The sequence below is a fragment of the Pipistrellus kuhlii genome, unplaced genomic scaffold, assembly GCF_014108245.1.
Source record: "Pipistrellus kuhlii isolate mPipKuh1 unplaced genomic scaffold, mPipKuh1.p scaffold_m20_p_7, whole genome shotgun sequence".
NCBI lineage: Eukaryota > Metazoa > Chordata > Mammalia > Chiroptera > Vespertilionidae > Pipistrellus > Pipistrellus kuhlii.
Genome location: NW_023425573.1, coordinates 69,937,235 through 70,081,413, shown reverse-complemented (window position 1 = coordinate 70,081,413; position 144,179 = coordinate 69,937,235). Strand labels below are relative to the sequence as shown.

The 144,179-nt window shown below is 39.6% G+C and overlaps 1 protein-coding gene and 1 pseudogene across 1 annotated transcript; one reads left to right on the top strand and one right to left on the bottom strand.

Annotated features, from left to right (window-relative positions):
- Window positions 1-29,313: 29,313 nt before the first annotated feature.
- Window positions 29,314-83,901, bottom strand: ACTR3 (actin related protein 3). The gene is made up of 12 exons (XM_036420991.1): window positions 83,537-83,901; window positions 63,879-63,934; window positions 59,523-59,647; window positions 52,732-52,842; window positions 50,264-50,359; window positions 48,197-48,304; window positions 44,658-44,801; window positions 40,845-41,018; window positions 35,161-35,253; window positions 34,821-34,946; window positions 31,857-31,940; window positions 29,314-30,525 (listed from the first exon to the last, which is right to left on the bottom strand). The coding sequence occupies exons 1-12, from the start codon at window positions 83,578-83,580 to the stop codon at window positions 30,430-30,432; spliced, it is 1,257 nt and encodes a 418-aa protein (XP_036276884.1). The 5' UTR covers window positions 83,581-83,901; the 3' UTR covers window positions 29,314-30,429.
- Window positions 83,902-128,038: 44,137 nt separating this feature from the next.
- Window positions 128,039-128,150, top strand: LOC118710068 (annotated as a pseudogene).
- Window positions 128,151-144,179: the final 16,029 nt, after the last annotated feature.

Here is a 144,179-nt window from a genome sequence, read left to right as displayed (position 1 = left end):
ATACCACAATTCTTGAAAAAGAGATAAAAAGAAATATAGATGAACTTGTAAATGCATTCAAGTACTAAAATCCCTCTTTGGCCTTTTATTTTTCTCAGGCCTCTGCTACCTCACACTAGCTTATTTCAAATATTGACCTGCAGGAAAGGAGGGATGAGAAGAGCCAATACTCAGGGCGAAGGTAAGGATACTGCTCACCCTACGTTAGGGCAGTTTACTTTGGATATTTACCTGAACTTTGCTCATGGCTTTGCCCGCTTGAGTCTCAATTAGTCACACCAATGTGCACTGTGTGCTGTGCACTGAGTTGTGTGCTATGGTTCAGCTATTTCTGGTTAGCAGGAAAGCTGAAAATCCCTTTAAAAGGATATTTTTTTAACAAGGCCAGTAAATAAATATTTATTGCATAAAGAATTTTGTTTTATTGTATATGTACTGTGATTTAAAAAAAAAAAAAAAAAAAAAAAAAAAGGTCACAGTATACTGTTGAGGAAAGAAATGAAGAGCAGAGCCCTAACCGGTTTGGCTCAGTGGATAGAGCATTGGCCTGCAGACTCAAGGGTCCCAGGTTTGATTCCAGTCAAGGGCATGTACCTTGGTTGCAGACACATACCCACTAGGAGGTGTGCAGAAGGCAGTTGATTGATGTTTCTCTCTCATCGATGTTTTTCATTCTCTATCCCTCTCCCTTCCTCTCTATGAAAAATTAATAAAATATATTTTTTAAAAAGAAGAAAACGTGAACAGCAGAAAACTTGCCTTTTTCTGTTTAAATTCTTCATTTGGTGATTAAGGGGAATCCCTATTTCCAAGGTACCAAATTCTGATCATCAGGAAATGCACCAGAATCAAGCTGAATGCCTAAAGTAAACCAGTTTCCGCATGCAGAATTGACTGGGCAATAACAACCAATCCTGTGATGAGAAAAACGTGGCACTGACTCCATAACGTGTCCCTCATGGCCCACGGCCGATTGCACAAACCCAGCGCAGCATTTGGCTGTCAGTTCCACGAATATTTCTGAGTGTTTTCTACATATCAGCACTCCAATAACACAGCGGACACTGCAGTAGACAAGGGAACAAAGTCATTGGCCTCATGGAGTTGACATTCTGGAAGAAAGCGACACACAAGAAAGATGGGTCATTCCGCAATAAAGTGAGGGCCTAGGAAAGGAGAGAGAGTGTGCTCAGAGGCAGGAGGAGGGAAGGCACTTAGCTCGGGTGGTCAACTCTCCTAAATTTAGTAGATGTAACATTTGAGAAGAAGCTGGACCAAGGCCAGCCAGAGAAGACCCATGAGATGGACTCCTCCTCGATGCAGCCCTCCAGACAGCCACTACCAGTTATTGCCACCAGGCGGTGCTATAGACAAACCCTGTGCAAAGCATTCGGTGTAGCTGTGGGAACACACTGAATAGCATCAAACAGCACAAGATTCTTACATGGAGAGTGGAAGGAAGACTTGAAACACTTGGATTCTAGTCTCTCTTTTGCCCTTTTGGAATTTTGGTTTCCTCATCCGTAAAACGAGGCGGTTGGACCAAATGACCTGTAAAATTTCTGTTTAGCCTCTGGTCAACAATTCCAACTAAAAAGTGAGGCAGGTTTTAGACAATTGGAGAGACTGTGTAGATTACGTAGAAGACATCTTTTGGTAAATGGGATTCTTTGGACAGCTGGGAAAGAAATAAAATGTAGCGATGGCCTCTTAGAAGCTTCTTGGTGATTGCAGAAAGAAATCCCGTCAGTCCCAAGTTTCGCAAGCAGCTTCAGCCGCTGAAATCCAAAGCACTTTTCACTTTGAATTCTGAATGAAAACGAATTGGCATCATCTTCTCAACCATACACATGCTCAAAATCACCAACATCTGTGTGTCGTTGGGTCATCTGGGAATAGGAAGGGCTACACAAGACAAATCCTTATTTGTAGAATGAAGAGCAAAGAGTAATTAGAGATTCACCAGGAAGGACCACCTTCCTGCTACCTGCCCACAGGAGCGACAGGCCTCGCGAAGGGCTATAGGAGGGGCTTATGGGCTTGCATGATAATGATATGTCTGGATCAAGTCTCGGATATTTACTTCAAAAATTCCTGATATTGCTTCACAATAGCATGAGAAAGTTCCCAGGTGCATGAAAACATCCCCCTTTTTATGGCAGCACTTTGTTCAGGTCTTCATCCATACACAACTTCTTACATGTTACTGTAATCGTGTGAATTTAGATGATAAATGATTGAGATTCACTTTGTAAGTACAAAGTACTTCATAAATACTTCATATGCAGAGAGACTTCAACTGAGAGCTTCTGCCTCCATTTGGATTTCTGTCTATCCAGGTCACCCAGGTCCCTGTTCCATCTGTAAATATTTCATGTCCCACACTATCCGATCTGCAGGTCCCCCTGCTCTCATGCGTGCTGACCAGGATCTTGCCTTTCGGGAAGCCTGAGAAATCAGGACAAGCCGGGAATGGTTATGGGTAATTGATGATTTGCAAACAGCCCCACCAAGTTACCGCTTCTCTGTGTTTCCATGCTCTGAAGCCAAGGTGAAACCACCTCTGTGACTTACCACAGCCACAGGGATGGAAGGTTCGTGGGAGGCTGCTCTCCCCAGAGAAAAGCTCATGCTCTCCACCAAGCACTTTGGGCCCACCAACCGTTCATCAGCCAAGATGCAGCCTCCCTCACTTCCCCCACTTTTTTCCTCCACTTCCCCCCGTCCCCAAACCAGGAGCTAAACAGGAGGACAGCCAAAGGCTCGCATTCCCTGGGAAACCACAGGCAGGGGCAATACAGATACCGCCCCCTCTATCTCCTTCCCTAAAGCAACAACCTGAGACACTTGCTCAGCACAGCTTAGGTCTGCACTGTAGAGCCTGTAGGCCTGGGCTGGAGTCTTACTGGCCCGAGAATTGGTGGTTAGTAATGCAGGTCTGAAGCGATACTGCTTCCTCTCCCTGATCCTCACTTTCTCATCTGTCTGTCTGTCAAGGTTTATAAATCACGGTAGCGTGTTTGGTGAATAGGCCTGCGTTCCAGTCCCATCTCTGGCACTCACTGCTTGTGCCTGGCCTCATTCTGCCTGTCTGTGCAATGAATTAAAAACCTGTCTCACAAAGTGACTAAGAAACAAGCTAATGACGCATGTGAGGGCAATTGTTCAACTGCAGCGAGCTGTTTTGCCCAAACTCCCCTCCAGGTGCCTCTCTGAGCTCCAAGGGCAGCATCTGTGGACATGGCAACAGCATCTCAGTGGTTGGTGTGGATGTGCACCTAAGAAGTAAGAAAGCAAGCCACCCACTCCCACAAGCAAACCCGACATGGGATTAGGGACAAGGACATAATAAACACTTCCATTTGGAAATGGAAGCGCAGGAGCACACAGCAGGCCCTGACCCACAGCAATTGTAAAGTCTTCCCCCCCACCCCACCCTGGCTTCGCACCAGGCAGATGTGAGCAGCAGCTTGTCCTGAGGATGAGGTGCACTCCGTGGTTAGCCCTGCCAGACTCAGCCCCAGAGGAAACTTCCACCCACTGTGCTCTGTGGTCCTTGGCTCTATCCACTGGGAGTTCCTTCTCTCATCACCTTCCTTAGCTACATCTCAAATGGAATGTGCTCTCCTCAGCCTCCCTCCTACCTATGAAAGGATGGGGGTGGGTGCAAAGGTCATTTTATGTACCAAGTGGGCAGTCTTTTCTAATCCAGTCTGGAAGCTTCCTTGCCCATATGAATCTCTTAAAATGTTGGTTGGTTTCTTATAATGTTTGATTCTACTCAGCCTCCAGAACCAACCAGGAAAAATAATAATGAAATCATCACTTTTGCAGTAAGCCCCGTAGTTTGGGGCTGGTTTGTTATGTAGCCATAAATTAGCAGAACTGCACACACTCCGGCTGCCAAGGCATAGTAAAAATCATTGTAATTTTCTGAAATTTAAATTTTAACTGGACAGCCTGTATTTTATCTGGCCACTCCCCAGGGGGCTGCGCTCCACATCCTCACTCTGGACTCAGGCTAATGGTGCATTCGCTGGCAGAATATGTTACAAAGAAAGAGATTGTGGCCATTTGCACATACGTATACAAAACAAAACCACTGATTATTTGGAATTCAAATTCAGCTGGGGGTCCTGTATTTTTCTTTCTTATTCCTGGTACCCCAAACCCTAAGTGACCCATATTTATATTTATTTCTTCCTAAAGCAAGTAGCATTAGGAAGAAATAAATCTTTGTTATTTTAAGCCCTAGAATCAGGACTGTTTGTTATAGCCAAATAACTTAGCCTATACTAACTTAACTGTTTTCCATATTTGATGAGAAATCATTTCGATGAGGCATAAATATGGTGACCAGATTTTAACATTGGTAAAGTGGGACACCGTTGACGGGGGGAAGGGGGGGGTTTCTTGATTAAAAATTTGGTCTATATGGAGTAACAAAAATTTTCATAGAATGCAAAAATAGTATTGTAATACATTTTTTTAAATTTCAACATAAGTACAATTTACAAATATAATAAATAAATAAAAAGTATGTATAGTCATAAGTGTCACTTTCAAGGCCGGCGCTAGACTTTTTGCCGCCACTATAAAATATAAATAATACGAGTACTGTCTGCTAAATTCAAAAAAATTTATGTATTTATGAAATAAATAAATAAATTACTTACCTAAATTATCTGAATAGCTGATTTGTAATGACATCACTTGTTTAACTAGCTTACTAGCACGCAGTACGATGTGTATCGTCTGAGAGACAGTTACAAAATGTTTTCGTCGTTGCCAATCCCAAAAAATGCCATTGTTCATTAAGTCCAAACAATGGTGGTCTAATTTTAACAACTGATCAACAATGTGAACTTTGATAAGCAATTCTCGATAGTCAGTTCTCAACAATTATTTGTTATTATTAAAGTTTAACATTATAAAATTAACAACAATAATATAAAACTCATATCCTGGCTAAACAGCCACGTAGCCGCCGAGAACCATATATTCCCTTCCCATTCTCCCGCTTGTCGTGCATTCTTGAAAAAATCGGAACTTTTTTAAAATGCCGCAGGACGCGGGACAAATTGTTAAAAATTGGGACTGTCCCGCCAAAAGCGGGACATCTTGTCACCTTAGGCATAAAGTAGCACTAATATTTGAAATAAAATAGGACACTTCTCTGCATGATAAAGGAGATAATTGAGAGCTCTGATGCATAATTTGAGAAGGAGAAAAGGACTTTACAGGAAAGTAGGCTTGTCTGACTAAGGCATGGCCAAGTCAGTAGGAATTAGACCACTCGAGAGCTGGGTGCAAGAATGCCCTGAGGGGAGTGGGCACGGCTCTGCGCTGTCATGTCGAGCTCTGTGAGCATGTGTGGGCTCCGGCTTCTGGGCAGGGCTGGAGATAAATCTGTAAGGGGGCAGCTAGGCTCAAGTTCACAAAGCTGCTCCGATGCTGAGAGATTGGTTGCATTCCACAACACAGATGTCTGTGACTATTCTGGGCCTCTGGACCCAGAGGTGAAGTTAAGTCACTTTGATGGGAGAGTTGACAATTCAACACACAAATCCAAACATTTTTGCTAATTTTTGATGGAAACATCTGTGTGATGGAAAGCTCCTTGATAGCAAGATCTGCCTGTCTCTATTTTCATGGACTCCAATCTTAGTGCAAGGTGGGTGAAATATATAGAGAATGTAATCCATGAGACTAGGCCCTACGTATATACGTACGTATTATATTGACCCTATTAGCCGCTACAGCTACTTCTTTTGACCACCAGGGGGCAGCATGGCATCTTGAACTAAACTGAATTCAGAATCAGGGTGGATTCAGCGATTCTCAAACCCAGTTGGTACCAGGATGCCAGACTCAGCCTGACATTTTTCTAGGCCCTTAGCAAGGGGGCAAAGTAGTCATTTCCCCCCCACAAACCTCTATTTATCCAATTTTAAGGAATATCCTTTATTCTGATTGTCTTTCCCTATGATGTTTTGTCATTCAAACATCCTTTTCTTTTGTGAAATGGCATTGACTATGTGTGGTTAGGAGTTTTGGTTGGTTTGTTTATTGCTAATGCTCTTTTTTAATCAAATAAATAATGGCAACCTCTGGTGTTGCAGAATGTATTTTAGAAAATTACTTTTTTAGGTTTGTGAAACCACAAGTCAGATATCCATTAGTGGAGAATGTCAGAATCAGACAGGGCTCCCGGCAACATAAAAAAGGTGGGGGAGCAACTACACAGAACCTCTGAGGCCCTGGTCTTCCTTCTGCCACCCACGGCACCTCCCTCCCCGCTCCCCACACCCTCTCCCTGCCCGGCTCCTGCTCTGGTGGAAACCTGCTCACAGCAACGCATCTGCTATCAGCAGCTTAGACTTAGTGAACATTTAAATGATTGCTTTTCCCTCCCGGGAAAGCCTGCCTTCCTCCGCGGCTTATCTCTGATTCCAGAGCTCAGGCGCGTGTGGCCAGTTCAAAGGATTTCAGACCCGAGCAGAAAGAGGAAGATACGAGAGCAAGGCAGTCCACACGGGGGCCTGGGAGAGTCACCCCCAGGGCAGGGGGTCCAGATGCCACCCCTGGTCCTCGGGCAGGGGGTCCAGATGCCTCCCTTCCTGCACCTCCCTGGAAGGTCACAGGTCACACCCATACATGCTGAGGGTGCTCTGGCACTGACCACAGAGAGCCTTCTGTCTGCTGGACTAGTGCCTCCGGGACAGAGACGGCACCGGTTCACCAGGGCCTGCCGCCTGGCAAACCCTCAGACACTGCCCCATGCACTGGGGGATGGTGGGGTGTTAGCAATGATTACAGAACAAATCAGCCCGGTGGCCCTAGCACGGCGCCCCTGCCCTGTGAGCCCTGCCATGGAGTGGGGCACCTGCTCCCGTTACAGGGACAGAGAAATAGGAGAGGGAGTGTGTGTGTGTGTGTGTGTGTGTGTGTGTGTGTGTGTGTGTGTTTGGCGGGAAGAGAGGGAGAGGATAGCTCATTGGTCTAGGCGCCCGGAGCTGGGCCTGGATAACAGCTGTGATTGTGACAGGAAACCGGAGAGGAAGGACCTGTGGGCAAGATGCAGCCTGGTGGAGGGCCAGAGGAGAAAGCACAGGGTGTGTCTGGGGTTCGGGGCCCAGTTCAGGTTGTGGCTGCATCAGGAACATCCTAGGAAAACGTGGCAATGCTAATCCGGGCAGGAGGGCTGGGCCAGCGGAGGGGCTGGTCTCTGCACAGGCCTCCCACTGTCTGACTGACTCCCTGGCCTCGGCTCCCGGACCATCCGCTGTGGACAATAGTCCTTAGTCTTCAGAGAATTAAAGAAGAGAATGGGTTTGTGATCAGTATTAAATTTTAACCAACGAACACAAACGGTAAAGAAGAAAAGAAGAATGGCTAGAGTTAATGTTTATTTTCCCTTCCTCAGTGTCTGAGTATCCTCGTTCTTCCTGATGTCGGAGGCACCTCTCCTGGCTCAGGATCCCCGCAGAAGCCCGTGCTGAGGGCCCCCAGCGCCAGCGCCCTCTCTGTGCCCCGCTGCAGAGGCCTCTCCCGCCTGCTCCTCGGGAGGGCTTCCTGTTGTCTGGTTAGTTTGCCAGGGCAGCTGGGACAAAGCACCACAAACTGGGCGCCTGAAAGCCATAGAAATGTAAGCTGGGGCAGAAACCAGGTGTCAGCAGGGCCAGGTCCCTCTGAAGGCTCCAGGGAAGACGGGCGGCTAGCCATTCTTGACGTCCTCCGTTTGTGGCTGCATCATTCCAGCCTCGCCTTCCTCTTCACATGGCCGGCTTCGCCCAGTACGGGCAGCTCAGTGCAGGCAGCTGTGTTGGAACTGCCTCTGCTTTTGAGGACACTAACCCGTTGGCTCATGCCCCTCATCCAGCGTGACCTCATCTTAACCTGGTTGTGCAAAGACCCTGTTTCCATGTCGGGCCACACTCTGAAGTCCCAGGTGGATATGAACTTGGAAAGGAAACGGTAACCTGGTCCATTTCAGAGGCTCCTTCCTGCCCCTGTTTCCCCGCCTTCCCGCTTCCCCACTCGTTCTGTGCTCCTGAAGCACCCGGACCTCTCTCCCTCGGCTCTGGGGCGAGGGAACAGTCCTCTCCTCTCCTCTCCTCTCCTCTCCTCTCCTGTCCTCTCCTCTCCTCTCCTCTCCTCTCCTCTCCTCTCCTATCCTATCCTATCCTCTCTGACCTCCACACCCTTCCGTGGCTCTCCCAGCCAAAAGGGCAGCCCCTCACCTGAGAGCCCACAGCCACCCCTCCCCAGGGAGCTGGGCCGGGGTGGGTGGGGGCAGTGGCCTCCTTGTGCACAGCCCACCAGCGCCCATCTCTCACCCCTCCTCTCCCCTCTCACCCCAGCCTGGGGAAGATGTGCAGATCTGCCACATCACCTGACTCCCTTGAGTCTATGAGGAAGGCCTAAATTCTGAAACTCAAAAGCCAAAGCGACCCCCTTTTCTCCAGAGCTTTGCCTTTCCCGACATACGCCTTACTGGCTAAATGGGACAAGGGCATTTGGTAAGAAAACACCAGCAATAAAATGATTCATAACTGGACAGTATCACCCCCCTGCCCCAGCCCCCGGTCACTGGATGTGTGAGGGTCCAGCAGTGTCCCCCGCGTGTACGTTCTAGGCAACCAGGGGCCAAGCATGGAGTTTGCTTTACTTTCGGGGTTAAAAGTAGTGAAGTCCCGCCGAAACCAGTTTGGCTCAGTGGATAGAGCGTCGGCCTGCGGACTGAAAGGTCTCAGGTTCGATTCCAGTCAAAGGCATGTACCTTGGTTGCAGGCACATCCCCAGTAGGGGGTGTGCAAGAGGCAGCTGATCTATGTTTTTAACTCTATCTCTCTTTCTCTCTGTAAAAAAATCAATAAAATGTATTAAAAAAAAAAAAAGTAGTGAAGTCCCCAGCAAAGCAGGACACCGTGGTCACCAGTAAAGGTAGTTCCCTTCCCCAAGGACTACACAACCTGGGGAGACTGGGTCTTGGGCCTCAGAACCCAAACTGCTAAACAAATGAGGAGGTCTCCCCGCAAAGGCTTTCCTTACAGAGCAGCCCACTCATGTCCGAGCTCCCAGCAGCCCCGTGCAGTCTGGCCACCAGCAGGGTAACCCAAAGGCCTCCTAGGACTGTCAGCCAGGCCCGAGGCTCCCCCTGCAGCCCTTCCCTCACACCTCCTCCTCTGTGGCTGTTTCTCGCATCTGCCGGCGGCTCCTCCACCACAGAAGGGACACTGTGAGTTCTGTTCCATATTCTTGAAAATAAAAGCACTGTAGATGTCCCCCCCCCCAAAAAAAAAATAATAATAAATACTGTCCCTGCCCCAAGATCTGTTCTTATCTTTCTTCTCCTTTCTCCGTAGCCAGTGTGGGCATCTCACTCGGTAGCTTGTCTGTGGGCTGGAAAACAACCTGGATTTCCACAACCTGAAACCTATTTCTGGGAGGAAGCTACCATCTGGTGGCTATTTGAGAAAGTGCTCACGTCCGTGTTTGGAATGAACATCTGGGGGCAGCTGTCCTAGCAGAAGGCCAACGGAAATGTCACTGCCAAGACGGGGGTGAGGGCTCCGCGTCCAACCTGGGCCCACCCCCCGCACATCTGGCTCCGCACACAGGCAGCTGCTCTTCCTCTGATCAGACACAGCTCGCAGCCCCCTCTTTTCCGACCTCCTCAGTCCAGGTTGCAAACAATTAACACAGCTAGTCATTGTCTATTCGCTTCTCCCCAAGTCCTGTTAAATCCTGTTCCTGGACATTATCTCTGAGGGCTGTGTCTTGAGGAATCCGTCAGGCCCCACTGAGAAGTCCAGTCCAACCCTCCGAGGACAGAGCCACACACTGGCCTTGTCTCGGGCAGTCTTCCCCCGCTTGCCCCGCCCCACCTCTGAGACTGAGCGCCCCTAACCAGGTGGGGGAGTTGCTACAGGACCCGTGCAGGCAGTTGCATGGGTTGACCAGGCGGATACTGGCTCCCCTGGGGTCCGGGATTTGGAACCGGTGTCCAGAAAGCACGACCTGGTGAAGCTAAACCTGGGAGGGGACTCCAGGGCCCGGCGGCTGCCAAGTGCATAGGAGAGTAGCCCCCGCCAGGGCTGAGGCAACCAGTGACCCTGGGCCTCCACGTCCCTTGCCCTTGGACTTTGTGAGTCTCATGTGTCTGTCAGGGACAGCCCCTCTGAAGCAGGCTGGGGGCCAGCGGGGAGGGAAAAGGGGGGGCGATGCTCACAGTTAGACACACACACACCTGACGAAGGTCTGAGTCTCCTGATAGTCGGGGACTTCTCGCGTGCAGAGGCCCAAGGATTTCACGGAAATGAATCACTTCTCATCAAATTTCAGAGGGACTTTGTACTCTTCATAATACATAGCGTCTGTGATCAACAGTGAGACAAAGCAACCTGCCCCAGGCTCGTCTGAAGGTTCCAGCAAGGAAGGTGGCTACCCCCTACCCCTGAGGAGCAGGTTCCCTGGAGCATCTCCCAGGATGCAGATGGTTTGGGGAGGAGTGTGTGGTGATGGGGAGGGCCAAACTCCATCCCATCAGAACCACTGGTGGGGGTGACGGGTGAGGTAGCCAGAGGGAGAGATTCCAGGATTGTGCCTGGTTCTCAGGGAAGCAGGTTAGTGGGTAGGATGTGGTGGGAAAGAAGCAAGGTGGGCAGAGGGGGATGGAGCTGGATGCAGAGCTCTGAGTGTAATTGGCCGGCCAGGGCTGCCTGGGGTGGGCCAAGAGGTCCTGACCTTTATACCCGCATGAGTCAGTCATGGGATGCAAAGGCCAGGACCTTGGACAAGGAGGCTCTCTACAGCCCTAGGCTGTCTGTGACAGGCCTGCTGGCATAGGGTGACACGTCCTTCCTTGGAGGAATCCCTCATCCATAAAAACAAACTCCTAATGTGGTGTTTACCTCCGTGTTACAGTCTCATTTGCACTAGGACATGCCATCTCTCATGTTCTCTTCTTCCTTGCCCTCATTCAATGAGAAATCAAACACTGGAATTTACGTGAAATAAATCAAAGCATCCCCAAAGACTGGAACCTATGTAAGGAATATTGGAAAGTCATCAATATGTGTTCCATTTCCATATTTGTTCAATATTTTCTCCTTTACCCCTTCTCTTTACTGTACTGTTCCTCCTTTTTCTTGGTTTTCTATCCCCTCTCTCTCTGTCTACAGTCGAGTTTTTGTTTTCTAAGAAGATAAGCAACAGAACAGACTAATTCATGCTAAAAGTGAGTGCTTGCTAATCATTCATCCAATGCAAACTTTTGTTCCTACGGTGGTCCAGATGTTCATCACAACTGTATTTAGACACTCTTGTACCTGGTCTCCCTTCTCCATTCCTCCGCTAGTTCACCCTGACCATGGAGTCCCCCACACCAATACGTATATCTTATGTCATGTAACCCCAGTGTTCAGTATCTCCTCAATCCCTTGAATGCTCAGTCCAAGGACAAGGAGCACTGGACCAGGAGCCAAAGACTCAAGGGACCATGAAGCTCAGAAAGTCAGAAGTCACAAGTTCTGAAACCCACTGCCCTGGTGTGAGTCTCAGTTCCTCCACTTACTGGCTCTTTGTCTTTGGGCGAGATATTGCCCTCTTCTCCTCAGCTTTCCATCTGTGAAATGGAGGTGAAATAACATACCCTTCTGGACTAGCAAACGCACTGAAAATTGTGGCTGTCATAGAGAGAGTGCTCCATAACCTTAGTTATTAGTACTAGTGTTAGTGCTATTACTTGTAGCATTATTGGGACTGTTTTTATTACTCTCATTCATAATAGTATCACTGTGATTATTAATTATGCCATTAGTACTAGTAGCAGTAGTACTATTAATCACAGAGTGCCAAAGAACTGAGTGACCTTGAACAAACCGCTTCATCTTGCTGAGGGGTTGTCTCATCTTTAAATTGAGGGGATGGCCTTGTGTGCCTTCCAGTGCCAAATTTTGTTTCTCTGATCCTCTTTATGTCATTCAGGATCTACCCCTCATCACGCATCATCATCGTCATATTATGTGGTGGCTGTATGGTAGCTCTCCCCTTATCTGTGGGGATATGTCCCAAGGTGCCCAGTGGGTAGGTGAAACCTCTGATGGTACTGGACCCTACATATACTATGTTTTTTCCTATGCATACATACATAACATAGCAAAGTTTATTTATACATTAGGCACTGTAAGAGATTTATATCAGTACATTATCTATAATAATAAAAGCGTAATATGCTAATTAGACCAGACATCCTCGGATGAAGCCAGGGCTGTGAGGGAAGCCCGGGTCCCGGGTGCCAGAGGGAAGCCAATGCCAGCAGCTGGGGGAAGGAAGGCCTACTCTTGCATGAATTTTATGCATTGGGCCTCTAGTAATAAAATATTGTAGAATAATTGTAACAATATACTGTAATAAAAGTTCTGTGAATGTGGTCTCTCTTTCAAGATAGCTTATGGTACCGTACTCACCTTTTCACTAAGGAAGCACTTCACAGCTTCTCCTTGGCCCACCTGAATTGCCAGCATCACTGCTAGTGTGCACTGAGCCATTGGGAAGTGAAACTAGGGTGACTTGAACACCAGCACTGTGATACTTACACAGTCAGTCTGGTAGCCAACATGGCATTTAAAACTGAGGAGTTTTTTATTTTTGGAGTTTTTCATTTCTTATTTTCAGATCTTGGTTGACCACAGGTAACTGAAACCAAGGAAAGTGAAACCAAGGATAAAGGTGGACTAATGACATTTCCAGCTCCCCCTTTCATAAGCCTTTGTTCCTACCTCCCATCCTAGACTTGCTCCTGAGCCCCTCCGTGTGCTGCCTTACTAGACAAAGCACAAGATGTAGGCGTATGACCTGTGAGCGCCCCTGTCGTCTGGAATAGCTGATAGACCACACTGACTCCATGGCTGAGTTTCTGGCCACCTCCCAGCTATTTGCCCTCCCTAGCTCTCCCTCTCTGGAATCGCTCCTCAAGCAGAGGGCCCGGAAACGCTCTGGTTCTTTCAGTTGCCAGTTTAATTTGCCACCATCTGTCACAGGGAATGCACGTTCCCAGAGCCCAAGCACATCTTCCAGGGCGTGGTGCTGCCTCCCACCCAGCTCCAGGCAGAGAAGGATCATCAGGGAGAAGGGAACTGAAGCTGGACCGAGTCCCATGGCAGCAGCTGCCTGTTTCTGGACTATCCCCACTCAGGGTTCATGGATAGAATTCAGGATTCTCAATATTTAGAAAGTTAGTGTCCTCGAGTAATCTGCCGGAAAGATAGCCTCCTAGATACATCGTCTATTCTTTTGTATGTTAACACCTCTAGTTCCCACCACCAAGAGTTCAGGGTTAGGCCATGCTACCAGAAGGAACGGACAAAAAAATCTTAAGATCCACAGGTGTGGGGAGGGAGGTGGGAAGTGACTTTTTTCCCTAGAGGTATCAGTGGTAAATTCTGTCACATCTGATAAAGAAATCAAAGCAATATGAATGAGTAGAGCAGCTTAGACCAGAGTCCTCTGCCTAGAAGGTCAACAAATATACTTACATCAGCTTCAATATTCGTATTGGGCCTGTTACACTGCTGTACGGAGAATTCTTGCTAGGGTTTTTAAAAAACATAGCATTCCTTTTAAGAAGTAGTTGGATTTCTAGCAACTTCAACCCTCCAGAACCCACCCAGGAGCCTGGAGGTTAAGTATCGATAGATGATATATCTGCCTCCCAGACCACCATGGGCATGCATTCGGGATACAGCATCATTCTAGCCTGAGCAAACCATGTGTTCACAATCATGATATGAATTGTGAAGTCCATACAGTCTTCTGGAGCCTCTTCTGTGCTGCCGATATAATTCTATAAATGAACGCAACAAGAAGTACTTGTGAGTTCCAAGTCTGGCCTATCCCAGGGTCGCCTTGCTAACCTCCTTGGCCATTGCTAATCACAATTGTTAATGAGGGTAATTCCATCCCCCCTTCCCCCATTAATCCAATCAAACGACCCATGCCCAGAGTCCGTTGTTACCAACCTGTGGTTTGGTTCCTAACTCACAGCTTGCTGCCACTGGCCACAGGGGAATGCAGTGTACAGTGGTTATAGCTGACTCTCGGGGACATGCTTTCCACCACCTAGCCTTCTCTGGAAAGCCCTTCTCTGCATGTGCTGGTCTGAAATTCAACCACCTAAACACCAAAGAGGACATTTTATAAACTCCACATATTCAGAGCAAGTAGAACAACAACAACAACAAAATGTCTAAGGAGCCATGTCATGTTGAGGACAAGCCCAAGCTACTCTACTCCAACTCAGGACTGTCCTACCCACCCTCTCCTCCACTGCTTCTGACAAGAGGACCAGCCCATCACTCTTTTCCAGAGCTAACCCCCCTATCACTCTCCAGCCCACCATCTCTTACCCATTCTGGAACTTGAGTCAGAAACTACTCTCTCTCCCCCAGCCCAGGAGTGCTCAACGCTCCCCAGGGAACAAACCCACACAACCCGTCCTCCCTCCTTCCCATCCCCTCTCCTACACTGAGCCCTCTTTTACTCCTTTAAATACACATTTCTTGAAAAAAGACTGTTTACAATGATCAGATCTGTCTCAGCACCTTCTTTTTCCCCTCGCTCCTTGCTAACTGCTTCAGTTCCCATTTCTCTTCTGAAGTTGGTCCCTCAAAAGCCACCAGTAAGCTCCCAATTGGGAGATTTAATAACCTTTTATTCAGGCTTTACCTTGGTCAACTCTCCGAAGCTTTTGGCATTTCTGCCAGCAATTTCATTAGTGTCCTCGGCTGTCCTGGTCCCCAGGACACTTCTCTCTGTGATTCTCATCCTAATTACATGACCACCTCCTCTTTCTTCCTTTGATTCCATCTGCAGAGAATTCTCCAAAGCCCTGTCCTGGGCTTATTTCTCTCTCTTAACTTTCCTTTCTCAGGACATCAGCATGTGCCTCTTTGTGAGGGGTGAATGCTGGATCTTCACCTTCAGTTCTGAAGGTGCTATTTGAGCCAGAGAACTCTCTCTGCACCTGCCTAGTAGACATTTCCATTGTTACCTTCAAAGTCAGCAGGTAGCAAACTGAACTCGTCATTTTCCATCCTAAACTCACTCTATGCCTCTTTTTGCCGTTGGCACCAACATGCATTCTCACCCCAGTCATCTTGGTCACCACTAGGGTCAGCCACGCAGCATCGTCCTTCCTCCACCTCCTCCACCTCCACCAGGTCTGTTCTGTGGCAGGCTAACGTATTGAAACATTACTTTGTGTGTTTTTTATGGGGTGACCCGCAAGAGACGACCATCAGGAACAGAGATAAAAATTTATGAGCCTTTAGTAAGCTGGCCAGCCACTACAGTTGCAGCACTTCACCGCAGTAAAGGCCAAACTGCAGTGCAGACCACAGGTGTTACAGAAAATTTATACTCGGAAACCACAAGAGGGAGTTAGGACAGTTACAATGACAACCCAAAGGTTACAAAACTTATTTCAGCCGTTTCCAAGACACTCAGGGCCCAGGTGCAATGGACTCATTGTTGGTGACCTATTCCACCTCCCTCTGTCCCAAGGCATCCTGCCTCCGGGCTGCGGAGGAGCTGTGCTGTTTGCAGCCCAAAAGGCATTTTTGTGTTGCCTTTTCCCTCTTCTATTCCATGAAGACAGCCACACACCTTGTGCACCTTTCCTTGCACAATGAATGCCTTTGAGGGCAACAAGAGAAGAGAAGGGTTGCTTTAAGGAAAGAGGAAGAGAGACCAAAAGACCTCACAAATAAAACAAGTGGAATCCTATTCAATAAGAAAGCAATGCTAAACAACAAAAAGGAACACATATTGACATACACAACAATGGGGATGAGTCACACAGGTGTAGTGTTGGGAGAAAGAAATAACGGATTTTATTCATATAAAATTCTATAACAGGGCTCAAGAGTGGCTGTCATAGGGTAGGAGAGTTGACAGAAAGGGGCACAAAGGAACAGCATTCTGTGCAGGGTGGGTCCCAGTTGGCACCCTGAGCTGGCACGATAGGCCACCGCGACCCTAAACTAGAATAAGCCAGCTGGATAATATCTTACCTTTATTCATCTTGCTTAAATGTATATACAGCTCACATTTATTTCAAATGTTTAATATTGTAAGTGTCTTGGGTCTTTATTTAGAAGTTTAGTGATGCTTTTGTGGCCAAAAATATGCCACAGGAATTGAACTCTTGTTTTATATCAGTTGGGCTATGGTAACATTGATTTCATTATACCTCGTTTCACTTAAAAGTCACAGCTTCTAAGACCCTATTGCCAGCATTGAGGACTTACATGCATCTCATCCTCCAGTTGGATGTCTGGACATTGAAGGTACCTGAGCTGGGGGTCTGCAGGCAGAAGACACAGGGCTCACCTCTGTGGACAGAGTGTGGCCTTGTCAGCGAGGCCTACTGATCCCATCGGGCCCTAATGAACCTGTAGGATTAGGAACCAGTTGGCAGCAACAGCTCATGGAAGAGAAGACAGCAAACTTCCCAGCCTCCCAGCCCAGTGGAGCAGGAGCAGAGCAGGGAAGGGAGGAGGTGGGGCCTGGGACATTCCCCCCAACCCCTACCCAGCCAGAGCAGCCTCATCCACTTTGAGCTGTGCTCAGGACAGGAGCTTTTAAATGTCAGGAGCTTTGAAATGCAGCGGTTCACAATGAATTTAACAGAGCAGACTGGGGTTCGCTTTTTCCTGGTTCCCCCACACACAGTTAGTTGAAGGGAAAATAAAACTGTTCCAGGTGTGTCCATCCCCGAAGTGACTGGTCCTCACACCAGTTAGTGAGCCCAGAGGAGCATGGGTGCAGGGACACAGGTAAGCCCCTGTCACTAAGCTAAAATGCTGCAATTCTGGAGGGATAACAGCTTGCAGACTGCGTGTCTGGCCAGCCTGAATGAGGAGACCAGTGAGGAAGAGGGCGGCTCATTCTGAACGTGGACTTTTATCAGACCACCTCTGGATACCTGCTTCTTCCTCACTCCCCATCTCTGCTAGATGTGTGAAGACCTGCACATCTGAGCTTCAAGTGAGGAGAAGTGTTACTTTAGGTGTAAGTAGGTGGATGACATAGATCCCCTCCCGGTCATGAGAGACAGAAATTTCTGCTTCTCCACTAACCCTCTGCATGAAGGGCAGGCCCACCTTGGAGGCAATGCGTAAATTGAGACGACTTTTCTGATGCTGCTCTATTCAGATCTATTAATGTCTTCAGTGGTCCCCTGAGCTATATCTTAATTAATGGCTGATGTGCCTCCATCAAAGTGATGGGTGAGCAAGAGTAAATATGCAAAGATTTGAAAAACAAATCAAGTTCCGGTGAGAAATTGTGCAGTTATTTCTGCCCATTTTCAACTGCAAATGACAATCTGTATTTCCTCGAGTGGAATCTGACAGCTTATCGCCTCTTTGAGTTCCTGAGCATCTATTTTGTCTCTAATGATACTGCTAATGGGGGGCCTATTTGCACTCACCGCACATTATGACAAACACATCTATCCACTGACATTTAGGGGACTGCGGACAAATGGAGCCATAAAGAGCTTCAATTGCGCACTGCCTCATTGCCTAAGGGTGATTTGTGCTTTATTAGGCTGAGGTGGGGTTGTGATGGAGGGGATACCACAATCTGTTACTTGGGTAAAGGCTCAAGGAAACTTCCCAGCCTCCCAGCTGAAGATGTGAAACTTCTTTGATTCCATGTGCAAAGTATTTATTGGACATCTGCTATGTGGTCAAAACATTGGGGGGGAAAAGTCAGGTGTAATTTTAAGCACAGACTCCACCCTCCAGGAAGAGATAATTACTTGGTGAAAGAAAACTATCTACACACAAAACCCTTAAAAGTGAAAAAATAGAATACAGGCATATGTGCAATATGTATATATTAGGTAAATACATTATACACATATTTAATGATAAATTCAGAATTGTCAGAATGGAAAAAAAATCAATTCAGTTATCTTAGTCTTACATCTATAACATTAAATAAACTGTTAAAAACTGACATCTAATAAATTACTAATGCAACTGCCTTGTTGGAGTGTTCCTGAGTCTCAGTTAAAATCAGTTCCTCATCCCTTTGTCCCTCACACTGGGAGTGTACTTCTGTTCTAGCCCAGCAGCTGAAGGCTTCCGGAACAACCAGTCCTCTGACAAAGGCAAGCTTATTGACCATTACTGTGAAGGGGAAGTGTAAAACCTACAAGATGTGGGGTGTAGACCCTTGTGCTGAGCCAGCTCAGCCAGGTTGGGTGAACGTGAGAGGGGGTGGTGAAGGATTAAGAAAAGACAGAGAAGAGAATGAAAGTCGGATCTGGGTGGGATGCTTTCCTCTCTGATGGACAGCAAGCTTATAGGCCGTGTCTTTATTTTATACCCAGATTCCAAGAGGCAAAGTAAGGGCTTGGTTACGACGTTCTCATGAGTTTTGAATCTACTCAGTTCTATGCACGTGAACTCTATCAAGCCCACATCACTCAGACACATGGGGCCTCGTGGTCAGACCATAGGTTCAAGCGTACAGCTACAGCTGTTGGCTATAATTGTGCTGGGAGACTCTGCCCACCAGGCGGGGACTTGCACGTGGCAGAGGACTGTGCCCTCTCATTAGCTGGAGGCTTGAACCTGTTCCAACACAGTAACTGCTCTCCACAGACCCTAAGATAGAATCATTATGTAAACTCTGAGAAGGAACTTAACTACTGAGATAGACTCTCCTGGTCAACTGGGGCCCCAAGTTTTATGCATAATGAGCCTAGTGGCCATTGTGGACAGCGGCTCCTCATGTGCTCTGTCCACCGGGAAGAACCTGAGTGAACTCAGCTTCCCGCACTGCGCCTGCTGGTCAACCACTGCAGGGAAACCTGATTTTCTCTTTCTATGGAGATCTGCCCTGTCCAATCAGAACCGCACATTTGGATGCCTCATTTACATAAAACAAACCTAATTAAGAACCGAGGCAGGAACTTTAGCTCTGAACTGGTGGGACACAATTTAGGTGGCTACCTGAATCTGTGTTTCCTGGGCTGCAGCTCCTTCTTTGCTCAAATAAATGCTTTTTAAAACTCTTTTTTAGAGTCTAAAATTAATTTTGGTTTACAGGGGTAATAGTGACATTTACACACATCAGCATTGCAACAGGCTCAGAGCAAAGCTGGGCTGTGCGGAAAGGGCCGGGCCTCAGGTTGGGACTGCAAGTTAGGCCCAGGGACCTGTGTCCTTGGCAACTACGAAGGTTACATGTGAAATGTGTAACTTTCTGAGGCTCTGCTCCAAATTTGGGAATTGAAGCAATTTTTCTGTGTCAAAGTAAAATATGTTATAGTGGGAGATTCCATTTCATTCTTACTGATACGTTTTCAAATAGTAAAATTTCCGATAGTCTATGATCTCAGAGAGCAAAGCTTATCAGGATGTGAGAGCCAGGAGTCGCTCAAAGGGAGCTGTTATGACACATTACAGCTGCAGCACGTCCTTGGGAGAGAAATGGCTTCCGATGAACTCTGCAGCTGGCTTTATCTGTGTCTGATGGAGGGCATGCGTATTTATATTTTCTCAGCCTGAGCTAATTTTTACTTTCTCACGTCCATTACAACCCAACCCCCGCACCACCCTGCATTTTGGTTAGTGTTCAGGGCTATCTCCATCCCAGGCTATAAATACAACATGCTCTGTATTCCCACCAAGGTCTAGCCCAGTCTCCTACACGGTGGATGCTAAAAAATATTTCTTGAATTGAATTTGATTTCCAAGAAATAACATTTCAAATTCAGCAAAGATGGTGCATCAGGCCCAGGTAAAACGAAGATCATTAGGGCTAGTCCCGTGGGGGTTGGGGAGCTCTTCCAGGGAGAGGACGTCCAGGCTTGCAGCACTGGAAGCAGGACATTCCTTCTCAGGAGGAAAAAACTATCTTAACAGGACTGCAATGGGCACCCATTAACTTTCAAAGGACAGAGGCCTGCTTGGCTCTCTGTGTAAACCCTGCTTCGGAGCAATATGGTAATTTCAAACCCGTGTCCTGCAGATTTTGCTTTTTATGAATGGTGACAGTAATCAGCCTTTACTTTTGTCTTATCCTACCTTTGGCATGTACTAATTGCTTTTAAAGGCAGAGTCTACCACGTTTTTTTGCTCAAATAATGTATGTTCAATAATCTCAGCTCAAATATGTCATCATGAAACAATTACACCCGTTATAGAGAGCATAATGAATCCATGTGGAGTGGAAACTTTACCCGGCAGAACCCCTCAAGTAAAGGGCTTTTGTCTGACAGGAACACTTCCCACTTCATCTCATCGTGAAATGTTCACACACTGGGAAAAGTTGTTTGTAAATTGTTCTCGTGGGAGTAAACGGAGCACAGAAAGCACAGACAGCTATTGTTCACAGACCTAAAGACGTGCCTCTGGAATCTCTACATATTCAATAATTCTGGGCAAACTTACTAGGAGTTGGTGAACACAAGGCTTCTCATCTGATAAAGCAGTTCTGCTTTGCACCAAATTGCAGGCAAAGTTCATCAGCCAATGCTTAGATTACTAAACAGAAACTAAGTCTAGAGGACTAAATGAAGACCATTCTTAAAGAACATCTCTCACTGAGCGTTCTGCCACATCCTATTTATCAGCAATAGGGTTCTGGCCCTCATCTCAGGGGCAGCAAATTGCTTTCTCCATTCAATGAGTGGGGCTCCTTCTTCAGAGCAAGACGGACAGGATACATTCATTAATGTAATGGTCCGAATTTTCATGTACTTTGAAAGCTCCCTCCCTCCGAGGTATCTGAAGACTACCTAAAATACTATACCCATGCAATGGCCCAGCTGGTGCTGCTCAGTGGTTAAGCATAGACCTGCGAACCAGGAGGTCAAAGTTAGATTCCCAGTAAGGGCACATGCCTGGGTTGCCAGATCAATCCCCAGTGTGGGGTGTACAGGAGGCAGCCAATCAATTGTTCTCTCTCAGCACTGATGTTTCACTCTCTTCCTCTCTGAAATCAATAAAAATATTTTTAAAAAATAATTATCAGAATACAGAACAGAGGTAGGATATCCTAAATATATTCTGGAATATAAAATCAAAATCACAATTCTCTCCCATGTTAAATATGAAGTATGTCAGGGTCAGGACACCTATGGTTAGTTCTATGCTAAAGTAGTAAAAGCAACTGGCCAATTCCATACATCAAAGTAAAACACCCATTTACGGAGTTCTAGTGGAAATGTTGCATGTTGCAAAGTGGAAATAGTTTCCGAGCTTCTTTCCTGGGTCAGAAACCTTCATTTACCCTATATGTTAACAGGAAAATGTGGGACATAACTTGATGGGTGCCTCAACTCTGCTTGATGTATTAAAGGCAATTATCACGTCCACAGAACTTAAGGAAATCAGTCTTACATTTCTTTGTTGACTTTGCACCTTTTCAATCATTTATATCACGACAGAGAACTTGTATAAAGTCTTACCTTAAAGAAGCATAGAGAATACAAGCAAGTACTGTTAGAAACTAAACGTTAAGGATGAAAAAAACATTTAGAATGTTACCCAATCCCTTACCTTTTCTGGCTTTCATTAATGTTAGGATATAAGCAATTTTGGTTCTGACATTGAAATCTTAATATATTTTGCAGTGACTTGGTTATTCCTTTAAAGTTTCAGAATGAAAAAAAACAAACTAAAAACCTCTTTTTTGTTCACTATTATATCCTTAGCACCTTGAAAATGTTTAGCATATAAAACATTCCAAATTGATACTACTATATAAAAAAATCCCACATTGAATTACTGCTGCAGCCTAAGAAATACCTTTATTTTTATTGAAGTCACAGGTTTATTACTGAATATGACATCCTTTAAATGGGAATATGAAATGTGTAATTTCTATAACCCAGACCCAATTTGCTTTTGATAGCAGCAAATCTAATTGAAATATATTTATTTACGGATGAGAGGAGAAAAAAAGAGACACCTAATGGATAGATTGAGAGACTAACTCAAAACCCACCATTTGCCACTCCATCTCTGGCTAAAAGTCTGAAAATGTTGTGTTTTTGAAATAGGTCAAAGCAAATAGTTACTTCAATTTCAAGAATACTAGAATGCTAATGATTAAACAAAAAGTCTTCTACTCTGGGGAAAAGAGTACTTAAAACCATTTCATTCATGCTTCCAGTACCCTAAGGACTAATGTTGAGGTGTTAACTTTCCGTTTTATAAAGGTGAAGAGAAATAGGAAAAGATATACTATACTTCTTTTTTAGATATATCAGTGGCAGGTGAATCCACAGACACACAATTCAAATGTAACCCAATGTGAGATCATTAGCAGACCCTTGATCTTGAGGTTATTAAAATATATGTATATACACATAAGGGTTGAACCACTTCAATGGACTTGAAAGAGATGAATTTTTAAGACCAGTGGTTGGCAAACTGGCTCACAAGCCACGTGTGGTTTTCCACAAAATACCACATGCAGGCACGCACATACAGTGCGATTGAAACCTCATGGCCCACGCGCAAAAGTCAGATTTCGGCTCTCAAAAGAAATTTCAGTCATTGTACTGTTGATATTTGGCTCTGTTAACTAATGAGTTTGCTGACCACTGTTTAAGACAGCTATAAATGGATACGTAAACAGAATTTTAATTTGTGCCAAATATGTGACATTTTAAAGTAGCCATTACTCTCTGTCCTAAATATTCTCTTTTCATTACTGAAGCAAACAGTGGTAGAGTCAAAAACACCATTTCTACACGTCTTTTCTGATCCAGATAACTTTATTCAACAAGTTTTTGAGCATTTGCCACATGTCAAGAATTGTGTTTCATAACATTATCAGAAACCTCACTTTTATTTGTAGCCTAAAAATGCTTTCCCAGTCTTTAAAATCCATTGTGATACTTTCTGTTTTACAAAAACCCAGTTATGTCACTGGTAAGTTTAACTTTCAATATCAATGAGATCTGAAATAAGGTATCAATTTAGAGATTCATGGCCCAAATGTGCAAAGAGCTCAGAACAGTTTCAAGTTCCAATTGTCATTCTGAATCAGAATCCTTTTTTTCCCCCAATCCAGTCTTAAATAGATGTATTGAGGTTTAGGCTCTTGTTATGAGCTCAGCACTTCAGCCTGGTAACTCTGGGCCTCATGCATGGTTTGGTAGACATATATTGAGGTTATTTGCTCTCTCTCTCCTCAGTAGCATAGCACAATAATGTTGATATCGGTTCTCCCAACAAAATGGGGCAGAGGCCAAGCAACATTGCTAAGTAAACTTTGAAAAAAAAACTTATGTGGCCTTTGCCAGCCAAATCCCTTCAAATGTTTTCTCATCTGTAAAATGTAGGACCAGACCAGACTCTGAACATTCCAATCAACTTATGTCCAAGTGCGTGTGAGATTTCAACCTTAACTGCACCATTTTTTAAGCTTTCCTGTCAATGTGTGAGTGGCAGATATCCTCCCAGCTTATCCTCTGCTCTTGCTTATGATCACATCATGCTCATCCTTCCCCCCAGTGGCTAAGTGTTATGCAGGCGGTTTCTTTGGTACCTAAAACATCTTCCCCACCTACACTCCATCTACCAAATTTTCTTCATCTTCCAAGCTATTGGAAAAGAGAAATCAAGTCTATTCGAGTAGAAATTCTGCTATATCAAGTAATTTAGTCAACTCGTGAATGTCTATGACATACTAGCTAAGCATTGTGGCACCAAAAAACAAGTCTCAGATTTTCTTAAAGCCCAAACCTCTAAGCCGATTACAATTTTCTTGGGAAAAATACCATGCACTCTCAATAAGATTTTTTGTTCCAACTCTTTTATTGACCCTCTAATAAACCTACAATTTACAATTGACAATCTACTGCACCAGTGACTCATTGAAAATGGAGAATATTTTAAGCTATCTCTAAATTAATTGGTTTGAAAAGGAAGTTAGACTAGAGAAAATAAAAATTGTCAAATAAAACTCAGAACTGAAAATTAGTAATGTTTCTGCTGCTGATGTTCAATGCTATAAACATTTAAAGGCATTTCAATCAGCATTGTACAATGCTGTTTTAGAGCATAACATTTACACTATGGAGATTTCAAAACGATGACCTAATTAAGAAACTATTAAAGAACTACATCACAAAATTTATGATCACTTTATAATCCCCCAGTGGGTTTTTGTTTGTTTTGTTTTAATCCTCACCCAGGGATACTTTTTTCCCATTGATTTTTAGAGACCGGAAGGGAGGAGGATACAGAAACATCAATGTGAGAGAAACACATGGATTGGATGCCTCCTGCACCCCAGCCAGGGCTAGGAATCAAGCCCACAACCAAGGTATGTGGCCTCGACTGGAATCAAACTTGAGACCCTTTAATCCTGACGTTCTAACCACTGTGCAAAACAGGCTAGGGCAACCCCAATGTTTTATGTAGATAATTGATGTTTAAGGCAAAAACTAGAATAGAAATATGTAATAACCCAGTCTTATTTTCTGGATGTTTTCAAAGGGACAAAAGTTGTATGTTCAAGTAATTCAAAGTTTTAACTTCAAAATTAAAAGTGATTTTATTCACTTATTCACTAATCCAGGGGTCCTCAAACTTTTTAAAGTGGGGGCCAGATCACGGTCCCTCAGAGAGCTGGAGGGCCGGACTATATGAACTACTAATTTCTACTGTAACACCTCGGCTGCGCTCACTGCCCAAAAAACCTGGCGGGCCGGATCAGACTCCTCTGCGGGCTGCATGTGGCCCGCGGGCCATAGTTTGAAGACGCCTGCACTAATCTATCAAACACATTCACTGAACCACTGCTATGTGCCAGGCAAAAAAAAATGTAAGGCACTAGAAATACCAAACAAATAAGACAAATTACTTTCTTCAATTATATACAACATTTATCATTTTAAGAATTTCAGGTGCACACAAAGTATTTTAAAACCACAGTCACTTTAACTTTCACCTTAACCAAGTTATTTTTTCTCCTCAAAACTACCAGGACCATCATCTTTATGAAGAGAAATTCTAAGCTTAGTGATCTCTCAAACTCTGGGCAAAATACTTCACTCCTGTGTCTTTACTACTATTACACTGGCCATTAAGCTCAGGACAGGATGTTATTCATATTCATGACAGAGCCCGAACCATAGCACACAATCAATGCCTCTGGGATTAGAGGCCCAAAACTTGATACTACTATATAGGTAGTATACTGTACATTAGGGGTGTCGAACTCAATCAGAGAAGGGGCCAAAATCTAAAATCCAGCCTAAATCGCGGGCCGAATGGTTTACTGAACAGTCATAAACTGTCATTGTGATGGAAACGCAGCGGAGTGCAGTGATGACAGCGCGGTGTGGGCCACATTGCAAGGCCTGGCGGGACGGATTTGGCCCGCGGGCCTTGTGTTTGACACATGTGCTGTACATGATTGTAAAACTATTGTGGCTCAATATCTGAGTTTCAATGAAATGTATAAAAGCGACCACAAAGGATGGTACACTGGAAAACAGTAAATAATCATTTGCTAAATCAAAATAACAATAATAGTTTTCTTCTATTTATTTTTCAGTTGTCATTTTTTCCAAATCATTCTTATCTATTTTTGGTCCCCTTTTTCCCTGTTCCTGTGATCACTGGAACAATATTAAAGCAACTCTAAATTCAGATAGGTGTTATTTAATTTCAGCTCCCGAGTTCCAAATGCATGTGTTAAACTGGGTCACGGCTTGGAGATTACCAAAGATAACCACAGGCTTTAATTTTTTGTTGTTGTTAAGATTCTATCAAGATCAAGAAGGTTATAACAAAAGATCTGGTATAGTGAAAAACAAATTATGCAAGAGGGATGAACATTTATAGTGCTGAGTTATCAATAATGAGTAGCAGAAATCCTTTTTCAGATATCTAAAAACTTCCCAGACTCTCCAGATCTAAACATTCTCGCTTAAGGTCAAACTTAGATGTATTGAAATAGTTATGTCATTAATTAGTATTGCCCTAGCCCTGGAGCATCATCCCGTTCCATATACCAAAAGGTTGTGGGTTCAATTCCCAGTCAAGGCACATACTAGTATCTAGGTTGCAGGGTTCAATCCCTGGTGGTGGGGGCACATTAAGGCAATCAATTGAAGTTTTTCTCTCTCTTCCCACTTTCTTCTCTCAAAAGAAAAAATAACCAACAAAAAACCTTACTTTTAGGATTTGCTATTCAAGTTCCCCATAACTTCTCGATAACAAGTCTGTCCCTAGCCAACTATATAGACTATTATTACACTGAAATATGTTCTAGCACAGGATTCCAACAAGTGAGAGAATGTTTCACTCACAGAGTCTGCATACATTTTGGATTGTATTTTAGCCAATCAGTGCCCATTAACCTAAGTGGGAATCAGGTGCTAACAGTTAAGACTAGAAGGCTAAGGTACTCATGCCCAGTGATAATGAACCATAACAGATCAGGGAGCAGGGCGTCATGGGAGTCAAAGATGGGCTGTTAACAAAGGAAGAATAAACTGGACCTTATCACTGACACATTAGTCCAATAGTTAGAGGAATGACAACTCTCTTACAATGGTACTTCATTTCCTCAATGTTACAAATATTCTGGTACCATCTTTAGGGCTACCTGGAAATTTCTATTTATATAGGTACTAGTGACCTGGTGCATTGATTTATGCACATTGAAAGGAAATTAGAAGGTGGCTGGTGGGGTGGGACTGGGCAAAAGGCATGGACACACCCTGAAGCCAACCTCCCAAGGTCCCTCCCCGGTGTCTGCAGAGGAGTTGGGTCCCTACAGCAGGTGGGGTCCCTCAGCCTGGCCTGCAGGGATCAGGCCAAATCGGGCTCTCCAACATCTGCCGAGGGGTCCCAGAGTGCAAGAGGGCACTCTGCAAAGTTGCTTTCATACAGGGTGTGGAACGCAAACACAAGTGCGCAATAAACCAGATTAAGGGCCGACAGTGCCCCAGCAACAACTAACCCATGGCTGAAGGTGGAATCACGAGGAATCAGGCCCCCTCCTCTTGTTTCGGGATGCGTCACCCGAGAACGCCACTGCCAAGTCACTGTAGCTCAGCAACTTGTACACTGAGTGTCTGCCTGCTGGTGGTCAGTGCACATCACAGTGACCAGTCGGATGGAGGGACATTTAGCCTATTAACCTTTTATATATACAGGCAGTCCTCGGGTTACGTTGGACTCAAGGTGTTATGGTTACATATGTCATTTCATGGTTACGTCACTATCTCCCACTTATATATAAAAAAAAAGTTCCAACATTTCAACTTATGTAACATATGTGCTTTATATTTTTTATTATTTATTTACCACAAGATCAGGAATTGTTTCTTTTAAATTTTCTTTACCGTTTCATTTCATTATGTACTGCTGTTTATATGCTCCACGTGAGTGACGTAGGTGCTTATGTAGGTGGGTTCCGTCTTCCAGCAAAAATCATTTTACAATGCACCATAGAAACAGATCTCCGACATAACCCAAGGACCTACTGTATAGATATTTTCTAGAACTTCTCTATAGAAACTAAGGAAAGAATAAAGAACATAATAGCTATTATCCTTGTAATTCATGTTACTACTTACAAAAAATCTGTTGAGGTAGCCTGGAAAACAAACCAAAAAATTGTACGGGCAACCTGAGTAGATAGCTGCATTACCTCATGAGAAAGGAAGCTAGGTCAGAAGAGGGTGATTACTTGCAGTTTATGCTATTTACCAATGTTTAAGAAATAAGTTGTGAAATCTTGCTTACTAAAAAGTAGGTATCAAGTTAGATAACTGACATCTATTTCTGTCCGATAATATTTTCCATTGATCAAAGCTCTATAAAAAAAACAGCTAGGTTATAATTTTAGAAATCACAAAAGTTGCATTGCTAATATAGCTACCACCAATACCTTATATATAAATTAAGGTCCAGAAAGTTCAGAATTTATCCAACTTATATGTTTCTTGTGCTTAAAAAAAAAAATCAAATTTGAAACTGTATCCCAACTTGTAGATTCAGAATAAAATTCTAATGTACCATGCTCATGCACCTTGACATCAAATTAGTGTGAGACCTAAATTCAGCTTGGCCAACCTCTACACATATACAACCAAAATTGCTATAAAATGGAAAAATGATACATGATAGGAGAGATGTAAAGAAATAAGAGCACTGTTTCTACCATACTGATAGCTCAGCCCTATAAGCACTTGCAAGGCAAAAGGCATATCAGAGTCCTTTTCCCAAAATATTTGACCTTCACATTTTCTTATCAGTTAAGAACATATTTCAATATGTATGCGATTGTAATCTGCAGCTTTGTAAATGTGTCTTCTGAGCTTATTCATTTACTATTCAACCATCCCAGGTGCAAGTGCAAATGACATTTATGGCAACACTAATGATACTTTGAGCCAGGAGCATGAAATCTGTAATGTTTATCAGCTTAAGTCTGTATCAAAAGATATTAGCAACAGTATATATAGTAAGCTCCTATTTGTGTAAAATAAGGAAGCTATATTCATTTAAATATGCACAGAAAGTTACAAGGACACACCAACATTTCTAACAATGTAGTGATGAGAAAACGAGACAGAACAGTTTGGTGAAGGCCAAGGGAAGGGGAAGTGGAGGTGGATGGAGATAAGCAAAGGAGGGGTTAGGGGGGTAAAAGGGGGGAAACCTGCAATAATGTCAACATTAACCATTTTTTAATAAATAAAAAGAAGTGACACAGACTAGAATGGGAAAGAAACCTACTTTCACTATTTAGTTTTTTTTAACAATGTTTATGAAATATTTTTCAAATAAAAAAAGATATTTGATACTGACACTACTACTACTATGACATAGTTTGTTCTTTATTCCACACTCAAAGAAATAATATTCATATAAATTAATAATATAATTTTAAATATCCAGATTCATTCTAAATAAAAATAAAGTTTACTCCCTGATCCTATCTTTATACTAAAAATAAACAACAAAAACACTTTGTTCTTTAACTTTTGGGTAGACATATACTAATCATGTGTTATTTTCATGGCTAATGAAGTTCAAGTGTTCACTGGTATTACTGCGTAAGTTCTAAAAGCCTGTAAATACTCCCATCTTTGTCTTCTATAAATAACCGGATAAAATTTGAAGTTCACAAGAAATTTTCTACCATATACATTATATTTCAATGAATCTCACTATCCCAACAAACAGAAATAACATAAAATACAAAAGCACAAAATAGAATGATAATGCTTCAAAAAAAAAAAAAAACATTAGAAAAGGTAGTTCAGTTTTAATTTATTTTCATCACGTTTTCTTCATGATCCAGAGATTTTTAAATGCAAAGAAAATTAACTTTTCATGATATGTCAGGGACTGGCACTAAAAAAATTTTCAGACTGCAAATGAGTTATACAAATGAAATATCAAATGGAGATCCAGTTATCAAAATGAAAGCACTAAACATATTAAAAGTTCACAATTATTTGTTTAGAGCACATAAAAAAGTCAGCTTGCTAACCAACTGTTTGATTTTAAAGAACTATTGCAGAGATTTGAAGAAAATAGATTAGTTAACATAAAGATTAAAGAGCTTGAAACAAGTATTAAAAAGAAATCTGTGCCTTTATTAGAATGGTGTTAGGCTTTAAATATATGAATTTTGATAATTCATTTTTTATAAGAAATGACACTACAGAACTGCAATACTGGTCCAACAGTCTTGTCTTTACTTTTCCTTTAAAGCAACAAACAGAATGCGAATAATCAGAAAGCACTAGCAGGCATCAGTTAATCCAAGATACTAGCTTCTTAGTTCCAAAAGCACTTGCAAAGAAAACCATTGGGGCAGCACAGGGGGATGACAGCAATTCATAATAACTGGAATCCCACGAGCACGTGTGTACATCAGGTCTCATGAGGCTATTTTTTGAATTTATCCTTTACTTGGTCACTTTTTTTGTACTCAAATACTAGTTTTTCTTTGACTTTTTTCCTCAAAGTATAAAAAGTATGAAATATAAACAAGCTCTTGCATTGTACACTTAGAAGTGTACAATTCAAGCATTATAGAGCTATCTACATACTGATAAATCCCATCAAATCTTGGATAATTCAATAATATACAAAATATCAGGACACAGAAAGAACTAAAACCCACTTCTTTTTGTTACACATAAGATTCAAATATTCAACCTAAAGAAAAACAATCATTTTGGCGCTCCTCTACATTCGCATGTTGATATATTTATTAAAATATTCCTGTATAATTATGTTTGGTCTTATTATTTCAAGTCAGGTTTAAAACTTCAAAACCAGCCATCCAGACAAAACATGTAATCAGAAAGATGATTTCTTTCCCACCTCCCTAACCCCAATAACTATGAAGCCAATTTTACGACATGACTCCAAACACTGGATTGTGGCGACAAATGCTAGGTCCAATTTCTTCATAATCCTTTTTGGTGTGGCATACTTGGTAGAACTCAGGCTGAAAATAAAAACAAGTATTTTCATAAAGATAAAAAAATCTACCACTTTTCAATATGCTTTAAAATAGATTTGTTAAGTCTAAAATGTTTTAGTAGTCCATCCACAGTACTTGAACAAAGCTTAGAAATTCCAGCAACCATGACTTAAAATCACCTATACGTCTAACTCAGAACTGAAAAGTAGCATATAACTTATGCCCATCAACCTCCTCAACACCTATTTGTCTTATATTTTGAAATTTTAAGGAATGGAAAATTGATTCTCAAATGCCAATACTATTCTACTGAGACTTTCCCAAACTGTACATTGAATAAATAATCTATAGAAGCAGCATTAATCTGAAGTACCATACCAACAAATCACTCTTAGTGATGCTACAAAAACTTGTAGTCAATTTGCTTTCCTCACTCAAGGTCTGGTATTCAATACTCTCTGTTATCTCATTTCTCAAAGAGCAAAGCTACAAATTCAACTAGCTATATGGCACAAGTGAAGACAACTAAAATTAAGAAAATTCTTTTACCTGTTATTGTTAAATGGTTTTAAATTCAAGGTTGTATAGTTTTTAATAATTTAGATAAAAGCACCTTAATTTTATTTATTTATTAAATATATTTTATTGATTTTTTACAGAGAGGAAGGGAGAGAGATAGAGAGCCAGAAACGTTGATGAGAGAGAAACATCGACCAGCTGCCTCTTGCACACCCCCTACTGAGGATGTGCCCGCAGCCAAGGTACATGCCCTTGACCAGAATCGAACCCGGGACCTTTCAGTCCACAGACCGATGCTTTACCACTGAACCAAACTGGTTTTGGCACCTTAATTTTATTTAATATTCTGTGCACTCTGAGATAAAATACTCATATTTAATAGGCTAATGATGTTAAAGTACCTTTTTAAGAAGCTTTAAGATGTTTTGGTTTGGGAAGAGGGCTCTCAGAATTCCCTTTACTTAATTTAGACCAGAGTACATCCTATCTAGTAAAACATTACTCTTAACTCAATGCTTTTTAAATATTTGCACAGAGAAAACAATGACCTTCTGATATCTTAATTACCACAGCATTCAAAAAAATTTCCCTACAAATACACTTAAAAATTCTAAATGCTCACTCTAAAAAAATGTCCAGCAAGCAAAGAAAAATATGGACATTGAGTCCAAATGACCTGAACTTTTTAAAAATACTATGTACATACATATCCAATTTTAAAACTTTAAAACATTTTTTTAAATTTCTCATTTTTCTAAAGTTTTTAAGTATTCAAGGATTCTTCTATCTAAAAAATAAATAAATAAAATTATAAAAGTAAGCTTCTTCTGATTTACCGTGGAAGCCAGCATCGATCCTCCAAACCAAACTGCATATCGCTGCATGTGGTGTGTAATTACTTGTACATCAATAGGTTTTGGCTAAAAAAACAAACAACAACAACAACAACAAAAAAGATGGATTCAACAGTATATATTAAAATAACAGTTTCTTTGGATCATTTGCCTTAAATTTACATACATCAACTATAATGTTTCACATACTTGAAAATAAATAAAACTTTAAAAGATATGAGAGGCACATTGGGCAAAACAAGAGTAAAAAACATTAAGCTCATTTTTTTTAAAGCATAACCACACTGAAGTTGAGGAAGGAACTACTCCAAGTAACCTGTGAACATAGGATTATGACTATGCCCTCAGGCTTAAAATTAAAAACTACACAAATATTGAACTCTAGTTAGTAGGCCTATTTCTCATAGTGGTATGAATCAATAATTCTGAAGCTACTATAAAACAGAGCAAAAATATAAATATATTATAGATAACAGAAGCCAGTTTAGTTTCTCACTGTCCGAGAGGGCATTACAAATATGGAAAGGTAAAAGGCTAGAACAAACCTATGGTATTCTGGAACTGGCAGTATCAGCATGAAATCAGTTTTTAATTTACATAGAGAACTAGATACAGATGTTCATACACACACACACACACAAGCTCCAACTGCCAAGAAGCCTTAGAAGCACTAACATCCAGTAGCAACGAATATATCTAATATCCAACGCTTGATTTCCTAATAACATTTTCCACTAAAATGAACAAGGGTGCCCAGGGGAGAAAAGAGCTAATTCCTGGTTTGGAGAAGAAAATGTACAGGATGAGCGTGGAATATCTTGCTATGCCAGAAAAGAAAGTGCTTGAAAAATACTGGGATCACATCCAAAAAGCTACTTCAAATGGCTCCCATTGGCCAAATCTGAGAAAAATTGAGCATCAAAAGTAACGACATTAATAATATTAATGTTGATATTAAATCACAATGATACTAATGATACAGCTATGGAATAACAATAATAAGCAAATCAGTTTCTACAGATTGAATGAATGAATGAATGAATGAATGAATCACTTTTCCATAAGTAAAATGAAACTAAAAAACGTAAAAGGAATAATGGAATTTGCAAAATACCACTTGGCAACTACCACTGTAATTCTTAGGAAAGAAATGTAGGTGTTAAAATTAGAGGTTAAACATTTTATGAGTATCTGGATAGTTGCAGAGTCTGAAAGTATCTTCCCATAAGATTCTCATTACATGTTTAAAAAGAAAAAAAAATCACCTTATAGTAGAAAAACCTGAAAGACACAACTTTAACCAAGTGATCTAAATTGACATACAGGACAAATTATATCATCTGTCTAGCAATAAATGCACTGAAAGGACACAGCATCACCTTTGTGGTATTACTATCAAAAGTACATAATCTGAACCTAATCATGAAGACACATCTGACAATCCCAAAATGAGAACGATTGCAAAAGCAAATGATCTCCACTCTTTAAAAACATTAATGGTTAAAAAAAACCTAAGTAATTGTGCCAGACTGAAGCGACATGGCAACTAATTCGAACATGTAATCCTGGACTGTATCCTAAATCAGAAAAAAATATGTATTTTTCCCTTTTGCTATAAAAAGAATAATAATAGAATCAATGAAATTTGAATCAGATCTATAACTAGATAACATATTGTATTCAAGATGAATTTCCTGATTTTAAAATTGTGAAACACACTTTAAACTTTTAGAAGTAAAAGACCACCATATATGCAACTCATTCCCAAACAGTTCAGAAAAAAAATAATTTTTGTATGTGTAGGTATATGTATATATTTGTGTATAAATATATATATGTGTGTGTGTGTGTGTTTGTGTGTGTGTGTGTATATATATGTATACATAAAATATATATAAAAATACTAATATTTGGGACATCTAGGTGAACAATATATAGGAATTCCTACTAGGTTTTGCAATGTTTCTGGTAAATATGAAATTATTTCAAAAAGAGTTTTCAAACTTACAAGTCATAAAAAGATGAGGCTTATTAATTTTTGGTTCTGGGGTAAAAAAAAGGCTATTTGGCTGCCATTAAAAATTACAGATTAAAAAGGAAATAATGCCAGATTTAGATAAAGATATATAAAGATTTATGAAGATCTGTAAAATGACTATCAAGTAAAAAAAAGGGGAAAGAGAGAGAATCCTATATCAAGTTTTCCCAGTATCACTAGATGTCAGTATAGCACTGATCAGCAAACCCCAGGGAGGGGGGAAGGGAGGATTCCTCCTTTCTTATTTAGAAATGTACCAGAAACTTAGAAATATGTTAAACAATTTTACTTTATTGAAATACTAAAAAAGCAGCATTTATTTTCTCATTTCATGTACCTATAATGAATCCTATAAACTAAACCACCGATTTTCAACTGGTGAGCCACAGAATTTTTAGAGCATGCAATACTTGACTAGTCAGAGACACTGACCTCTTTTCCATTAGATTATCAAATTAACAATCAACACAATAGCCATCCGGTGTGAATGAATCAAAATTATAACAATTTTTTTGTCAAATCAGCAAAAAATATTTTTTGTGGGGGGCCGAAGAATTCTAGTAATTAGCTTATGTGTGCCATGAAATGAAAAAGGTTGAAAATCACTGAACTCTTAAACATACTTTTTAACTGAACTTCAAGGGGTAGGATTAAAATAATCAAAATATAGGGGCTGAAAACAGTCAGCTATCATGTAATTTCTCAAAAGGCAACAAACTCTAGAGTGTTGTATTTTACTGTAATTTTGACTGACTGTAATATTCCTCCATTAGAATATCATTCTCCATTAGAATATCCAACAGTTCCACTTATTTTCCTAATAAAAGCAAAAGTTGGCAGACAATTCCCATTCCTATTATAATAATCAAGCACCCTAACCTCCCCATTAATTATAGAAAAAAACCAACCTTCAATCTACCGCCACTCAATTCCTCACTTAATTTCAGCCTGGCATCCACAGTTCTTTTCAAATCTCTTTGCAAGCGACGTCCAAAGTCCCTGAACATGGTTGACCCTCCAGAGAGGACAATATTCTATATTAGTGGAGAAAAGTAAATAAATAAATAAGCAAGCATGACTTTTATTTTAAAAGAATAAAAAACAAACAAACCTAAAGATATAAGAAATGGTAATAAAATCCAATTATATCCTTTAAGGTGTTTTAAATGCAATATTCAACAATGGACAGAAAATAAAAAAGCTTTTAAAAGTATGACCTTCAATCACAATTTATCTGTAAATACTGACCTTGTAGAGGGGACGTCTAACATCAATAGGACAATTCTGAATTACTTCATCTACAACTTCTGAGATAGGCTGAGTAAAGTCTGGATTAGCAAACTGAAAAGTAAGTAAAGTAGGATATACAATAGAGATTAGATCAATACTGACTTCAATGTCACAATTAAAAATGAAGTTTTAAAAACGTTATTATTTTTAACTTCATTCTACAATGACTTAAACTATCAAATGATTTTCCACCTCAACTCTACCTTCTTAACCAGTCTGTTAAAAAAAAAAAAAAAGAATCTGAAGTTATAACACAAATGTACCTACTACCCCAAATAACCTCTACAACCTGAAAGCCTGTAAACAGCTTAAGATATATATTAGGTCTAGTAATAATTGATGTCGTTTTCTAATACTTTTTTAAATCGAATTTATTTAAACAATACAACAAAATTTAATCAACAATATAGTTGCCGTTGTTTTCTACTACTTGTGCCCAACGCTCAGGAAGCATTTTAATCCCTCTGTTGTAAAAGTCTTGTGATTTTGATGCAAAAAATTCGGTCAATGCATTTTTGAGGCATTCTTCATTATTAAATTTTTTTCCAAGAAGAAAGTTTTGCAAAGAACGAAACAAATGGTAATCGGAAGGGGCAATATCAGGAGAATATGCAGGTTGAGGGAGAACTTCCCATTCCAACTGGCGCAGTTTTTCAGCAGTGATTCTTGCAGTATGCGGTCGTGCGTTATCGTGGTGAAGAATTACACCCTTCCGATTAATCAGCGCGGGTTCTTTTTCTCTTAAAGCTTGGGCTAACCTTTCCAATTGGGCACTATACACTGCACTTGTAATGGTTTGGGTAGATGGTAAAAGTTCATAATGAAGAATTCCTTTAAAATTCCACCAAACACACAACATCACTTTTTTCGCATGCAAGTCAGGTTTTGGCGTGGGCTGCGGAGCCTCATTTTTGTCCAACCATTGAGGCCGCCTTTTCAAATTAACATATAGCACCCATTTTTCATCTCCGGTAACAATTTGCTCTAAAAACGGCAAACGGTTTTGACGAGAGAGGAGCAAATTGTGACTCTTTGATTACGGTTGTTGTCGGTCAACTCATGAGGAACCCATTTTCCAAACTTTTGGACTTTGCCAAGTGCACGCAATTGATTGGAAGTTGTTTTTTGTGAACAATTTAAAGTTGTCGCAAGCTCTTGTTGGGTAATTTGAGGATTTTGCACCAAAAGAGCTTGAAGAGCTTCTTGATCAAAATTGGACACACGGCCTCGACCACTCTTGTCATCTAACGAAAAATTTCCCTCGCGAAATTTCTCAAACCAACGCTGGCATTTTCTGGCGCTAACTGCATCTTGACCAAGAGCACTACAGATGTTTTTTGCAGCCTCACTTGCTTTTCTTCCTAATTGGAACTCGTAAAGCATGCAGTGCCGAATATGCTCTTCATCCGCCATCTTCTTAGCCCTAGTTTTGCAACAAAAACCAAACCAAACACAAACTTTTTCAAGCAAAACTTAATTGCACTTCACACGTTCTGTAGATACCACGTGTTTGAAGGTTATGTCAATACAAGTCAACGCCAAGCAAGATTTTAAACGAATGTTTAAAAACGACATTAATTATTACTAGACCCGATAATTCTCAAAACCCAGACAGAAAATATTAACAATATGACAGAAAATATGTGCTATGATATTATTTTTTTAAATGTTATCAATTTGTTAATACAGAACTTGCAAATTCTCTATACTGATCTTTGTTAACCCTTTGTAACTTTGTAAACCCTTCAGTATTTAACTAAAACAATAATACACACATGAGGTATCTTTAAGATAGTTATCTGCTATACTATGAGCAACTGAAATGCAGGAATAGGGTCATTCATTCCTGTACTCTAACTCTGTGCCCTTCTCAAGGCTTTTAATCAAGAATATAGAGAAATGAAAAATGTGTAAAACATTTAAATCTTCCCATAATCTGGATCCACACACAAAAAAATCTGATTTAGAAAAAAATTAAGTCTTATTTAAATATGTATTTTGAAAAAGCTCAGGGGCTATAGTGATATAGAACCCCAGGTGACAAGTAGAATAATATGAAGTAAAGCAGCAAGCAATGAATATTTAGTAAATAAATTTAGGAAAAAATAATTCACAGTAAACAAATTAACGAATTGTTGAAGGTTATTCAATACTTTAATACTAGAAAGCTCAACCTAGGGTCCCTGTTAAGAATATTTTTAGGCCTTTCTTTCACTTTCAGCAAAAGGATGTCTTGCTTCCAAATGCTCCCTGATCAGGTCTTCATATTACTGCAAGTGGCTATCAGAAGAAGATTTTTCCTCTCCTCTGAAAAATGTATAAAGAATACACCCAATGAAACACAACAATCCAAATAGTTTTGTCAAAAATTTATAATTTCCTTAAAAAGATAAAAAGCAAAATACTAAAATTCCTCCTAAAAATAGTTCTTGTATCTGTGATGAATTTAACATTTCAAAAATAAAGATCCTTACTTTTTTGTACATTTTATCTTCAAATGTTCAAGTTGAGATGCCTATCCCTTCATCTAATCAAAATAAAAAACAGAGCAAATCCTTCAAATGACAGAGGAACTATGACAGACATACCTAAAACTACAGAAGAAACTTAAAATTCATTTGGGAAGTGACCCAGTTAATATACATACAACAGGTCTATTCTCAAAAAATACAGTGAACTGAACACACATCCTATCCTATATAATAAAAGCCTAATATGCAAAGTGTCCAGTTGTGCATTCAACCAATCAAAGCATAATCTATAATAATAAAAGGGCAATATGCTAATTAGATCAGATGTCTTTCAGATGTCATTCCAGACATCCTTCTTTACGAAGCCCGGCCAGAAGGAAGCCAGCCCAGGTCCTGGGTGCCTGCGGCAGCCCAAGGGCAGCAGACTGGGTCCTCGGTGCCTGCGAGTAATCAGAGGAGGGAAGAAGCCCAGGTCCCAGGTGCCTGCCGGCTGCCAGAGGAGGAAAGCCCGGGTCCCGGATGCTGGAGGGAAGCCAGTCCCAGCAGCCAGGGGAAGGAATGGCTACTCTTGCACAAATTTTTATACATCAGGCCTCTAGTTTGCCAATAATATGCTAAGGCTGCTCAACCACTTGCTATGGTGTGCACTGACCACCAGGGGGCAGACAGTCGACCAGTCAATCAGTCACTAAGGCGTTCATGGACCACTAAGGGGCAGATGCTCCGACTGGTAGGTTAGCTTGCTGCTGGGTCCTTCAGATCAGGACTGAACGAGACTGACTGGGCACGCCCTAGAGCCCTCCCACAGTCCCTCCCTGGCTGGCCAATTTTCCGTGTCCCTGCCCAGCCCCCGATCAGGCACCAGTGAGGTTCCTCAGCCTGGCCTAACCCTCTCACAATCTGGGACACCTCGGGGATGTCGGAGAGCTGGTTTCAGCCTGATCCTGCAGACCAGGCTAAGGGACCCCACTGGTGCACGAATTTGTGCACCAGGTCTCTAGTATCTAATATTGTTCTCTCTCTCTACCAAAAGCACCACTACAGATAACTTTTTAAAAGGCATAACCCCAGGAGGTCCATACTATGAATTCCCAACTTTCATCCATCACCGAGGCAACAAACTGCCTCTATCACACCATTCCCCTAAAATTGATCCCCCAGAACACTAATAATCTGGATGCAAAAACCCATGAGTGCTTCTCAAGTTTCCTTTATTACCATACTGTATCAATGGGCACTACTCTTTAACCTCACTTCTTCAAATTCTCACTTCTTTAAATGTTAACAGCATAATCCTTTGGCTCAGCTGCTGCCTTTCTCCATTCTTCAGTATTCTTTGCATGCTCCTCTTACTCTGCCTGTCCATAAAGTGCTAGTGTTGACTAGGGCCCCACTCTTCTCCTTATTCCCACTCCACATCCTTTCCCTGACCATTCTCTTCCTTTGTTCCGTATGTACTGATAACTCCACACCTATCCTCACTTGAAAACACACTACAGTTCAAAATCCTTAGAACCCAAGTGTTCATTTTGGAATCCTTTAAAGATGCATAATAAAGCCATCTCTTGTTTCCACCTCATCTATTCTTTCCCTTCACTGTTCCTAATCTGAGTGGATGGCATAACATCTAATTAAGATACAAACCTGGGAATCATCGAAGATTCTTCATATTTTTACTCTTCTCACATCTAAACATCAGTTAGTCACATTGATTCTATTCCTTCTCTCTCACCTTCCTTCTCATTCTCATTGACCTACTAACATTTAACTTTCATCTGAAAAACTGCAATAAACTCACCTGCTTCCAACACAATTCACACCTATATTCCAATCTATCCAACCCAGTACAGCCAGAGTGACTTTTTTAATACTGCACATAAATCGATAATTTTCATGCTGAAGTTTTCTGCATGACTACAGAATCCAGTACTCCTTTACATAGCATATTAGTCCCTCATGAACACCAATCTGGATCTATCTCCTACTACTCCCATTATACTTTTACTAGAGGCCCAGTGCATAAAATTCATGCACGGGGGGGAGGGAGGAGGGGGGCGGGTGTTTGTCATGGGATCGGGCCTAAACCAGCAGTTGGACATCCCTCTTACAATCCTGGACCTAATGTTCACTTGCCTGCCTCCAAGATCGCTCCTAACTCCCCCACCCGCCCTCCACCAGCCTGGTTGCAACCTTACTGCTTCCCCTGCCGACCTGGTCACCATACACAACCTGCTGTTCAGTTGTTTGGTCATCCCTCACTAACCCCCCTGCCAGCCTTGTCGTACCACACAGCCTGTGTACAGTTGTCTGTCCAGTTGTTTTAGTCATGATGGCCCCTGACTTTTTATATATATTAGGATTATCTAGTTCTCTTATATCTCAGGACCTCTACCCAGCTTATTTCCTCTGCCAGATATATATATATTCCCCTAGCATAACTGCCTAACAAACATCCATTCACACTTTAAGTCTCAATTCAACTGTTATCTCCTCTAAAAAGTTTATCTGGTTCTCCCAAGCAAACTTAGATGCTCTTTGCTTCTATTTCCTCACCTAATGCATGCATCCATTAAAGTAGCTATACCTATTTAGGTATTCACCTTTCTTATTCTTTAAGCTCAGTAAGAGTAAGACAAATTAATTTTTGAATATCCAATACTTAAACTGAGAACATGACAATTATATCCACTTATTATTTGCTAAATGAGTAAGCAAGAGGAGGCATTTAACTTTAGTAATTCTATTAATAAAGTTGTTTCTTATAAGTTATAAGAACTTTTCATTATTAAAAGCATGTATTTTTCATTAATTTAATATAGCCTGTATGTCACTAACATTTCATAGAGACAGAGACTGTTTTGCTAACAATTAAATATTTTGTGACAGTCAATTGGTTTTTTTATAATGGACATTGTTACATATTTTATTTAAATCATCAAAAAGTTTAAGGACTCCCCTCTTTCTATGACCCCACATAAGCCACAAATATTAAGTATTTCATTTTTATAAATTCATGAAAAATAGCCTGTTTTGTCAAAGGCCTTTTTAAAAATATATATATGACTAACTATAGCATTTTAGTATACAAAAAAAGTTCCTGAGATTAACTCTCTTGAATAATCTGATATTTTTTGCTGAGTATTATAAAACAATTCCAGCTAAAAAAATTACCTCTGGATGAAAGAATATTTCAGGTCCCAAGAATCTCTCATAACCAACATCAATGGAAAATTCTTTCTTTGAGATAGCATTGATTCCAGTATACTGTTTAATCCACTTCGATCCATCTGTGTCATACTTGTTAAATTCTTTTACTAAATCTGGGCAGACATAACTATAGCGCTCCTAGAAAAACAAAGAAACAAGCAATTTATTCCTCTTGTTTTAGGAAAAATACAAAAAGGGGGGAAGGGCATATTTTCAGTAAGCTAGAAACAAAACAAAAAACTTTAGAAAATAAAATTAGAAAATTAAGCTAAAGAAAATTTTATGTAGCAGAAATGAACAGTTCACCACCTGGCTTCATATATAAATAGACCGATTTGATAATAACAGAATCAATTTCTACTATTTCAATGTTATTGCAAAAAACATTGAAAAATGTATTCCAACATTTTATACTGTTTTAATAATTAATAGACTCTATATTCTAAAGAAGAGAAAGCATAAAAATACAAAACTAAAGAATTATTCATAATTGATAAAGCCACACAAATTAATGTATATCCTTAGCAGGAATAAAAGTGATTATAGTCAGGCGTCTTCAAACTATGGCCCGCGGGCCACATGCGGCCCGCAGAGGAGTCTGATCCGGCCCGCCAGGTTTTTTGGGCAGTGAGCGCAGCCGAGGTGTTACAGTAGGAATTAGTAGTTCATATAGTCCGGCCCTCCAGCTCTCTAAGGGACCGTGATCTGGCCCCCACTTTAAAAAGTTTGAGGACGCCTGGAACTGAATAAGCAGAAGAAAAAAGGCTGAAAATATAAACTATTCTTTTTCACTATATCACCTGCATAACTGAATTGTTGCTTATCTGGTTATTTGTCCCAGGAAAAAGCTATCAACCAAAATGCAATTCAAAACGTTATGGATTATAATATCCTATTTGCAATTTGTGGACTCCTAACTTCCAACCTCATTATTTCTTTTTAAAGAAAAATACATATTTCACATATTTTTACATATCAATTATTTTACCCAAGATAGATGCAAACATTAATACTGATAATCAAAGGATATAAAGAGAAAGAATATTAGAAAACACAAGGCAATTTGGTTAAGTTATATTAGGTCTTCTTTCTCTAAACCTTGGGAATAGTAATTACATAGTAATGATCTTTCCCCGGCCAGCGTGGCTCAATGGTTAAACACTGATTTATAAACTATGAGGTCACAGTTTATTTAATTCCTAGTCAGGGCACATGTCTAGGTGGTAGGCTCAATCCCCAGTAAGGGATGTGCAACATTCAATGATTCTCTAATCATGATGTTTCTATCTCTCTCGCCCTTTTCCCTTACTCTCTGAAATCAATTAAACTGTATTTTCAAAAAAGAAAATGATCCTTAAAAAAAAAAAAGACATTCAGACTGAGCATCAGTATTCTCTAAAATAGATTTAATTCAAACTCCACAGATTTCCCAAAACTGTTAAAACTGTAGTGTTGATATTGTTTACATATTTAAGAATGTCACCAACTGTAGAGTGATGTTTGGTAGCCATTTAGTAATTCCTTTACTATCTAGATAAAGTAGTAAATTTATTTTTATTCCCAGCCCTTAAAAATAATCATATATAGACGAGTGGCCTGGTCACAATAAAAGGGAATTAGAGGAAATATTTTAATATTGCTATTTGCCCTTTGTAATAGAAGTGTCAGAGATGAAAGAAAATTAGTAAAATGTATATGAAAATCTCCCTCCTGTTAAGAATCTGGGGCTTGCCATGGGACCCAGAGTCAAGTCCCCGCCCAACCGTGCGCGCCTCAAAATCATGTGAGACCCAGACCCAGCTGGTCCCAACCCCCGTCAAGTCCTGCAGGGCAGAGGGTGTAGCCTCAGGTCCCCCGTCAAACCCAGCCAGGTGGGGGATGTAGCTTCAGGACCCCTGGCCCAGCATCGGGGTGGTAGACGTGGCCTCAGGTCCCCCAGCCTGGTGCAGAGTGGGGGGGAGGTGCAGCCTCAGGTCTCCCGGCCCCAGAACAAGAGAGTGAGTGCACAATGATCATTTGTGTATTAGCTCTTTATTATATAGGACTAGAGGCCCAGTGCATGAAATTCATGCAGGGTGGAGGGGGGTGTCCCTCAGCCCAGCCTGCACCCTCTCCAATCTGGGACCACTCAAGGGATATCCAACTGCCTGTTTAAACCTGCTCCCAGTGGGATCAGGCCTAAACGGGCAGTCGGACATCCCTCTCACAATCCAGGACTGCTGGCTCCCAACTGCTCGCCTGCCTGCCTTCCTGATTGCTACTAACTGCTTCTGCCTGCCAGCCTGATCATCCCCTAACCACTCCCCTGCCAGCCTGATTGATGCCTAACTGCTCCCCTGCCAGCCTGTTTGCCCCCAATTTCCCTCCTCTGCCAGCCTGGTCACCCCTAACTGCCCTCACCTGCAGGGTTGATTGCTTCCAACTGCCCTCCCTTGCAGGCCTGGACCCTCTCAACTGACCTCCCTTGTAGACCTGGTGCCTCCCAACTGCCCTTCCCTGCTGGCCATCTTGTGGCAGTCATCTTGTGACCACACAGGGGCAGGATCTTTGACTACATGGGTCAGCCATCTTGTGTGTTGGAGTGATGGTCAATCTGCATATTACTCTTTTATTAGATAGGATAGAGGCCTGGTGCATGGTTTGGGGCCAGCTGGTGTGCCCTGAATGGTGTCCCGGATCAGGGTGGGGGTTCCCTTGGCGCATGGGGTGGCCTGAGCGAGGGACCTGTGGTGATTTGCAGGCCAGTCACGGCCCTAGTGACCCAAGTATCTGGAATTTATTTACCTTCTACAATTGAAACTTTGTAGCCTGGAGCAGAACCAAGCCCCTTGCTCTGTGGCTGGCAGCCATTTCTGTTTGGATTTGTTTACCTTCTATAATTGAAACTTTGTAGCCTTGAGTAGAGGCCTAGGATGGCAAGGGCAGGCAGAAAGCTTGGCTTCCTCTATTGCCTGGGAAACCCAAATCTCCCTCCTGCTCTCTGTGGCTATAGCCATCTTGGTTGGATTTATTTGCATATTCGCTCTGATTGACTGGTGGGTGTGGCTGGTGGGCAAGACTTGTGGATGTAGGGGGGTGTGTGTGTGTATGATCAATTTGCATATCACTCTTTTATTAGGTAGGATTATATAGGATGGGCAAATTAATTAAGTTATTTTTGCCAGGTTAGATTTCCTTTTACATATTCCAAACATATGTGATAGGCTCTATGAAATTTTGTAGATATGTTGACAAATGATACATGTAAAAAATTATGCTCAGTATTTTGATAGTTTGTATGAAACACTGAAATAATGAAGACATATGTAGCATACAAGTTAATAGAATACTTACACAGCCTTCACATTTTTCTATTTGCCATTAACACTTAAGCTAACTATACCAAAATCTATCAATTAAATCAAAATAATATTGCAACAGAAAACTTTCAGAATAAGGAATTCAGTGAAGAAATTGAGGTTTGGGGACTCTGAAGTGAACAAATTTATTTTACAAAAGGAAATAGTCATGAAAATGTATGATAGTCCTCTCAAATGTTAAGATGTGAGGAAAAAAGAATTGGTAATACCCCCAAATTATTTCCTTACAAGAGATAGAGAACACATACACATACACACATACACACACACACACACACACACACACACACACACACGTAATTAATAATTTGTAACTGGCTAACATGATTTTTTTAAGTACCGTTCTTAAGAATTTTTCATGTTAATATTTTAATTTTGATTTTAATCTCTAACTGAATTACACCTCATCACTCTATACCTTTACTGCCTTTGCAGTTTCCAAGGATTGCTCTGGAGGGATTCCTACTTCTCGGTCTCTCAGCAATTGTTGAATAAAATATGTTATATCTCGTCCTGCAATGGGAATGTGCTTAATACAGCTGCCAATCACATAACCTTCAGCCTAGGGGGAAGAAAAAAGAGTATCAAATTTACTGTCAATGTTTTCAAAATTAACACAACCTAAATAATTAGCTATTAAAGAACAATACCTCAAGTTAGTGTAGTTATATCTAAAGTATTACTTTATCCCAGGATAATTCTTCTAGTCTTTACTCCTCAATTGTATTCCCCATAGTTACTTATCACAGAGTTTATATTACTGTACAGTATGAATGGCCAGCAACATTCTCTCATTGATGAGTTTATAACCAAGCTGAAATAACTCAATAACTTAGAAATAATGACTTTCAGAAGTAGTAAATATTTTAGATAATAGACTTTAGATGAGATGATTTTTAAATCTTCCAAAATTTCAATAAGAAATTTAGATTTCATCGTAGGAAATTTGATCATTAATTCGAAAGCTGGCTATCATTTTCCCCAATGAAGTAAGTACCAATTTCACAAGCTTCAGACATACCATGCACCATAACAATGTCAAATAATTAAGTTCTGCAGAATAAATTCATAAATTTATTGATCCAAATCAGAAGAACAAAAAATAATGTAGCAAAATTAAATTTCATTAACAAATGAAATGTCAGAGATGTCCTCATGTGCCCATGACAATATAGTAGGGATTAAATTAGCCCTCTCATCTTAAAAACAGGACAAATTATATGAAGTTGATTTTCAAATACTAAGGAATAGGCTGAGTAGATCAGTGATCCCTAAGAGAAGGGAAAACAAACAAGGTGAGTGCTACAAACATTTCATCTTGCTGCCCAGGGAGAGTTCTTAGGCAACAATATAATCATCATGTGTTATGTGAGAAAATCAAGGGCAGAGAAAGGACCTTTGGAAAGAAGCAGGCAAAAAGAACGATCCCCAACTCATACATAGCTGGGAATAGTTTATGTTCCCACTCACCAGAATTTAAAGACCTCAAACTCAGAGCACCCAGTAGTCTCCAGAAGAATATTGCCTCAACACTGGGGATAAAGTAGGCCTAGATAAAACATTGTTCTGAACATGCTTAATAATGTTTTAAAGGGGTCCCTTAAAGGATCAAACTGATTCCTATTCACTTGCCCGTGTCCCAAGAAAATATCTTAAAATATTAACCAAAAAAGGAACCAGGAAAATACAACTCCTGATCAAGAAGAAAATACATCAATAGAGAAAAAAGCAGAAATGTCAGATATAGAATTAGTATACAAGGATATTAAAACAAATAATGTACTCCATCTGATCTGATTCAAGAAGATCAATTGAAACATGAGGAACAGAGAAATAGAAGCTATAAAAAGGCTCAAACAGAACTTCTAAGAACAAAAATACATGAACTTAAAAATACAATAAATGTAATTACAGCAGATTAGACAATAAATAAAAATCATGATCATGAAGATAGAAATAGAAACTATCCAAAAGGGTACAGAAAAGAAAAAAAAGGTTAGAAAAAAATAAAGAGTATCAGTTAAATATGAGACAACTTTAAATAATCTAACATACATTTAATTGGAGTTTCCAAAGACAAGAAGGTAAAGCAGGAAAAGATATGTGAAGAAATAATGGACAAAAACTTCTCAGATAACATAAAAACTACAAATTCATAGGTCCAAGCAGCTCAATGAGAATAAATGAAGAAACCCATACTTAGATAACATCACAATCAAATCGCTAAAATCTAGTGAACCTGAAATATGTAAAAAGATAACTTGACAGCAGCCAGACAAGAAATGTTACATTCAAAGGAACAAACCTGAAATTATAGCAGATACTTTCAAAAACAAAGTAAGTTAGAAAACAGTAGAGCCACATCTTTAAAATACTTAAAGGAAGAAAACTGTCAACCTAAAATTCTACACTAAGTAAAACTACCTGTCAAAAATGAAAGCAAAATAAAAACTTTTTAGAGTATGTACATGAACTAATTAATATTAAAAACCAACATTCAGACAGAAAGAAATGATGCTAGATGAAAATCTAGAACTTCACAAAAGAATAAAGAGCACAGAAAATGGTGTGTAGGTAAATATAAAAGAATTATATGTGTTTTTCAAAATCTCTTTTAAAGATTTTTATTTATTATAGGCTGACGTGTGACCTGTCGTTACCAAAATTCTAAGTTAACATGCTAATCCCCAATACTGTCAAAATATTAATGTCTTTGGAGATGGGGTATTTAAAGAGGTAATTAAGTAAAAATAAAATGATTAGAGCAGGCCCTGATCCGGTATGACTACTGTTCTTAAAAGAGGAAGAGACTGGAACACAGACACAAAGGAGACATATGATCTACAAGAGAGTCCTCGGAAGTCAACATTACCAACATCTTGACCTCAAACTTTTTAGCCTCGATATCTGTGAAAAAAAATAATCCTTTACTGTTTAAGTCACTCAGTCTGTGGTACTTTGTTATGGCTGCCCTAGCAAAACTAATATACAACTTACAATGAAACAAATTAATAATATACTATTGAATAAGTAAACATGTAGAAGTAAAATGAATGACAATGACAATACAGACTAGAAAGGTTATGAAATGTTAGAATATTACTTGGAGTTAGATTGTATTAAGTTGAAGTTGTTTACTAAAAAGCCCTAGAGCAACAACCACCAAGAAACAAGCAAATGATAATACCAAAAAAATATAGTATAGCTAATAGGTCAATAAAGAAGATCAAACAGAATTTTTAAAATAACCCATTAACTCAACAGAAAATAAGAAAATAATGATCAGTATAAATTTGAGCTATCATTTTGGAACTATGAGGCACAGTAATAAAGCTAATTTGTCATTAAAATTAGAAGCACAAAGGCCTTGGCAAAAAATGCTAACTCAGACAATAATCCAATCTGCTGTAGTTTTCTTAATATGCTTTACTAAATTCAAACCATGAAGCCCAATCATATCTTGAGCTTTTTATTTTTTTAAAAAATAGTTCCTTAAAAGTCATTAATAGTCATTGCTCACACATAGCTGCCATTTTGTTAATGTGCACACAAGTCTGAAATGTGTTAAGGATAATAGAGATTATCAACTGGTTAATACACACAAAGACACATCAAACTGGAAAAAAGAATTCCAAGTTTAAGAAAATATGTATTTTTTCATTTCATATACTCTAACTCATCATTTTCCAATTATGAATTAGAAACTATTGCTAATAAAATTCTAATTATTTTCTAATAGTAGTACAAACCTATAGCAAAAGAAACATTTTAGGATTTGTTTATACAATTTTAACAATAATTTGAGCAAAATACAACTATAGTTGACCAAATGGCCAAATCACAGCAAAATTTTAAAGTATAATATTTAAAGTTTTAAAAAGTGGTATTAATTCATATAATTTATCTTGTCAGGTGTGTAATTTGATGTCCTGTTCAGTAATTTTAAAATATTCTTACCACAGGAATGACATGTGTGACACCATCTCCACTGTCTATTACCGTACCAGTCAACGTCCGTTCCCCTACTTGTCTTGAGGTCCAGGATGCAGCTAAGGCAAGAACGGCCTTGAATAAAAAGAAATAAGACAGGCAAAAAAGAAACAAAGTCAGAGAGTTAAAATTACATATATTTTACTGGAGTACTTTATTCAATTTTAAATGTAGTATGCCTGGAAAGAAAATACTCAAAATTAATTTACACTATGCAATCAAATTATTCACGTCCTCCATTTTATTAAGACAAATTTACAAGTTTCTATTTGCTTTCAGGGACATATTTATTTATTTTCCATATTTTAGTGAGAACCTTTTTTCTCCTAAAGCCAAAAAAATGTGGAAGAATAACCTGAAATTGTATAGTATAAGATTGCCAAGACTTAAACTAAGTTTATATGGGATAGCTTATTACAAACAACAAAGTAGGAGAAGCATACCACCAACCAACCAATCACCAGAATTATTCAATACAAAAATGGCTAAAACAAGTATCACTCTTGTAAGATTATCTCCAAATTTTCTAAGTGCAACATGCATCTAGGGATATGTAACAACTTATCACAGAAAAAGCCCTTACACATTTCCAAATATTATGATATAATTATAAAACAAAGTTGATGAGGTAACATTTTTCTGTGAAAAATTGTGGCATAGGCAATAAAGTGTAATTCTTTAAAAAAGAAGTTTACAAATTAAGAAATTAACACAGCTAGTTCATTTTTTAAAATCTTATTTCATACAATCCAAGCCTCAAATAAGATATATGACTAATAATTAAAAACAGAACAAAACTAGCTTTTCAAAATCTACTTGCAATATAAATAGTTAAAAAAACGGACCTAGAAAGTTATCTAGGCTGACCTCCAATTATAATACAGGTTCACACTACAAACATTGTGTGCCACCAGAACTATATAATAGTTTTTATACTCATTAAGCTTCTGTGATATACCAGGTTATCACATTTACTATAGGGGTAAAAAATAAGAGGTGAGTTCTGATCCTGAGGGGTGGGACAGAAGCTGTACCATATAGATATAGATACAAATTAAGTATAATAAAGTATTGCAGGGATTTATGATATATAGGATACAGAGAGGCACAATGGAGAAGGTGGTCAAATACACCTAGCAATAAATCAGTCAAAACAAAACCGTAAAAAAAGGACACAACGAATGTTATAAGGATAAATGAATATACATATACTAGAGGCCCAATGCACGAAAATTCATGCAAGAGTAAGCCTTCCTTCCCCTGGCTGCTGGCACCGGCTTCCCTCCTGCACCCAGAACTGGACTGCTTCCCTCAGGTCCCAGCTTCCTCAGGAAGAACCTCCAGTACTGGAAGCTGCCCATTGCCTTCACCTTGAGGCTCTGGCAAGGGTCAGAGCCATACACTCACTGTCTGGTGGAGACAAGGGAGCTAAAGCAACTTTTAGTCTTATGTAAATCCTTGCTGATGGGCTATCATGGAGCTATTACTGGAATTGCCTGCCTAAAGGCTATGGGTGTATCCCAGACCTGAATAAAAGGATCACAAGGCCAGAGCAAAGCGAAGTCCTCTCTTGGGCTTCTGCCTGGCCAATTCCCAAATTAGTTTTTCTTGTCTTATCTTTTTCATTTGTGTGAGGCCTCCATCAGAACCTGAACTCTGAACCTTGAACCATGCGGGACAGGGGGTACAATCACAGTCCGGAATGACACCTGGAAGACGTCTGGTCTAATTGGCATATTACTCTTTTATTTTTATAGATAAGAAGTGGTAGAAACAGTCAATGAACTTTAGTTCCCTTTTTTCTGTCCTATAAAAGGCCATGAGTTAACCAAAAACCATTAACATACTTTAACACTTCTTTTCTACTGACTAAAACTCAATTTCCTATAATATTATTTCTAAATTATCAATTCAGAAGAGAACTATGATGTGCTTTGAGGTTATAATACAGATAGATAGATAGATAGATAGATAAGAATTAAACCAGATTAAAACTTAAGAATCCAGATTCTCTTAACTTATGAACTTGCTTACCTGCACAGCAATGTACAAGCCTGGAACATTGAAGGATTCAAACATTATTTCAGCAGTATATTCCCTGTTTTCTGGAGTATTCAAAGGAGGTTCAGTCTATTAAATTGAATAACATTTTAAATAGACAATATCAGAATATTTTGATAACTTCATAGACAATTTTAAAAGAGAAATAATTTTATTTCAATCATTGTATTTAAAAGTCATCAAGCTTTAGAGGTAAAGAGACACATGGATCAAAGAAAAAATAGAGAATTCAAACAGATCTAAATATATGCAAGAATATGGTTATTCACATTTAAAAAAAAAAACACCCTAAATTCCTGTCACACCACTTGTAAGAATTAAACAATGAGAAAGGGAAAGAAGGAAGGAGGAAGAAGACCCAGTCAAATCACCTTGTAAACATGGTAATGAAAGACCTCCAATGGTATTTGCTAGGGGAAGAATCATTTACGTAGGCACTGTTTATAGCAGAGTATACCTATCTGTCTGTAATTATATAATAGTAAACTAGAGCCCCAGTACAAGAAATTCATGAATGGGTAGGGTCCCTAGGCCTGGCAGGTAATCAGGGATGATCCGAAGGGTGATTGGCAGTGTGATCCTGTGGCCCCCACTTGCACCTGCCTTGGCTGGCTTGGTGCCACCTACTTGTCAGCCCTACCCCTTGCCACTGCTATAGGCCAGGGCCTGCGGCCTGGGGACAGCTTCTGTGTTAAGCGTCTGCCCCCTAGAGGTCAGTGTGGATCAAAGCGACTGGCCTTCGCGAGTTGTTCTGCCTTTCAGTCAATTTGCATATTAGTGTTTTATATAGATAGATAGATAAGTCAAGATTCTACAAATTTATGGCACAGCTTCCTGAGAAAAATGTTATGCAAGTTAACATAACTGTTAAGCAACTATAAAATGGAGATATTTACATAGTTCTCTTCAGTTTAAGTTACGTGGCTGCATACATCACTTAGAAGCCTGGGTCTGGGTTAAATCTGAGCCAAAAACGACCTAGGGAACAGCACTGGCAATCCCAGACCTCATTTTTTGCTTACATCTCATGATTATTTAATTCACTTAAATTATTAAAGCTGAAAACTGGGTAAGATGGATTCTTATGAGTCTGATATGACAATCCAATCCTTTTTGTTATCTCAAATATGTAAAGTTAAAAGGCAAAACTTTTAACCTTAACACAAAAGAATTATATTTTTGAGCTTGAGGAAAGACAGGGATTCCTTACATTTACAGAGCAAAAATTACAAGAAAAAAAAAGATAAAATTTGAATTCATTACAAATTAAATGTATTTCTTTCAATTTTAAAAGCCACTATAAATAAGGTTTAAAAAAATTAAGCAGAAATAGTTTTTCATATGTAAAACTTTTAATAGTCAAACTGCCTGATGTTAAGAGTTTGGAACTAGGTTCAACAATATGAAGATATTTAGCAATACATCAAAATTAAGCAAACTAAAAAACCAAAGCAGTTAAAACTTATAAACTCCAAAACAGAAGAAGTTCTATATAAAATATAATCAGAAACTTCATAAGGAAAACATACAGATAGCTAGTAAGTACATGAAAAAGTGCTCAATATCATTAGTCATCAGGAAATTGCAAATTAAAAATGAGAAAGCTTACACTAAAATGGCTAAAACTAAAAAGACTAACACAGCAAATATTGGGCAGATTGTTGAGCAACCAACTTACTAACATCTTATATAAAGGTTCTGAAAAAATTCTGAAAGTTTCCTATAAAACCTATTATGCACCTACTTATAGCATTCCTGTACCAATTTATACAAGAGAAATGAAAACATGTGTCCCCCAAAAGATCTGTATAAGAATGTTCCCAGTAGCTAAATATTGTTCATAGTAAAAAACTGGAAAAAGCCTAGGACTAGGTGAACACCAACAGAAATACATAGTAAGGCATATTCATCTAATAGGATACACCCAGAAAAAGCAATATGTTATTGGTATCCTCAACCACATGGATTAATTTTTAAATTTTAGTCTCTGGAAAATAGAAATCAAGGGTTGGAAGAGGTGAGGAAGGAGAGTGCTGTTTTTTTATTTTCCATCTTACACCATTTGATTTTTTGAAAATATGAACATGCAACTATTTTGGTAAAAAGAAAAAAGTTTAAAAATTAAGTTATATTGTATTTTTGTTGCCAAGAATTACAAATAATAATCAGATTACAATTAAAAAGGGAAGTGCCACATTTCCAACTTTTTTCTGAACCTTAATATTCCTATCAAAAAAATTACATATTAATCATCAAAGGAATTTCTTAAGTGCCTAAACTTTTGAACTCCAGAACAGGATAATCTTAAAAACAACAGCTTTTTAGTAGTCTTTAAGACATATGACAATTTAATAAAAATTCACCCTTGTGAATACAGATGTGATGAAAATATTCTCATTAAGTTTAAAACTTTCCTCAATGAAATTACAATTTGTACTTACCAAAAGAAAATAATGGTCTTCAGGTTCTGCCCTTAAATATTTAAAGATCACTTGTTCCATAAACTTTTCCATCAAATCCCAATCTTCAACTATACCATGGCGAATTGGCCACTATTAAAACAAAACAAAAAAATACAAATATTATTAACATAAAAAAAACACTACCAAAATTTAAAAACCCTGTGAATACTAGAGCATTAGTGAATATTACATAACGACAGCATTTCTTAGGTGTGATAATCAAACTGTAGATCATTCTTTAGAGATTCATACATAACTATTAAGATATAAATAAAATTATCTCTACAATATATTTTCTGGTGATTCAATTAAAAACATAATGCAAACATGTAAAAATGTTAAAAATTGTAAATCTAGATGGAAAATCATTGTACAAGTCTGGATTTCTGAAAATTTTGTAATAAGCGAAAAACTTAAAATTAAGCCTATGAAAATTATAGTTTACTACAATTTCCTTAATTTTTAATTTATTAGCTCTTTCACAAATATTTGATATGTGCTTAATATATAAAACACAGTTGGTAAGTATATAGCAATAATAAATCAAGCACATAAATTTAAAGAAAAACTATATATATTTGTAAAGAAACATGCTTTCAAAACTGAGCCCCAGGGTACTACAGCAAATTCACAAAGATAACTCCAATTACTTTAAATTTTTCAGGAAAATACAGTGACACCCAAAATCAGTTCAACACTGCATATCTTACTAGCTGAGAAATTCAGTTTCAACATTAGGTAATACTACATATATTATGTTCAATAACATCACCTCTTTGAGAAGCTGATTTGCCAGTGGTTGCTATAATAAAAACTCATACCTCCCCCCAAAACTCATCCTAATATATAAAGAGCCAGGTGCCATCACGACCAAACGGATAACCAGTCACCATAAAGTGCATGGAGCACCTCTCAAGTGGTCCCCCTCACCGGCCCCGAACTGCTTGCCATGGCGGCAGTGGCGGGCTGCTTCACAGGGAGGCAGCGAGTTTCACGGAGCAGTTGAGGGGCAGCAGGAGCCTGGAAGAGCAGTCGCAGGGTGGGGGGAGTTTCATGGAGCAGTAGGGGGCAGGAGGAGCCTTGTGGACCAGTAGCAGGGTGGGGGTAGTTTTGTGGAGCAGTGGCAGGGCAGGGGGAATTTCGTGGAGCATGGTGGGGCGGGAAAAGCCTCGTGGAGCAGTCGAAGGGCTGCATCACGGAGCGTCCCTGGGAGGGGAGCTTCACGTCGTGTCGTAGGGCAGCAGAGGCCAGCGACAGAGGCCAGGCTAGGCCTAGGGACCCTAACCACGCATGATTTCGCACATACTGGGCCTCTAGTGTAAAATACGAAATGCAGGAGGCAATGTGCAATCTGATTCCAGGTGTGAGAAGTTGTGAAGTACCTAATAGGCACATATATTCTTAGAGAATTTTAATTATTTAACAATTAAATTTTTTCCTTTCAAGTAAGTGTCTTTATTTTTTTCAAAAAGCTATTTAGTTCCTTAGACCTAGCTACTTAATAAGCAAACTGTTAAGATATTTCTTTTGGTCTATAGATCACTCTATACAATCTTACTGAAACACTAAAAAGCATTGAGAAAATTTGTGAATTTCTGCAATAAAATACAGTTCCACAACACATATAACTAACAAAAGATTAGTACATATTCCAAATATATAAAAAATTCCTTATATAAGCAAGTTAAAATTTATGCAAAAAAAATTTAAATATATATTTCAGAAAAAGAAACAAACAAAAATATATAGTTCCAAGCACATAGTACATACTCAATACGCTAGACTGAAAGAAAAAGTAAACCTCCTATAGTCATATTATCAGATAATCCCCAATATCCACATCTCACCCTAGTCTTCTCCACACTTTTTAAGGCATTATACTATGAATTCTCCTCGATTTAAGTAAGGAAAAATATCTATTATATCATTCATTTTATAACATTACTGAAGTTTACATATTTAAATAACCTAAGTGTTATTTTATTGTGTAGCAACTGTGAACCATTGGCACAAATGCTAAGGACATGTACAACCTGCCCCCCAGAAGCTCAATCTAATGAAATAGATAGATACAAATCTATTGTAAGTTTATAAAGAAATAAAAAACCTAGGACTAGATAAGAAGCTAGGCTCCTAAGGGAAAATAGAAATACTCCTGTATGACTAATGAGGTCATATCTAAACTGGGTCTTAATGTAGCAACCTTGTTAATTTTATTTTTATTTTTTTGGAGGAGGGAGAGGAAAGAACATATAACGGTAGAATAGAAAGAAAAAAGATGTAAAAAGACAAACACTGCATTTAACAATGAGAAATATGTGTAACAAAAGGATTGGGAGGAGGGGTATAGAAAGACAGATCAGTTCTAGATAAAGGGACCAGATTCTCAAAAACCGTATTTTCCTTTTATTTAGATTTTATTCTGTAATAAATAGGGCTTCAGCAGAAAATTTTAAGCAGGGGAGTGACAAGAACAGCTTTGGTTTTTAGGAAGATTATTATAGCAGCACTGAGAAAGCTGAAAAGAATTTAAGACAACTAAGCAAGAGAAAATAAAAGCCCCAACTGTGGTAACAACGATACTAGGCCAGATTTAGGATTTCTATCATTAAGAATGAGAAGAAAAGCAAAGATATCAATATTTTTAGCTTTGAAGTCAGACCGGAAAGAACCTATTAATCGAGACACAAAAGTTCTGTTTTATTTTTTCTTGAATTAAGCAACATATATATTGTTTTGGTAGGTTATATTTGAGAGGCAGGCAGTAGGGTAGTTGACTGTAGGTAGTTGGAAATGAGGCCAAGAAACTGGAAGTAGAGATTTTAGGTTATAGTTGTAGACAGAGGAGTGGAATAGATCACCTACACAAAGAATTTAATAAAGAAATAAAAGAGAATCAAGGACAGTACCTGGGAAATAAAAACTTTTGAGTAGTGGACAATGGAGGAAGAACCAGTAACAATAGCAAAAATGAAACAGTAACAAATAAAGAATAAATGTCCCCATTATTCAAGAAGGATGAAGACTGTTACACAAAATCAGATTTAATAGTTTATCAAATAATTAGAGACTAAATAAGAAATTTGGTTTCAAAAGGAAAATAATAGCTAAAAGACTGAGGAAAGAAGGTACAAATAAAGACTGAGAAAGTTGTTTTTTTTACGTTTGCTTGCAGAATTTGGAAGACATGAAAATGTGTTTAAGGGAAAAGAATCAGTGCAAAGGAACTATGGTCTCTCAGCTCACTGACTTCAACATCTTCAAAGATTTCTTTTCCCCATTTTGGTTAGTTTAGATCTTACTATCCTCAGCATCTCTAAGTACCAGAAATGCAAGGACACTCCACTCTGATCATAACCATTCATCCGCCAGCAACTTGCTATATCTCTCTTTATTACAATTAGACTAGCAGGCCACTGGCTATCATAATTATTCCCTAGCTATCACTCTCCCCCCAACACACACACACACACACACACACACACACACACACACACTTAGATTTTATGCCACATCACTTTGACTATTCATACTTCCTTTTCTCATTCTATCTACCAAAGCTCAACTCAGCATGATCCTACCCTAAACTTGCCTATCACAAAATGCTGGTTATACTGAAGAAACATATGTAACTGGGGTGATGAAACTAAGCATTCCTATTTGCTATTCTCAAATAGACCTAACTTTGCCAGGCAAGCATTTGTTTCTACTCTATTCATCTTTACTCTCCACAATGATGATTTTAAATGTCTCCATTATTCAGATTTCACCCACCTCCCACTATTTCCTGGGAAGCAGAGTTGATAATGCCATGTATTTCACAGAGACAGGGACAGCAGACACCAACAGTCAGGAATCCCTTCATCAAATCTATAAAACTGTCTCCATATGTATTCCTTTTTCTCTTTCACTTTTAATAACATAAGAGAATCTTCCACATATCAATTAGATCATCTGTGCTCTGGACCTCACCCTTTTGGCTTTCTCAGAGACCTGAATTACATGTTATTTTAATCTCTTTTTCTAATGGCGCTTTCATAACAGCATTTAAACATTTCTTCTACCTTAAACCCACATGTCTCTTGATCTCTCTCTCTCTCTCTCCCAATCACAGCCAAACCTCAATGAATATTGACATTTTTTTCCTGGCCTACCATTCACAATCCATCCTTCTGTAATCCAGCCACATTACTCCTAAAATGATTTTTATTAAGGTGACAAATGACATCCTTGTAGCTAAAAAATAGTAATTAATATATGGGCTCCAGGTGACTTGACATCTTAGCAACATTCCATGCTGTTTATCACTTTCCTGTTTACCCCATCCTCTAACCATGCTTTCTCAGTCTCCTTTGTAAAGATTTCCTCTTCTATTCAAACCTAAATAGAGTACTTATCAGTCTGTGTCCAGGCCCTTCTCTGGTGTACACTTCCCTAGGTAATTTCAGCCCTTCCTGGATAAATGATACCTTCCAAATATTTATGTCTTTTTTCTGAGTTCCAAAAGCCAAATATTTGTCTAACAATGTATCAGATGTCTCCCAGATATCTACAACACTACTTGTTAAAAACGAAACTTATCCTCTCCTCCCTACATCACAACCCAGTCAAAAATGTTTTCCCTTAAATGTTCTCAATCTCTAGAAATGAGGAGCAAGGAAACTTTCCAAGAATTGAGAATTATCCTGAATTACTAGGTACATGCCCTTGACCGGAATCGAACCTGGGACCTTTCAGTCTGCAGGTCGATGCTCTATCCTAGGGGTGTCGAACTCAATCAGAGAAGGGGCCAAAATCTAAAATCCAGCCTAAATTGCGGGCCGAATGGTTTACTGAACAGTCATAAACTGTCATTGTGATGGAAACGCAGTGGAGTGCAGTGATGACAGCGCGGTGCGGGCCACATTGCAAGGCCTGGCGGGACGGATTTGGCCCGCGGGCCTTGTGTTTGACACATGTGCTCTATCCATTGAGCCAAACCGGTTTCAGCCAATTACTAGGTACAAAGTATTGCCACCAATATTTTGTTAACCATTTGTTACTCCTTAAATATCAACTTTTTCATTCTTGACCAAAACAAAACAAAAAAAAACAATAAACCAACATTATTTTTACAAAAATCTAATCAAGCTTCTAGATTTAACTATCGTTTTACTACAGTCCCTTCCCCCAAAGTAAATATAGAGGATCACATTAAATCATTAAATGACACAAGGATGCAATCATCAGAATCCAAAATATGAATCATTTAACAAGACAACCAAAAATTTTCTATAAATAAAAGCAAAAAGAGATAAGCTTGGCCAATGTGGCTCAGTTGGTTGGAACATCATCCTGTATACCAAAAGTTGGTGGGTTCAATTCCTGGTTAAAGCACTTGCCTAGATTTTGGGATCAATACCTGGTCAAGGCATGTATGGAAGGCAACCAATCAATGTTCTCTCTTGCACTGAACTATCCCACCCACTCCCGCTCTTTCTCATTATTGATATTTCTCTCTATGCCTCTCCCTTCCTCTCTAAAAAAAAAAAAAAAAAAAATTGCACAGCCAGAACTCCAGCCATGCCAATATACTTCAATATTTGTGCTTTTAATCACTACTTAAAACCATTAATGTTAAATTCTTTAACATGGCCTAACAACACTTTCAACAATCTTATCCTGGCCTACCAGTTCAGCCTCCTCACTTCTTTCTACCTCCTCTATGCTTTAGGCACACTGGTCGTTCAGTTTCAGGCTCCCCTCATACTTTAATGCCTTCCTGAATACTGGAATCTTTGCTTAGTGTATATAACCTTGCCCACACAATTCATCCAACACCTATTTATTATTGAAGCCTCAGCTTAAAGATTTACTCCTTAAAGATTTTTCTGAGTCCACAAAATAGGTTAGCTACTCCTGATATACATTCCCAGTTATTCTGTATTTTCCTTTTTGTAACTCCCTTAACACCTATAATTACTTTCTCAGTATATTCCTTTCCACCACATTATAATTACTTCATCAGGAAAGTCATTTTGTTACTTATGACTGTATTCTCAGCACTTAGCCAAATTTTTTACACATGGTAGTGTTCATTAATAAATTATGAGAACAAAAGAAATGAGGAACAAAGGAGGAAATTTGCAAATGAGGCAAAGTCAATGTTAAAAATAAGATCATATATGTCAGAATAGTATTTATCTTTTGGTATGGGTAGAGGTGGTGATTATGGGAGTAGGCACAAGAAAAGCCTCTAGGTTACTCGATTTACTCTATTTCCTGAACTTTTACGATGAGAGCCATAAATTTTTTTTTAACTATATAATTAAGACTTACCTATTTTACTACATACAAATTACACCTCAATAAAAAGGAAGAAGGGGAAGAATGGCAGGATAAGAAAAGGAAAAAGACAATGAAGGGAAAAGAGAGCAGCACTTCCACGTGATATAAGCTTCAAAAAGGAGAGAAATGGTATAGGTTTAAAAACTTATGGAAAATGTCTCTAAATGTGGCAATGAGAAAGGCAATCACATTTTTGATTCTGAGATCTAGTAGGTAGGGAAAAGTAAACTCTACTCACTTGGGCAGGGTGAAATTTTCCACTTAGAAAAAAAATAAATAAGTTAAAGCTAAGTTGGGAGGGGCCACAGGAAAGGAGAAATTTCTATTGTGAAGAGGTTGAAACTATCAGGCCTATAACAGAGTGAATTCCATCCAAATGGCACAATTATAAACTAATTTTTGAAAGAAAATGTTATTTATAATTTACAAATCATAAAATATACCTTTGTTGCATATGTAGGTTTTTCTATTGCTTCATCACCAATGAAGAAGTCTAAGTCATCAACACCTTTCAACACCCTCCTTTGAGCTTGATCACCCACTTTTGCTGACTCCTTAATAGCAATACCTTTAAAATAAAAGTTATTTATGCATGTCAAATTTTTTATTATTTTCAGGTGCAACAAATTTATAAAGTACTTCTTCGATTAAAAAGAACTATTAAACAAAACATGATCTAGCATATTTAAATTGCCAAACTAAAGCACATAGATAAAAGGAAAAAAGAATGACCAAATTCATTTAACATAATGAAATCCCAATACAAAGACAAGATCTCAAATCTTAAAAGCCAAAAAAAGAAGTATGGCTCTGGAAATGTTTCAGTTATATTTTTTAATACTATGTTAAGATCTACTTTGATTTTATAATCCCATCAAATCAACATAAGCCTGGTGGACAATCAGAAAGAAAAAATTTAAAAACACTAATAATGACAATACAAAAATTACAAAGGGATTTTTTTTTTTTTTTAAAGCTTCCTTCATGCCCAGACAGCATGACTCAGTGGTTGAGTGTGGATCTATGAACCAGTAGGTCATGGGTCAGGGCTCATACCCAGGTTGTGGGCTCAATCCCCAATGGGGGGTGTGCAGCAGGCAGCTGATCAATGATTCTCTCTCATCATTGATGTTTCTATCTCTCTCTCCCCCTTCCTTTCTGAAATCAATAAAAATACATTGTTAAAATAAAAGCATTCATATTTCTATTATATTTGTACTATAATAGATTACTAATTTCAATATAACACTGGCATAAGGTTCTGTTAAACTTTAATCATATACAAGAAAAAGGTTTTTTTCAAATCATTTAAGTAAAACCTATAATAATCCCCTTAAAAAACTTCATAAATTCAGCATACAGTTCTATACATAAAACTTATTACATATTTCTTAATTAAGTTATGTTTATAAATCCTCCAAGTTAAGCAATCCTTCATTATTATTATAACTAACTATACATAATACCTATATGTAATATCTATAATGTAAATAATAAAAAATGCAAACACTTAAGTTAATCTGGCATTCAACTGTTATACTTTCATTCAATAACAGTTATATACTTAAATACTGAAGAAATTCTGAATCCACATTCTATTCCTAAATGTTAGAAACCTTCTCTAGCAATCTATATAAAAACCTAAGCAACAGTTCAATCATTTGATTGGTAACTATGATGTGCACTGACCACCAGGGGGCAGACACTCAATGCAAAGTGGAAACATGGAGCAGACTGATGAATCTCAGGGGGAAAGAGGGAAGGGGAAAGGTGGGAAGAGATTAACCAAAGATCTTATAATGTATACTAGAGGCCCAGTGCACGAATTCGTGCACCAGTGAAGTCCTTTAGCCTGGCCTGCGGGGGATCAGGCCAAATTCGTGCATGGGGCCTCCAACATCCTCCAAGGGGTCCTGAATTACAAGAGGGCACAGGCCAGACCGAGGACCCCACCAGTGCACAAATCCATGCACTGGACAGACCTCTAGTTCATTTATAATGTCCATAGACATCCAGATAATTCACTATAAATTTCCTGGAAAACAAAGATATATAAAAATAATGTTGAACCATATCTACAGCCTTTCCAGGTCAAATATTTATGCTCATCAGTAGCATGACTATATCTGATTATAAACACTGAACCTACAGTATTAAAATACAAGTCAGGTGAAAAAAATTTCCAAAATCAAAAACTTCCTTTCAGAAGGGCAAATAAATTTTTAAATGCTGCAACTTTTCATAATAAGACAATGAAAAACTACCAGTTGAGCAATTGGAAATATCTGGAAACACTTTGTAAAATATATGATTATCTAACCACTCTGCTATACAACTAAAACTAACACAAAATAACACCGAATGTACACTAGAAAAATAAAGACAATAAAAACTAAAATATTTTAACAGAGAGAGATGAAATAGAGAATGGGTACAATGATGATGAGAACCTAACGTTCAAAAGATCAAGATTTTGCTAAAACCAGTTTGGCTCACTGGATAGAGCGTCGGCCTGCGGACTGAAGGGTCCCAGGTTCGATTCTGGTCAAGGGCATGTACCTTGGTTGCAGCACATCCCCAGTAGGGGGTGTATAAGAGGCAGCTGATCGATGACACTCTCTCTCTGTTTCTAACTCTCTATCCCTCTCTCTTCCTCTCTGTGAAAAATCAATAAAGTCTATTTAAAAAAAAAAAAAAAGAATTGATAAAAAAAATAATTATTAAAAAAAAAAAAAAGATCAAGATTTTAAAGGTCTCCAATAAACACTACATATAGCCACTTGAGAACATAAGCAAAACCAAATTTTGTAAAGATGAAAGGTGACATATCTGTAATCTCCTAAAATAATGATTTAATCACAACACAATGCCTTATAAAAGATTACATATTAAGAGACTGCAAAACCAGAAATAGGTTGAATTGGGCCCTACAAAATAAAGATATGTTGAAACCCTAACCACAGAATGTGACCTATCTGGAAGTAGAGTCTTGCAAGTTAAAATAAGGTTATTGGGGGGGGGGGGGGGGGGGGGGGGGGAGACACACAACGCTACTCCAATGACCAGTATCCTTATAAAAAGAGGAAATTTGGACACAGAAAGGCACACAGAACAAAGGCAATATGGAAACACACAGGGAGGAGACAGCCAAGTGACTGTATATACAAGCCGAGGAATGTCCAGGATTATCAGCAAACACCAGCAGCTAGAAGAGGCAAGGTTTGTCCCCTAGAGCTGCCAGGAAGATCATAGCTCTCTTGGTAACTTGGTTTTGGACTTCTAGCCTCCAGAACTTAAATCTCTTATTGTTTTAAGCCACCCAATTTTTGGTACTTTGTTACAGCAGCCTTAGGAAACTAATACAAGCATATACAATGGTCTGCCAGCACTAAACTCAAATACAGGATGGGCAAAACTTGGTTTACAGTTGTAATACAAAAAAATAATAATAGAATAAGCTGTGTTCACATACAACTATAAACCTACTTTTTCCAACCCCTGTATAACTAACGTCAAGTACTAATCTACAAACGTACTTCTATACAAATAAGCAATAGAGCCAATATTTGTCAACAACAATAATCAATAAATTGATATATAAATGTGAGAAAAAGTAAAGAAAAGCAAACCTGTCCTTCAGTGTACACAAGGACAACATAATGGTACCACCAAGCTAAGGCCACTATTCTCACATAAATAAGCTATATCATCAGTATCATCTAAAATCCTTTCTAGGTATTAAAGAATTAGATTTAGGTAGTAGGCTAATTTCTTATAAGATCAACTCATAGGAAAGTATACTAATAATCTATTCGTATCCAATTAATACCCAACTGAGACTAAAGATGTGCAGTAATTTCTACCTAGTTCTCAACTTCACTAATTCTAAAACATCAGCTGCTTTCATTCCTCTCTACATGTTTATTTTTCCATTTCTTTATTTTCATAAGAATACAAAAAAAATATTCAAACAGTCACATAAATACTACTGTGCAAAACTACTGACACTCCCAAAATTAAACTGTCCAGGTGCTAACCTCCAAGCAAAGGCTCAAAAGGTCTGTCATCTAATAAGTTAAAGTTTCAATTCAACTTTAGGACAAGTAAATCACAGGTGTTACTATACAGCATGAAAAAGATGAATCATTTGAAAACCAAAAGTACTAAAGTATGCCAAGGACCAGATACATAATCCATGCTAACAAATAAAAGCTCTAACAAAGCCAAATATGAGAGTATTTTTTTAAAAAACTACTAAAAGACAAACTACTGAAAGTTGATGTTCAATTAAAGTAGTCAAAATAGGACAGAATAATAACACTGGGTGGTTATAAAATATTAGAAAACAGCTGAAGTCAGCATCTCTAAAGATGAAATTCCGTCCTTATTTTAAAGCATGAGCTTTGGTCAGGATGTCAACAAACACAAGGCCCTGCAAAAAGTAATCCATATCCAAAAGCCAAAGGACAGTCTTTGTAAGTGTGTGATGGGGATGCCTTCTTAACAGTTAGTTTACAAGTACATACTGTTAATAGCAATATCCTTAAAGCAGAAGTTTGTTTAATTCCTTCATCTTATCTTTAAAGAGATACTAGGAAGATTTGGTAAATGGAGCTAAATAGAGAGCTGAAATAAATGATTAAAAAAGATGCAGAAATGGGGCCACACTTAAAGTTTGCAAACCATAGTATCTTTAAAGGATTAAATAGTACTGTGTATCAGAAATGATTATCTCTTTTACTTTAATTAAGAAAATGATCTTTAAATCTGTTAATTTGTGGCTTAAAAGAAACACTTACAGGAAGGGATGATAAACTGTGGTTCTGTATTTCCAGCATATCCTATTTTTGTATACCTGCAAAATAAAAAGAATTTTATAAGGATTTCACTTAAATTTTAGCAATTATTGGTTTCTTAGATCTCCATTTATTATAAAGTGAAGTACCATAGTGGATAAATAATGCATAAAATTCCATAGATTCAATTCATTTAAACATTTCTACTTTCAAAATTATAAATAACCAAGCTTTTAACCAGCACTTCCACTTCTAGAAACTGATCCTGTAGATATATTAATACATACTTGAAGTAACATATAACAAGTTCATGTTATTGTACATATACATGTTAGGTGTATATACTGCATCTTTTTTGCTACAATCTTACTTATAACAGCAAAAGACTGGAAATAATATAAATAACCATCAAATGAGAAACTAGTTAAGTATGCAAAACTTATACTATGGAATATTACATAGATATTAAAAAAGAGATTGAAGAACTCTTAGGTACTGATAGAAACAACCTCCAAATTGTATTGCTAATTGAACAAAGCAAGGTACAGAACAATATTTCTTTCAAGTATTCTACATCTGTATGAAAGTAAAAGGACAAGATTAAAAACATATAGTTTATTGTATAGCCACAAAATATCTCTAAAAGAATACAAAGAAATCAGCAACTGTAGTTATCCTCAGGGAAGGAAACTGGGGTAGGTGATGGTCAGGGTGAGAAAGAGATTTTAATAGCCTATAATTTCAAACCATTTGAATGCATTACAATTTACAAGTATAGTTTTTTAAATGTCTTACTATAGTGAATTCTGCCTATATATTTTTTTTAATATATTTTATTGATTTTTTATAGAGAGGAAGGGAGAGGGATAGAAAGCTAGAAACATCGATGAGAGCGAAACATAGATCAGCTGCCTCTTGCACACCCCCTATTGGAGATGTGCCCACAACCAAGGTACATGCCCTTGACCGGAATCGAACCTGGGACCTTTCAGTCTGCAGACAGATGCTCTACCCACTGAGTCAAACCAGTTCCAACTCTGCCTATATTTTTACAATAACAAATAAGAAACAAGCAGCACATTGGAGGTAACTACTTAGGAGATAACTGGACACTAAAAATAAAATTATGTGAAGTCTAAATACAATGGTTATACATCACTAAATTACAGTATTTAATGATTATCAGAGATGCCAGTATTTTCACCAATTTTTTGAAACATGTGAAGGGAAATGTTTTGGTTCACTTAACCTTAAAAGTTACTTAGCCTCTAAGAATTAATTTTGTTCCTGGCTAAAAGAAAAATGTGGTATGTAGAATACAATCTAAAAATAGAGAAAGTAAAAAAGGTGAAGGAATTGGGGGGGGGGGGGGGGAGACAACAACACAGAACACCTAATAGACAACAGTAATATGGAAAGAAAGGTAGAGGGAGGTAGAAGAGGGTAAAGGGGGGATTAATGGTGACGAAATGAAACTTGACTTGGGGTGAACACACAATACAATACACACATGATATATTATAGAACTGTACCCCTGAAAACTATATAATTTAATTAACCAATGTCACCCCAATAAATTCAATTAAAAATTATCATTTGGGGGCAACCAGGCCTGCAGGGGAGGGCAGTTGGGGGGACCAGGCCTACAGGGGATGGCAATTAGGGGCAACCAGGCTGGTAAGGAAGGGATGTTAGGGGAGACCGAGCCAGCAGGGGAGGACAGTTGAGGTCAACCAGGCCTACAGGGGAGGACAGTTGGGGTGACTAGGCCAGCAGGGGAGGGCAATTAGGGGCAACTGGGCTGGCAGGAGAGCATTTAGGTGTTGATCAGGTAGGCAGTGAAGTGGTTAGGGAGTGATCAGGCTGGCAGGCAGAAGTGGTTAAGGGCAGGCAGGCAGGCAGGCAGGCATGCAGGCATGCAGGCATGCAGGCATGTAGGCAAGGGGTTAGGAGCCAGCAGTCTTGGATTATGAGAGGGATGTCTGATGGCCCATTTAAGCCCAATCCCAGGGGCAGCCGACATCCCTCGAGGGGTCCCAGAATGGAGAGAGTGCAGGCTGGGCTGAGGGACACAAACCCTACCCCCCTACCTCTGTGCACAAATTTCGTGCACCGGGCCTCTAGTGCTAATATTAAAACACTTTAATGCTCACATATAAGAAAAGAAATAGAAGCATTTAAGTAGGGAAAGTAGAAGAGATGAGAGCAAAGTATTCTAGGGAGATTTGAAGGAACTGAGTCTAAAAGCTGAGTCTAAAAGTATGAGCTGGAATAAGCAGTACATTTCTAACCCTTTACATATCAATGCATATAAAATATAGTAATATTTGAAGAATATATTCTTTTTATTTTTATTTTTTCCATTACCATTTATCCCACCTATGCCCTTTTGCACACATACATCTCCCATATCACTACACTATTGTGCATGTCCATAAATTTTCTCTTTTTTCCCTTTTTTAAAGAGCACAATCTAATGAGCTGGAGGGAGCTAGGTATAGCTAGCTCTAAAAAGTTTGCTTAAATTTTTATATAATTAAAATTATTAGAAAAAATATTAAATATACAAAATTCTTGATAGCCACCCAGAAGAAACTGTACAAGTAGATGGCAGAAAAGTTATTGACTAAAAGAAACTCCTTTTTAAGGGATGAAAAAGGATATTTCATACAAATGGAAATGGGAAAAAATCTGGAGTAGCAATACTTATATTTACTCTTTTATTAGACAGGATAGTAGTGGATGTCCTAACCACAGCAATCAGAAAAAAAAAAAAAAAAAAAGAAAGAAAGAAAGAAAGAAAAGAGAAGAAAAAGAAATAAAAGTCATTCAAATTGGAAAAGAAGTAAAACTGTCAATATTGGCAGATGATATGATATTGTACATAAGAACCCTACAGATTCCATCAAAAAAAACACTAAAACTGATAAATTCAGTAAAGTAGAAGAACACAAAGTAAATACCCGGAAATCAGCAGAATTTTAATACACCAATAATGAACTATCAGAAAGGCAAACTAAGAAAACAATCCCAGTTACAACTGCATTAAAAAAATTCCTAGGAACTTTAACCAAGGAAGTAATAGACCTATACTCAGAAAATTATAAGATACTAAAGAAAGAAACTGAGGAAGATACAAAGAAATAAAAGCATATACTAAGTTCATGGAAAGAATTAAGACCATTAAAATGTCCATACGACCCAAAGCAATCTATAGATAGCAATGGCGTATTCCACAGGACTAGAACAAATCTTCCAAAAATTTATATGAAACCACAAAAAACCCTGAATAGCAACAGCAATCTTGAAAAATAAAAACAAAGTAGGAGGAATCATGCTACCTAATATCAAACTATACTTCAAGGCCATAGTAATCAAAATAGCATGGTACTGGCATAAAAATAGACATAGACATCAATGGAACAAAATAGAGAGCCCAGAAATAAACCCATGTCTTTATGGTCAATTAATATGTATTTGACAAAGGTGGCAAGAACATATACAATAGGGCAAAGATATTCTACTTGAAAGATGGTACTGGGAAAATTGAACCAGTATTGCAAAAAAAAATGGCATAAGGCCTTTTTACATGGAACATAAGAATAAACTCAAAATGGATTAAAGAATTAAATGCTAGACTCAAAATCATTAAAATCCTAGAAGAAAACATAGGCAGTGCAAACAGACATTTCTGGTAGCAATATGGAAGGAGTGATGGACACATAAAACATACAGATAATATATTATAGAATTGTACACATGAAACCTATATAAGTTTATTAGCCAGTGTCACCCCAATAAAATCAATTTTAAGAAAAGTCATGAGTAAAATATCTATTCCAGAATTTACTACATTGTGATCATACATTTTATTTCTAATGCATAAGGAATAAAAACTGAATTTACAAGGCTGTCATGAAGATTAAAGACAAAGTGAATGGTACTAAGTATTCATTAAACATTTCTTTCCCAGTATCATTTTCCTTTATTTCTTTTATTCCTCTATCCATTCCTATAATTACTCCTTCAAATGGGGGGGGGGGGGGGGGGAGAGATATATGTACTACTATACGTAATACTTTCAACAATAAAGAGAGAGAAAAGATTCTTGGCAATGTTTCCCCAAACTCTTTGCTAGTGTACCAGCCCAACTATCCACCACTAAAGGAATACAACAGTCAATACTTGCCTCATTAAAGAAGCCAGTCAAAAATGACCACAAACCATTGATAAGAAATGGCCAGAATAGGCAAATCCATCTAAAGACAGGCAGTAAATTTGTGGTTACCAAGGGCTGAGGGCAGGAATCATGAAGAGTTGACAGTTAATGGATATAAGGTTTCTTTTGGGGGTGATAAAAATGTTCTAAAATTGATTGTGGGGATTTTGAACAACCTTGTGAATGAACAAACAAAAAAAATCACTCAATTATAATTTTAAAAGGTAAATGTTATGGTATGGTAATATTCAATAGAACTGTTTAAAACAAAATAAAATACTATACTTAGGCTAATAATGTATAAACTTAATTTTTATCAATTTGCTTAATGATCTACACAATCACTACCCATCAAATCAATTCCAAACCACTGTGCCTCATTCTATCTAATCTAATAAAAGAATAATATGCAAACTGACCATCTCTCCAACACACAAAATGGCTGCCCCCATGTGGTCAAAGATGGCTGTCCCATGTGGACATAAGATGGCCATGGCCAGTAGGGGAGGGCAGTTGGGAGGAACCAGCCCTGCAAGGGAGGACAGTTGTGGGTGATCAGGCCAATAGGGGAGGGCAGTTGGGAGCCAGCAGTCCTGGATTATGAGAAGGCTGTCTGACTGCCCATTTAGGCCAGACCTGGCCTAAACAAACAATCTGACATACCTCAAGAGGTCCCAGTTTGGAGAGGGTGCAGGCTGGGCTGAGGGACACACATCCCCGTGCACAAATTTCATGCACCGGGTCTCTAGTCTTAAATACTTCTGAAATAAGGCAGGATAGAAATAAATAATATAAACTACTTGCTGTCCCACAGCTCCCTACCTCAGATATTTTCAACCCCTTCCTGACTTCCCTTCATCAATAAAATATTTACTGGGAATTACTAAATACTATATACAAGGCTATAACTTGGAGAAAGGGTGGGGGGGAAAAAGGCATACTGCCATCACAGAGCTTTCAATTTAACTTCAAATACTACAGCTCTTATTAATCTTCCCAAACAACTAAAGACTAATATACCATTATTATTTCATATACATTTGTTTCTATGGGAAGCCACCCATTGTCTTCACTAGCAGAGAGGTGTGGACAAGGAACCCAGAAGGCTGGTGACCCTTGAGCTCTGGCAAAGGTCAGGGCTGTACACCCACTGTTTAGTCCAGACAATAGTAGCTGAAGCAACTTCCCCACCAGTCAAGTAAATCCTTACTGATAAAATAGTCTGCCTGTTACTGGAAATTGCCTGCCCAAGGGCTATAAGTGTATCCCTAATTGAATTAAGGGCATGGCGAGGCCAGAGCCCAGGTGGAGTCCTTCTAAAGCTGGGCTCCCACCTGGTCCCCCCATATTTCCAAATTATTTCTTGTCTTGTCTCTTTCATTTGCATGCAGGCCCCTCTTCCAGATCCCAAATCCTGAACCCACGGGTAGTGGGAATTCAGTTTCATGTGTGGAACTAAACTTTAAGCCAAGTACAAGATCATGCTACATCTTTCTGTTTATACCATAGTATTCATCATAAAACTAAGAACATTTTAATAGTGAAATAAGTAATTATTTTCAATACATTTATATGATAACTAGAGGCCCAGTGCACAAATTCGTGCACTGGTGTGTGTGTGTGTGTGTGTGTGTGTGTGTGTGTGTGTGTTGGGGGTAGAGGGGGTGTCTCTCAGCCTGGCCAGCATTAGAGGCCAATGGGAAAGGAAGCCAGAGGGAAGGACTGTGGGAGGTTGGCTGTGGGAGCACACTACCACCAGGAAGAAGCTCCTACATTGAGCATCTGCCCCCTAATGGTCAGTGCACATCATAGCAACCGGTCGACCAGTCGCTTAGGCTTTCATATATATAAGTTAAATATAGCTGCCTTTAATTATTATATGTAAACAGCTGTTCTATCTTTGTTTACATAATATTGGGGAACTGCAGCTCAAAAAGCCACTTCAAAGAAATAGTAAAGCTATATCTGAACTCAAGTATCTATAATCCTCCAAAGTCCATGCTTTTGTCATCTCCCTTAAGCATGAGTAGTTACAATCAAATAAAACCAGAGAAAAGAACTAACAGTATAGTTTATCATGCTAGCTTTAGATTATTGGCAAGTAATTTATACTCTGTGTCACAGTTTCATCTGTAAAGAGTAACAGTACTTAGCCCATAGGGTTAAGTATCAAGTGAATTACCATACGCTGGAAAATGTGGTAATACATATAATTAGAATAGTGCCTGCTACATAGTATGCACTAAGTAACTGTTGTCTATTATTTTTATCATAATTCACCAGAATAAAATATACTTTCTTCTATCACAAACCTGGTTTATGATAGATTATGATTTCATACTATCCACAATAAATACCATAGAATTCAAGAATTTCCATAACTCCATAATCCAGTTCCAACATATCTTTTTAATTTGAATCAACAAGAAGCACTTACTGAGCATCTTCAATGTATCAGACTCTTTTGCTACTTCCCTGTGCCATATGAAACACACTACTTACTTGTATATCAAATCTAACATACCTAAATTCAACCTTTCCTTTTCCCACCTCACTTTGTCTCCTCTCACTGTTCTCACATCTTATATCTGCCTATCAGTCAAGGCCTTCAGTTAGTATCTCTACCAGGAAGACTTTTTTCATCTTCCCTGGAAAATATAAATTTTCATTCACCTATAATTCCAAAAAGTTTCATTAATACCTGCCAGAACACTTGCCACATTGTCGTAATTATTTGTGTATATGTGAGCTTCCTAAAGGCAGGCACCATTTTCTATTCAACTTTATATTCTCCATGACAAAGTATTGCAAAAGTGTTCATTTGCAGAGTTGATGTTTACTAGATATTTACTGAAGACGAATTTCTCCAACTATAAACAAATAAATGCATAGACTATTTCCTCCCGTGTTTGGGGGGGAGAGGTAGGGGTGTGTGTGTGTGTGTGTGTGTGTGTGTGTGTGTGTGTGTACATGCGCTCACGACTCATTATATTCTGAAAAAAATAAATGAGTGCAGCTCAAATTCTTCAAATCATAATTCTGGGTTCAATATTTTTTTTAAAACCTTAAAGAAGTAGCCTCTCATATCACTGCATTTCCAAAATATTCCATAATCACAAAATTACTGTACATTTTTATTTATCTGTTCTAACGAAAACCCTGTATTGCTCAAACCATCAATTATTCTTTTTTAAAAAAATTATTTCATATGTTTAGATTAAACACAAATTCTAACGATTTTTGCACTTTTGGAAAAGAATGTTGATTCAAACTGCTAGTTAGCAACAGATCAAATAGTTATTAAAATAAGGAATTAAAGACAACAAAGAAAAATGATCACATATTTTCCCATACTCATCTTTTCCCCAATAGTGGACACTCATTTTTTCTGCCACAATCGAATCCCCATTCCTCTTCTGAGGAATCCACCAATGATTAAAACTTATTAGCAGGAGGCAAAACCACACATCCCATTATAGAAGGAAGGTACTAAAATTGACCTGCTGTCATCATATGATCTATGTCTAGCCAATCTGAACTTTGAATCTTGACAAGATGAAGAGATGGTTTAGAATTCATACGGTGAATAATACTTGCAGCTTCCTGCAGACCTCCCAAAGCATGACTTTGGTGGCAGAGTGTTATTACTTAGTCTCCCTTTTTCTCTGCCTTCCTGAGCCTGGTTCTCCAGCCTTCACATCAATTTTGTGATCTGCACCACTGCCTTTTAAATAATTCTTTTCTTTTTGCTTTATTTTAGCTAGAGTCATTACGTTGTTTGCATCCAAGATTCCTCACTGATATAGCAACAAGTTACATTTCTCTTTTTATTTTAATTCCTGTTCACTTAAATATATAAATATATAAATATATATATATACACTATATATATACACACTATATATATATATATATATATATATATATATATATATATATATATATCTCAAACCCTTGTTTTAAGTAACCTCCCTGTCAGAAAGGCAATCTGAAATAGCAAAGCAGGTCCCTTTGAAAGGCATTTTGGAAGCAATAAAATTTTCAACTAATCTTTTAAACAAATAACAAATTAACAAAAACAAACAAACAAACAAAAAAAAAACACGCAAGGGGAAAAAACTCTAAAAGTTCTCTCTTCTTTGCTCTATTACCTCTACTTTTATTATTATACAGCAAAATTTTTAAATACTTTCAAACAGGAAACATACAAGCTTTTACTAAAACCCTGTGTGCTTTTTATATAAAATCCATCTAAATCTATCATACCTTGGGACAACAATCTCTTTAGTTCTATTTTAGAAAAAACTACTTTGCGGTAACACAGTTTCCCTTAATCTATATATTTTTTTTATTTTCAGAGTCGAATACTAAGGTCTTCTGAGTTTAATAAAAAAAAAAAAAAATTTTAATAGTCCTGTATTTTGTTGTTGTTGTTGTTGTTGTTGTTAATCCTCATCCAAGGATATTTTTCCATTGATTTTTAGAAAGAGTGGAAGGGATCAAGGGCAGAGGAAGGAGGGAAGGAAAGAGAGAAGGAGGTATCACTGTGAGAAAGACACATGAATTGGTTGCCTCCCATGGGCTCCCAGACCAGAGCGAGGCATGTGCCCTTGACAGGGAATTGAACCAGAGACCCTTTCGGTGCATGAGCTGAGGCTCTAACCACTAAACACCACAGGCCAGAACTATTATTCTAGTGAACTATCTCATTTCTGTGTTTTATTCAGTTATTAAAGAGATAGGAATTATTTTTAATGTACAAATTATTCATTTTCAAATTGCAGCTTCAGAAATACCTTCATTTTAAAATTATATGTAATGAAATATCATTTCCTTAATTGAACTGTCCTGAGTTAACCAGCAATTGTCAATTTTATCATGTTAGATACAACATGTCCTTGCAATATTCACACTAATGAGTAAGCCTTTATCATTTAACATGCAGGTATTTTAGGTTAATCAAAGCAATAAATTAGCCACTAAGATTTCCCTATATATTTCATATTTGTACAAAAATTAGTTCTATCGGGTCTAGTAATAATTAATGTCGTTTTTAAACATTCGTTTAAAATCTTGCTTGGCGTTGACTTGTATTGACATAACCTTCAAACACGTGGTATCTACAGAACGTGTGAAGTGCAATTAACAAGTTTTGCTTGGAAAAGTTTGTGTTTGGTTTGGTTTTTGTTGCAAAACTAGGGCTAAGAAGATGGCGGATGAAGAGCATATTCGGCACTGCATGCTTTACGAGTTCCAATTAGGAAGAAAAGCAAGTGAGGCTGCAAAAAACATCTGTAGTGCTCTTGGTCAAGATGCAGTTAGCGCCAGAAAATGCCAGCATTGGTTTGAGAAATTTCGCGAGGGAAATTTTTCGTTAGATGACAAGAGTGGTCGAGGTCGTGTGTCCAATTTTGATCAAGAAGCTCTTCAAGCTCTTTTGGTGCAAAATCCTCAAATTACCCAACAAGAGCTTGCGACAACTTTAAATTGTTCACAAAAAAACAATTTCCAATCAATTGCGTGCACTTGGCAAAGTCCAAAAGTTTGGAAAATGGGTTCCTCATGAGTTGACCGACAACAACCGTAATCAAAGAGTCACAATTTGCAGTTCGCTCCTCTCTCGTCAAAACCGTTTGCCGTTTTTAGAGCAAATTGTTACTGGAGATGAAGAATGGGTGCTGTATGTTAATTTGAAAAGGCGGCCTCAATGGTTGGACAAAAATGAGGCTCTGCAGCCCACGCCAAACAAAACCTGACTTGCATGCGAAAAAAGTGATGTTGTGTGTTTGGTGGAATTTTAAAGGAATTCTTCATTATAAACTTTTACCATCTAACCAAACCATTACAAGTGCAGTGTATAGTGCCCAATTGGAAAGGTTAGCCCAAGCTTTAAGAGAAAAAGAACCCGCGCTGATTAATCGGAAGGGCGTAATTCTTCACCACCATAACGCACGACCGCATACTGCAAGAATCACTGCTGAAAAACTGCGCCAGTTGGAATGGGAAGTTCTCCCTCAACCTGCATATTCTCCTGATATTGCCCCTTCCGATTACCATTTGTTTCGTTCTTTGCAAAACTTTCTTTTTGGGAAAAAATTTAATAATGAAGAATGCCTCAAAAATGCATTGACCGAATTTTTCGCATCAAAATCACAAGAATTTTGCAAGAGAGGGATTAAAATGCTTCCTGAGCGTTGGGCATAAGTAATAGAAAACAACGGCAACTATATTGTTGATTAAATTTTGTTGTATTGTTTAAATAAATTCGATTTAAAAAAGAATTAGAAAACGACATTAATTATTACTAGACCTAATAAATGTAGATTTATTATTTTTATATGTAAGTTCAAATTTGAACATTCTTCAAAAACTGGGTTAACAATTTAACCATCCTTGTTAACCCAGGGTTAACAAGGGGCAGTGTATCAATGGATTCTAGGAATCACACTGCCTCAGGGCTCAAATTCTAGATTTATTACTTAACTGTATCTTATTAGTAATTAATATGCCATAATGTGTTAATTATAATTAATTTTGGTTGAGGCCTGGTACAGCATGTGCATGAGAATTCTTTAGTGTTTTTGTTGTAATATAAACACATTAAGTTCGCTATACCTCAGTTTCCTCATCTTTAAAATGGTAATTACATAACAGTACCTGCTTTAAAGGGTTTCTAGAAAAGTTATAAACAGTCCTGGCTGGGTGGCTCAGTCTTTTGGAGCATAGTCCCTTACACTGAAAAGGTTGCGGGTTTGATTCCCCATCAAGGCACATACCTAGGTTGGTGGTTTGATCTCAGGTTAAGGAAAGTAAGAGAGGCAACCAACAGATGTTTCTCTTTCTTATTTTCTCTCTTTCCCCTTCCCTTCCTCTCTCTCTCTTTCCTCTCTCTCAGCAGTAAAAACATATCCTCAGGTAAGGATTAAAAAAGAAGAGAAGATACAAAACTATTACAGGGCCTTGAAATGTCCCATTTGTACATATCCCATGTAAATAACTGAAATCCAAAAACTAAAATAAATATATTTAAGATTTGTATGAGTCAAACAATGAAAAGCATAGTTCTTTATAAAGAGCATTCATTTTACAAAAATTTTTTATAAACTTGGTTTAAAATGTTATATTGAGAACATAAAATTATATATATTTTTTAATTTCTCACATAATGTGTTTATATTACAACAAAAACACTAAAGAATTCTCATGCACATGCTGTACCAGGCCTCAACCAAAATTAACTATAATTAACAACGTTATGGCATATTAATTACTAATAAGAAATTTCAACTACTATAATCCATTAATGTGAACGCCAAAGAAAATTCAAAAGAATTCAACAATGCTATCCTATCCTATATAATAAATTGGCAATATGCAAACTGACCATCACACCCTCAAAGATGACTACCAGACTGGCAAGGGAGTTAGTGAGGGACTACCAAATGACTGAACAGCAGGCTGCATGGGGCAACCAGACCGGGAGGAGGTTAGCGAGGGATCCTGCAGGAAGGGGCAGTTGGGGGCAATCAGGTTGGCGAGGGGGCCAGTTAGGGGCAACCAGGCCAGCAGAGGGGGGCAGTAAGAGGTGACCAGGCCAGCAGGGGAGGGGGGGCAGTTAGGGGCGACCAGACTGGCAGGCAGGGTGCAATTGGGGGTGACCAGGCCAGCAGGGTTGGAAGTTGGGGACTATTAGGCTGGCGGGGTGGGGAGCAGTGAGGGGTGACCAGGCCAGCGGGGGGCAGGGAGGCGGCAGTTGAAGACAACCAGGCCAGTGGGGGGAGAGCGGGGGAGGGGGGAGGGGGGGTGTCAGTTAAGGTCGACCAGACAGGTGAGCGATTAGGAGCCAGCGGTCCAGGATTATGAGAGGGATGTCCTGGGGATTGGGCCTAAACTGGCAGTTGGACATCCCCCAAGGACATCCTGAATTAGAGAGGGTGCAGGCTGGGCTAAGGGGGACCCCCTCCCAGTGCACAAATTTCATGTAACAGGCCTCTAGTCAATCAATAACAAGGAACAATCCTAAAAGACATTTCTCAACTCTGGACCTCTATTTCATTTGTAAAGTATGGTTTAAATTATTTCTCAAATTCTTCTGCAGCTCCACAATTTAATGTGGGTCATTAGGCACTTCCCTTAATTCATGAAAGTGTCACAAATGTACATTAAATGCTATTTTTGTAGCATTAAGTAACTGAATTTTAAAAATGCTTACATAGCAGAAAAGTGTACTGTATTTTATTAGGCTAAGCTCTAAAACTTTAAATAATTGAACACATATCAAAGACCAGTGGTCGGCAAACTCATTAGTCAACAGAGCCAAATATCAACAGTACAAGATTGAAATTTCTTTTAAGAGCCGAAAACCGACTTCTGCCCATGGGAACGAAGTTTCAATTACACTGTATGTGCACGACCGCACATGATATTTTGTGGAAGAGCCATACTCAAAGGGGCCAAAGAGCTGCATGTGGCTCATGAGCTGCAGTTTGTTGACCACTGTCAGAGACCAATACTATGTAGTTTACTTTTTTTTTTTTAAATATATTTTATTGATTTTGTACAGAGAGGAAGGGAGAGAGATAGAGAGTTAGAAACACTGATGAGAGAGAGTCATCGATCCGCTGCCTCTTGCACACCCCCTACCGGGGATATACCTGCAACCAAGGTACATGCCCTTGACCGGAATCGAACCCGGGACCCTTCAGTCCCCAAGCCGACGCTCTATCCATTGAGCCAAACCGGTTTCGGCTGTAGTTTACATTTTTAAATAATTTCAAAAACCAACCCTGAAATGTATTTCCCCTTTAAGATTTTTATTCTTGTAGCAATGGCTCATTCACACTAATTACTGTAAATGACTAAGTCTCAAAGACACCCTTCACAAAGGGCAAGAATCCTTAAAGGAGAGTATGTTTAAAGATGAAATATTCAGCATCAGAATAGATGGAGAAAATGTTTTTTGAGATGGGGGAGGAAGGAAGAGTAGAAGGCAAAAAGAATATACCTGACCACACAAATCATAGTCTGTTCCTTTCCTAGTTACAAGGCATATGTAAGAATGACAAGCTTAAATCAATAGTTTAGAATGGTTTTAAAAAATTTTTTTGAAAGAAAAGTATTAAAATTCTACAAAATGGTCCTTTGGAAAAATTAGAATATTTGTCTCTTTGCTTTGGTATTACTCAACCTTTTATGATATAAAAACCCACATAAAGTTATAAAACAAATAGCACACAAATTAATATGAATCACTAACCTATTCTGAAGAACCAAACCTAAAACATTAATCCAATAACATCACCTCATTTTGCACTGTCACTAAATAATGCATGTATTTACAAGTACTTGCTAAGCTATAAAGCATGTTAATATAGTGTTAACATCACCTGACTGCTCTTGCCAGTGGCTACTACAGGTCAGTAGTGCCATAAAAGAGGCCACAAGTCCAATAGAATTACAGGTAAGCATTCAAATGTTTTTTTATAGAGGATTTGTTTCAGAAGATATATTGCTTGTAGCTACATTTTATTTTATTTTTATTTATTTATTTATTTATTTTAAAAAATATATTTTACTGATTTTTTACTGAGAGGAAGAGAGAGGGACAGAGAGTGTAGCTACATTTTAACCATTCCACACTTCTGCCCCTAGACCAAGCATTTCCACTCGTTGGAGGAGGAGAAGCATGCTGAACAAGGAGGAATACCGTGAAGGAAAATTTAGCCCTATTTTGAACATAATCTCCTAAGGAGTAAAAAATAGGATGAGATAAGAGACTAGCTAGAGATAAGAAAACAGGCATGACACTGTGTTCCTTTCCTTAAAACCTTCATTTGAATTTTTTAAAAGTGTGTGTGTGGGGGGGGGGGGGGGGACACGCCTAACTGATAATTGAAATAATTACAATGTATTGGGCTCTTACTTTATGCCAATCACTGTGATGAACAACTTTTATTCATTATCTCAAAAAAAAATTAGATATTATGACCACCAAATAACAGATGGAAAAAAAAAATGACTTCAGCATTTGAAGTGAACAGCTTCAGGTCATACTAAATGGTAAAGCTTGAACTGAAAAACAGCTATGATTGCAAAGATCTTGCTGACCATAAATAAACAATAGCAATATAATTGCCAGAAGAAAGGTACAAACTAAATAAAAGAAACAACCTTTCCCAAATTTCTCTCTGCCAATGCCTTATTTCAGCCCACTCCGCAAAGCTAGTATTTAGAAGGGCTAATTAAAAATCATTTAGGAAACCTATTAAAATGAATATTCCTAGGTGTAACCCTTGAGATCCTGAGTCATTGGGTATGGCTGTTTCTGAAGCAGTTTTGTAAATCAAACCCCTAATTCTTGTTTATTCATTCATTTATTCATTCACTCATTAAAAAAAAAAAAATTACTTCATACTTCTGTGCCAGATGCCCTAACTGCATCCCAAATACCTCTTTTATATCTGATCCTACTGCATTCCACCCTGAAAATATTCTATAATCTCTATTTTCAACATTTCACTATTCCAGATTTTTATTCTTTATACTAGCTACTAACTACATGGCATTAAAAGGGTAATTTAAATCAGCGTTTTTCAACCGCTGTTCCGCGGCACACTAGTGTGCCGCGAGATGTTGCCTGGTGTGCCGTAGGTGCAGACAAGACAAGAATTTTATAATTTTCCACTATTTTGTTTACTTAATTTTTCATAATAAAGTAATTATAAAATACTTTCTTTGTGTTTATTTGATTCCTATTCAAGAGAATTACTTTATATATAGTCAATATAGGCACAGAGTTAAATTTTTTAACATTTTCTAATGGTGGTGTGCCTCGTGATTTTTTTCATGAAACAAGTGTGCCTTTGCCCAAAAAAGGTTGAAAAACACTGATTTAAATTTTCTAATCTAATTTTCTCATTTTTATAAAATTAGGTTCAAAAAATAGTTGTCACAAGTTTAAATAAGATAACTAAAAAACCTGACCAGCAAGTCCTCTACTGATGGATCTTTTCCTTCAAAATGCTTAAAAATAAAAATTTTGAACTGCATTTTATTTTATTTTTTTTTAATATTTTTTATTGATTTTTTACAGAGAGGAAGGGAGAGAAAGAGAGCTAGGAATGTCGATGAGAGAGAAACATCGACCAGCTGCCTCTTGCACACCCCCTACTGGGGATGTGCCCGCAACCAATGCACATGCCCTTGACCGGAATTGAACCTGGGACCTGTCAGTCCGCAGACCGACGCTCTACCATTGAGCCAAACCGGTTTCGACTGAACTGCATTTTACAATAAGGCTTGAAAGTTCATTAGATACATCATATATCCAATCCAAAAATCAATGTTTCATCACAAAATAATCAGGAAAGAAAAAAAAAGAGAGAGTTTAGGAAAATCTAAGATTAACTTCTCAACAGGAACATGTTTATTACTTCAAACAGCATGCAAAACATAACCCATGAAAGAATATTTTAATAACTATTTTAGGATAACAGATATAGTGACTATTTCTGCTCTTGGAGATAGCTGGAGAAATAGCATTATAAAATAATATGTATAGAATTAATGTAAGAAACATGAACTTTCCACTTGTTTAACATCATGCACTTAGCCCTTCCCCTCTGCTCTCAAGGTCATCCCATCTATACTCATTGCTAGAATGCAGTTACAGGATGAATAATAAGCTCCTTAAGAATGAACTCCAAGAAAATATTTTTGCTTACATTTTAAGACTGCTAAGAAGTTAAGTCGATTGGGGAAATTCCTTAATTTATCCTAGATCTAAATATATCTAATAGTTCTACAATAAGGCTATTAATCTCTGCTATCATAATGGAAATAATTTACAGAAGAAAAAAAAATATATATATATATATATGGGGAGGAGAACACGCCTTAAAGGGGGAAGAGAAATTTTACAATGCAAAGCTCTGCAACCAAGCCACAACATAATAAAAGTACATTAAAGCTCCTTTATTTGGCCTGAAATGTGAGTGAAAACATGCAAAAAAATAACAAGATAATTTTAACTTTTCATGTGTTTAAAAGTGCTTTTAAAAAATGTTTTCCTCACTCTAGCCGGCTTGGCTCAGTGGATAGAACCTGGGGACTGAAAGGTCCCTGGTTTGAAGGCACATGCCTGCTTTGCAGGCTTAAACCCCAGTAGGGGCGTGCAGGAGGCAGCCGATCCATAATCCTCTCTCATTATTGTTTCTAGCTCTCTCTTCCTCTCAGAAATCAATAAAAAAAAAAAAAATGTTTTTTAAATGTTTCCTCACCACTGGTTGAAGCTTTAAGTTCTGTAACTTAGTTCTTAAGCAAGCAATTCTAACAATGAGAATCTTTGTGGCCAAATTTTATTATGCAGCACTATTCTAATACAAACCAAAAAAAGCCTGTAGATAGGGTGTCAATATGAAAGAACTATTTCTTTCCAAATTTTTTTTCAAAAGGAGTTATTTTTTATAATCTGAGCTTAAGTGATTCTTCATCATATGTTGAGATAAAGGATCTTTGCTGAAGGATTTTTAAATTCTAGTTCTAAGTTTCATTTCCTAACTCTTACAGCTTTTCTTACCTAAGATCACCAAATTTCATAGATGGCCACTTTCTTCAGTCACCTTTTGCCTAATGTATATAATTAAATGGAATGAGCAACCTGATTAAGGTTTTCATTTTCACTTATATTAAGTGGGCAACTGCAATTAGACATCAGACATGAATGCATTCTCAAAAGCACAAAGGAATACAGAAATTATAGGTTGCAGCCCTGACTGGTTTGGCTCAGTGGATAGAGCATCAGCCTGTGGACTGAAGGGTCCCTGGTTCGATTCCAGTCAAGGGCATGTACCTTGGTTGTGGGCACCAGTAGGGGGTGTGTAGGAGGCAGCTGATCGATGTTTCTCTCTCTCTTTCTCTCTCTCTCTCTATCCCCCTCCCTCTCCCTTCTTCTCTGTAAAAAAATCAATAAAATATATATTTTTAATAGAAATTACAGGTGCATAATTTGCATCTGGAGACCACACACACTATTCTGAAACAAAACTCCCTATCAAGTAAGGCCTATTAAGGCTTGTCCCACCGTCCAATCTCAATGAGCTTATTCTTTATGTGTTAATAAAGCTAAAGGTTTATTCTAAGAGTTGCATTAAAAGGCAACTGAAAGACCAAAAAGCCTTTTGAAGACCAAGATAAATGTATCCCTAAAGATGGAATTTCACTTGTGATAGATGTTTTGTAAAAGAAAGTAATGGGCAAGGAGGAATCCTAATCAGTTCCATTGAAATCATAATGAGTGTCCAATAAACAACCCCTCTTTGTGAGGTAAAACTAACGTAATAATGTAAAACATAACCAAGTAGTAATAACTGAAATGTTAAAACAAAAGTATCCTAAATATAAACTGAACGCTCCCCACACCTCCTGGTCACTTGGCAGGTGTTTTAAGGTCAAAGTTGCCCTATTAGAAAGGTCACTTAAGGACAGTTAATCTCAATGAAATATCTAGTATACTAATTCAAATATAACCAAAACTGTATTTCCAAAAGGAAAAAATGAAGGAAGACAAGGTAACATCATACTTAAGATGTTATTTACGAGGGTGAGGGTGACAATTATCTATACTAATTTTATTGACGACCCAATAATTTCTAAAGTATAAAAATATTAACTATGTGGCAAAATTTTTCAGTTTAACAAAACACTGAAAATTCCTTCTCAGTCAGGCCAAATCTGATTTTAAAACTAACCCTGAACATAAAATTATTCAGAGTTTTACTAGAGTAAAAAGGGAGAAAAAGAAAATACTGGAAAGTAAGACTGGATTAAGAAAAAGTAGCTTTAATAAGCTGTCCACACACACACACACACAAAAAAAAAAAATACATGTAACCAAGGGTAAACTAGGCTAATTTTCCCCAAGGGAAAATATTTGTTTCCCTATGCATGGCTGGGATTTCAGAAACTGCCACACCAGCATAAAGTTAAGAGAAATTTTACAGAGAGCAGATAGAGGAGTGGTTTGCCCCATAATAAAGGGTGGGAGATGAAGACTGTCAATCCACTCTCCCAACCCCACCCCCACAAAAAAATTGGGAGTATTTTGGAAGTCAACAGATGTAATAAGTTAGCGCAGGGCACATCCACAAAAAGGAAACACTTCCAATACAGTAACATAAAGCAGTCCCTCTGCATTAAAATATTGACAATGTTTCCTATATATAGCTCCAAAGTGCGGTATAACTCTTTACAACGCCTAATAATGCAAAAGGAGAGACCACTTTTTGACGCCATTCTATATTTCCGCAAATGACATTACAGATCTATGATGAACCGCACATCCCCTTATTCACTCCATTGCCTTCCTTCTCGCTGTGAGACACCGTCACAGAATGAATGTACAGCACTAAAAATTATTTTCCTGGGTGCCTCTCACCCTCCATCGCCAGAACACAAATATATATAGTGTAATATTGTAAAATGTAACAAAGTAGTAATAACTGCTGTGTGTGTGTGTGTGTGTGTGTGTGTGTGTGTATATATATCTCCACATAACTTGACACCTAGCACCGGGGTAACTCGGGTCTACTTGAAATCGGCTTAAATTTTGAAAGTTCTCATAAGAGGTGCTCAGGTTTGGAAACGAAAAAACTACCTTATAAGGGTATAAAAGGCTGAAAGCAGGAAGCGGCTTTGACAAAACTGAGGAAGTTGCAGCGCGCTTGCTCACTGGGGGGACTTTTTCGAGGCGATGGGAGTAACACATGACATCTTTCTCGAATTAAAATGTGCCTGGGTTCGCCGGTTAGGACGCAGGCTGAGGATTTTGGAAAAGGCCGGGAGTTGGAGGAGGAAGAGAAGGAGGAGGAGGAGGTGGGCGGCCAATGAAAGCCCCGATTTAGCTTCCCATTTTCCGAGGCCGATGCTGCCCATTCCCCACCCACACCCCGGGCAGAGGTGTCACCGCGATCTTGCAAAACCGATCAGGAGAGGAGCGCTTCCCTTTTCTGGCTCCTCGGCCGAGCCGGTCCCGCGCCCCCGGCCCCCGGCCCCCGGCCCCGGGCAGGAGGGACCGGAGGGAAGGGAGCCGGGCGCGGAGGGAAGGGCGAGCCGGCGCCGGGCGCGGCGACCCCGCTCCGCGTCCCCACGCCCCGGGCGGCAGCCCCCGCGGCGGGGGAGGGCGGGAGGGCTACGCGGAGAAACCCACCCGGTGGGGGGTCCTCGGCCCCGCGCACCGCCCCAGTCCTGGTGTGGACCCGGGAACGCGGGCGGCCTGTCTCGCCGGGCGGCCCCACCCCTCGCACCCCGACCCGGCCGGAGCTGACACCGCAGGCGGCGGCACCTGGCCGCTCCATTCATTCCCCCCACCTCCTCCTCCTCCTCCTCCCCGCCATGTTCCCACCCCGGCCTCAGTTTCCCCACCCCCGCCCGCCAGCCCCCGTACCCGGTGCCACAGTCCACCACACAGGCCGGCAGCCGTCCCGCCATCTTCCTCCTCGCCTGCTGCTGCCGCGGCCGCCGTCTGCTCCGTACTGGTCGTGGCCAGGGATCGGCGGCGGAGGACAGGAGCTATCTGACCATCCGCAGCCGGGCCCGCCCGGATCTCCGTCCGCGGGAGGAACCGGGAAGCCGAAGCGGCAGCTAGAAAGCAGCGAGCTCGGTCAGCGGCTACCACTTCCGCAACCCAGGCGGGCAGGCAGTCCCCGCCCTGCCCCACCGCGGCCTCCTCCCCCTCCTCTCCCCTCCTCCTCCTCGCTCGGCCCCCACCCTACAACTTCTTCCCCCTCTCGCCGCCTCGCCGGGGAAGCCAAGATGGCCGCCGGTGCCGACGCCCTGGCCAGGCCGGCCGGCTGCGAGCTCCGCTTCCGGCTCCGAGCGGGCGGGGCGAGCGCGCATGCGCAGTGAGGGGCGTCTCGGGCGGCTGCTCCCGTCCCTCCGTGGGTGGAATCCAGTGCGGGTTTTCCGGGAGCCGAGGGGCGGGGCAGGCGGCCGGAGCCTCCGGAGCTCCTGCAGCTGGAAGTGCTTTCAGTCTCAGTTGCTGCTGTGCCGGTCCGGGGAGGGACGGGATTGGGCTCCGCGGCCACCACTGTCTCCCGCGCCCCGGGGAGGACGATCTGGTTGAAAACGTTGTCCGCGGCACACAACCATTCTTATAACTGGAGTGACTGCTTTTCAGGGTGGAAAAAAGCAGTGTCAGATCGGAGGTGGGCAGGCCGGGGACGGATGAACAAAGGTTTGCCAGCACCCTGGCTCTTCTGCCTTTGTGCCGAGTTTTTTGGGGTTTTTTTATTCATTCACGTTTGTGCATTTTTGTATTTCCTTCTGGGGGAGTTTAAGATTATACCATTCTACGAGCAGGACTGTGCCGAGGATTAAGGACCAAAAATTTTAATGTAAAAAGAAGGTTTAAAAAAAAACACTGGAAAGCCTTGAAGGATGGTTTTCAAGCTTAGGCGTGTATCAGGATTACCTGGAAGGCTTGTTACAGCCCAGAATGCTGGGCCACACCCGGGAGTTCTCTGCTTAGGTGGTCTGCAGTGGGGCCTGGTGATTTGTTTTTCTATCCAGTTCCTAGTTGATGGTCTACTCTGGGGAAACTAAAAGTTTAATAGCTGTCCTCTCCACCAGGCTTATCTTCTGATAAAGCTGCTTATATGAGGCTGTAATAAAAAAAAATATCATTCTTAAGAAAGGCTGTCTAGTTCATTCCAGAAGATCACATAGTGTGGTGTTGACTGGCCAAATTTGCAGGCATGAGAAAACCTCTGGTGTTGACTGTCCTGGAAAATGGGATGGGGGGTTTTTTCATTCATTTGATAAATATATACATATATTGCTCACCAATTCTATTATGGATGAGACTGGGCTAACCCTGAATCGTCATTGGGCACAAAATGGTAAGGTCTCCACTCTCACAGAGTTTACAGTTTGGTGGGGAAACACACAAATTGTATTGAGAATAATAGCAGAGACATGGTGCTATGAGAAATGGGGATGGTGGGTGGGGGAGTGGGAGGGAGGGAAAAGATAGAGAAGGCTTCTCTGCCAAAGTAGGATTTAAAAGCTGAGGGCTGGAGGATAATACATGTTAGGAGAGAGGGGAGCCCTCCAGGAAGAAGGGGCAGCAAGCATCAGGGCCTTGTGGTGGGAAAGAGCTTGGCCTTTTCCACAAATTAAAGAAGGTCCAAGTGGTCAAATTGAAGTAAGCCAGGGAAGATGCAAAGGGAGCTGAAGTCTGAGAGATAAGGAAGACGCAAACAAGGCAAGGATTTGTAGACGTTTCTAAGCATCTTAAAGTTTAGCCTTAAAGCAACTCAGAAATCATCGAAGAGTTTCAATCAAGGAAATGTTGTGGCTGCTTTGTAGTGAATGGATTCCACAAAGGAGATGGCGAGCTGAATGGTACCTGCCCTACCTTGTGGGCTGTAGTTCAGGGATGGAAATATATGAGGAGCAGCACCCAGATGGATCAGCTGTGTGCAGAGAAAACTCACTTAGGGGAATCATCATCTATTAGTGCTCTGCACACCCACAGCTACTCGCAGAAAATAAACGAACAAATGGCCCTGGAGGGAGATTTTCCTTAGGGATTGTCTTCCAAGAAGACAGGGAAGTGTTTCCAGTTGCATAGTTGTGTCCCCGCCCCCTACGTTTCAGAAGATGCTAAGTGGGGATTCTTTGCTGCCTTTTCCACCATCAGGTATTCAAGGTGATTTATGAGAACAGATGCCTGAAGATTGGCTCTTACAGGAGAGGGAGATATGGCATGGTTGGGGTAGAGGAAATGGTTGTTTCTAGCATGATGGGTGTAAGTTGGGAGCAAAGGAGTCCTGCCGAAGGAGTCCCAAGGACAGAGGTTAGTAGGGGTGTCAAACTCAATCAGAGAAGGGGCCAAGATCTAAAATCCAGCCTAAATCGCGGGCTGAATGGTTTACTGAACAGTCATAAACTGTCATTGTGATGGAAACGCAGCGGAGTGCAGTGATGACAGCGCGGTGCGGGCCACATTGCAAGGCCTGGCGGGACGGATTTGGCCCGCGGGCCTTGTGTTTGACACATGTGGGTTAGGGACTTGAACTGGTCCCTGAGGAAAGCCCACACTGGTAGATCCTCAAAATGGCAGCGCACATGCTGGCCTTTACTGGGTTGTCTTGGAAGTAGTTATGGCTCGGGTCAGAACCTGGAATGCTCCCAGGGTCCAGGCAGGCATCCTTATGAGTGGGGAGGGCCATGAGAGGGGTATGACAAGCTGGAGAGCCAGCATCCTGACAGAAGACTGGAAAGCTTGCTCTGCAGGCCCAGTGTTGCCAGAACCTCTTTCCCCCCCCCCCCCCCCCCCCCCCCCGCCCCAGGAAAAGTTGGAAATCGTATTTTTATCTATTGGTAACAAATTCTTTGCAAAGCTAGGCCTGAGCTGTGGGCTGCACGTTTGCAAATTGTGGTTGGAAAGTCTGTTTACCAGTTACTCATGCACGGCATTCAAATGCGAAGCTCCTGTGGTGCTACATTTGCAGGCATGAAGAAACCTCCCACCATGGTCTCTTTAACAGAGTCAAGACTGCCCCTCTTTAACAGAGGAAAGGCTGCGACTGTTAGAAGTGTTTGGAATTTTCCAACACTTGTGAGAAATGTCATTTGTGCTTGTTCCTCATAGTTTGTCTACCCAAATCCTTTATTTGCTTAACACCCCTTCTACTTCCTGCTTGCTACATGCCAAATTGGTCAGCCTCTGAACTGCTGTGGTGGCTCAGCCTTCCTCCTTCAGGGGAACATCCGCCCAAAGCATTTCTGACCACACTATTTGCATACGTCCTCTTCCTGCTCCCCCTTCTCCAAATACAGAGAAGCAGAAGAGGCCAGAGCTAAAATATGTCCTAAAGATTATCTTGCTAGATACCAAAAGGAAAGCAATAGTGGATGGGTGGGGTTTGTTTGACTGTCCTGCATCCATTACTCCCTAATAGTACCCCGATTCCTTTAGCTCAGGTCAATCAGATGCTTGGTTCTTGTTGGCTTCCAAGCCTGGTTTTGAACCTTTGAAGCACTGGTGAGTCTTGTAGTATCTTTCTAATAAATCCCGTTACTTAAGTTAGTAGTAATCTGTTTCCATGACTTGCATCAAATTTAAGAACCCTAAGTGATGCCGAAGCTCAGAGAGTGTAAGTGATTTTCCCCAATATCTTAGAGAAGCTAGGGGGCCAGAGTCCAGACCAAAACCTGCTCCTGATCCCTTTTCTGGGCTTTCAGTTGTAAGGCCACAAGCATTGTTTAATTCTGACGGATATCCTAGTTACCAGGTACCATGAGGTTTCCTAGGGTATTCCTATATTCAAGGTCAACTTAGCAAATGTCTCTGAATCTTAAAATGACCAAGAAATTCAGATGTCACTCAATCTCCATTATTTTAAAATTTGAAATTTAAAAAAAAAAAATCAACTTAGGTACTTGTTGCAGGGATGACTATTTGCAAATTGGCAGACCAATGAAACCCACAGAGAGCATTCATGAAGGGCAGATAGCTCAATGGTCAAGGTGTTCATGTAGCTAGTGGTCAGGGAGGTGGCTGTGAACTCTGGCTTCTCCCTTTTCAAGTTGGGTGGTCTTAGACAACTAATGTAGTGTGTAAAGAGGGCACTGAACTTGGAATCAAGAAACGAGTTAGGTATGAGTTCTTTAATCTTTCTTCAGCTAAAAATTGGCAGAAATAGCTAACCTACATGGTGTTATAAAGCTTAAATTTCTCAAAAGATTGAGAAAGGAAAATAAAAGACTCCGCATCCCCACATCGCATTACCTGTAAAAACAAATTCCAGGTGAACTACAAATCTTCAATGTAGAATAAAACCCGTACCCCTCGCTGTGGCCCACTAAGCCCTCATGTTCTAGTGCCTGCCTCCTTCTCCCTGGTGCATTAGCTACATCAGCCTTCTTGCTCTTCTTCACACACCCAGGCCATTTCTCCCTGTACTTCCCCACTAATCATTAGTGGTTCCTGAGTCAGTTTAAATGTCACCTCCTCAAAGCTGCCTTCCCTGACCACCCAATCTGAAGCAGCCTGCCTCACACTACCATGCACTATGTCTAATTCTCTGGTGAAATGCCTGGTTTATTTATTGGTTCATTTGTTTATTGTTTATCCCTCCCACATAGAAAATATTCCCACTAGAATTTGAAGAGGACCAGGCACATAATAAGTGTTCAACAAATATTAGTTGAATGAATGAGTCTAACAATAAAAACAAAACTATAAATATTTTATAAGAAAATTGAGGAAAATATTTGTATAATCTCAAAGTGAGAGAAACTTTCTTAAATAACGCCATAGCTGGTTTGGCTCAGTGGATAGAGCATCAACTTGCAGACTCAAGGATCCCGGGTTCGATTCCAGTCAAGGCACATGCCTGGGTTGCAGGCTTGATCCTCAGTTGGCGGGAGAGGGGGGTATGCAGGAGGCAGCCTATCAATGATTCTCTTTCATCGTTGATGTTTCTATCTCTCCCTCTCCCTTCCTCTCTGAAATCAATAAAAATATATTTTTTTAAAAAATAGAAACCCATAGCTTTCCATTGGCTAAAGACTTAACTGATAGATTAAAAGAAAATATTTGCATCACATGACAAAGGTTAATATATCTAATAGTTTTTAAAATGATAAGAAAAAGGCAAACAATCCAACAGAAACATTGGCAAAGAGCACTACTGACACCACCTCTACAAAGGAAATTTAAACAGAAAATTCACATGAAAAAGAGGTTTTTTTACTTCGATAGTAAGGGAACTACAAATTAAACAATGACAGATACCATTTTTTCCCATCCATCATTCACAACATTTAAAAGGAGAAAAAACAAAACAAAAAAAACTCCAATGCTTATAAGAAAATGGACATGCACTGACCCTGTTCCTGAGAACGTGAATTGCTAGAACCTCTACAAAGTTAACCTTTGGCATTTGTTAATACCCTCTGAGACAGCATGGAAGCATATAACAGACTGAGGAATCTCAGAGGTAAGGGTAGGACTTGGGGGAGGGCAAGAAGAGATTAACCAAAGAATTTATATGCATGGTCCATGGACACAGACAATAATGCAGTCAAGACCTGAGGGGAGAGGGTCAGTGGGGGAGAAAGGAGGACATCTGTAATACTTTCAACAATAGAGATAATTTTTTTTAAAGTTAAAATTTGTAAATGTTAATCTTAGAAATCCCATTTGGGTGACCCCTTAAAAAAATAAAAGTACTGGATGTGGGAGGGAGAAAAGATTCTGATCACGAAGAATTATTTAAAATTGTGAAGAATTAGAAATGCATCTTTTATTTCAAGTGTCTCGGTGACCAGGTATCTCTCACGTTTCTTTAAAGTTAGAAGGGGAGGCTGGATGTTGAGGGGCCCTGGCAATCTCTTCCATGTACCTGTTTTAATTTGCAGGGATATGTAAGAGAGATAGATATTTATGCTTTCTCCTTAATACTACTAGCACCTGGTTTTATTCAGATGTATATGTGCCCAACCGAAAGACTGCATGTCTCAATCTCTTTTTCAGGCAGGTATGGCTGTGTGATCAAGTTATGGCCAATGAAATGCAAGTAGAAGTAGTCGCGTGGAACTTCTGGAGAATATATTTTAAGACATATGACTCAGGATGAGTGCCATTTTGGTTTTGTGTCTTCCACTTTCCTTCCTGCCCGAAACACAGATAAAGTGGCTTCTCAGCCATTTTGGATTATTAACTCACCTGAGACCAGAGGCTGTGTCCTCAGGAAAGTGGAGCAGAAAACTAGGAACTTGGGTCCCTAATGACCCTGAAGTGCCCTATAAAAGCTCTGGAACCCCCTCTTTCAGACTTATTTCACGGGAAAGAAAAATAAACCCTTAATGTTAAGCCTGTGTAATTTGGCTTTTTCAGTTATATGCAGCTGAATCTAATTCTAATTGGTAATACCATGATATGATACATCCCCAAAGCAAGATACTAAGTAATATCAGAAGGATATAAATGTAAATGCTTATGGGTGATATGCCAGTAATATAGCGAGGTGGATTAGTGAAGGAAACTGGACAGCCTGAGCAGCATCAATAATATATCATCACGCAGGCATGTGGAGCCAGGTCTTCCAGTTTTCACGTAAAATTTCCATAATGTTTTGGAAACAAAACATTTTCCTGGATATATCTAGACTGCAGGCCATCAGTTTATTACCTTTTATTTGTAGTGTGATCTAATATTCAGAAAAATACAGAAAAGGGAGGAGTAAAGGAAGGAAGGTTGGGCCATATATATATATATATATATATATATATATATATATATATATATATATATATAATAGGGGCTCTGTGCACAAAATTTGTGCATTGGGGGTGGGGGGATGTCCCTCAGCACAGCCTATACCCTCTCCAAACTGGGATCCCTTGGGGGACATCCCTCTTACAATCCAGGACTGCTGGCTTACAACTGCTCGCTTGCCTGCCTGCCTGCCTGCCTGATTGCCCCTAACTGCTTCTGTCTGCCAGCCTGATCACCCCCTAACCACTGCCCTGCCAGCCTGGTTGACACTTACCTGTTCCCCTGCCAGCCTGATTGCCCCTGACTTCCCTCCCCTGCTGGCCCAGTCACCCCCAACTGCCCTCCCCTGCAGGCTTAGTCACCCCCAATTGCCTTCCCCTGCTGGCCCAGTCCCCCAACTGCCCTACCTTGCAGGCCTTGTCACTTCCAACTGCCCTCCCCTACAAGCATGATCCCCACACACTACCCTCCCTTGCCAGCCATCTTGTGGCAGCCATCTTTGACCACATGGGGGTGGCCATCTTGTGCAACTGCATGAGGGTCAATTTGCATATTACCTCTATTATATAGGATGTGGCATAAACAGAGATGACATGGACAGCTGTACATGAGACAATGGGAAACCTAAGAGAAATGAGATTAAAGGGGAAGATTATTCACTTTTTGTTATAACTACTAGTAAATTTCTGTCTTGTTACATTGATTTTGTAATTTTAAAAAACCTACTAGGATAGGAGAGAACTTTCCAAGTTACCTGAACTGCACATCCAATGCCAATGCCACAACATAATAAAAAAAAAAGCTTTTAGGAAAATTCAATCTAAGTTCAGTCTGTCCTCGGAGAAGGTCAGTAAGTATTAATATCTAAAAGTAGAGGAAAAAACAGATGTGAAAGGGAAAACAAACACACTGTAGGTTGCAGTGACATTTTTATGTGTCAAACTGGAAGTCATGCACAAACACATGTGCTTGCCAGTTGGCTAAATTAAAAAAAAATATTATAGGAAATGGTACCTTTGATTATTTTTAAAATAAAAGATAAAAAAGTGCATTCTTTTTATAATTATTATTGGGGTAATATGGGTTAATAAAATTATAGAGGTTTCATGGGTACAATACGTCATCTGTACATTTTGCATTGTGGATTCACCACCCCAAGCCAAGTCTTCTTCCATCTCTATTGATTCCCCCATTTCTTCTCTCCTACCTCCCCTGTCCTCTTTCCCTCTGGTAATTACCTTCACCTTTTTCACCCAGCCCTACAACCTCCCTCCCCTCTGAGAGCTGGCTATGTTCTGTTATCTAACTATGAGTCTGTTTCTATTTTCTTTGTAAGTTTATTTTTTCATTAGAATCCACACAGAAGTGAAATCTTTCTCTGACTGGCTTGTTTCTCTTAACCTAGTGCTCTCCAGGTCCATCCGTGTTATTGCAAAGGATAAGATTTCATTCTTTTTTACCGATTACTAGTATTCCATTGTGTAAATTTACCACAGCTTTTTTATCCACTCACCTACTGATGGGCACTTGGGCTACTTCCAAATCTTGGCTATTCCAAATAATGCTGCAGTGAACATAGGGGTGCATATACTCTTTTGAATTAATGCCTAGGGTTTCTTCAGATACATTACCAGAAATGATTCTACTGGGTCATAAGGCAGTTTCATTTTTAATTTTTTGAGGTAACTCCACTCTGTTTTCCACAGCAGCTGCACCAGTCTGCATTCCCATCAACAGTGTCTGAGGGTTCCCCTTCTGATAGATCCTCTCTTCCTCCAACTGATGGATGGAGAATGACATAAACTCCACCTGCAGCCAGACATTCCTGAGCACTTGACCACCAATCAGCACCTGCCAAACACCCTAAGCCCCCAATTCCTAAGTTCCTAGGTCCCTAATCATAGGCCTTACATGAAACCACCAATCAGCATGTGCTGAGTGCCCTAAGCCCTGACCCTTCTCTTTCCTCCCCTTAAAAGGTGCATGAACCCTGCCCTCAACTCTTTATCCTCTGGAAAGCAGCCAGCAGTGGCACTCTTCTTTTCAATAAAGCCTGTGTGCTGATCCTGGTCTCCGGTCTCCAGCCCACTCTGTTTCATCTTTCACCTTCCTCCACGCCCTGGCCAGCTCTTCTTGTTTGTTGTGCATTCTCAATTCTTTGACATTTTAATGTGGCCTAATGCATACATTGCATTTAGTTTAACATGCCATGTTGTTTTTTCCTAAAACTGGTTCTAGTTTTAGAGCAACTCAGATTTTTAAATATTCATTGGGTTGCTGTTTATTTCTACTTCTGTCTCGGGCATTGCCATCCTCCTTAAAACATGTTTGAAAAATGTTCAGGCTTCTAATCTCAATCTGAAACTGTGTATTTGGTTCCATTTTAATGAGAACAAACTCAATTATGAATACATTTTTTTCTGACACATCTTTTATTTTTCACCCTTCGGTAAATCCAACAACCTGTGACAGTTTTCACATTTCTGAAACAAGTCTTCCAGTTACAAAAGAAGCTAATGATAATATGATAAATAATAATTTTTTTTACTATTTTTGATTTATCCAAAAAAGCTTATCAAATTTTCTCTTCCTGCTCCACCTGCTTCTAGGCCCCACAAGCCTGATGCATATTTGTGCCATTGCTGCATCTATGCCTGGGGAATTATGATCCTTAAATAGTAGTCCATTGCTTTAACATTGTGTGTGATATTTTTTAATAGAATAGTAATTTTTCAAAAGGACTCAGCATAACACCCTAGTTTAGCAAATGAAGAAACTGGGGTACAGAGAAATAAGTAACTTATTTAAGATTTCATAACAAATTACTGGTGTGCTTCTATTGAAATATAGCTCGAGAGTCTTAAAAGATAAAAGCTATATGAAAATTCACACAATTCTTGTGGAATATAAAAAACTTAATGATGTTATAAAATCTGGCATAATGTCTTACTTATTGGCCAAGAAACTTTTGGTAGCAAACGAAAGAAAGAAAACTGAAACCAGCTTAAGAATAAAAAGGAACTTTTTTCTTTAAAGTGAGTGGATCTCCAAATGTCAATTCCAAGGGGGTAAATCGGGTTCAGGCATAGCTGGATGCAAAGACTAAAAATATCACCAGAATCTGCCTTTCTCTTTTGGCTTTGTTTGCCACTGTGCCTGCTTCCCTCCCAGGCAGCTGTACTCACAGTGGCAAAAATAGCTTCTGTTCTAACCCCAGTGCTGAGAACACTTTTTCAGTGGTCCCAACAGAGAAACAGGGAGTGACTCCCATTAGCTGGCTTGGATCTGGCACCCTACTGAGCACTTCACTGTGACTCCAATTGGCCAAGCCTAGGTCATGCCCACACCACCTCCACCAGTCCCACCCAAAAGAACTACAGGGATGGGAGTGCAGGAGGGGTAGTCACAAGAGGAAAAAAATAAGTGTTTATTACCTGAAGAGAGGTAATGAATATAAGGCAAGTTAGAACATGTGAGGTTCATTAAACATTTCATTTATGTTGAATCGTAAACCTACACAAAGTTAATTTCTTGCTTAATGGTTGGCAGTTCATGAGATTTTTCATTAAGGAAAAAAATTACGAACACTAAATAAGAGAATATTGTGAAAGCAGAAAAATTAAAAATATATTGAAAAATATTGTTGACTTTGTAAAAAAAAAATATATATATATATATGTATGTGTTTATATTGCCAGTCCATAAGTGAACACAAAGGCAAATAAAAAATTAAAAGTTGGACATCTGCCAGACATTGCATTAAATGCTTAATGATCCCCCTCAATCCTGTACTAGGAACGCAGTCATTATATTTTTTGCAGTAATATTTGTTTATTTGGGTTTCTATTTCATCTCAAAGGCGGATGAGCTTGTGCTAGCTACACTTAATAGTATTCTATCGGAAGTTACATAATTATTCAGTTCATAAAGAGTAATGAAAATACACAGTCAATTTTTATTATGGTGTAACTAGAACTCTACTCATTCATTTGCCCATTCATTCATTTATGCCATGTGCCAGTTATGAATCGGGAACAAGTCTGGACACTAAGATTAAAGAGATGAGTCATTTGCAGCCCCGTCTCTTGAAAAACTCAAAGTACAATGAGGGAAACAGAGAAGTAAAAATTAAAGTTCACCACGAGGAGGGATTTGTACAGGCTTTTAGGAGCAGAGGGGGACCCATAGCTCACTCGGCTGAGAGATCCAGGAAGGCTTCCAAGGCTCAGGGAATGCTTTCAGAGAGGAAAGGGAGGTGAAAGCACCTCTGGGTAGCATAATGTATGACAGAGGGTTAAAAGGAAACCTGGGGTTTTCAGAAATGGGTTCCAACTGTGCTGTGGTGTAGAGTGTATACAAGGGAAGAGTCTATGTGAATATGTGAGTGATTGTGAGCTACATTTGACTTTACCTTGCAGTTCCAAAAATCCTGGTCCTCCAATTAGAACCAGGCTGACAGGAAAGAGCCATCTGGAGAACTTGTAAACATTACAGATTGTCCTTGCCCCACTTCTGGAAATTTTGGTTCTGGAGGAATCTGTGTTTTGTTTAAAAAAAATAAGAAGAAGAAGAAAAGTTCCTTCAGTGATTCTTGCGCACATCCAAGTCTGAGAATCACTGTGTGTAGGCAGTGGGTATCCAACAGAAGGTCCTGGGAAAGAGAAGAAGATGTTTTGGAAAGATAGCTCTTCACCAGTGAGAAGTGGCAATAGAGCAGGTCAAACAAACCAGGAGATGGAGAGACTTGATAAGAGACCACTGTGATAGAATAAATTAAGAAATGACATTGCCATTTGATCCAGTAATACCACTTCTAGGACTATACCCCTAAAAAAACAGAAACACCAATCAGAAAGGATATATGCATCCCTATGTTCATAGCAGCACAATTTACAATAGCTATGATTTGGAAACAGCCTAAGTGCCCATCAGCAGATGAGTGGATTAAAAAACAATGGTACATCTATACAATGAATACTACACTGATATTAAAAAAAAGAAGGAATTCTTACCATTTGCAACAGCATGGATGGAACTGGAAAGCATTATGCTAAGTGAAATAAGCCAGTCAGTGAAAGAAAAATACCACATGACCTCACTCACTTATGGATAATAAAACACATTAGAAACTGATGGAAAAAAAAATGGATACAGAGGCAGAGAAGCATCAAACAGACTGTCAAATTATAGCTGAATGGCTGGGGAGTTTTGGGGATGGAGTGGTAAGAGATCAACCGAAGGACTAGTATGCATGCATATAAGCACAACCAATGGATGCAAGACACTGGGCCAGGGGTGAAGGCATGTGCCAGGGGATAGGAGAGGCTGGGGAAGAATTGCGAGGGGGTCTTGCGGGGGTGAGAGGAGAAAAGGAGACATATGTACAACTATTTGTAATACTTTAAACAAACAAACAAGAAAAAAACGGCAAGCAGAACAGTGCAGGTGCAGAGGAGGTGAATGTTAGAGTTATTTCCGAGTAATGCAATCCACAGGACCAAATGGACTGTTTGGTGTGGAAAGTGAAGTGTGTGTGTGTGTGTGTGTGTGTGTGTGTGTGTGTAGAGAAGGAATTCTAGTTTGCAAAGTGTGCCCTATAATCTGGGAGTGAGAGGTAGAAGAAGGTGCGGCTGTGTGTACAGCAGCGTGATGTTAGCTCAAGGTGGTAGACCAGGCTGGAGCTTGCCATGTTCAGGAAGTCAAGGCCTGGGATTGAGCTATCTAAGATCCAGAAGTTCAGATCTGCCAACCCTGAGGTTGAAAACTTGCTGATGGTTCCTCACCTGGGACATCTCTCTTCTTTGTGCCACCTGTTATCCTGCCAGTAGTCATTTCTCATAGTCCATTGAGTAGTCTCTTAGGCTTTTTCTCTACCTTATAAACTTCATGAAGTCATGAATTATGTGAGGTTATATGTTCTCAGAGTCTAGCCTAGTACCTTCACATAGTTGATGCTCACTTTTCTAGGTGAATAAATTTTATTAATTAGGTAATTATAGCTACAGTAGCCTCTTTATATCTGTATAGGCTTTGGGCCTCAGTAGTGTGTGTGATTACTTAAACTTGTATTTCTGCAATTCTACATTCTTCCTTTATTACATTCCAAAATGAACATTTTTATAATTAATAACTGTATGCAAAATACACTACTTTCTTCCAAATATTAATTATCGCAAGAAGCCTGTGTAATTAGTGAATGAGGCATCTCCTGCAGGTATTAATTTAGATTCCACTGAAAGATCTTGATTAATAAAAATATATTTTAGAAACTTTAAATCTAATTAATTAAAGGCTAGATATAATTTTTGATTCAGTTATCCAAATAAGCATATATGGATTCAGAGAGATTATTTTTACACTAGAGGCCCAGTGCATGAAATCTGTGCACTCGGGGACAGGGGGGGTCCTCAGCCTGGCCTGCTTCCTCTCACAGTCCAGGAGCCCTCAGGGGATGTCCAACTGATGGCCCATGGGGAGCAGGCCTAAGCCAACAGTCAGACATCCTTAGTGCTGCCATGGAGGTGGGAGAGGCTCCTGTCACCACCGCTGTGCTCACCAGCCATGAGCCCAGCTCAGGGCATCTGGCTGAGCAGCGTTCCCATGGGGAGCACACTGATCACCAGGGGGTAGCTCCTGTGTTGAGTGTCTGCTAGTGGTCAGTGCACATCATAGTGCCTGGTCATTCTACCATTAGGTCAGTTTGCATAGTAGCCTTTTATTATATAGATAATAGAGTGGTAGGATCACTTTTAAAGTATCTATCTTTTTCATATCTGATGCTCAAAGGAATAAATAGGAGATTGCCATGAAAGGATAGAAAATGTAAGACTAACTTGAAAGTTATATTACTTTTTAAGTATAAACTTTTGTTCTGTTCATTGTTTAAACAATTTCTCTTTTTATTTCCCATTATTTTTGCTTTCTTTAATCTGCTCTCCTGAGAAAGAACATCAAGTAGGCAAGCTAATATCAGCGATTTTAAGTACAATTTTCAAGCAGATGTGGAAATTAACTTGGATAACAAAAAATGTATAAAATGGAAAAGATATTGGTAAAAACTAAGAAAAACATTTTTTAGACTCAACTCTACATTTCAACTAATTTGGAATGAATTCTTACGAACAGATAACATATTGTACTTCTCTAGCATATTTGAGCTTGTTCTTTTCCCATGTGTGTTGATTTTGTATCTCCTGTGTGACCTAATTATTGGGAAAATCTGTAACTTCCTGTTTCCCAGTCTCCAGGGAACTGTTTTAATCTTCTCAACTTACAATTTATGATATGTATGTGCTAGTCCCCTATATTGCCTCAACTTCTATTTATGACCCTGTATTTTATATGCAATACCCATGATACCTCACTGGCCTTGCCCAACCCCTAGTTTGGGCTCCTCTGGCTTGCTTTGACCTTTTGCTAGCCCCAGTCCAATATAACACATGCTCTAACCTTAATGTATTGATCATTTGCCTATTTGCTTTCAGATCCATTCATTTCTTGCCTGTCTCTTACTCCGTTTCAAAGGAAACTGATTCCTGCCAACTCCATTTGCTAAACTCACTTGCCCGTGCCCCAAACAAATTAAGACAATGAAAGATAAAGAGATAAAGTAGGAGCATGCGCAGAAAGAAGATGAGAAGCCAACGTATTTCTCCCCCTCCTTATTCAAGGAGCTTCTCCCACAGCTTCTCCTCAATGATTCCCATTCTGGATCCAGAAAGGGAAAGTGGCTCTGTTTGTCCTCCAACCATAGGGATGAGAGGTAAAGGCTTTTGATACTAGAGTGCTCCTCCTTCCCCAATTTGGCTTTCTTGCCCTTCCTCTACCTTTGTAATTAGTTCCTGGTATTAAATTTCCTCAACTGACCTACCTCACTTGGGCTCTCATTTCTGACCAGATGCCATCTCATACACTGAAGTGACAATGCCTGGCCACTTGTTAGGCTGTTAGGCAAAGAAAATTGTCATCATCTCAGAAAGATTCGTGTTAGTATTGCAAGGCTCACCTCCCAAAATATCCAGCAAAAAGATATAAGAAATAAATATGTTGATAAAAACATATAATACAATGGAAACAGTCATTTACTTTTTTGAAAAGCCACTTCCACTTATTTTTAGCCTTATTCATTAGTATATTCCCATCAATAGGGAAACCATGGGAAATGGAGCAGAGTGAACAAAGACTCAAGTCCACTCTGAGCCTAAAATTGTTCCAAGTAGATTTGCCTGCACAAAGGAGGGAAATATGTAATCAGTACCAAGTGTAGGTAACAAAGCACTGTAAGACTGTTACTGTTAAATAAAAATGAAGACCCCTCTAAAGACTCCTAATGCTCTCCCCCTAGAAACTCTCTCTGCATTAGTTTGACCTTCAAATGACATAAAAGCAGTTGAGCTTATTGCATGAAAGAGTCCAGGAAGTTGTCAGTGGCCTAAATGGCCTTGGAGGAACCCATCCTTTGACATAGGTTTTGAAGTCACACTTGTGTTTTGTGAAAGCTGGAGGCTTTGGTTTTATGATCGTGTGTAGGATTCGGTTCATCATGTCTAGCTTTAAGTAATTCCCTTTTCTGGTTTTGTTAAGATGGCTTAAACAACAGAAATGAATTGTGTCATAGTTCTAGAGGCTAGAGATCTGAGATCAAGTGCTGGCAGGTTGCTTCCTTCTGAGAGCTGTGGGGGAAGGATCTGTTCTGGGGCCTTCTCTTCATTTTTAGTGACCTGTTGACAATCTTCGTTGTTCCTTGGTTTAAAGAAGCATCATCCTAGTATCTGCCTTCTTCTTCACTGGCATTTTCTGTGTGTGAGCGTGTCTGTTTCTGTTTTCCATATTACCCTTTTATAAGGCAACTAGTCATTTTGGATTAGTACCTATCCTAATTATCTCACATTAAATTAGTTACTTATATAAAGCTCCAGTCTCTGAATAAAGTCACATTATGAGTACTGTGGGTTAAAACTCCAACATATACTTTTAAGAGAGGCAGATTTTAACCCGTACCAGACCACTTACCCAGATTAGCTCACTATCTCTTGCAGGACTCTTTTCATTCCCCACCTGTCCATTTCTCTCCACCAAAGCCTTCTGGGCAAGAAAACATTGGATAAACTCATTGTGGTAAAAAAAAAAAAAAAAAAAAAAAAAAATTGGGTAAACTCATTCACATCTTACCTAATAATAGACAAATATGTAAATTGACTGTACCTTCCCTATGCCCATAGCCAATTATAGTGAGTATTCAAATTAACAAAAAAAAGATGGCAGTTAATTTGCATACATAGGCTCCCAGAAACATCCTGGCACCCAGGTCACTGTGATGTAAGGCCGAATAGGCCCAGAGCAGCCTAGAAAGGGCCTGAGCCAGGGGACTTCTGGAGAGGGGCAAGCCTGCAATCAGAATGAGGGGGCAGGAGCGGAGCCTGCAATCAATGGCAGGGAGCTGGGGGTCCATTCCTGCCCAAGGCTGAAAGCCTTTGCCGGAGGCTTTTGGTCTTGGGCATGAGTGGAGCTTGCGATCGCTGGCAGGGAGCTGGGCGTCCCATCTCAGGGAGCTGGGGGTGCCTTGCCCAAGGCCAAAAGCCTTTGGCCTAAAGCACCAGCCCAAGATTGGTGTGCACTATAGAGGAAACCCCTTTTCTGACTGCACATTGGCTAAGCTTCCTGTATGCCACTGGTAATATTCTTAGTAACTTGGGTAATAAGACTCCAAAATGGTGATCTAGGGTTTTTCCACCACACTCCTGGGGCGGGGGGGGGGGGGGGGGGGGGGGGGGGGGGGGGACACACACGAAGGTTCGCTGCTGGAGGGCTAAGAAAATGTCATAACCTGCCCAAGCCAGTTTGACTCAGTGGATAATGTCTCGGCCTGCTGACAGCAGGGTCTGAAAGAAAGAAAGAAAGAAAGAAAGAAAGAAAGAAAGAAAGAAAGAAAGAAAGAAAGAAAGAAAGAAAGAAAGGAAGGAAGGAAGGAAGGAAGGAAGGAAGGAAGGAAGGAAGGAAGGAAGGAAGGAAGGAAAGAAGGAAAGAAAGAAAGAAAGAAAGAAAGAAAGAAAGAGAGAGAGAGAGAGAGAGAGAGAGAGAGAGAGAGAGAGAGAGAGAGAGAGGAGAAAGAGAGAAAGAGAAAGAAAGCGAGAAAGAGAGAGAGAGAGGGAGGGAGGGAAGGAGGGAGGGAGGGATGGGGGGAGGAAGGAAGAAATAGATATCCTATGAAAGAGACATCTTTGACTGGCAGTGGCTGTAGCAGCGGGGTGATCAGCCCAGTTGCCTCCCACAAAGAGAGGCCAGACTGTGGCTTAGGCCCACCGCTCATGGTGATCTAGAGTGTTTCCACCACACTTCTGGAGAAAAAAACAAAGGTCCACTGCTGGAGGGCTAAGAAATGTCATATCCTGCCCTAGCCAGTTTGACTCAGTGGATAATGCCTCAGCCTGCCCACAGTAGGACATCCCCTGAGGGCTCCCAGTATGTGAGAGGGGGCAGGTTGGGCTGAGGAACCCCCAACCCCCAGTGCGTGAATTTCATGCACCAGGCCCCTAATGAAATATAATTGGCTAAAATTGTTTGTGTTTATTTAAGTACAGCAGTCCAAAAATATATAAAGCAACAATAAGAAACAGCTAAAATTTAATATATTGTTACTCCTGGAGAAAGCTATATTTTTAACAAATCACAAGGAATTATATACATGCTTCACTATAATATAAGTGGTGGCAAAACTTAGGGTTATTAGTAAAAAAAAAATTGCTAAATAACCCATGGTTTTCATTGTAGTTAAGATAAAAACAACATTTTCTACTAATGGCAAAATAAGGTTGAATTCTAAGTTGTTGATAAAATAATATGCACTCATAATTCCCTATTGAAAATGACTGCAAATTTCTTCTTTAATGTTAATAGAAGATATAAATACTTCTGAAGGAACTGCAAACTTGGTAGCCACTGCTGCATTATCTATTTCACAAGTGATTCAGAGTATATGAAATTGGAAAGATATTTGCACCACTCAAACTAACAATGGCTTTCTTTTAAGTCCATGCCTTCTAGTAATACCTTCATCCATAGCATTTATTACCCAAAATTATTTTTTAAAAAATAAAGAAGATAGGATATGAAAGGACAACTATTATAATTAAGAAAAACTTAAATCAAACTAACACTAAAAACTAAAAAGTAAGATAGGAAACTTGACTTTATGTATTATGTTCTAAAATACAGTTGATTTTTATTTTTCTCAGTAACTATATTCTATCAAGTCTCTGCCAACGCTGAATTAGCAAATACTGAACCACTGCTCCTAGGGAAATACAAGGTTAGGTTCGTACAAGCCTCTGGTCACAACATGTCTGTCAGCCAAACACATAACCATTTTTTATGTGTGTTCATTTAAAGACAGCTTAGTTAGCCCTGGCTAGTGTGTGGATATAGCATTGGCTTGTGGACTGAAGGATCCTAAGTTTGATTCCTATCAAGGGCACATACCTCACTTGCAGGCTGGATCTGGACCCTGGTCAGAGTGCATGTGAGAGGCAACCAATCAATGTGTCTCTCTCACATCAATGTTTCTCTCTCCCTCCCTCTCCTCCTTTCCTCCACTCTCTAAAAATCAGTGGGAAAATATCCTTGGGTGAGAATTTTAAAATAAATAAATAAATAAATAAATAAATACACTTTATTTCATATACATTGACAATCTATATATATAAAAGGCTAAGGGGCTGACATTCAACCGGCCTGTAAGTATGATGTGCACTGTCCATTAGGGGGCAGATGCTCAACGTAGGAACTGCTGAGCTGCAGTGGCTTGGCAGTGGCTGTTCTCAGATAACTGAAGAGAAGGGACCTCAGAACCCGAGAGGAGGGAGCCTGATTCTTCCTGGGGTCACGCAATTCCATTTTAGGCTGTGGGTTATGTTGCTGGAGCACTTTTCAGCCCTGAATATGGTTTACTGTGCACTTGCATTTGTGTCCCACACTCTGTATGACAGCAATTTTGAAGTCTGTTCTCTACCAGTCAGGGACCTCTTAGAGGATGTCAGAAAGCTGGTCTCGGCCAAATCCTCTCAGGCCAGGTGGAGGGACCCCACCTGATGGAAAGACCCTGCTCACTCCACAGATCCCCTTCAAGCCACTGCACTGCCCCAAGATGCAGCGGCCAGGAAGGGACAACAGGAGGTTGGCTCCAGGGCGTGTCCAGCCCCGTCTTGCCCACTCCTGCCCCCCCTGGCCATCTTCTAATTAAATTCCTTTCAATGTACACAAATCCACGTGCCATGTTACTAGTTTATTAATAATAAACTCACAGACAATAACACTAATATTTATGCCCAAATGAAGCTTATCTAACACTGTATTTTCTCCATAAGACACATCACAGCCTCTCGCACTTAGGAACACAAGACAGCACTTCAACACTATGCTTAGGGGCCATTTTAAACAGCAAAATCAACAACAGAAAAAAAAAAAGTGAAAAACATAGCTGAAAGTAGACTGCAAAAAAAACATTTGTATGACAGGAAGAAAGCAAAGTGTCACTGTGTGCAACCTCAACTGGGAACACAGCAATCAGCAACTCAAAGGTATCGCCACTCTGCTCATATCTGGAAATGACCATAAAGTGCCATGGGTACTGGTTTTTGGGGTAACAAATAAATTATGAGCAAATAGAAAAATTCACAAATGTGGAAGTCAGGATTAATAAGGTATTTTAACCTGGTTTCCATTGCCCATAAGCCAAGAAATAATTTTTTTTAAAGGCTTTATTTGCCTTAAAAAATAAGTTACTTGATTTAAGGTTTATATTTGTAATGTGAAAACTTGTAATGCTGTGGAAGAGTGTAATTAATGTAAAGACCCACTACTGATTCTCTGGGTTTCCTTGGACAAAGGGACTAGATTTCTGTGGGCCTAGGATTCTTAATCATAAACTGAAAGTCTTGAACTATAGCGCGCTCTCTCTCTTTTCTTTCATATAAAGACAGATATTTTATGTCCATATAAATACAGATAGTTTTAAAACTGTTTTTAGAACTCTAACACATATTTTGGTTTTTGAACCATGAAAACATTAACTATTTTAAAAAGTGAGCTTTCTAAAAAAAAAAAAAAAAAAAAAAAAAAAAAAAGAGATCACTTAATAGGCATTTTATAGTCTGTACTAGTAGCCCTGTGCACAAATACGTGCACCAGTAGCTCACCAGTAGCTCACTTCTGCCCTCCAGTAGTTCTCGCCAGCTGCCCTGCCCTCCTGTAGCTCCCCCCTCCTCTTCCGCCCACCACCCCCCATCACAGCTTATTGCCCTGGCCCCCTCCCGTAGCTCTCCACTGCTCACTTGTAGCTCACTACCCCACCCTCCTGCTGATCTGTGATCCAGTCATTCCACAGTTGGTCGTTACACTTCATATTACATCTTTATTATACAGGATGGTAAGGGCAGATATTTTGAGCTCAGATTATATTATGAGCATTAAATTATGGGATTTAATTTATATATCTTTCTACAACTCCTGTACTTATATAGCACTTACTGAACACCAGGGACAGTCTAGGATATTATTCTATGTAATTTTTTTCCTCATGCCTGTGAATAGGTATTAGGTTGAATCACATGAAAATGCTGATATTCAACAATTTTTTTTTTACCACAAAAATGTCAGTTTCATATGTTCAACCTAATGTCAACATCCCCCTTTTAATGGTGAGGAATTCAAGGTTGACAAAAGCTGAGAAACTGCCCAATGGGGCACAAAACCTGCAAGAGACTCTTGACCTGACCCCAGACCTCCTGCTTTCACTGAGTAGTGAGTATGAATTTCAGGCCCCAAAAAATAAAGGTACAAGAAATGTTTAATCTCCCTTCCCTATATGTGCCCTTAAGTGCCACCAAGTGGTAGAGATTTGATATCAATTAAGTCAAGCTTTTCTCTTCTCACCATTTTCGTCTCCTTCCCCAGAACCAGACCTGAAAAGTGCCTCAGGCCTAGCTGCCCAGCTTCTCCCTGCCCCATCTTACTCTGGTATCTCCCTGCCTTACCTCAGATGGGGGGCACCTGTCCCCTTTGTTCTCAGACAGAAGGTATACTCACAGACCACTTGCTTTGAAACTGCTAAGTCTACCCACCACTAGCTTCCTCATGAGGGATCCTGGATCCAGACCCTTACTAAGCAAGTACACATGCTCCACCCCTCAAGGCATTGGTTTGGAAATATCAAAAGCTTAATATTTTGCCTTCAACAGTCTCTTCTTTTCAACTCTCCCCTGCTTATGGTTCAAAGTCTGTTTTGAAATGGGGAGGGGAAAAAAAGAGTCAACAATCAACTCTGTTTTTGTGTTTTTCTCCCCCCTTTATTTCTTTTTCTGAAGACAATGAAGGCATAATAATTAGTAGCCTGATTGTTGAAGGTAAAAAGTAGAGATAACAGGAAAGAACAGATGGCAAAAAAAGGAAAGCATCAATTAATGTTCAAAATACTATCCTGCCATATACATTTATTGATCTTTTATCAAGACAGCTTCCCAGAGAATTCTCAAACTTGAGGATGTTCAAAAATGGTCCAGGGAAGATGCTCAGGCACCATTTTTATTTAAAGAATACTACTCTGCACAGATGGGAAAAGGCTAACCCATATGATTGCATTACTTCTCACTGTGAACACGTCCACATTGATAAGAGGTTTCTATCTTACAGAATAGGGGAAAAATGTTGAGGTGATTAAAACGGAAATTTATTTTTTAATGAAGAGTTGAATGGCAACCTGCCACTATTTGTATAGCATCGCCCACTGTGACTGCAGCTCTGTGGCCCTTTTGCTTTGCCTGGGAAGCAGTTCTTTGAGGCCATTATCTAGGCAAGACTCATATAAGGTAGAAATCCATCAAAATGACGTGATAAACCAGAGAGGGAGTCAAAGAAATGGCACTGTTGAGCTGTAGCTAAAATTGCTAAGGAGAGGATGGATGGGGAAACTGTAATTAGAGGCATTTTAAGCTCTCTCGTGGGAAGAACAGCAAAGTATTCTATATTTGAAACTGCAGTGTGAACTTGAAGTTCTAAGGTGGTAGAGAGAGGGACAGGGGAATGAAGAGAAAGGAAGAAGAAGCCATGATGTGTGCTTGGACTCACACTCAAAGAATTAGCAACAGTTCTAGGAGAAAGAAATAACATTTCTCTTAAGAACAATGAGCAATGTAAGGCTGGATAGAAAATGAATAAGGGATGGTAGGTGAGGGTTTGACAGGGCAGATAGAACTGAAATGGAATCAGATGGACTATTCACAAGGGTTAGAATTAAAAATTTGATTTTTAAGTAAAAATATTTCACTAGGACAAAGTGCTAGGCATGCCATTAATGCTTAATTTAGATTATACAGCTTTATTACACTATTTTGTTTTCTAAAAATACTGAAATAAGTGCTACTCAATCTTCTTGGCCACAGTGCAGTGTCTGATTATGAGTCTCATATAGACCCAGAGTTTCTTTTCCTGAAGGTTAATTTTGTTCTGTACCTGACCTTGCCAAATTGAGAAGACAAACACACCTTGTTTCTTCGACAAAAAGCAACTCTCAAAACTGCTCCAGTTCTCAAAGGAGAGGCAAAAACACCCCTGTGTCAAGTTTCTCTTGTAAACAGTTTCTCCTTATATAAAGAATCCCTCTCAGTTGTGTAGCACTTTAAGCTTTAAATCCCTTTCAGATGTGTTCTCTCATTTGAATTTTGGTGAATTCTGTCATAAAGGGCATTTCCTATGTCATGGGTTTTTATGTAGTGCTCTTTATACTATCCAAACCAATACAACATTAGTTACGCTAATGAGTTATGCTAATGAGCTTCTTGCACCCTACTATTCTCAACCTTTCTCTCTTAGTTGTTCCTTTTTCTTTTTTTCTGACTAGAGAGCATTTTGTGCCACTGATCAGCCTCTTGACTTTCCAAACTTCTAGTCTTTCACTCAACAAAGTTACCAAGACCTGGAAGACATAAATTCTGGGTTGGCATGAATATCTGGCCCCCTATGTCATAGCCAACTGCTAAGTCATTCACTTGTTGTGTGAGAGCCACTGTGGCCTATTGAGGCCGATTGAGGGCATCAGGGCTAAAGTTTTAAAGCCAGATTAGACCTGGCTTTGAACCCTGGCTTTACCACTTACTAGCTCTGTGGCATCCTCCATAAAGTGGTGCTATCTTACTTAATAACTTTTATGAAGTTTCTAAGGGCAGCAAAGTTCCTGCCATAGAGTAGGCATTGAATGAATGTTCACTCCTCTCTTACCTCCTAGGAGCACTGCCAAAGTCACCCACAGCTTATATGACAAGAGCTGTGGTTTGATCTTCTTGATAGAAGTAGAGATGGGAACTCTACCCTCAAACAATTACCCAGAATCACTACTAAACTCTGACTGGCCCACCAAACCTGCGGACACCAGGGCATCTGCTGACACTCTAGTGGATGACATAATCCCCATCAGGCAAGGCCAGAAGGTGCCTGCATAGCATAATTCCTTTTAATCATTCCTGAATTATGCAACAACAGATGCAGATATTGCCACCCAAACAACAGCACTCAGGCATTTTACTGTTCTCATATGGGTCAGAAACAGTTTGAGTATTTTTGCTGTAGAAGATCTACTCCCTTTCTCCTTTCCCAAATCTCATCCCTGAATGACTAGCTCTGTGCCTCTGTCTGGGTCAAGTTCCCTGTTTCTCCATTCAGGCCCCATCTTAGGTCTCTAATTGTCTATATTTTTATTTAATGGCTCATAGAAAGAACTACTGTTTTATCCTCTGTGGAAAAGCCATATAGAAGAAAGGAACCAAAAGCCCCTGTGAACATAACATGACAGTGTTGATTCTCTGCCTGAGGAAAAGCTGGAAGAACTGGACGGGAAGGTAGGAATAGGTTACTTCAACAGGACAACCGATGTCTCTGTGACAGGCAGTGGCTCAGCAAGCATGTATAGAGTACATACATTGGCCAAATCCTGCAGTGGATGCTGGAAATATGAAGTGAGCAGAACATGGTCCTTATCTAAGGACTTCAAAGCCTATTGGGAAGGACAAATGAAACACAGTGCAACCCATCATGATGCTAAAAAAGAGTCAAAATGAAAATACTTCCTGGTCCTAAAGAGGGACTGGTCAACTCTAATGGGGGAGGGAGTGAAGAGAAGGCTTCACACAGGGGTAGTAGTAATGCCAATTATGCTCTTCACATTGGTTCTAGCCAATGTGAAAATGAAATAAATTATGGCGTTTATTGGCATTTCTGGCCTGTCCTAATTCTTTCATTTTTAAATGATCTTTTCAGCTTATTCATAAATTTGTCTTTCAAATGTGTATTTATATAGATATAGATATAGATATAGATATAGATATAGATATAGATATAGATATAGATATAGATATACAATAGATATATGTGTGTATATATGTATGTATATATATATATGTATGTGCATATATTAGAAATATTGTGCTTTCTTTTGTGACTTTATTCCTGCTTCTTTGACATATGTTCAAGAGTTTAAATATGCTCAAAGCTATGTTTCTTCTACATTGCAGATATAAAAGGTGATCTCTTCTAAATAAACTGGAGCTGGTATCGGTATGAAATTTACATATATGTGTGCCACTTTTGACATTAATCGACAAACTCTCCTCCTTCCTTCCTGTGTAAGGCTCCCAACTCTATTTTTTGCTCTGTGCTTTCCTGACCATGCTTGCTGCATGGTTCACAGAATTAGTGCCTGTGACTCAGCAGCATGCCCCAGGATCTTTTAGAAGAAACACTTGGAAAGGCCTTACATTGTGGTCTTAGTATACAGTGCTGCTCTTACTTTCAAAGCTCCGTGCAATCCTGCAGCTTCCAAATGGGCTCGCACTTCGGAAAGTACTGCTGTCTTTACTGGGAAAGATGCTCTGTGCCCTGAATGGCTCTCTTGATCGCCCTCAAGAATATTTTCTGTGAATGGCGGAAGTTCTCAATTCCAACATGTCTAAAGCTGTCCCTCCTTGAACTGTCTCTGGGTAGGACTGATCCAAGAAGAAATTTTGCTGCTCATGTTTCAACAGGAGGAAAGTTTGTAGTCTCACTTGGTAAAGATCCCTTAACTGGACCAAAGACCTACCTCCTGTGTAGTTCCAGTAAGCACCTTCCCTAGTTGCTGCAACCTTCAGCATCCCATGCCCACTTCTGGAGTGTGGGAAGCCTTGGTGGAAGCTCATCTCCCATCCCACTACTATACAGGCCACAAAAGCACTTTGCAAGCTGTAATGCATTATACAAGCAAAGTACTATGCAATGAAGTTGGAAAAGCAACCCATTAAAGAGAAGCCTTTCTGCATAGGTCACACCTATTTCTCCCTCCTCTACCATTTACATGAACTACTTTGGGAAGAAGTTGCCTTGGTCCTTGGAGTCATTGAGAGGTCACCTGTATGACTACAGAGGGGTCCAAAGGGAACATCAACTTTTCAGGGGTATTTATTTTAAACTAATAGGATGAACATCAACTGATTTTAGGTCCACATGTATTTTTAGTAGCTATGATTATTTCCGCATTTGTAAATGTCTTCAAGTTCAAAAATTAGGAATCCCCTTAGCAGAACAGTATGCCTGCTAAGTCATACCTAATTAACGTAAAAGAAGCAGGGACACAGTTCTGCTATATCAACTGGCTCCTAATGATAACTTTTAAATCTCTCATATTCACCTCTTTTCTCTTAAAAAATGCTCATTTTCTAATTTTCCTTAGTATCCCCTCCCCTATTTATGTTGTGAATATTCTCTGTGCCTGCAGGAACATATTTATAATATAGTAGTCCCCCTTTATCCACGATGTCACTTTCCATTGTCTTAGTTACCTGCAGTTAACCACAGTCAGAAATATGAAGTGGACGATTCCAGAAATTTAAGCAATTCATAAGTCTCAAATTTCACATGGTTCTGAGTAGCATGATGAAATATCCAGAGTCTCGCTCAGTCTCGCCTGGGCCTGCCTCATGCCTTTGTCCAGCAACTCCATGCTGTGGACACTCCCTGACTGTTGGTCACTTAGTAGCCATCTTGGTTAGCAGATCAACTGTCAAGGTGCCACAGTGTTTATGTCCAAGTACCCCTTGTTTTACTTAATGATGCCACTTTCATGTAACCTTTATAAGGGTATATTGTCATAATTGTTCTATTTTATTATTGTCATTGTTAGTTTCTTACTGTTTCTGATTTATAAATTAGTCATAGGTCCAACATGTAGGAAAAATCAGTATATATAGGGTTCGATGCAATCTGCGGTGTCAGGCATCCCCTGGGGATCTTGGGACATCTCACCCACAGATCAGGGGGCTACTGCAGTAGCCAGGGAAACAGTAGGCCCTAGGTGCAGCCACTGAGAATAAGTCTAATGGCTGAAACTGTGTCATGAATGCATATCCAATTCTAAAAGGGGCACAAGGAACTGTGTATCATGCAATGGTTAAAAATAGGTATAATAAAAAATAAAAATAACAGTAAGAAAAAAAGTAGGTCTACATGACATACATACTCCTCTGTGTGTGTGTGTGTGTGTGTGTGTGTGTGTAAAAAGGGGATACAATTGGGAAAGAATATGAAGGAACAAAAATTTCCTGTATGATAATATAGGAATTACGGGTGGCAAAACATCATTGTAAAATTTTAGTTTATCTATAATAATAAAAGGGTAATATGCTAATAAGACCAGATGTCTTCTAGACATCATTCTGGACGTCATTCCTGATGTCCTTTTTGATGAAGCTGGGGCTTGGGATGCCTGTGGGTGACCCCAGGGGAAGCCAACCGGGGTCTCAGGTGCCTGCTGGCAGTGGGAGGAGGGAAGCCTGGGTCCTGGGTGCCGGAGGGAAGCCAGTGCTGGCAGATGGGGGAAGGAAGGCCTACTCTCTAGTTCACTAATAAAGAAAAATTAATGTTCCTACATTAATTTCTTTATGCCATTGCATTGAGCTTTTCTTTGCCTCCCATTCTCTTACCTACGTGCTTTCTTTTGTGCCTCTTGCTTCTGCTCCTCTGGCAGGTGCTCACATGTTTAAATGCTGGATGCTAAGCTTCTTCTGTTACACATTCTAGCTGTAAACAGTTCTGCACAAGCAGAAAATGGGTCAGTGACAGGTCCCTGTCCCTTCTTCCTTAAATCTTATTTCTCTAAAGTGCGATTCATGCTGTTAGGCACAATGAGGACCAGACTTTTTGCTTGTCTCTGATACTCTTTCTACCCACTCGTGAAGGCAGGGAGGGGACTCTCCTAGGGAATGGCCTCTTCAATTTCAGCCCTTCATTCACATGGAGGCTCAATCTTAAATCAGTCTTGATGCAAAATTAAATATCACCTTCCTGATTCTCTACTTTGGTGTACCCCATAATTCCTCTTAAGCCACCAAGTATTATTTATTTATTTATTTATTTATTTATTTATTTATTTATTTATTTTTACCCATTAATGGTATATTTTGTGCCTTGTGAGTCATGTTCCTGGTAATCGTTTGCTGTAAGATTTACCTCAAAATCTTAGAATTTAGGAATATTAGTGCTCCTCAATCTCAGTAGCTTTCATTTTACTTTTGAAAGAGTCATTATTAATATACGATATATGGGTACCAAAGTATGTGTCAAAAGTAGATACCAGGTTAGAATAATAACCACTGAATTAATAAGAAGTTTTGATATAATTGTAAATGCTAGGGTGGGAGAGAGTCAGTAATTACTTTAAGAGCTCTCAATAGATTGGTAATGTTTTTTAAAAGGGGTAGCAAAAATGTTATAATGTTAAAACTTGATAAAGCTGGTGGTGAATGCATATGTTCTTATATTAGTCTCTAGTATTATCTGTGTGTCTGTACTAATTCACAATTTTTTAAAATGTCATTTTTAAAACTTCTTATTCCATTGTGCTGGTTATGTGGATTTTTTTCATTGGGATCTTACAGAAAACAGCAGTGTGAGAGTTTTAAAAGTGGAAAGGGAGGGGGCTTCACAAAGTGGAGAGTAGAGATATACAGGTTATAGTTATTGGAACAGAAAACAAAAGTACTGTATATATATTTTTAAAGTTATGAAAAGGAACTGAAGTTAGTGCATTATCTAAAATTACAAATAGAGGAATTAAAAATAAGCATTCATATTGAGAGAAGGAAGGGTTAAGTGAACTAACCCTGTCAGAATGGGAAGGAAGTCAGAAGTCCCCAGATTGCCCGTCTGCTTGATAAAGAAGTGGCAATATGACTGTATTGTTGAGAGATAGGGAAGTAACCACCCAGAAAAAAATTAAAACTGTAGCCATTAAAAGTTTAAACTTGGTTGCTTTTCTAGTGTAGGTCTAGGGTTTGAGTGGAAGACAAAGGGATATGGTAGGGCTAGAATGTGCTCTCCCAAGTATATAATTACATATTCACTTTTTTTTTAATCTGTTTTCTTTATAGTTTTGGGTTTGATGTTACTCTTATTCTTGTTTGATTTTTCCTTTTTATCATCTTGTTGCTGCCGAATTTTTACTTGCAGTTTGCTCTTTCTGTTCTGTTTTCTTCACTCACTGTAACACTTTGCTTTGCTGCTTTCCATGAAAGTTCTCCCTGAATTACATACAAATGCCTTAACCAAATTATGTCTTTGTTTCAAAGGGAGCTGGATTTTCCTGCCTTGAATCATTCCTCCTTTTAATCAAAACTGGCAGGGAATCTGTAGTGAGGGGAAAAGAGGACAGGAGAATTAGAGGAGGAGAAACTTTAAAAATACTTAATAATAAAAGCATGATATGCTAATTAGGCTGGACATCCTTCCGATGACCTTCCGGACCAAGCCCAAGTCCCAGGTGCCTGCCGGTGGCCAGAGGGAAGCCCCGGTTCCAGGTGCCAGAGGGAAGCTGTTGCCAGCAGTCAGGGGAAGGAAGGCCTGCTCTTGCAAGAATTTCATGCATTGGGCCTCAAGTGAATAAATAGAGACTGATATTTATTGAGTCTCTGCTAAGGTGCTTGCTCTGTACATGCATTTTCTCAGTTCTCCCTCAAGCCTGAGAGGCACTTTTATTACCCTCTTTTTTTCAGTGCACACTCTGTGGCTCAGATAGGCTAAGCAATGTGCTCAAGGTCACACACCAGGTAAACCAGCAGAGGAAAGTATCAGATTCAGTTGCGTTTAACTTCAAAACCAGTACTCTCTCCTCTACTTTTTATTTTTAACTAGAGGCCTGGTGCCTGAAATTTGTGCATGGAGGGGGTCCCCTCAACTCAGCCTGCACTCTCTCCAATTGTGGACCCCTTGCAGGATGTCCGACTGCCATTTTAGGCCCGAACTGGCAGTCAGACATCCCTCTCACAATCTGGGACCACTGACTCCTAACTTCTCACCTGCCTGCCTGCATGATCACCCCTAACTGTCTCTGCCTGCCAGCCTGATCACTCCTAACTTCCCTCCTCTGCTGGCTGGTTGCCCCTAACTGCCTCTGCCTGCCTGTCTGATTGCACCTAACTGCCCTCCCCTGCCGGCCTGGTCACCCCCACTGCCTCCCCTGCTGGCCTCCTTATTGGCCATGGGCATAATCATCTTTGAGGGTGTGACAGTCAATTAACATATTTCCTCCTTATTGGCTGTGGGCACCACTAACTTTGTGATGGCATGAGGGTCAATTAGCATATCCCCTCTTTATTAGATAAGATAATTACTCTTTATTTTCTGTAATAATTATTATTTCCTTTATTGCCATTTACTTCCCAACTTTGTTTATAGTACTTTTAAATGTAAAGCAATTATAATTTACATTTAAAATTTTTTTATAGTTTTAAGTTTAATGTTACTTTTGAAAGAATTTTATCACCCTGAAGTAATTCACGTTTCTGTGAATTTTGTTCCTAGTAGTTTTATGATTGTCTTTTTTTATTAAAAAACTAGAAACCCGATGGACCAAATTTGTGCAAGAGTAGGCCATCCTTCCTCTGGGTACTAGCACCAGCTTCCCTCTGGCACCTGGGACCCGGGTTTCCCTGTGGCCGCCGGCAGATACTCGGACCCTGGGCTTCCCTCACAGCCCGGCTTCATCTGGAAGGTCATCCTGGTGGACGTCCAGTCTAATTAGCATATTATGCTTTTATTATTATAGATGTTCAGGTCCTTGACCTATCAGGATTTAGCTTAGTATATGGTGTGAGAAGGAATTAACATTATTTTTTCTCCTAAACAATAGCCAGTCTCAAACCAATTCATTTTATGTTATATGTTGATCTTGTGTGTTACCTCTGTGGAATAACACACACACACATACACACACACATAAACACACACATACACACACACATACACACCTACACACACACACACACACACACACACGCAAAGAATTTGTTTCTAAATTTTCTAGTCTATTCCACTGATTTATTGTGTAGTACTAAAACAGTGCCATGTTGTTAAATTTGATATTTGGTAGGACAAATCCCATCTTCATGTAATATCTTTTAAATAAATAAATAAATATCCCACAAATCAAGAATTAAATAGAATTTACACCTTGTTAAATGACTTGCTAAAATTCACTTGTCATTTAGAGATTGAATTTGGAGAAAAATCACAGTCTTTTGAGTTGGGATAACTTATTCATTTTAGTTTCCAGATTTTTTTGCACATCTGCTATAAAGTAGAAACTCTTCTAGCTTTTAAGAATCCAGCAGTGAAGGAAACAACAAAATCTATGATCTTCTAGAGCTAACACATGTTCAACATTATTATTCATTTTCAAATAAATATATCCTCCATATTCCTCTGCTAACTTTTCCAATTTGGGAATATAAATCTTACTTATTATTTAAGTTTAATTAAAAGAGTTGGAATCTTGCACTTTATATTTCACAGCTTCTTTTTCTTGCACATAAATTTTGTAAACTCAACAGTTTCACTTCTTTTTTTTATGCAAAGTAGTCTTTCATACATCCATGTTTGATTTCTGAAAACCTCTTTGTACAGAATTAATTGTTAAGAAGCTAAAGACTTTGTGAGAAAAATTAGGGAAATCAAGGTTATAATTAAACTAGAAAAAATACTTTATTCCTTAAATGTTTATTAAAATAAAGTAATACATTTGGCATATTAGCACCTGAAATTACTAATTAATTTCCATTCAGCATTTCTTCCTTTCGGGGAACTTTTTAGAACTTATGTTATTAAATTTTATCAAGATTGTTTTATTTTATAGCATATGATAGTCACGATAAGAATATTTTCCCCCTTATTTTATTAATTATTTCTAATTATCACATTTCAAATTTTATGAGTTGGAATAGGTGACTTCCACTATCTAGTCCAAAATGATCCCAAAGAAAGAAACTAATTTAATAGGAGTTAAATATAATTATATGTTTGGGCTCTAAAAATTTGTATTCAGAACCAGCTTTGCTGCAAAAGAGCTGTGCGACCTTAAATAACTGAGGTTAGATTTCTCTGCATATAAATTGGTGAGAATATGAATAGAGCCTAAAAAGATTGTTGAGAAAATTAAATGAGCTTGAACATGTAAAATTAACAGCCCAGTGCTTATCACTTAATACTTTAAATGATTGTTAGCCAATATTATTGAGATGTTTGTCAGTGTCCTTTCACTACAAAGAGCAATGGTTCATTTGGGTGATGGGAGTAGGAGTATTGAGAGGATATTTGTGGAAATGAGGACTGTAGGAACCTCCTGGGGATTCAGGGAAGGCTATGGAGCTGGGCTGCAGGGACACGGGCAATCACTCAGGAACTAGAGGCATGGGGTGAAGAGTCACTGATCTGAGTCACCTCTTTGCCTTGGCAAGGTCAGGGTCCCATAACTGCAATGACTCAGCATCCTTTCATCTGTGCAGCTACCATTCCTATTTCTAGTCACCAATTTCCCAACTCTCCTATGAATACCTTTTGATTTCTTCTTACCTCGACTTCTGCTTGTTCATATATGCTTCCTCAAATTTTCTAATAACTCAAAGCTTTCAATTTATTCACAATTTGTCAGTTCTATGTCAGATTTCTAGGAGTTGGTCTCTGCTAACCCAACAATATCCCTATTTGAATAGAGGCTCTATGCCAACCCCCTCATAATCCATAAACCCATCTAAAAACTGGTTGCCTTGGGGTTGCATGCTCATTCCTAGTTTTGGTCAGCTGAGGTGGCAGAACTGGGATTGAGGGTTTAGGGACGGTGAGCAGAGGCCACATGGTGACAACCCTCTTAGTAGGAGCCACAGGCTGTTTCCCTAAAAGGGCTGTGATGACTTGCTTGTCCATAAGCTCCACCTTGGGTAAATGACATCTAACCCATTCAACATGGACAAAGAGTAATGTGTTACTCCATTCATAATTATGTTATTATTTTGGTTGGTTTCAAGTGGCACAAAATAGGGAAATATTGGCTCAGATAATCCAGAAAAGGTTTAAAAAGTACATGCCCAAATCCAATCTTTGCTCCCATCTTACTTTGTTTCTTGTTTTAAGATTATACCCTGTTATCCTAGCCGATTTGGCTCAGTGGATAGAGCGTTGGCCTGCGGACTGTAAAATCCCAGATTTGATTTTGGCCAAAGGTACATGTCTGAGTTGCAGGCTCAATCTCCAGTGGGAAGCATGCAAGAGGCAGCCGATCAATGAGGCAACCGATCTCTTTCATCATTGATGTTTCTCTCTCCCTCTCCCTCTTCTCTGAAATCAATAAAAATATATTTAAAAAAATAAAAGTATACTTTTTTTTTTCTTTTCTGATCTCTGTAAACTGCAATTCTAGCCTTTTATGATCTAATGCTATATCAATGGCCTGTTTCTGGTTTACATAACACTTAACCCTTAGGTTTCATGGTTTATTTTTAGCTCCTCCTGTCTTCATTCAAACTCCTTTTACTTCTTTCGATTCTTAATTTTTTTACTTCCTTTAATCTCAGGACTCATATTACTTCTCTTTCTATATTCTGCTTTCAATAATTTCAGTTCTTTATGGTGCTTCTCATTTCCTTTGGGCTTTGCCTTCATGGATTTCCCTGGAAGTTCTTTTTTTCCACTTCTTCCTTGCCTCTTTGTCATTGAGCTCATGGAATTTTCTCCCCTATTGACTCAAAACAAGGGTATCTCTGCTGGAGTAAGTAAGCTTGGTACCCTTTCCTCAGCAAAAGTTTATTGTGGCAATCACTGTCCACTTTTTCTTATTCACTTATTTTTATCTACACCATTTCATAAAATTTATCTTTTTGTTTTTATCAATCTCTTCTATTGCCCCTTTATTTCCTTCTTGCCTTATAGAATCAGTTCATTCCCTGCATTCAAAGGATACATGATGCCAACTACTGCTTGTCTTAATGTGCTAGGGCTGCTATAACAAAGCACCAGAGATGAAGGACTTGAACAACAGAAATGTATTTTCTCAAAACTCAGGAGGTTGGAAGTCCAAGATCAAGGTCAGCAGGACTGGTTTCCTCTAAGGACTTTGGCATGTAGACAGTCATATTCTCTCTGTGTCCTCATATGGTCTTCTTTCTCTGTCTGTGCCCTAATACCTCTTCTTATGGGGACACCAGTTGTATCAGATTAGACCCTACTCTAATGACCTCATTTGAACTTAATTACCTCTTTAAAGACCCTTCTATATCAAAATATAATCACATTCTAAGGTACTGGGGGGTTAGGACTTCAACATTCGGGGGGGGAGGCACAATTCCGTCCATAATATTACCTATACTTTAACATACAGATCAAACATTTCCTCCTTATCCATGACATTTTCTTTTTTGAAAAGCCCACAGCAATTTGGTCCTTCTTGAATCTGTGTGGAAGTTACTATCCTGACCGTCTATCTAGTAATCAATCATGTGTTCTCTTGCAAACATCTCTTGTTTTGCCATATTAAGTTATTATGTATGATTTGTATTGTTAATTTTGTGTGCTCTATTTTATTTCCCAAATAGGGTAGATGAAGATGAACTATACCTCCCACTCTCTGAATATCCATAATATCTGATCTAGTACTTTGCATGTCAGCTGCTCTCAGAAAGTTTGACATTTTAGTCTTTAGATTCTCCTAAATTCAAGCCATCTTAAAGTTTGCCACCAATTAATTTGTTTAGTTAATTCCTAAAAATGTGTTCTCTTTTGGAAAGGGCCCTGTTGAGTCAGATTAACAAGAACCCAATCAGGTAGGGCTAGGGAAGTGTTGGAATATGCTTGGAGTTGTTCAGATAGAGGTCAAAATCAACTGGGGTTTCTGGTAAGGTTTGGATGGGGTGAGTTCAGGACAAGGTCCTTAATAAGATGGTGGTCAGAGAGCAGATGTTGGGGTTCTTTGATTGGTAAGGTGAGTTTGGGCCAAGAACACACCCAACCTTTTGTTAGTAGAGCAGGGAGAAGGCATCAGTCCACAGATAGCGCCTTTGGTGAGTCTGAGAGAGAAACTCTGCCTCAATGCTCAGCTGGTCAAGAAGCACTTTCTACTGAGTGCTTCATTGCCATGGCTCACAGTTGGTACAATGACCCACAGTTGGTACAATGATATACAAGATTTCATCTTCCTAACAGGAAAAATCTCTTCCTGGCCCAGTGAGTGTGGCCTTGCAGAGATCCTTAGTTTCTACCCCACCAGAGACTTCTTCCACTGGTGCCTCAATTCCCCTGCCACTGGGCATTGATATTTCTCTTCAGTATTCCCAAATGGCCCCAAAGAGCATGAGGATGGGGGCTTCTCCCTTTGGCCATACCTGCATCACTAACCATACTCCCTCACAAAGCAACACCCAACTTTCTCTTCCTTGACAGGGCCCTCACTTCATTTACTTATTTTCTCAAATCTTGTCATCCAAAATCATGTCTCATGTTTTTAAGTTAGGGTTTACTAAGCATTTACTATATATTAAGCACTAGGATAAATACTTAGAAACATCTTTTTATTACAACCCATTGAGGTAATACATTACTTTTCTATTGCCAATCATTATATAAAAAGTGTTATAAACTTAGTGGCTTAGAATAACACAACTTTATTCTCTTACCACAGCCACTGATCACTGTCTGTGGGGTGATAGGTGGGGCAATCAGCCCCCCTCCCCCTCGCACCACTGGCCTTGGCCTGGAGACAACCACTCACCTGCTCTACCATCCCCCTGTGGTTCCACTCCTGTTGGGGCCCATGGGGCTGGCAGTGCCTCCATAACTGCCCACTACCAGTGCCACAGCGCAGATGCCCCCTGGTGATCAGTGCACATCAATGCATGAAAGACTCCCAGTCAAATGACAGCCTGAGGGGACAATTTGTATATTAGATTTTTTATTATACAGGATTATATAGGATTATTTGTATCATGCTCAAATTTTGACAGGAGGTGGCCAGAGGGAACTTTATTTTGACCTACAACTTTTATAAATTTTGCAAGGAAAATATATTTCTCCAGTTAGGAAAAATGGGAAAATTCAAAGTAAACTTAAAAGCTCCATCACATCACCTCATTAATCCTCTGCCAGGCAGTTTAGGATTTTATTTTTATTTTTATTTATTTTTTATTTTTTTATTTTTTGCTTTTACACACACACACACACACACACACACAGGAGACACTCAACTTTTGATCTAATTAGCATATTTTCCTTTCCATTAGACAAGCTCCCTCCTGGAGAAATATGTTCATCTCTTCTTATTCAGCAGCTGCCTCCCTTGCTGTCATCTAAACCCCTTATCTTATCACATTCAGAACAATTCTGATTAATTTATTTAAGCTTTTAATCTTATCTCAGGAAGGACTCTGGTTACCACAGCTCTCTTTCTCTGTGGTGAGTGTGTTGGTGAAAGCTTGGGCATGGAGCAACCTCTTAACCCTTTCTGCTCCCAAGCTCCCATGTGACAGCCATCAGTGTACAGCTCCTCGCTGGCTGGCAGGACCCACCCAGCTTGGCCTCACTTGGCCTACATTCTCTTCCAGCCATGCGCACACGCCTCAGCTCTTCAGTGGATGGTGAAATCCTCGTGAGGGGCGCTTAAGCCTGCAAACTGTTTACTTCCTTTTTGCTCAACAGTGCCTTGGTCAGATAGGAAAGGTTCTGTTGGATGAATGAACCTGGAGTTTGAGCTTGTATAGAAAAAAAGTGTTCAGGTATTACGTTTTAGCTACAATAAATAGAAATTGTGGCCAAGAAGCAACTTGCAATTTTTGTAACAATTTCCAACTGTCTACTGTTTTACAAGGTTTTCTCTAACTTCTGATTAAGTTTTTTAAATGTGAATGTTTTAACTTCCTAGGCCATGCACTCAGACCTGCCCTGAGTTCTACTCTGAATGCCCTTCATTCCCCCATTAATTTTGCTAATGGCATCTTTAATTTCTGCCTTTGCGTAATATGCTGATTTTATAGTTTATTTTCAGTGACAACCGAGTCATTGGATGGGAATATTTTATTGGATAAATTTCAACATCTTTTCATCCAGAGGTTGTTTTATTTTTTTTAAATATATTTTATTGATTTTTTTTTTTTTTACAGAGAGGAAGGAAGAGCTAGAAACGTCGATGAGAGAGAAACATCTACCAACTGCCTCTTGCACACCCCCTACCAGGGATGTGCCCACAACCAATGTACATGCCCTTGACTGGAATCGAACCTGGGACCTTTCAGTCCGCAGATGGATGCTCTACCACTGAGCTAAACCAGTTTTGGCAAGAGGGTGTTTTATTTTTTGATATTGCTTAGTAAAGACTGATGGCTTTGGGATTAGATTTGGGTTTGAATCCTGGATCTGCTATTTAGCAATTATCAATATGTAACAGTGGACTACTTATTTCACTTTCCTAAACCCTATTTTTTGATTTATAATATTTCAAAAACCTGCTCATATATAATCATTGTAACGATTAAATGAGGAAATGATGATAAGGATTTAGCTCAATGGCCAGCCCACAGTTAGTGCTTAGTGAATAGTACCTATGACTGTTAGCAAGGTGGATATTGTATACTTTATTCATTCATTTATTCATCCAGTTATCCAGTTATTATAATGTACAGATCATAGCAAAACTATTTCCCTAGGCACTATGGGAAAACCAAAATGATTGATATATTCTTCCTGCTTTTACTAAATGAACATAAGTATGTATGCGTGTGCCTGTGTGTGTTTTACTATCACTATATACTTAACTATGCAAACTATGGTGATATAATTTAAGTTAATAGCAGTACCCATGCTTTTTAATGTTAACCACTCAACAAACCAGTCTCTATTGAATATTTTCAATACCTGGTATTCTGAGGAACTCAGATGTACTGTACTCCAAGGATTCCTTACAAGAGGTCACTAAAGGGCTGTAAATACATATGTACCAAAGGACTGTGCATAATTATAGTATCAAGGTTCAAAATTGTGGACTACAGTTCAACCTATTCTCAGCCAGGACACACCCAAGGGACTATAATTTACAAGGACACCCTCTATGGGTAATCATGGCTGTGCCAACATCTACTCCATTTCTATTAACCTCATTCAACAGGATTGAATGAGTAAGTGTATGTTAAGTGTATGAACTCAATTTTTTTGTTTTTAAGTCAACACTTAACAAACTTCAGCACTTTCACTGCCATCAGGTACAAATGATTGGATGAAATGAAGAAACAGAGTCAGAAAAGGGTCATAACTAAAATGCCTGCAGGGAATGAGATGAATGGAATCTGAGGACCCACAGGAATCCAGGGAGGAAAACGCTGGTGCACTGCATGGCAAACACCTCCTAAATGGACTATAATATAATTTACAAATTATATACATGCACTCAAAATCTATGAATTCAATGTTAATAATGCCTTCTTTCTTTTAAGAACACGGTATTCTAAGCAGATGTTCTCACATTTGTCATTCTCACCCCGTGGACCCTCTGTGCAGCACTATGGAGATTGCTGCTGGACTCCGGGGGCCATAGAAGTTTGAAGGTCATGGGATCTAAAGAAAAGAAAAGTATGCCCTGACTAGTTTGCCTTAGTGGAAAGAGTGTTGGCCTGCGAACTGAAGGGTCCCAGGTTCGATTCCAGTCAAGGGCATGTGCCTTGGTTGTGGGCACATCTCAGTGGGAGGTGTGCAGGAGGCAATTGGTTGATGTTTTTCTCTCTTCGATGTTTCTAACTCTCTATCAGTCTCCCTTCTGCTCTGGAAAAAAAAAATCAATAAAATATATTAAAAAAAAGAAAAAGAAGAGAAAAGTAAGTCTTCCTTATTCTCTCATCCCTGACTCTAATTCCCAGTTTTCTTTCCCAAAGCAGCCATTATGTATAGTCTTAAAAATCTTGTGCGTATTTTTCATTTTTATTAATTTATTCAAAAGAAATTAATAGTTAATCAGCATGGTGCCTTATCTTGAATACTTAGGAGTAAATGTAATAAACACAGTAGACAAATATAATTGTCCTCATGGGGACTTTTCATTTTGTTGGGGGAGACAACTAAATATTAATGTTAAATATATTTAAATGTCACTTGGTAACAACTCCTATGAAGAAAAATAAATCAGGGTGAGGTGCTAAACAATGATAGGTAGGTAGTGTGGGGAAAGAGAAGGTAGAGTGAAGAGGGCCGGGGAAGATCACTCTAAGGAAATGACAGTTGAGCAAGGATCTGAGTGAGGGGTCAGGCTCGCAGATAATCTGTGGAAAGCATTCTGGCAGAGGGACCATGAGTTGCAAAGACCTTGAGGTGAGAATGGACTAGAACTAGATGGACATGAGGTCAGAACTAGATCACACAAGTCTATGGAACCCTGGTGAGGAGTCTGGTTTTATTTAACCTGTCAAAAAAAAAAAAAAAAAAAAAAAAAAAAAAAACTAAACTAAACAAACAACAACTTTAAGGTTTTCAATGGGGATTAATTCATTAAATTTTTGTTTAATGGATTCCTTGGGCTGCTGTGGGTACCAGACTGAATGGCAAGGAGGCAGGGAAGCAAGGAGAAGGCCAATAGCATAGTGTACTAAGAGGCAATAGCTTTCCTATGGATGAGGTGTGAGATATGGTTGGAATCAGAAATTGTTCTGAAGGTAGATTCAACAGAACTTGCTGACTAATTCTATAAATATACAAGTATATACTTTCCACTTCCTCCATTTTTAAACTACAAATAATAGCTTACAAACTATTCTGCATTTTGCTTTTTATCACTTGGTATTAGAGATTACTGCATATTAATCTGATTACTTTTCTCTTTTTGTTGTTTTTTAATTTCTATTTTAAGTTAACATGCACATACTTTTGAAGACAAATAGATCTCCAAGTCTTACTGTGAAACACAGCAGGCTCTGTCCCCTCACTCATTTCCTCCTTTCTAGAGGCACCAGTTTTACCTCTTTTATCTGATTTTTGGGGTATTTATCTTCATTTTTCTGGATAACATTCTTACTTCTTGACTTTCTGGTTTTAGATATGATCTCTTGTTTTTCCATTCAGACAGAAGAATGAAAGAGTAGGACTCAGCTCTTTTTTTTTATCCTGCCATTGGTATCGACTTTCTTTCTCCTTATATGGCCAAATGGAAATTTTGCTTAATGCAATATTCATTGTTAACCGACTGACATATGACTAAGTAAACACTAATTACCACTAAATTTGTTGCAAACTATGCTTATTTTAAATTGCTAAATGCTGTTCTGTTATCCTCAGACTTAATTGCCAAATTTCCTTTGCCTGGTTGTCTTAATATTTTTCAAAAATTCAACACCAAAAGCTGACAGTTGTTGAAATCATGTTTCAATAAGTTCAGCTGCATCAGGTACATTTGACCAATTTCATCTTCCTAAGGAATTTTTTCCTGGCACTTTCTGCTAAGTTCTGTGATAGATTGATAACAGAATGGCCAACAACAATTCCCTTTCCTGTGCCCATGCGCCCTCGCTCTGCAACAGTATATTTTTCACTTTGATTCTGAACTTGACATTGTAATTTGCTCTGGACAATGAAATGTTAGCAAACACGACACAGTAGAAGTTTGAAAAGCCCATGTACTTTGGCTTTTAGAGTCCCACTGCCATGGGAAGAGCAAGGTTCACCTGTTGAGTGAGCAAAGAAATATAGTCCAGTCACCCCTAGGGTCCCAGTGACCACCACACCACTGTCAGACTTGTGTGAGGCTATTTGGAACTAATCAAACCCAGCTCAATTGCCAACTGACCACAGATGCACCAGTGAGGCTCGCTAAGAAAATCTAGAACTACCCAGCAAAATTGAGATATTAATCCATGGGTATTTTTAAGCCACTGCATTTTGGGTTAATTCATTATGCAGTACTATATAACTGATGCAAACTGTAAGTGGACTGGTTTGCTCTGACATATAACTACTAACCTGTATTATTGTGATAATCAGACAGTTTATTAATAATAATAGGAAGAAAGCAAAGGGGAAGGTCAGACATAAAAGCTTGATCATCTGGGCAGCTTTACTAGGAAGCTATAGCTGCACACTCCCCAAGGAACCACTGTCCATTCCCTGCAGGCCGCTAGGGGAAGGGACCAAACGAAGGGAGAGTTAGGCACTTGTGTAGTGAAGTCAGGGTGATGTAGGGAAGGTGCTTTCCTGTCAGTCTAGCCTGAGAAACAATGGGTCAGTTAGGAGGTGACCCGCTTAAGAAGTGTGTGAGCCCAGCCAGTGTGGCTCAGCAATTGAGCATCGACCTAGGAACGAAGAGGTCACCAGTTCAATTCCTGGTCGGAGCTCAGTCTTCAACAGTGGGATGTGCAGGAGGCAGCTGATCAATGATGTTCTTCTCTCATCAATGTTTCTATCTGTCCATCCCCCTCCCTTTTTATCCCTCTAAAAAAATCAATAAAAACCTATGAAAAGAAGTGTGTGAAACCTTGGAAGGTTAAAATCCCCAGACAAAGAGTTCCCTCCCCTACCCTACTTATTCCCTCTCACTCTCTTGCTCTGTGACCACTCTCTCCCATGTGCTTGCCTGTTTTCCCTCTATAGCCATATGGCCTTAAGCAGCCACATGGTCCATGGCCCTGAGGACCCCACATGCAGTGGACTGCATCTGGAAACACAAGTTAAGCTGGCCAGATGTTAGACTAGACTGGACTTTAATATGGAACATTTCAAAACAACAATGAGATACCATCTCACACCTGTCAGAATGGCTATCATCAACAAATCAACAAACGACAGTGCTGGCGAAGATGTGGAGAAAAAGGAACCCTTATGCACTGCTGGTGGGAATGCAGATTGGGACAGCCAGTGTGGAAAACAGTATGGAGATTCCTCAGAAAATTAAAAATGAGACTTCCATATGACCCATTAATCCCACTTCTAGGAATATATCTCAAAAACCTAGAAACACCAATCAGAAAGGATATATGAAACTCTATGTTCATAGCAGCACAATTCACCATAGCTAAGATGCAGAGACAGTCTAAGTGCCCATCAGCAGTTGAGTGAATTAAAAAGCTGTGTTACATCTACACAATGGAATACTATGCTGTTATAAAAAAGAAGGAATTTAAGCAAAATAAGCCAGTCAGAGAAAGATAAATATCATATGATCTCACTCATATAACGAACAACATATACTGATGAACAAAAATAGATCCAGAGACAAAGAAACACTGATCAGACCATCCAACCTCAGAGAGAAGGCAGGGGAAATGGGGAGGGGGATAAGAGATCAACCAAAGGACTTGAATACAAGCATATAACCAATGGACAGGGACATTGGAGTTATGGGGCTTGTCCTGGGGGACAGGAGTGGCCCAGGGGGAAGGTCAATCAGGGGAAAGGAGACATACATAATACTTTAAACAATAAAAAAAAAATATATGGAACAGAAATTCTGGGCAGTGGCCTTCATTCTGGCCCTGTTAAAGACAAGATTGGACTTTTTCCATGGCAAGATGGATGGAACTTGGAGGAGAACCCTTAATTTTACATCATTAATAAAGCTTTCCACGAAACCCCATCCTCCCATGGGGGCCTCAGGAAATTCTTTTCTTCATGGCACCCAAGAACTCCTCTTTCACCAATAACAGTGGGAATCTCTTCACTATCATCCTGAAGTTGTCCTTTGCTCTCCCCCCCCCCTCTAAATTGGATCTCCTGTTTCCAGAAACCTATGCCTTTCCCTTTCTTGCTTTCCTCCAGTGAATTCCTAAGAAAAAGTATATGAGAAATAAATTGTTTTAAGTTCTTTCATGTCTGAAATGTATTTTTTCTTTTTTAAAACATCCTGTGTATACATTATAATATTTTAATTTGAGTTTCTCATTTTAATTACAAATACCTTAAGCAAATTCATCTATTTTAAAAGTTAAAAAGAGACAGAAAGAAAAAGAAAAAAGAAAAAAAAAAAAAGGAAAGTTGCATCCCAAATTCTGGCTAATTGAACATTTCTGCTTCTCAGTAGGGAGCACTTCTGAACTGCCATCACAGTACTGCCGAGAAGCCAAATGCCAGCTGGAACTAAAACCAACATTCCACACACTCAGATCATCAGCTGCACATAGCCTTCACAACCCAAAGAAAGGGATTCCTTAGGCATATTTATTTTATTTCAATTATAGTTGACATTCAATATTATTTTATATTCATTTAAGGTGTACAGTATAGTGGTTAGATTATTATATTATTTACAAAGTGATTCCCCCAATAAGCCAAGTACCCATCTGGCACCACACATAGTAAATATAATATTATTGACTATATTCTCCATGCTGTACTTGACATCACCATGACTACTAATCTGTAACTATCTATTTGTATTTCTTAATTCCTTCACCTTCTTCACCCAACCTTCTTCCTGCAACCATAAGTTTATTCTCTGTATATACAAATATGTTTCTGCTTTGTCTTTTCAATTATTTTATTTTTTGTTTCTTCTTGATTTGGTCTTTGAAGATGTGTTGGTTCTGGGGCTTCGCAGGGACTCTTGTGCAGACTGATGTTGATGCTGCCTGTGACCAGCCCCAGGCTACCTACCTATTCAGGCTACAAAGACATTCATGGTTGGGAGCTTCCTCTGCTGAGCTGGGCTGAGCATGGGACGGAGCAAGTTATGAACCAAGGTTGGCTGCCACCAGTATGGGCCCGAGGCAGGTTAGCAAAAACCCCAAGACCTGCCACAATCTGCTGACTCAGCCACTGAGAAAGCCTTGGGCATCATGCAAATTACATGAGACAGGTTCTCAGGGACTTACCAGTTAGGGGTGAGTGGTGTTCATACAGTTTCAAACTCAGTTCCAGTGCTGCTCTGAGGTCACTCAGCAAAAGTTTTAGAGTACACTGAGGCCAGCCACCATCTTCTGGGGCCTGCAGAATTTTGCAGTGGGGCAAGGGGTGTCAGGGATTTGTCAGTGTGGAGCTGGTTGAGTTCACCAGGCTGACGCAGATTTAGGATTTGACTGTGTGTAGGAAGGTCTTTACACAGGAAATGCGGAGCCTGTCAGCCTTGCGGGAAGATGGCCTTGCCCTGCAGCCAGACAACTCAGTTTTTCCCTGTGTGTCTCTGACACCCCTCCAGCTTGACAGGAATTCCTTGAGAGTTTTTTAAGAAAGACTGCAAAGTGGGCTATCAGTGGAGCTAGTGGACCTCATTAGGCTTCTGCTGCATAGGGGAGAGAAAGGGGGCAGGGCGGGTTGACACAGGAAAGATGGCGTCCATGACATGACTTAACACAGGGGTACCGGAGACTTTCCCTCCATCCCTTGCTCCAAAGCCACACAACTCAGCCTCTCTCTAAACTACTGAGTGGCCATCCCTCTGCTGGAGTCCAGGGTGGGTGCCTGCAAGTGAGTTTGTGTCTGGGTTTCCAGCAGCCTTCTGTCTTCCAGGGGAGGTAGAAGAATCAGTTGATTTTCACAACCAAATGTTATGTGGGCTTCTCTTCCTGACATTGGTGCTCCAGCCTGGAGAGCCCGGCATGGGTTGAGACCCTCTCTCCTTAAGAGGGGCCCTGCAGCTGAGATACCTTCTGGATTCCTAACCACCACATGTGGTTGCAGGGCCAGCCTGTTTCACGTCTCTGCCCCTCCTACCAGTCTCAGTATGGCTTCTTCTGCAAATTCTGATTATAGGATTTCTGCTCAGCTACTCTTCAGATGGTTATCTAGGTTGATTGTTCTATAATTTAGTTGTAATTTTGATGTAGTCCTAGGAAGAGGTGAGTGCAGCTATCACCTGCTCTACCATCTTGAACCTTCCTTGAGAATATATACAGATATTATTTTCTATTCTCATATTTAAATGATAGTTTGGTTGGGGATATAATTTTTGGTTGTAAGTTATTTTCCTTCAGAAATTTGAAAGCCTTCCTCCATTGCTTTGGAGCTTCCAGTGCTCTTGTTCAGAAGTTAAAAATTAATCTATGTCCAAGGATGATGAGATGCAGTATCTAAAATTAAAGGACAAAGATGAATTTACTACTTGTTGTAGTAAGGGAGAGCTATGTTGTTTAGGTGCAGCCTTTCCAAGCAGAACAGACTGCTAAACTTGTTTTAGGTTTTGGGGAAGTATGCAGTTCAGAGACTGGTGGACTTTCAGAGGCTTCATTGTGTTGCCATCATCTGTAGAATCATAGTTCCTTTGGAGTGAGTCTGTCGCTAACCAGTCAGTGTTCAGAAGTGAGTGACTGATGCTGATTGGTTCATTAAGGGGAGTTGACTTTGATAGACTAAATAAGTTAAACAATTGCTTCTTGGCCTTTTGGCTAAGATCGAGTGTAGTATCTGTTCTTATTAGTTTAAATAAGTTAAACACCAAGTTTTGATGGCCACTTATTATCATGACTACAAAACAATTGTCTCATCTAAGTTTGGAGAAACAATTTTTTTCTCACTACTTGCAGATTCTTTGTATATGAACTGTATATTTTTTCCTCTTTACAGTCTTAAAGGATCTTCTCTTTGCCTTCATTGTTTGACATTTCGAAGTGTTTTTGCATACGCCTGAGTCTGTTTTCACTTGATAAATGTTTCAGTCTAGAAACTCAGATTATTAACTTTCTCCTCCTCTCCATTTTCCTTCCTTCCTTATTTTTATTACTTTGCCTGTTTCTTTTTTTCTTTCCTTTTTGTGAGTGAAGTCAGTTTATTTGGGAGGTGATCCAAGAAAACATCAGTATGGGAGTAGAGAATTGAGACAGAAATAAAGGAAGCCAATAAAAGTTCATTATCAAGCAAGTCAATATTTTGGACTGTTAAGTACAATTCTGCCTGAGGAGTTCTGGGGACAGGTAAAGAATATGCACTGCAGTTATCTCACGTGGGGTGTAAGGATGTAAGAATACTTTTATCAGGAATTGACAGTTAGCATCTGCCAATCATCCATTGAAGACTGTTTTCACAAAGACAAGGAAAGTCAACATCTAGCACACGATAGGTAGATCAGGCTGTGGTGGCCACAGAAAACCCTCTACAAAGAGATTTATGTGCTGGCACTTGGGAGGACGGGCTGGTGTGCAATGAAATGGTAGTCGTGGCCAAAGAGATTTATACGGTGCATTCCATTTTTCTATTTTTTTTTAATGCTAATCTTCCTGACCAGTTTCCTAATTATCTTAGTTTTTATCTCCTATTTTCCATCTCTTTTTCTTTTGGCATCCTTTTAAAGGGACATCCTTTTATATTTCAATCTTTCTATTAAAAATTGCCATTTCTGCTATTGTTTTTATTTCCAACGCCTTCTTTATGTTTTGGTTATGTTCCATTTATCTACTTGTTCGTTCATTTATATTGGGGTAGAATTCTGTTCTTGTTTCATGGTTACAGTAGTTTTTCTTTGTGAGATATTTGACATTTATTTTACCTTTATTTCTTCAACATTACTTTTTTCTCTTTATTTTATTTTCTATCTTCCAGGTTCAAGGCTTTCCACAGACGTCTCAGTCTTTGTATCCTGAGATGTTTAAGAGTGACACACTAGAACACTGGTTGGAAGCCCTGAGCATATGAGATGAGAGATGCTGATCTGATTTGAGCTTCTCTGTAGGAGCATAGGAATGGGCAGTGTAAAGGGAAAACTTCAAATTTCCGTATCTTTTCAATGTCATATTTTTCATCATAGACTAGTCATATTTCCAAGAAAAGACTCTTCCAGTGTCCTGCCAAGGAGGAAAGTCTAGCTCTCAGTGTTCTGGACTCAGGAAAACAGATATGGCACGTTATGTCTCCAAAGCTAATATGCATACATTCATTTAATCCCCTATTGTTAGTACACACTCCTGAGCCTCAGCTGCACTGGTATTCCTCCATGCATATCATCTATTTTATGTCATCCTGAAAATGAACCATCTTTGACAGTTAAGAAAGAACAATTTCTGGGATGCTGCATGGATCTGGGGAGGAGTATAGGGACCCAGCCAGTTCCTTCTAAATAGACTTCCAACAATACTTCTTATTGAAAGCACACCCCTGTTACTCTCACTTCCACTAAGTGCCTGCTGCCATTAGACTCTAAGGTTTTGGATATTCTGTAAATCGGATTTGTTCTTAGTTTTCTCCACTGCTTGATTAGATTCCATTTCTCAGCTCTGCTTATTCCATCACTGTATGTTCATCTACTTTTCAGATAATCTATTCTCCAACTCTCTCCATTCCTTGAGTTTTAGCCTTAAACTGTTCCTTCACAGGTTGCATTAGTGGGGTTCTAAGAAGATGAAAAGGTAGAAATGCCTGTTAAATTTTGTATCTTTAAACATAACTTGTCTTTCATTTTTTATTTCTACAAAGTATGTTAATGGCTTCATAATTAAATCTAGCTTATAACTTATTTGTGATAGATCTAAAACTGATTTATGAAAGATGCCTCCAGTTATAATATCTTAAAGTGATGTTTTCTATCCTGGCCATGTGGCTCAGTTGGTTGCAGCATCATCCCATAAACTGAAAAGTCATGGGTTCAACTTCAGATCAGGGCACATAACCAGGTTGCAGGTTCAACAACACAGTGGGAGATGTACCAGTCAATGCAATGTTTTGTTTTGTTTTTTTCTCTCCCTCTCTCTCTTAAATAAATGAGAATATGTCCTCAGGTAAGGATCTAAAAAAAAAGGGTACTGTTTTTCTCCTTAACAATATAGAACAGAGAAAGTAGTTTGTCATTAACTTAGTTAAAGGGGGAAGCATAATTGTAAGTCAAGACTAATATTCCTGGGAATATTTTTCTATGCATTTGTATGCCAAGTGATTGCATAACAACCTTAATAAGAAAATTCCCAAGCCTGTGCCAACTTGTGGGAAAGGTGTAGTCATGCATAATCTCACACTAAACTCTGCCAAGACAATAGAGCATACTGTGGAACTCATAATTTCAGCCTTCATTCCACATACCAGTAGTAGCTCAAAGCTGGAAACATATGTGCTCATGAATCTTCATAAAGTTAATCACTCTTCCTTATTGTACCAAAAGCTTAATACAGACTTCTTAACAACCTGCCACTAGAGTAATCTGCTTGCTGATTATATCATAAATCACACACAAGGTACATTAATGTTGTTCTTTAAGTTAATGTTGTTCTGTTAATTGCAGTCATTTTTTATGGAGTTATGCTCTTCTGTTGCCTTGTGGAGATGACGAGCTGTCTTACTCAGAACCAAGCCAGACAACAACACACTTAACACTGCAAAGCAAACAAAACAGGAAAAAACATGTAGGCAGTGATTCCATCTCCCCCTGAAATGGCTCCTTTTTCTCTGCCTGAAACCATGACCCTCTCTCCCCACCTTAAGAAAATCTTCCCTCGATTCTGCAACCTCCTGAAAATTGCCTTTGACCTTCCAGTGGCTTTCCTTACTTCTGTCCTCTTTCATACCATCGCAATATTTGCTGAGTTGACTTAGAATCTCTTTATTGAAAGATATCTTACAAATCAACTCAAATATAATGAGCCTTAGGAGGAAATCTTGATTTTCTACCTCAAACTCAAACTTCTCTCCCTTAACTATATCCCAGTCAGTAATAAGAAAAAATATTAAACAGTTATTTATATATTGTGCTATTACTTTACATATATTAATTCTTGTTACCATCACAATAATTTTAGGAAATGCAATCTATTATACCAATTTTTATAAATAAGAAAACTAAGTCCGGAGTGTTTATATAGTTTGCACAAGGTAAAATGATCATCAGTGGCAATCACTATTCATCCAGTTATTCAAACCAGAATCAACATTAATTTCTCTCTTTCCCTTCCTTTCTCTATTCTCACCATCTTAGGCCAGGCTACCATCATCTCTCACAGCACCAGCCTTCACACTATCTTCATTCATGATCCTTATAGACTATTTTCCATGTAACTGATATGTAGATTTGATAAATCCACAATCATAATCAGAGCTTTTTAACAAACTTCCTTCAAAAACTGACTTTATGTCATCAAAATTGTTGTATAGATAAAAATATATCTTTACTATGTGGATAACACAATTAACAAACCAAATTTGATGGTCGTATATGGAACACTGAATATAAATACCAAAGGTAGAAAATATACATGTTTTTCAACAACATGTCCAACATTTACATAATTTGACTATGTCCTAGCTCACAAAGTGGGTCTCCACCAATACCAAATAGTCATTATCATATAGACGACAGTCTTTGACCATAATAAAATAAAATCATAAATCAGTAATTAAAAGATACTCAATTCCTCTGCACTGTTTTCCCCTTATTTTTTCCTCTACAAAAGGAACTACAATTCCCAGGCTCCTCTGAGCTTTGGCATCCAGTTAGTCTCCACCAATGGGAGACACTGACAGCACTGACCTGAGATTGGGAGGAAGAAGGGAAAGGCAAGCTGTTTCCTCCTTCCTACAGAAGTGCCCACTTTAGCTCTGACTCACTTCAGATGACTCCAGATTTAAGCTTGAGTAAAGCCACCTTCTTCTATTGTCCCTTCGGACCTACAAGTGGTAATGGGTCCCTGCTGTTGCTAATCTCTGGATTGCCTCAGTGTCCCCAGTTGCCTTCTCAATACCATGGAATCAATTTTCTGTATTAAAGTCCCCTCCAGACAAATCTGTATATCTAAATTTACCCATTTATCATTATTATGTAAAATTTCTCTGGGCAAGAGCCTTAGGAAAGAGGCTGACAACTCCAGCATTGCAATATAAGTTTATTAAGGGAGTTTATATACAAGGCTCATCCTGGGCAGTAGCAAGATGGCATGGACATCCTCAAAGCTACACAGCAGGCACTGAGCGGTTGTACAGGACAAAACAGGATGGGCAGGGATACTAGCATGTGACACCCCCCCCCCCCCCAGGTAAAGGGGAAATGCCTTACATACTTACGCAGGGGCTGGGCAAGGGCCTGTTCCAGGAACCAGCCTTCTTGGGACACAGGGGGGAGGTCAGACAGTCTCTGAGAGGTTTATGGGAAGCAACCTCTGCACTGGCTCAGATCTAGCTGATCTATTGTGAAGGTCCGGTGGCAGTGAATCAGGTCAAGCAGCAGTTACATCATAGGACAGGGAGTCTTCCATTGGTCTCTGTCATCTGATACAATTCCACAGAATTAGAAATGACATCCAAATAATTTATGGGTTAATATTTGGAAAAGAGCAAAAACAAAAACTGCATATCAAAGTTTTGGGAGGTAGGTAAAGTGTTACTTATAGGGAAATTTATATCTCAAAAGGCAAGATCTTAAGTTGATCCTCCTCCAACTTTAAATGACTTGTTTGTACTATACCACTGGTCAAGTTGTTTTAACTCTTCTCCTTTTTTTTCTTTTTTTCTTTTTTCACCAATCATCCCCCGATATTTGAAGCACCTGTAACTCTGTTACTAACCCCTCTTGTACTAGCCTATCAACCTTGGAAGCAATGCTTTCACCCCCCATGCTTGCCTCAGTAACTTCCTGATGGTTGGTGTACTGTAAAATGCATACCTCTTGCCCTGACTTCTCTGAAACTCCCTTCCCATGTTTACAATTGTGTACTGGCCCTCATTTACATTTTCATGACCCCAAATGTAACCTGGCCAACACGAAACTCCTCATCCTGCTCCTCACCCTCTAGATTCTAGAGTCTAGAAGCTGCTGCCACGAATCCTCTGTCTGACCTGTCACTTTCCCAAAACCTATCTTGAAAATTCAGATGCCTCCAGGCCAGAGACGGCACACTCAGGAATGGCTTTTGTTCCAACCAAAGAGCCTGACACACACTAAGATGTCTGAATCATCAACAGCCTCCACCCTCTTTCTAATTCCACACCCTCCTATTTTTTATAGCTCTGTAATGTCCTCTCAAATCCATTCTCTTCCTTCTGTTTCGGTTGTGACTAGTCCTCCTGACCACTCACCTGGAGAGACACAGGGCCGGCTGAAACTCAGAGTTAAATTATAACCAATCTCATAATAGCGTTTAACAAAAGTCCTGTTAAAAAGCAAAATGCTTCACCCTGGCCGGTGTGGTTCAGGCGGTTGAGTGTCATCCCACACACTGAGAGGTCCTAGGATTCCCCATTGGGTTGCTGACTCAGTCCCTGGTGGGCGTGTGGGGTGTGTGAGCTGGGGTGGGGGTGGTGCTGGGGGGCGAGGGGTGGGAGTGGGGATCTCAATTCCCAGTGGGGCCTGTGTGAGAGGCAGCTGATTGATGTTTCTCTTTCATGATGTTTCTCTCTCCCTCTGCCTTCCTCTCTCTAGAATAATAATAATAAAACATTTTTTTAAAGCCCAGCAGTCTTAAAAAACAAATGGCAAAATGCTTCCTAGTCAGCAAGAAGAGTGAGACTTGATTGCAAGGTTTCTAAAGCTGTTAGCATAATTGAGAAAGAATGTGATGAGCAGAGGGGGAGTTGGTATGCGGAAAATATGGTGAAGGCTAACAATGCCAGCAGAACCAAGCCGGGCCCTGGTCAGATGCCTCCCTGTCCCAGGGGTTCAGCTTCTTTGGGTGATGTAGGTAGCCTGGTTGTTGCAATTTTTTGTTGTTGTTGGCTTTAACTTTTATACGGTAAAACCAAATCTAACAAACCTTGAAATTTCTGGCTATCCCACAACTATTCCTTCAATTATCCAGGCTCAGAATGTAAAAATTATCACAGACTCTTGGTCCCTTCTATTCCTTGTATCTACTTGATTGATCCTTTTTGGTTCTTACTTTTCCCTTTTTCCTTTCTTTTGTATCCCCACCTCTTCCCTTCCAATTGTAATTTGTGGGGTGCTCATTAAAGCGCACCCAGATTAGTTCTCCAGTTCCATCTCTTTGTTCTTTTCACCCGTTCCAAGGGCTCTGCCCCAGTGCTGGATTCCTCATCCTTTCCTGGGTAAAAACAGGAGACCCGGGAGCATGCAAAGGTTCCCAGCAGCCTGTCCATGTCGGCATTTAACATGGGCACCACCTTCCCCTCTCACCAGCATGCTGTGGGGTCAGCCAGGTGGAGTTCTCCACCCTTCCCTGAAAAAATTATTTTCATATTTGCCCCCCAGACTTTGCAGGTTTCCCAGACCAGAGCCACACTTCAAAGTCCCGTTTCCTCCTTAAAACCTTTGCTGATATTCCTGACGGACTCTGATCCTTCCTTTGCTGTGTCCTCCAGGGCCAAGGGCTTTTAGGCGGGCGGATTGGCCATGAACTAACGAGGCTTTCATTGGAGGGCCCCTTGCTTGGACAGACCTCTCCAAGATCATGTACCCACTTTTTATTTATAATTTTGTATTTTTTTCCTAAAGAAGATCTTCTAAGTTGTAAAAGCCTCGGGTCTTTCACAATTTGGATCTGTCTCTGAGTTTAGGCAGTTGATTATATTCTTTCCCTGAAGTGTTTTCTAATGGGTTAATGGACAACCAACTCGTTTTCTCAATTTAGAGCTTCTTGCTACGAAATGTATAGTGTGTAGTTTGGGAATTACAATGGTCTTTGGGGAGGTCCTGCAGACTCCAAACATAACTTCTGCCACTTCCAAGCTGTGTGACAAGCTTTCTTTCTTTTTCTTTTTTAATTTATACATTTTATTGATTTTTTTACAGAGAGAAAGGGAGAGGGATAGAGAGATAGAAACATCGATGAGAGAGAATCATCGATCAGCTGCCTCTTGCACACTCCCCCACCGGGGATGTGCCCGCAGCCAAGGTATATGCCCTTAACTGGAATTGAACCTGGGTCCTTTCAGTCCACAGGCCAATGCTCTATCCACTGAGCCAAACCAGTTACAGCAAGCTTTATTTCTTAACTTTGTTGAGTCTTAGTTTCTGCATCTGATCAATGTGGACAAATCTGGTGAAGGCTGCATTATGACTTTCAGAGGCTCAAGGCACTTTTGCCTTAATGGGCTCCTTATTCAATGAGAAATGTTACAAATTATAGTAATGACTGTGTGAGCACAAAGACTAATATCCTGAACAACATAGACTGATGAACAAGAACAGACCCAGAGATAATGAACCATGGGTCAGACTGTTGGATCTCAAAGGGAGGGTGGCGATAAAAGGGAGAGATCAATCAAAGGACTTATGTGCATACATATGAGCCTAACTAGTGGTCAAGGACAATAAGGGATTGGGGTATGAGTGGGGAGGGGATTGGAATGGGGGGTTGAAGACAAATATGTGATATTTTAATCAATAAAGAATTTTTTTTTTTAAACCAAAGACTAATATCCAAGAAGGGTTGCATTTATTTATTCTCCCTTTTAATGCTGAAAGAAACTAAAACATTTTCCTGGACTTAACAAAAGGATTTTGGAACCCAGGCATGGTGGCTAGTGAGCCTAGTGGGTAGTTAAGTCAACCATGATTACAATCTCCACACAATAGAAGCTGACAAATGATAGGTAAGAGGATGATTATGATTGAACCTGACATATATCAGGTGCTTAATAAATATTAGCCATTAGTATGTTTTTGCTACATGCCTCTTTGGTATCCTTCACGGTGAGTAATGAATATAAATGCTTTGAATAAGGCATATTTGTAGTGTTAAAAGACAAACTGAGACATAGTAAAATTTTTAAGAGTTTATTTGACCAAAAATCTATTGGAATCAGGCAGCACTAAACCGAGAGAGGTTAGGAGTGCTTCACAGACAGCAGCCAGTGGAAAGACTTACAGAGAAGAGGCAAAAGCAAAGCAAGGGGATATTTTGATTGGCAACAGGCTAAGGGCTATATGTGGAAAAGCCTGCTTGGTAGTTTGTGATTGGTTGTCCTAAAGTTTTGATTTCTTAACCCTGAGGCATTTCAGACCCCCTTAATAAAGTATGTCTGGAGTTACCCGCAAAAGTGATATAATCCATCCTGTCACTTTCACAAAACCTCTAAAATAGATATTCACACAAAACTTGGATAGCATACTGAAGGCCTGAGTGAGTGCTACCGATACTGAGCATTCATTCAGAGGAATGCAGCAATTACTACAGGCTGAGTTGTTGGCAGAGGCCTTGCAGGGAAGAGCGATTTGAACTGCGTTATGGAAGAAGGCAGACATGGTATGTGCTTTGATAAGGAGAAAGAACTGTGAACAAGGGGTCAGGGGACTTAGGAATTAAGCTAATTTGCCATTCACTAGCTGGGTATCTTCAAAGATGAAGATATAGAAAAATACACTGCATCTATTCTAAATTTTAAAAATGGTATAATATTAATATTTGCAAAAACTGTAATTTAAATCAAAAACATTTTTAAGAATAGAAAGAGATATAACACTATGATAAGGAACAGTCCACCAGGAGGGCAGAATCATCATGTACTTATATGCACCCCTCTCAAGAAAGAGAAGAAAAATAGCCTTGAAATATGTCAATCCCCAAACTGGGAGACTAATGATAGATCAAACATTTGAAATATTCATAAGGATAAAGAATAGTTTAACAACAAGAAGGTGAAACAAGCACAGAACAGTGAAATAACTTGCCCAAGATCACATAGCTGGTGACAGAACCAAGATTCAGACCAGGGAAATGTATTCCCAATCCTCAGCTAAAGTGGGTGTTTATTGAGATTAAGTTTTAAAGTGTATTTATGTAAAAATATTTAAATAAGTCAAATAAGTATTTAATGTTCAATTTAACAAGTTAGAAAACAAAAAATAAAGCCCCCAAAGAACAAACAGCAGAAATTATCAAGACCAAAAGCTGGTCCTTTGAGAAGCCTTTGAAAATAGATAGACCCTAAAATATTGACACAGAAAGAAATTCACAGAGAATGAAAATATGACAGTGACAGAGTAATGACAAAAAAGGGAATATAACTAGAGATAGAGCAGGGATTTTAAAAAGTATAAATAACAGTACAACTAACTTTTTGCCAATAAATTTGAAAACTTAAAGAAAGAATTGCCAAAAACTGAAAACCCAAATAAAGAAATGGAGAGTAGCCGAGGATCTCCCAACCTTCTCTCCATTTACAAAGAGAAAAGGTACAATTTTATGGTGTATTTTAACAAATCTTTAAAGAAATGATAATTCAAAGTTTTCTGAGCTTTAAAGAACAGGGAGGAAGAAAAGGAGGAAGAAAGCCATGTACTTTATTTTATGAAGTTATAATCACCCTGACACCAAGACAAGCCAAAAACAGTACAAGAAAAGAAAAATACAGATGGAAAAAATTTAAGTAAAATATTAGCTAACAGGCCTTTAGTCTAAGTCCCAGTGATACCTATTTGCCATGTGGAAATAGAAAAAGGGCAGAAAGAATCTTAACTCGGTTAAACTCCTGGGTACCCTTTAGTGCCCAGTTTCCTAGATTATAAAGAATGAGGCAAACTCCAAAATACAAGAATAATTTTTAATATATTTTTATTAATTTCAGAAAAGGAGAGAGAGAGAGAGAGAGAGAGAGAGAGAGAGAGAGAGAGAGAGAGAGAGAGATAAGGAGAGAGAGAGAGAGAAGGAGAGAGAGAGAGAGAAACATTAATGATGAGAGAGAATCATTGACCAGCTGCCTCTTGCATGACCCACACCAGGGACTGAGCCTACAACCCGGGCATGTGCCTGACCAGGAATTGATCTGTGACTTTCTGACTCGTAGATCAATATTCAACCACTGAGCCACACCTACCAGGCACAAGGGTAATATTTTAATTGGATCATTCTATGACCTGAAGAAGTGAGTTCTTGTTTTCCAGTGCCATTGCCATGGGTAGTTTACTGTCTTGACCTTGAGTAGATGGAACATGCTGAGATGCTGGTCACCATTATAACTTCACCAGGATACTGGATGGTCAGCACTATACAGCGTACCGAATACGTACCGAATACTAGGTTACCTGAAGCTACAAGCATTTTGTTAGAACCATTCACTTCAACTTCCTCCTATAGCAGACCTTCAACTAGATTAGCTAGCGCACAATAGGACTGCTTTTGTTCCTACTCCTTGTTTACATGCCTTATTATTTCTGTTTTTATAGTCAAGACTTGGCCAATAGAAAGTTCACAAAAGGCACTTGCAGGGGGTCGGTTGTCAAAACCTCTTTATGTTTCAATTAATTAATTGATTTTGTGTTCTTTATGCTGTGAATAAAAAAGGCTCTTTGAAGCAGAGAGATGGATGGCACTTCATATGTTTTTGCTTTGCCTGCTTGCAACAATAATCTGGTTGATAGGTGTCTTAAGAGCCATTTTATTTAATAAAATATATACAACTAATTTTCTATTTGCATATTAAATGCAAAAATGGTTCCATATATGTGGAAAGTTTCAAATAAAATGGAATATTCATTACAAGACTTCATTGTAAGAGCAAAGTTTGGAAACAACATACATGACCATCAGTAATAGGATGCTTACATAAAATATGATACCTTTATAAAATAGAGTAAAGTAAATATGATAGACTGCTCTAAATGTACTTTACTGGAATGAATTCCAAGAAAAGGGATATTAGGAAAATAAATAACAAAAGCTTCAAAATAACGGGTTGCTGGTAAGAACATAGCCCCAAAGTGTAGTTCATAATTTAGCATTTAAATTTTGCTTCTCTGCCAACACTCAACAAGGTTTTGCTTGTGATTTCATTTTCAACATGATAATCCTAACCCTCACCATGATTCTTTCAGAGAGAGGTAGGGAGTAACTTCAGCATCATCCTTACCAGGAACACCCTAGCTACCCAGAGTAATTGCCCTCCCTAGTGAGTCAGCCAGTCAATTAGACACTGATGGATAGTCACGGCACAATCTTTTATAGTTCACTGCCACAACACACCCTAGGTGCTCCTATGAGGATGATTCAACAAAAATGAAGAACTGGGGATTCTAGGGCAGTGTCACATCTACAATAGAAAAGCAATCCCAGCACAAGTTTCTTTCTCCACTCGTTTAGCAACCTCATGTCTCCCAAGGTAGAGAGGAAAATCAAGTCAAACAGGCCTTCCTGAAGACAAGGTTGTAAAATACCAGCTGCCATCTTTGTTCCTGGTGATAACACTAAATAAATATTTGTTCATATGAACTATTATAAATTCTCTACACTTCTCATGTAAGCAATCAAAAGTTAACTATCTTATTTGAAATGTAGATAAAGCAAAACATCTGCCCATCATTTTATTTTTGTTGCGGGTATTTTTTCATAATTTACTTGTTTTACACATTTGTCCCAAACTTCACTCTAAATAACCCTAGAAAAATTTTGCTTGTTATAGAGCAAGATAGGCTGATGGTTTGAATCGTCCCTTTACTGTGTAGAAACTATTCAAAAGAGAAGGCTGTATGAAGTATTGTAGTTCCTGTTTGAAAGAGGGAACTCTTGAATTAGAAGTCTTAAATTTGAAACTAGCTCTTAAATATATCAATTGTGTGGCCATAAGTAACTGACCTTCTCTGGCCTCAGTTTTCTTAATTATAGGTGCTAAAAGGAACTCATTGAACAGGTGGTAAGATTAAATAAAGGTGATGTAACAGATCTAGGGCTAGATCTGTTGCTAATGCATATTCAGGAAGTGTGAGCTCTTTTCATGTGCTGGGTCACTTCCATGTATTATATATGAACAGGAAGAGATAGGAGACTCCAGAAGGGTGTTTTGCTACCCAGTTTCTGCACTCTGCTTAGGGTGATCTACATTCCTTGATCAACTCTGCCTGCCTGCCGGGCTGTTGACTCATTCCCTTATGCTCTTGCTGAACTACCAATCAACCTGGTAAAGTAATCATCACGGAGATCTTTGTTACTTTGACTTTTCAAGTTAGAGAGTGGTGGCTTAAGAAGTGTGTTTAGACTGGGGGCCATTCATCAGCCTCAGACTATACCTCTTTCCACATAGTTCAGCCCCGCAGGCTGGGCTGTGGCCCTTGTGTGAGTTGGCCACCTCACACCGGAGGCCTCAGCCACCCTTTTCATGCCTCAGGGTCCCTTTGCACATTGATGACATCTGTCTTTCTGCTCCCCTCCCTCTCAGATCCAAGTGGAATAGAGCTCATTAAAGCTTTATAGGAAGAGTGCCAACAAAGAAGTTCAGGAACTGGGCTTGGTTGTAGAGGAATCATTAGTAAAGATCTACTGTGTTCTGGGAGCCATGAATTAACCCATGATGCCTGACTTTGCCTTCACATACTACTGAAATTGTGTTTCTCAAAGTCACCAATTCCCTCCTGTAGCTAAGTCCAGTGAAGACTTTTCAGTTATTCTCTCACACAACTCTGAGAACCCCTCTGTTCTGAGATTCTTTCACCCACACTTGACTTTTGTGGTCCCACATTCTGCTTGCTCCTTCTCCCACCCCTCTGGCTGTTCCTTTTCTGTCACATTTGTGGCCAATGCTTCTCTGCCTTTCCCCTAATTTTATAATTTATTATTATAAACCCTCCTCTTCTTTCACATTCTATTTTGAAAATCATCTACAGCCATCACCTCAATGAGAAAGCATATATTGATGTCTCCCCCAAATTGAAACTTACATCCCAAACTTTGATCCCCAGTTTCAGAACTCAATATCCATTTTGTCTTCTGGAACCTCCACTTGATTGTTCACAAACACCTTCATCTTAGACTCCGATACTCCTATTTGGGCAAAACTGATTTATTTTGGAGGGAGGAGAAATTCTAAGGGAATAGGAAGTGAGACAGGGATGAGTAAGTTATTACTACAGGTAAATGTGGCTCAGTCTCACTGGAGACCCTCTGAGACACTGTGAGGAAGATGCTTCAGAACTGATGCAAAAAGAGACAAGAAAACTGAGTTGTTTATTCATCAATCCCTGTCCCTCACTATCGATGGTCACTCCTGGGACATTACTTTTCTGGAACTTCTGGTCTGACTATATATGCTCTGCAGCTCAGCTTACATTGTGGCCAGAGAATGGCCTCAGGCAGAAAGGTAGGAAGCTGTCTTCACATGTAAGCCTATCTGTAGGCAACTTCAATGGTGGGCCAAGGGGATGCAAGAGGTTAAATGGCAGTGTCCACCACAAGCTTCCAGTCAACATTTCTCAAACAGAATTCAAGGTCTTAACCTCCAAGTCTGCTCTTCCTCTTGGGTTTCTATTATCAACCTAAAATGTCCAACTCAGAGACTTGAGCAATCTCAGTGTCATGCTAGATTTCTCTCTTTCATACACCATCCATATCATGTCTGTCATCAGCTTGTTAATTCTGCCTTCTATATTTTTTTCATATATGTCCCTATTGTGCATTCCACAGTCAATAATCTCAGGAGACCATAATCTCTCACCTGGATCACTACTTACCCCACACCCCCCCCCCCAACTGATCTTTCCATCTCCTACTTCCACACTTTGTCTCTCACAATCCATCTTCAAAACAGCAATCAGAGTGGCTTCTAGAAACAAATTTTATCAGGCCACGTCCCTGCCTAAAACCATTCAGTGATTATTTCCATGGAGATAGAGTCCACACTTGCTAACATATTTTGCTAGATTTTCCATGACCTTGTATTTCCTCAATCCTTTTACTTCATGCCTTGTCCCTTTCCTATTCAATTATTCTCTAGAAAACATGTCTCTCTCCCTTACCCATACACAGTTCCTTCAAATATGCCAACCTTAGGGCCTTTGCTGACTCTGTTCTTCTGGTTAAGACCTACTGTCCCTGAGATTACAATGACAAGTCACTTCTTTCAGGAAGTCTTCCCTGATTGCCTTTGCTATTAGATTCCCATAGCACCCTCTGTGTCCTCAGCATGGTATTTCTTAAACTGAATTGTAGGCTGTTTACCCATATAGAGCCACCTCCCTCTTCCCAGATTGAGAACTCTTTGGTGATGGCCTGAGAAGTCTTGAAAACTGTTGTGTTATTGGCACACAGCACTCTCTGGTACATAATAGGAACAATACACATCTATTGAAAAAAGGTATCTGTTTCCAATGGCAAAAGCAACAAATACATAATTTTGGCTGGCTGCTCACTCTTCCAAATACCTGAAATCTGAGAGCTCAAAGCTTTTTTAAAAAAATATTTAAATACCACATAGCAAAGAAAGGTCTGTCTTTGAAGTCAGTAGGCCAGGAGAAAAAGTGATATCAATAGACCTACCTCCCACCTGCAGCTGGAGGAAATTACAACAGCTTTGAAGAGTATCCAAAAAGATATGTTTTCCTGGAAAAAGCAAACCAATGGTATTTCCAGAGCCCCAACTTTTAGTAACCCAGTACAGTGGATCTATTCATCTTCCTGGTAATGATTTTTTTTTCTCTCAAAGCACTCAATTCATTTTTCATTGCTGACATGTAATCCAGAAATAATAGAGATTGGTCCAGTATAACTCATATCTAAAAAGGGAAAGTACTAACACCCTGAAAGAAAAACTATGAATTAAGTATTACTAAAAATAATTCTCAGCAAGGCAGGGAGATATGAAAAGCCTTCAGTGGTAGGCGATATTTCTTTCAGTTGTTTATTATAGATGTATGTGGTCTCCAATAGGAAGGCCATTCTCCATTTGAGAACATGATTCTGACATCATTGTAATTACATCCCAGAATTCAAATTCAAACTTTTTTTCTAGTTCTATTTTCTAATAAAGTCCTACTCAAAGGTGCTAAATTTTAAGTCAGTCTTTTAAAGCCTAAACTCCCACTGCGTGGCATGTATTCAAATATTAAAACTGCTTTGAGCTCTCAGATTTCAGGCATTTGAAAAAGAGTCAGAACAGATGGGCAGAACCCTGCTAAACAGGTAACAACAAACCTTTGTTGGTTTAGCCAATAAGATTTGCAAATTCTTTGTTTCTAGAGAAATGATAATTTGTTGTCAACCCTCTGACTTTAGAAGCAGACACAAGAATCAATCTTATTACTCAAAAGGGTCACTTTTGGAGAATGAAGCATAGATACTAGCCAAATTCAGGTTGCCTTATCATTTCTTCTTTGAATTAACCCTACAGATCTCAAATTTCAATCCTCCCCACTGTAAGGCCAAATGCTGACATAGAAAGCTTGCCTCATGGAGAAACAGAATGGGAGATTCTTGAGGAGAGGTAGACGAGGGAATCAGCACACTAAAGCACAGGCACCAAGCTAGGATGCTCAGTCCCTCCTCCCCATCACCAAGGAGACCAGGCGCTCTGCAAGGGAAGTGGTCCCATGCTGCACCTTCTGAACAGAAGAAGCTATTTACCCCAAGTGGTAAATAATGGAATAGTGGAATGTTGATTCAATTAAACCCAAGAGCAAAAGCTAAAGAGACTTATAGGGCCTTCTTTTATGTTGATTTGGTTTTGAAAAAGATACTAAATGCATGCGCTGTGACATCTGTTCTGGAAGACAGAGAGTGCAAGGTCCCTGTCTTCAGGGATAGCAGGATCCTGCATTGTTCCTGGGACTGTGAGAAGCTAAGTCAAATACATGAAGTCCCATTTAAGATCATCAATAAGTTCTTTGACTTTAAGCAAAATGACATGTAATCAAACCAATGTTACTCTCTGCTAATTC

Excerpts from the sequence above, each read along its gene's own strand:
- ACTR3 (XM_036420991.1), bottom strand. The coding sequence starts at position 83,580 with ATGGCGGGACGGCTGCCGGCCTGTGTGGTGGACTGTGGCACCGG. Across the intron at positions 41,019-44,657 it reads AAACTGCAAAGGCAGTAAAG|GAGCGCTATAGTTATGTCTG; the intron begins GTATAGAGTGAT and ends TTGTTTTTCTAG. Across the intron at positions 31,941-34,820 it reads TGAGTGGCGGTAGATTGAAG|CCAAAACCTATTGATGTACA; the intron begins GTTGGTTTTTTT and ends TTGTTTTTTTAG.